The following is a 144,179-nucleotide window of genomic DNA, read 5'->3' as shown; positions in this document are numbered from 1 at the left end:
ATGTGGGTCTTTAGACCTGAAAATTAGCTTTGTAAAACTCAGATTAAAGGGATTTATTTGCTTTTGCATTAAAAGCTTGAATTCTTAACAGGGCCACATTCCCCTGATTATCTTGTCATGTCTTATCTAATAGGATTATTTTAGGCTTTACTAACGGGCACAGTGTAGTCATAGCAACATAGCTTTCTTCTTTGTCTCAGGTTGATGGAAACTACTCTGAAGTCAATACTGCTAATTTCATTTCTAAATTGTTGCACCTACTATTCCAGTTAGATTTACCTTCTATGCCAGAGATTTAGAATCCGTTGAGTACCATTGACATGTTGGGGGAGATTAGAGAAGGGTACTTTGATATGGACAAGCATTTCTTGAACCAAGGGTACCAGCATCGGTCTAATGTGCCTTGAGTGGCTCACGGGCTCAGGGCCAAGGACAGTGGTGACATGGGTGGACAGCTATGAAGGAGTCTAGTCTCTGTCCCAAGTACCCACGCACTCTGCAGATGCAGCAGAATGCTGCTGATAGAACTGTGGCTATTATTAAAGCAAAGGTGTGGGAAAACTTGGAAGGATAAGACCAAATAACACCAATCATGTCAAAAGGAGTCTTAAGATATTCTTTCAATGGTTAAACAGTGAATCTGAGCTGGGGAGGATATTTTCTTCTTTGTGCTGCTGCTGCTGCTGCTAAGACACAAGTACTTTTACAAAACGATGGAAATCCAAGAACACTGTCATATGAACCTTAGCTTCTTCAACAAAACTGCAGACCCAGCTGCACCGTCTCTATCCCCAGTAAAGAACCTCAGTCCCATCACTTAGGGTGAAAGCCCGAGAGGGCTCATCACCTTCTCTAGCAGGAAGCTGAGGCTGGGCCTCATCTCAACCACATATCAGGCTGCAGGACCAGAGTCACAAGCAAACTGTTTAAGGCAGGGCTTGTAAACTGAAATGCCTGGAGGGACTAAGCCTGTAAGCTAATCAAGGAAACAATGTCTACTATGCAGATTAGCTGAAAATGGGAGCAAAAGTGATAAATGACCTGATGCCTTAGTTTTGAAGGAGCAATATAGAGTGATGGTCAAGAACTGTCACAAGTGTAAAAACTCACTACGTGAGTGAGCAGACCCAAATCTTGACATCTAAAAATGTGGGCTTAGTGTACTAGAGGTTTTGTTTTTTCAACAAAAGTCATTTATTTGATTCTTTAAGTGAATTTGCCTGGAGTTGCAATTTTCTAAACAAGTATGAGAATCAAAGAGCTGTCTGACAAGTTGGTAACTCCTGGAATAGAAGCTGTTGTCTTCAGAAGACATCACCTTCTCAGGGTTATGTCCACTTAGCGTTTGTTCTGTGGTTCAATCTGGGGTCTTTTAACTTTTGAGCCTCTCTCTCTGAAGGTCTGATATGACTTGTTTGACTCCAGTTTCGAATGGATCACAGGCCTTAGGAAAACTGGGAAGGTGGCAAGAAAAAGAGGTACTGTCTGAATCCACCACAGTTGTTCAGAAAACTGAATTGGGATTTTGGCCAAAGCCTTACAGACCCCATAATTTTCTCCAGAATACCTCCTTAACTGAGACAGAAGTAGTCATCTGTTAATAAGTCAGTGATTCCTTCCTGTTAGTCTTTTTTAGTTGTTTTCTTTCATTTTGCATCTGTAAAATATGTTAATAATATCTGTATCCTATAAAACCAATATAAAATTATAGACAATTGTTTCCCATACCCTGTGTTGATATTAATGTCTACATGTATCAGATGATAGATTGTGATTATGACACACACATGTCTAAACACTGGTAGTCTCACACGACTGTACTTCATCATGGACCATGTCAACTGTCTGTTGAGATGCAATCCTCCTCAGATCTCTTGTGTTTCCACATAGCTTATTAGTGAAGCACTAACTGTCCTTTATTGGCATAAACCATCCTGGATGCTTGTCTAGTGAACAGCCTTGGAAGACAGAGACAGTATCTCCTTCTGGAACAAAGGGTGAGCATGCACCTGCCCATTATAAGACAAGGGTGTTCTCAAGGTCAACACACCTTTGTGTGAGTTGACATCCACGTGGCCCATTCATATCATCTCCGTGAGTGTAGAGGCCATAGAAAACTGACACACATGTATTAATGCTGATGCTGTTGGTCATGTCCTGAATGATAGAGTTGAGTCCTCTGTGCCTGACCTGAAGTCTTGTGTCTACTATCAGCATCCATGAAAATGGCTGGCCACCGTCTCAACTCCCAAGGAAGGTAGAACCTCAGACTCTCCCCGTGCTGGACAGTGCTGTGCTTGTAACAGAATGCTGGCCTGTTACATGCAGCTGGCCTTTTGCTGTTGCTCTAGTTTGCCCTTTCCACTTGTCTAACCTGAGACTGTGTTACTGTTATGCAAGCTAGAGGTTAGTGTCTTCCACCCACCTGCAATATTAGAGGATTTTAATTAATGTCATTTCATTTTATTGCTAACTCTTCATGACAATGACAGAGGGCAAGGACTGTGGGTCCCTGCAGAGGCTGAAACATCACTTATTTCTTCATCTTTTCATAAAACTATAGAATAATTTAATACCCTCAAATATATATTTAACAACAGCTTTCATTTGTTTCCAATCCGGATAGCAACTATGTTCTACAACTAACATGTGGCGGTCCCAAGAAACTTGCCTTTCACTGTTTGCAGAAAATCCAAACCATGTTCTTCCAAAACTTGTTCTGAATCTTTACATGTCTTGTGTCCTTCTCCAATTCTTCTGTCCTATTTTCTTACAGTTATTTTTTTTATCACTGTTCTTGCATTAAATCAAATATGATAATCAGCCCCTTATCTTGATTTTCACTGAGGGTAAAATATACTGTATGAGATTAATGTACATATATGAGATTTATTAAAGATTTGAAGAAAGTTCATTCTGTATCAAAGACATAGGGGTGAGGAGATGTCTTGTCCTTCCTATTAGGGAGTGAATGTCTAATACCCACTCTACAGTTCAGTGAGAGTGGTGTGTATTGTCGATCGGTATCACCCTTACGTCCACTCAGCCTTTCTCTGCTGTGTGCTGAGCCCCAGGACACTGGGAAGTTCCTCACTCAGGTTCATGTGTCCATTAGGAGGAAAGCTGAAGATCAGAGCTCAGTAGAGAGAGGGAAGATTCTCGCTCCTTTGCTCTCTCTTTCGCTCACTGTCGTCGGACAGAAGCAGCATTCCCCTATCAAGGCCCACAGGTCCTGTCTAGCCGTTCAGGCAGTGGCTTAGTGCCTCTGCTACCCTCCAGGCATCTCAACATCCCTGTTCATTCCCCTGCCCAAAGTTCAGAAAATACATCTTTCACTGAGCCATATGTAGCTAACTTTTTGAATGTATCATCTATTTCCTTCTGGTATCCCACCTGATACATCCACGCCGGAGTCCGGCTCCAGCAGCCAGGGAATCGCCCTGAAGGGAGGAGCGGTGTCGACAGAGAATGATGCAACCTCTCACTCAAAGTACTGGATGGCATGTTTATTTCAAGCATCACATTTTCTTTTATACTTTTACAAAAGCATTAGGTCAGAGGTTTGACATCTTCAGTTTCTCCTCACCCAGATTTACTGTCTCCATAAATCATTGTTGTCCTTCAGAGTTCCCTCTTAAGTGTCCTTGTGATTACATTGTAACTCATGTTTGTCTCTGGGCTTCATACCACATTCCTCAGTTTATTTCTTATCTTTCTAAATCCTGCTATCCCCTAGTAACTTAAGCTCATTATCTCCTAAAAAGGCTTTTAGCTATTAGTATCTCTAAAATTCCTAGTTTCTATAAGCTATAGTAAAATAAGTCAACACTACAACATACCTTAAACTTTTAGCTTCTAACTATTCTTAATTATTCCTAAACCCTAAAGTCAGCAAACTACTTTTGCCATAAACATTTCCCTTACAAGCAGATTTCAGACAACAGTGTTTCCCATGGCCTCAAGCTGCAGCCTACGTGCTCATCCAGGAACATTCTTTGTAAAGATCCTTGAACAAATGTCCATAGTTAACTTTATGGATTATAACATTCTTTCCAGCCAACTCAACTGGAGGAAGGAAAGGACAAGTCAGAATCACAAGACCTAACTCCTTCATCCCGGGACTGTGCCTGCGGGATGAGGAGAGGGGGTTGGGGCCGTGCCTCCATTTTGTCAGTAATGCCTAACGCGGCTCCCAACACATCCAAGCACTGAAAATTTATTATTTCTAATCTCAGTTTTCCAGAGAGGAAGCTAAAGCTCAAGAGACTAAGTGATCTAGCCCTAGATCACTCAATCCTCAAGGGAAACATCCAAGATGTAATGATGAATGGGTTGTTTTCAAATCCTGCACAGTTGTCATCATGTCAGGCTGCCTCTCCTACAGTGCTCTATAATTCCAGTGATTGGTTTCAATAATGGATATGCTGTAATAGCAAGAATGCTGTAAGATACTTTTCTAAACATAGTTCTATTGCTTCTACAAACTGCATAACAATGAAAGCTCCATATGAAGCTTCTTTAGTCTTGAATGATCTACATGGTTTATACTAAATAAATAAATGTAGCTAGATAGATAAGCTTTTTAAAGAATATAGTCCAGGTGTCATTCAATTATTGCTTTGTGTTTCCTCATAGAGCATTTATTTCTCAACCAGAATGAAGCAGAATCTAAAAAGTTTTCTCAGTTAATTAACCAGTATTAAGATCAAAAACACTTTATTCATATTTATCTCAATCCATCACTTTATCAAGAAAAAAATTGATACAAGTGTGAATATTTAAAGTCAGAAAAGCAAGTAGTAGAGTGTCAGTAAAAGATACTCCTGAGGATGATTTTAGATTTGCTTTCATTGAAACCTACCAAGGAAGTCTGGGAGAATCCAGAGAAAAAACCACCAAGGTTGACTTCTGGGAGAATGTAATTAAAGATTGGTTTCATTAGTTGCTCAGGAACACAGACTACATCACTGTTCTCTGCATAACTAGTGAACAAATGGATGTCCTTGATGGCAGGCTAACAGATACCACAGATATCTTATGGAAATTTAAAATCACTTGCTTCTGATTTCCTCAGCCATGCTCAGTGTATCCCTCTGTATATTGATGTTCACATTTTTCTCTAATTCCTAAGCCTAATTTTACCTAAAGTAATTTTCTTTTAGAAATTCAGTTGATAATTTGGCCATATTTTTAAGACACTTTATTAGGTACTTTTTTGTTCGTTGCATACATAGCATGAAAATATTGTTTCCTAACATATTTGAAAGAAAAAGCAACTCCCTCTCTTTTGGTGGCAGTTCCAGTTAGATATACAATATGCATTCCAGTAAATACAAATATCTATCAAAATTCACCTGACTAGAATGATTCAAAAGCATTCCCAGGTTACATAGTCAGTTCCCTATAGATAAGAGTGACTTTTAGATATTTGTTTTCAATAAATATATTTTTTCAGGCATTTTGGGGAAAATAGAATTTTAAGGCTAAATAATTGGATTTTATTGAATTTTCTGCTACATCTGATAGGAGTTCTCTAAACAAAAATGTTCAACAATAACAGTAATGGAAGCATGTTCAATAATAAATGGTCAAAAGGCATGGTAAATACAGGGGACATAAAAAAGATCACTTCAAGTACCATTAAAGAACCATAAAGTGTCTGTGTCAGAAGGACCCAAAACAAAGGAATTATTGGACTTTTTAAGCACAATCTCTGGAACGCAAGTGAGTCATACCCAGGTCCATCCTGAAGTCCATCTTTCCCTGCCCAGCACATGTTATTCTGATTCCAAGCAGCTAAGCTTTACAATTGGGCTCAGCAAGGTGGAAATGCATCAGGTCAACGTGACAGGAAGAAAAAGAACATCTTTCAGAGGAGGACAGCCAGCTCGCTCTTTTCCAGCTTTTGATGCTCTTAACAGGACTGAAGATTGTGCTGTTCCTTTCAGATAAACACCCACAGACTGATCTTCTGAATCTCCTCTCTGAGCTACAGTCACCATCATTGCTTTCTTGTTAGAGCCCAAAACGATCCTCTCCTTTTCTTTCATACTGTTAGTGGATCGCCACCTGTGTGTCTTTGTATAGGAGAAGGTGAGCAAGAGTACCTATCGATGTGCATGTGTGTAGAGATGTCTTTTTGTGCTGGGTGGATAATAGATAATGGATAGATGATAGATAGATAGATAATGGATGGAGAGAGATACAGAGATAGGTAACTAATAGATTATAGATAGATAATGGATAGAGAGAGTGCTAATGGATAAATAGTGGATGAATAGATAGATAGATAGTGGATAGATGAAGAGGTAGATAGATAAATAGAGAGATATAATGGATAGATAGATTCATACACAGAAAGATAGATAACTAATAGATAGATAATGGAGAGATAGACAAATAGATAATGGATAACTAGACTATGGATAGATGGATAGATTTATAGAAATGGAGAGGTAGATATAATGGACAGATAGATGATGGATGGATGATAGATGAATAGATAGAAAGATGTTAGATAGAAAAGCCTTTCAAAAATTTGAAAAATATGACTAGATTTTAACATATTTTCAGAAGTTCTAGTTTATACAAAAGGTTTTTTTTGCCAGTTAATATGTATCTCTGTCTCTCAAAGTCACTTAGTCATGTCTAACTCTTAGTGACCCCATGGAATGTAGCCCACCAGTTTCCTCTGTCCATGGAATTCTCCAGGCAAGAATACTGTAGTGGGTAGGCATTCCCTCTCCAGGAGATTCCCCTGACCCAGGGATTGAACCAAGGTTTCCTGCATTGGAGGCAGATTCTTTACTGTCTAAGCTACCAGGGGTAGACTATAAAATTTTTTAATTTACATTTACTTAATGTATATTAGAAAAAATGACTAGCACCTTAAATCCATAATTTCATTGCTTATGTATTCATGCTTTCAACTATAAATACCAAGTCTATTTAAATAAAAATATTAACCAGTATTATAGTTCAAATGCAGTTAAGCAAAAATCACAAAAGCAGTTAATGGCTAACTTTGGAATGTTTCAGATGTTCAAGCTGGATTTAGAACAGGGAGAGGAACCAGAGATCAAATTGCCAACACCTGTTGGATCATTGAAAAAGCAAGAGAGTTCCAGAAAAACATCTACTTCTGCTTTATTGACCACGTCAAAGCTTTTGATTGTGTGGATCACAACAAACGCTGGAAAATTCTTAAAGAGATGGGAATACCAGACCACCTGACCTGCCTTCTGAGAAATCTGGATTCAGGTAAAGAAGAAACAGTTAGAACTGGGCATGGAACAACAGACTGGTTTCAAACAGGCAAAGGAGTACATCAAGGCTGTATATTGTCACCTGCCTATCTAACTTATATGCAGAGTACATCATGAGAAATGCCAGGCTGGATGAAGCACAAGCTGGAATCAAGATTGCTGGGAAAAATATCAATAACCTCAGATATGCAGATGACACCACCCTTATGGCAGAAAGCGAAGAAGAACTAAAGAGCCTCTTGATGAAAGTGAAAGAGGAGAGTGAAAAAGTTGGTTTAAAACTCAACACTCGGAAAACTAAGATCATGGCATCCAGTTCCATCACTTCATGGGAAATAGATGGGGAAACAGTGGAAACAGTGGCAGACTTTATATTTTGGGGCTCCAAAATCACTGCAGATGGTGAATGCAGCCATGAAATTAAAAGACACTTGCTCATTGGAAGAAAAGTTATGACCAACATAGACAGCATATTAAAAAGCAGAGACATTACTTTGCCAACAAAGGTCTGTGTAGTAAAAGCTATGGTTTTTCCAGTAGTCATGTATGGATGTGAGAATTGAACTATAAAGAAAGCTGAGCACTGAAGAATTGATGCTCTTACAGAAAGGAGATCCAACCAGTCTGTCCTAAAGGAAATCAGTCCTGGGTGTTCATTGGAAGGACTTATGCTGAAGCTGAAACTCCAATACTTTGGCCACCCAATGCGAACAACTGGCTCATTTGAAAAGACCCTGATGTTGGGAAAGATTGAAGGCAGGGGAGAAGGGGATGACAGAGGATGAGATGGTTGGATGGCATCACAGACTCAATGGACATGAGTTTGGGTAGGCTCCGGGAGTTGGTGATGGACAGGGAGGCCTGACGTAATGCAGTCCATAGGTTGGGAAGAGTCGGAAATGACTGAGTTACTGAACTGAAGTGAATTACATAATATTGATTCCTAAAAAGGCATGCTTTTCTGACCTAGATCTGAGCCAAAATTAAAGTCTTTCTATTATATAGAAAGGAAAAATATATTTAGCTCCTGAAGAACTGACCTCTGTAAATCTATTTTGGACCAAAACAGAAATTCTTGAACTTTTATTTTAAATCAGTATTATTTACATTTATCATTTTATAAGGGAGGGATCAGAACCTGCAATTACATTATTTCTAGTTTTGAGAAGCCCTCCAACTCCAAATATATTAATTCTCCTCTCCTTAGATCCTCTATCCTGAACAAAGTAAGATTACTTCCCAGAAGATAATGTCTTTTTCATGGACTGTTCTCTGTCATTCTCCATTTGTTTTGTATCTATCTATCTGTTTGTCTACTTACAACTTGTACCAAAGTTGTAGAATTCACAATGAGAAAAAAAATTCAAGGCAAAGAATCACATTATAATTACATATTAATAATTTTCCTCCTTTGAAAATAGTTTTTACCATACCATACTGAAAAAAATCTTCTAACACCAAAATATGTATTGTCGTTGTTGTTGCTGTTTAGTTGCTCAGCTATGTCCAACTATTTGTGACTGCATGGACTACAGCATGCCTGGTTTCCCTGTCCTTCACCACATCCCAGAGTTTGCCCAAGTTCATGTCCATTGAATCAGTGATACCATCCAACCATCTCATCTTCTGTAGCCCTCTTCTCCTTCTGTCTTCAATTATTCCCAGCATCAGGGTCTTTTCTAATGAGTTAGACCTTCGCACCAGGTGAACAAAATATTGGAGCTTCAACTTCAGCATCAACCCAGCCGAGTATTCAGGGTTGATTTCCTTTGATATTGAAAAATTTGATCTCCTTGCTTCCCAAAGAATGCTGAAGACTCTCAAGAGTCTTCTACAGCACCACAGTTCCAAAGCATCAATTCTTCAGTGTGCTGCCTTCTTTATAGTCCAGCTCTCACATTCTTACATGACTACTGGAAAAAACATAGCCTTTACTTTTTTTTTAGTCAAAATGGCAGAGTAGAAGGATGCGTGCTCACCTTCTCCTGCAAGAACTCCAAAATTACAACTTGCTGCTGAACAATGATTGACAGGAGAATGTTGGATCCCACCAAAAAAAAATACCCCACATCCAAGGGAAAAGGAGAAGCCCCAGCAAGATGGTAGGAGGGGCAAACTCACGTTTAGAATCAAACCCCATACCCACCAGAGATGCTCGGAGGGCTCAAACAAAACTTTGTTGCACACCAGGAGACCCCACAGAGACTGCCTTTGAGTGTTTGAGTGTCTCCTGCAGAGGTAGGGGTCAGCAGTGGCTTGCCTCAGGGGCAGGGGCTTGGTGCAGCAGTCCTGGGTGTGGCACAAGCCCTCTTGGAGGAGGTTGCCATTAACCCCACCATAGAGCCACCAAGCAGAAGAACCACAAACCACACAACAATTATACCAAATAAATTCTCATACTGTTAAGAAAGTTCTAGGACCCAACAGATTTCCCAACCTGGGAATCTGGCAAAGGCACTGAGAACCACGAGGGAATTTGACTTTGGAGGTGAGTGGGATTTGATTACTGAACTTACACAGGACTGGGGAAACAGACTCTTGGAGGGCACAAACAAAACCTTCTGTGCACCAGGACCCAGGAGAAAGGAGCAGTGACCCCACAAGAGACTGACCCAGACTTGCCTGTGAGTGTCCAGGAGTCTCCAGTGGAGGCGTGGGTGGGCAGGGGCCTGCTACAAGGTAGGGGGCACTGAGTGTGGCAGTGCATGCATAGAACGTTTTGAAGGAGGTTGACATTATTTTCATTACCTCAGCCATAGTTTGGTCTCAGGCCAAACAACAGGGAGGGAACACAGCCCTACCAATCAAGAAAAAAATAGATTGAAGATTTACTGTGCATGGCCATCAGAACAACACCCAGTTTCCCCCACAGTCAGTTTCTCTATTCAGGAAGGTTCCATAAGCCTCTTATCCTTCTCTATCAGAGGGCAGACAGAATGAAAACCACAATCACAGAAAGCTAACCAAACATTACATGAACCACAGCCTTGTCTAACTCAATGAAACTATGAGCCATGCTGTGTAGGGCCACCCAAGATGGATGGGTCACAGTGGAGAGTTCTGACAAAATGTGGTCCACTGGAGAAGGGGATGGCAAACCACTACAATATTCTTGCCTTAAGAACCCAATGAACAGTACAAAAAGGCAAAAAGATAGGACACTGAAAGATGAACTCCCCAGGTCTGTAGGTGCCCAATATGCTACTGGAGATCAGTGGAGAAATAACGCCAGAAAGAATGAAGAGACAGAGCCAAAGCAAAAACAACACCCAGTCGTGGATCTGTCTAGTGATGGACGTAAAGTATGATGCTGTAAAGAACGATATTACATAGGAACTTGGAATGTTAGGTCCATGAATCAAGGCAAATTGGAAGTGGTCAAACAGGAGACGGCAAGAGTAAACATTGACATTTTAGGAATTAGTGAAAAATAGACTGGAATGGAAAATCAACTCATATGACCATTATTTCTACTACCGTGGGCAAGAATCCTTTGGAAGAAATGGAGTACCCATCATAGACAACAAAGAAATTAAAAATGCAGTACTTGGGTGAAATCACAAAAATGACAGAATGATCTCTGTTCATTTCCAAGGCAAACCAATCCATATCACAGTAATCCAAGTTTATGCTCCAACCATTATTCTGAAAAAGGTGAAGTTGAATGGTTATATGAAGACCTACAAGACCATCTAGGACTAACACCCAAAAAAGATGTCCTTTTCATTATAGGGGACTGGAATGCAAAAGTAGGCAGTCAAGAGATACCTGGAGTAACAGGCAAACTTGGCCTTGGAGTACAAACTGAAGCAGGGTAAAGATTAACAGATTTTGCCAAGATAACACACTGTTTACAGCAAATACTCTCTTTCACAAACACAAGAGAAGACTCTACACATGGACATCACCAGATGGTCATTATCAAAGTCAGATTGATTATATTCTTTATAGCTGAAGATGGAGAAGCTCCATACAGTGAGCAAAAATAAGACTGGGAGCTGACGATGGCTCAGATCATTAGCTTCTTGTTGCCAAATTCAGACTTAAATTGAAGAAAATTGGAAAAATCACTAGACTATTCAGGTATGACCTAAATCAAATCCCTATGATTATACACTGGAAGTGACAAATAGATTCAAAGGATTAGATCTGATAGACAGAGTGCTTGATGAACTATGGGCAGAGGTTCATGACATTGTACAGGAGACAGGGATCAAGACCATCCCCAAGAAAAGGAAATGCAAAAAGGAAAAATGGTTGTCTGAGGAGGCCTTACAAATAGCTGAGAAAAGAAGAGAAGTGAAAGGCAAAGGAGGAAAGGAGAGTTCCAAACAATAGCACAGCGAGATAAGAAAGCATTCCTCAGTTATCAATGCAAAGAAATAGAGGAAAACAATAGAATGGGAAAGATTAGCGATGTCTTCAAGAAAATTAAAGATACTAAGGGAATATTTCATGCAAAGATGGGCATAATAAAGGAGAGAAATGGTATGGACCTAACAGAAGCAGAAGATATTAAGAAGAGGTGGCAAGAATACACAGAAGAACTATACAAAAAGATCTTTGTGATCCAGATAAGCACAGTGGTATGATCACTTACCTTGCGGCAGACATCCTGGAATACAAAGTCAAGTTGGCGAACAAAGCTAGTGAAAGTGATGGAATTCCAGCTGACCTATTTCAAATCCTAAAAGATGATGCTGTGAAAGTGCTGCACTCAATATGCCAGCAAATTTGGAAAACTCAGCAGTGGCCACAGGACTGGAAAAAGGTCAGTTTTCATTCCAATCCCAAAGAAGGGCAATGCCAAAGAATGCTCAAACTACTGCACAATTGCACTCATCTCACACGCTAACAAAGTAACGCTCAAAATTCTCCAAGCCAGGTTTCAACAGTATGTGAACCGTGAACTTCCAGATGTTCAAGCTGGATTTGGAAAAGGGAGAGTAACCAGAGATCAAATTGCTAACATCCGTTGGATCATTGAAAAAACAAGAGAGTTCTAGAAAAACATCTACTTCTTCTTCATTGATTATGCCAAACCCTTTGACTGTGTGTATCACAACAAATGCTGGAAAATTCTTAAACAGATTGGAATACCAGACCACTGACCTTCCTCCTGACAAATTTCTTGACCTCAAGAAGCAACAGTTAGAACTAGACATGGAACAACAGACTGGTTCCAAATTGGGAAAGGAGTACATCAAGGCTGTATATTGCCCCCCTGTTTAACTTATATGCAGAGTACATCATGTGAAATGCCAGGCTGGATGAAGCACAAGCTGGAATCAAGATTGCCGGGAGAAATATCAAAAACCTCAGGTATGCAGATGGCACCCCCCTTAAGGCAGAAAGTGAAAAAGAACTAAAGAGCCTCTTGCTAAAATTGAAAGAGGAGAGTGAAAAAGTTGGCTTAAAGCTCAACATTCAGAAAACTAAGATCATGGCATCAGGTCCCACACTTCATGGCAAATAGATGGAGAAACAATGGAAACAGTGAGAGACTTGAGACTTTTTATTTTGAGGGGCTCCAAAATCACTGCAGATGGTGATTGCAGCCAAGAAATTGAAAGACACTTGCAGAGGGCCAACACAGAATCCTGCTGACAGACCATTGTAAGGACCATGGCCTTCACTTTGATGGAAGTGGGAAACTACTGGATAGTCTTAAGCACAACAGTGGTGGGATCTGATTCATAGTTTTAAAGGTGGGATGTAGGTAAGGTTACAAGAATGGAGACCAGTGAGGAGTCTAATGCAGTAACTCAGGCATGAGATGAGGATGATTGTACCAGAATAACAGCAGGGAAGGTGGTTCACACAAAATAAGATTAAAATCTGAGAACATTTTAATAATAATGCAACATAAATTTCCCAACAGATTTTATGTGAATTATGATATAAAGAGGAAGTAATGAAGAATTCTACATTTTCAGAGACTAGCTAAAATTATTGACCTACAATTCCTGCTTATAAGGGGTTGTATTCCAATACTTAAAAGTGGAGAAAACTAAAATCTAAGTAGATTAATGAGACTTGGCATTGAGGTACAATTATTTTGTGATGCAACAAGGCATCCAGACTCAAAATCTACATTTTTTCACTATACCTACTTTGCTTCTCAGTTCATTGTTTATGCCATTTAACCTTAAATCATAAGCATTTACCCAATTCAAGCTGAGTAACATTTGCCTTCTGGAGTTTACTGTTTTTGCATGAGCTAGTGTAAGATTATCAAATGGTTCACAGATTCAATAGGAGGCAATTTCTCAACTTAAAATGCATTTACCCAGTTGCTGAGGCTGAAGAATGACTGTTATGATAAAGTATGAATGAACTGATCCTTTCTTGAATGAAAAGAACAATTCTGGGTGAAAATGCTTTCATTTTTCCTCCTCACTCTTTATAAGCTCCATTGCCACTGACAACAAATGAAAAATATTGTGGAAAAGCTGAGACAAACAACTCTTTTAAAAAACAGCTGTGTGAACTTTTGTACTAATGACTCCCTACCCAGCTCCTTCTCCTTGAGAGGGTAGAGCTTCTCATTTTATACAAGAAAGCAATTTGTCATAAGAGTCCTTGAATTAAATCTTCAGAATAAAAGGAAGTTCAGAAACTATTTGAAGAGTCTTAGAAGCAATGCAAGCCACACTCTCAGGTCTATGTCAATTGATGCAGTAATAAATTCCCAGGAGCTCTTTCCCAAGACCTCTGATTGCAGGCAGCATTCAGAACTGAAGGATGATGACACACCAGTGTTACAAGCATCCTAGAAGGATATGGGGGCAAGTTGTTGGCAGCAAACTACACCCACCTGGATCAGTCCATGAACTGGCTGAACCCATTTGAGGCTTTCTATACTTGAGTTTAGCAGAAAAAATGGTATATTGAAGGGAGTTCAAGGAAAACAGCCATTTCCAAAATTAAAGTGATCATTTGGACTTAACTAATATGCCTTACAAGTTAACCGATAGTGTTTTCTGACCTGGATTTTTCATATATAAGCTTTAGATCATAAGGTCCAAATATATCTATAATTATAAGACAACCTTATACAGCTTCTATAATCACTTAGATGACCATGAACACATGACAAAAAGAACAAGGAACAAGTTTTAAAATGAGAAGGAGACAGTGACAGAAAAGTAATAAGATTGGTTTCTATATATTTATGAAGACGTATCACATCAACTTAAGGCTATGCCTTATACACATCTGTTTTGTAGACAATGTATATGACTGAAAAGTGAACTAGTGCCACAAAGAGAAAAAATGAACATAAAACTTAAAGCTGTTTCTAAAACACTACTGGGATAAATTAGATTGCCAGATAAAACACAGGGTGCTCGGTTCAACTTGAATTTCAGATAGACAATAAATATTTTTAGTATAAATATGTTGTAAGTATTGCAATTTTTAGTTTGTTATATTTTGTATATTTTAGTGTTTAGTATCACATAATATGTATTATGCATATTGCATATTTCATATTGAAGTGTGTCCTAAATATTGCATGGAACATAGTTAAACTAAAAAGTTAGTTGATATCTATATGAGATTGAAATTTAAACACATTGTATTTTTGTTTGCTAAATCTGCAAACCTAGATGGACAGAAATCATTCTGGATAAGTCAGCAAGGTTTTTGGGAGAATATATTTTCTACGAATTTGGGAAGCTTTTATGTCTCCAATCAGCTGTGTGATCTTGAGCTTGTCTGACTCTTAGTTTTCAGTTGTCAGTTAAATCATTTAAAGTATTATTGGTTTCAATTTTGTGATTTATAAATATTTAAAATTAAAATGTCTTATTATAAGAAAACTGTCAGTCTGGAATATCAAGCTAAATACCACCAGCGAGCACTAATTTAGATCTTAATCAGGATCCATGCAAAGCACTGTATTTATAGGGTATTCACCACTTGACCCCTAAATAATCTAATAACACAATAGCATCAGTGGAATTATCTCCCATTTTGCAGATGAGAAACTCTGCTTCAAAGTTTAAATAGCTTTCTTTGAGAACACAAATATGCTAAGTGTCAGATACAGGATTTAAACAGATCTTGACCTCAGGAAACTTCATACTCAGTAACACTGTACTATGTCCTTTCCAGTGATGCTTACATTGAACCAGACAACTATTCAGTCTTCTTTGTTGCCTTAAATACATGTTATAGAGAGCCAACTTTGGATGTATTTTTTAGATGAAAAATGAAAACAAAACAGTGATTTTTACCATGTGTATTAAACAGAAAATATAGTTCAACTGGAGCTTCCTAGGTGGTGCTAGTGGTAAGGAATCTGACTTCTAATGCAGGAGACATGAGATATAGGTTCGATCCTTGGGCTGGGAAAATCCCCTGGAGGAGGGCATGGCAACCCACTCCAGTATTCTTGCCTAGAGAATCCTGTGGACAGAGGAACCCGACAGACTATAATCCATAGGGTTGCACAGAGTCAGACATGACTGAAGTGACTTAGCATGCACACGTACATGCATAGATCAGTTGCCATCTTACCAACTTGCCCTGAACCCTAGAAGCCATCTTCCCTTGGTAGTTTCACTTCCTTTGGGCCCTTACTTCAAAAGAAAATTACCAGCCACTTGGTGGAACCTAAACTAGCTTCAGTTGTCTGGCAAAGCATCTGTTGAAAACCCATGAATTGACAGTTTGAGTCAATAAAGATACAGCACTTGCTGTGGTGCCCACCAATTTTCAGTGTGGCTGGAGAATGGGAAATGTCAAGTGTGTATTAGAACATGCAACTAATATTGTCCAGTGATAAAACAATTAATGGTAAAATAAGTCGTATGATTCCAAGTTATTGGAAACTGAAAGCAATATTTACTCAGTCTTCTAAGCATCGAACACAAATATTGTTTGATTAATTGCTATGTCTAAAAGATGACAGGCAAAATAAGAAAATATTCCAAAACTAGCATGCTATCCAGAATATAGCATAAAATACTTTATAAAGTTATTAAAAAGTCAACACGACTTTATTAAAATCTAATGGTTTTAAAATATAAAACCTCTCATAGCATGTTATGGCCCTTTCTGGAGTGAGAAGAATGTTAGAAGAATGTAGCAAATGTCGTAAGAAACAAAATCACATTTGAGGCAGAGCTGACATAATATATATTATATATATATAATATTCTACATATATAATATATTATAATAATATAAAATATTATATAATATAAATAAAATGTATTTATATTATATATATTAATATATAATAAATTCTTATAATATATAATGGATATAATATGTTATATATATTATAAATTATAAGAATATATATAAATATATATAAAAATGTATATTATATTATGTAATATATTATATAATTGTATTATTTATATTATATACAATTATATATTATAATTAATAATTATAATATTGAGCATATTAATATAATTAATATTATATTGATATAATTATTATATAATATATAATAATATATAATATAGTAATATAATTATATAATATAATATAATATATATTCTGATATATAATTATATAATATATTATATTATATAATTATGGTGGAGGAATAATTTTGAGATTTCAGATTAGTAGATCATTCTTGTATAAATGAGGTTGCTGACACATGACACAGCTTGTCACCTAAAGTATTGGCCCACCAAGTCTCAAGATTAATGGTGCCAGTTATTCAGCTTTGTTTACTTGCCCAGAGCAACTATAAAAATTTGCCACAAACTTAGTGGCTTTAAACAGCAGAAATTTATTCCCCCATAGTTCTGGAGGCTGGAGTCTGAAATCAAGGTGTCAGCAGAGCCATTTTCCTTCCAAAGTTTCCAGGGAACAGTCTGTTCCTTGCCTTTCTCGGCTTCTGGAAGCTCTGGGAATTCTTCAACTTGTGGTTCTGTCATCCCCATTTCTGCCTCTGTGCTCACGTTTTTTCTTTTCTTTTTTCCTTATGTCTCTTATAAAGACAGATCATCCATGATATTTTTCTTGTATAAGACCCTTTACCTTGATTACACCTGCAAGGACTACCTCATCACTGCTTCTAGGGTGTAACTTTCAGGGTGTAATGTTCCAGCTCAAACTTAAACGATTCTGTATGTCTATACAAATGTCTTGCTTCTACAGGAAGGAAAGTTGGCCTCTGTACCTGGTCCAGCATTTCTCAACACCAAACATTCACAAGCTAATTTATACATTATCATAGAGATTACTAAGACAGAAAAATAAAATAGTGTATTTGTAGGTAAATTTGGGGCTTCCTGGTGGCTCAGCAGTAAAGAATCTCCTTGCCAATGCAGGAGATGCAGTTTTGATCCCTGGGTCAGTAAGATCTCCCAGAGAAGGAAATGGCAACCCACTCCAGTATTCTTGCCTAGGAAAACCCATGGAGAGAGGAGCCTGGTGGGGTACACTCTGTGGGGTCACAGAGTTGGATATGACTTAGCAAACAACAACAGATATACTTTATGTACATAAGCTGTAAGACACAAGTGTGTGGAATGATGAAATATCAGTTTTAAGTTCTAATCTTTGCAAGAGTATATGCAAATGATTAACTGTACCAATAAGCAAATTATTATATAAATAATTATAACCATTTTATATAGAGAAAAAGATGAGGATACTTACATTTGAGAAGACATAAATTATGAAGAAACATTTGGGTTGCAAATTGGAAACTGTCAAATGTGGCATGCTTTTAATTTGATCTGCCCAGATTTCTCTTAATTTTTATTATTCACTAAAATTCTAAATTATGGTTACGTAGTCTGCAGAGTAGGCAGTCTCCTTCTCAGTCAGCATTGCTTTTACTAGTTAGTCAGGTTATTTAAACCAATTTTAAATGGAGGGGAAAACACACATCAAGTTGAAAGGGAACAAATAAAGGAGAATTTCTTTCATGCAGATGATTGAGACGTTACAAAACCTTCTCTAAGCATTTTAATCATTCATTTAAAAGTTTGGACAAATGTGGAAATGAGCAAGCTCCTCTCTGTATTGTATTATTCATTTGAACATAGAAATGATCAAGCTGACGTTTTTACTTTTTCCTCCAAAAAACATCTCTAGAGAGATTATCCCTCTTGACTTGTCAGTGAAAGAGAAAGAGCTCATTTTGATCACAGATGACCAAGGACTGCTTCAGAGATCATCCTGGTTTTTTCTGAAGCATCTGTGGTACTCAGTTCTCGCATCAAAAAAGTCAATAAGATTATATATCATCATAAATACCTTAAAATACAACATTCTGTGGTATAATTTTTAAAAATCACATGCAAGTCTTAAAGGAAAGACGATTACTAATACAACAAATATATCTACTATTTTTATATTATTATTTTCAATGAATTATTCAGAAAAGTCATTTCAGTACGATATGATTGGCGTTTTGAAATGATAATGACTGGAAATCACTGAGCTATTAATATGTCTAAGACAAAGAGCTTAGCATTTTACATGAATCATTATAATTAATCTTCATAACATTATTAGTAGGTAGAAATTTGTATAAAAACTTTATATATGTCAGCTTATGTATGTATGTGTGTGGATGTAGAAAGAGAGGGAAGAGAAGAGGGATAGAGGAAGTGAGGAAGCGAGCTTGGGAAAAATAAACAGAGGATGGAAGAAAGAGAACGAAAATAATAATTTGAACCGTGTAATTCCAGGGAAAATGCACATACGAAAGTGATCAATTACAAATATCATTGATTTGTACCATGTGCTAAGCTCAGAAAGTGAGAAAACTTTCCCAAAGTTCCCCAATCATGAGGCTGCAAAGCTGACAATGAAATGTCTATTTGCCAGGCCTGGAAATCAAGTCACTTCATTGCTATGCTACACTACCTTTTACTGTTTCAAGACATAGATACTTAACATATAAATACATTTCTGACTGTATTTCCTTTCCTAAAAATAAGAACACAAGAAGTCTAGTTAAAAAATAAGGTCAGTAACAGACTGTAGTATATCCATAAGGTTCATTTTTTTTTTTACTGATATTTTATGTATTCCTTCCCCCACACGATTAAACATTCTTTTTTTAATTGAATGATAATGACAATTTTGTGTTAGTTTCTGCTGTACAAAGATGTGAATCAGCAATAAGTATACTTAGCCCCTCTCTCTTGAGCCTCCCTCCAACCCACTGATCCCACCCCTCTAGATCATCACAGCAGATTGAACTGAGATCCCTGTGTTATGGAGAGAGTTACCACATGGTAGTGTATATACGTCAGTGCTATTCTCCCTATTTGCCCTCCCCTCCCCTTCCCCACTGTGTTCACAAGTCCAATCTCCATATCTGTATCTCTATTTCTGTCCTGTAAACCAAAACTGCAAATAGAGGATAAAGCAACAACAACAACAAAAACCTAATACTTACTCTAAGTAAGAAATGAGTCCAAGAGCTACTGTTCAAGCTGGCGAAATAATCTGACCTGATTCCAGGAATATGATACGTCCTCTAACTGAGCTCTTCTAATTCTTAGGCTTTGTGAGTGCACAAGCTACACACACACACACACACACACACACACACACACGCACACACACACACACACATATGTAAATTAACTCTAAAAAAAAACCAACTATATTCCTGTTAAGAGTTCTGTATCCTGGTTGGGAAATACACAGATTTCAATAACTCATTCCTCTGTTCTTGAGTCAAGAACGTTCTTATCTGATCTGATTCTGATAAGTCATCTTAGCACTAATTACTTGCTGGTGCTTTAATTCATGTTTTATAGCTCCTTTTTAAGCAGGATGGAGTGGCCCCTATTTGTTTTGGAGCATGAGAACCAGAAATCTTAGGATCAAAAGTGCTTTTCAGAGAGGTCAGAGCAAAATCATCATTTAACAAATGGTCTATCCTGAACCAAGTTATAAAGAGAAAAACTAAACCTCAAGACACAAATTGTCCTAAAGGTGATGTTGTTAAGTGCTGCACCCAATATGCCAGCAAATTGGAAAACTCAGAAGTGACCACAGAACTGGAAAAGGTCAGTTTTCATTCCAATCCCAAAGAAAGACAACGCCAAAGAATGCTCAAACTACCACACAATTGCACTCATCTCACATACTAGTGAAGTCATGCTTGAAATTTTCCAAGCAAGGCTTCAACAGTGTGTGAAACATGAAAATTCAGATGTTCAAGCTGGATTTAGAAAAGGTAGAGGAACCAGAGATCAAATTGCCAACATCCATTGGGTCATCGAAAAAGCAAGAGAGTTCGAGATAAACATCTACTTCTGCTTTACTGACTACTCCGAAGCGTTTGGCTATGTAGATTACAACAATTCTTAAAGAAATTCTTAAAGAGATGGGAATACCAGACCACCTGACCTGTCTCCTGAGAAATCTATATGCAGGTGAAGAAGCAACAGTTAGAATGAGACATGGAACAACAGACGGGTTCCAAATTGGGAAAGGAGTACATCAAGGCAGTATATTGTCATCCGGCTTGTTTAACTTATATGCAAAGTACATCATGGGAAATGCCAGACTGGATGAAGCACAAGCTAGAATCAAGATTGTCAGGAGAAATATCAAAAACCTCAGGTATGCAGATGACACCACCCTTATGGCAGAAAACAAAGAAGAACTAAAGAGCCTCTTGATGGAAGTGAAAGAGGAGAGTGAAAAAGTTGGCTTAAAACTCAACACTCAGAAAACTAAGATCATGGCATCTGGTCCCATCACTTCATTGCAAATAGATGGGGAAAGAATGGAAACAGTGGCAGACTATATTTTGGGGGCTCCAAAATCACTGCAGATGGTGACTGCAGCCATGAAATTAAAAGACGCTTGCTACTTGGAAGAAAAGCTATGACCAACCTAGACAGCATATTAAAAAGCAGAGACATCACTTTGTCAACAAAGGTCCAACTAGTCAAGGCTATGGTTTTTCCAGTAGTCATGTATGGATGTGAGAGCTGGACTATAAAGAAAGCTGAGCTCCGAAGAATTGATGCTTTTGAACTGTGATGTTGAAGAAGACTCTTGAGAGTCCCTTGGAATGCTAGGAGATCAAACTAGTCCATCCTAAAGGAAATCAGTCCTGAATATTCACTGGAAGGACTGATGCTGAAGCTGAAACTCCAATACTTTGGCCACCTGTTGCGAAGAACTGACTCATTGGAAAAGACCCTGATGCTGGGAAAGATTGAAGGTGGGAGGAGAAGGGCACAAGATTGTTGGATGGCATCACTGACTCAATGGACATGAGTTTGAGCAAGCTCTGGGAGTTGGTGATGGACAGGAAAGCCTGGTGTGCTGCAGTCCATGGGGTCGCAAAGAGTCGGACACGACTGAGAGACTGAACTGAACTGAAGACAGAAATTAAATTGAAATGTATCACAATATAGAGAAAATATATTATTAGTCAGGTACAAAATGTACTACATTTAGAATGTTGTAATTATTGCATGTGAGGAATATATTTTTCCAGTGAAGATATCAAAAATTATGTTCAATAATATCCAAAAGGAGTCTGTTGCAGTTATAGTTTTTTTCTTCTCAAACTCCATCATCATATTTCTCAGGACTAGTTTTTTAGAGATGAAATCAAGCTAAAATGAACATCCAGGGTGGACTCCATGGTATTGAGGGAGGATTTTTGAAAAAGTCAGCATGAAGCGTATAAATTAAGAGAAAAGTTGTTTCCATTTGCCTTAGAGCACTGGTTCTCCACCTCTGCACTAATGACATCTTGGTATGAACAGTCCTTTGTTTTGGTGGCCTGCGGTGGTCACTGATGGATGTTTATCACACTTCTTGCTTCTGCCCCTGGATGCTACTTTCAATTTCCCATCCCTCACTGTGATAAACAAAAGTGTCTCCAGACATTGCCTTTGTCTGACTGAGAATCTTGCCTTAGAGAAAAGGTTAATGGTGACTTTTATGGAAAAGAGCCATATCTCTGGTCTGTTATTGACGACAGGCTATTGAAACTCGGATATGTGTGGTCAGTCACTGAGTGGAGGTCCACCCTCTTACAAAGGTCCTTGCCTCTTTTCCCTGAAGCACTTTTATCCCCAATTCACTTCCCTCAGATCTGACGAAGCCATTAAATATGTCTCCTGATTTTATGAAAACTAACATTTTCCTATCACATGGATTTGAAATACCAATCTTTGTGCATACATGTATCTTAAACACTGTTTCCAAACTTTGGCCACCGTATGTCTTTTCTTATTATACCTGAATTTTTTCACCATGGATATGTCAAGTAAATACTTTGAGGAACTTTCTATGTAAGAGTTCTTTTTTTAGTTATACAAGGGAATATAATTGTTAAAAAACTTCATGTTGGGCATGGAGATTAAAACAAGTAGCCCAAAGAGTGCTATAGAGTCATAAAGACAGCAGATGAAATTACAAAATACTAGTACTGATAATTTTAATATTTAAAAAAGCAACTACTTTAATTCATACTACAACTCCAAATTATTTTGGATAAATTTGACTTTATGTATGTGGTCAATATACTAGAAAAGAAAAATTTAATAGGTAGATTTTTTTTCCAGTACTAATATAAACATATTTTAAGTACCTTGGAAAATATCCTTACTTTGAAGTCAATAATCTTCCACTAAAGGGATAACTTATGAAAGTATCATTTATGATAACATTAAAAATGACAATTTAAGGGTAACCAGCATGCAACTCATAATTAAATGTTAGTAAATTTAAAAAATTATGCTGACTATAAACAGCATTATAATTGAATTGTAAAACATTGTAAAAATGTATGCTATAACATTTTTATCAATTGTAGAACTTTTAGGTTGACTCTCACATGTATTTGAGAAAAATACAATGTAGAATGTTCATGTCTTCCCTAGAAACTCAGACCAATGTGTCATAAACTAGTTTTCCAATATGCTGCAGAACAAACTAACAAAATTGGACCCTGCAGACAACTCTAAAGAGTCAAACCATTTTTCAAGAAGACATATCTCTCTCTTACTAACTGAAAATGAAATTTGGAGCTTACCTAAGCTTTGAAGGTGCCCTTAGCACCTGAGAATTAGATCCAGGCTTACTCACAGTGAGAGCTGTTCTCAAAGGGTCAGCACACCAGCGGTTCACATCAATATGAATTTTCTGCCTCAGTTGTGTCTACAGGTTCAGTTTCTACAAATGCAATTTTTAAAATGAACAATGAAAACCCCCATTTATTCAAGAAGTCTTTAGATCATGGAAATAAATATTTCTGTGTTATTTTACTTCAAAATAGCTTTTTTTTTTTCTCTCTTGATATACTTTGGTTGTGCTTCTCAACAGATTACTTTATATATCACTTACAGTGAAATTGAAGCTGTTAAGTTTAATCTTTTAGGTGCCTCCCATTCATCTTTCACCATACAAATAATTCATCATCACTACGTTTTTCTTCTCTCAGAAGATGTAATTTATCTGTTACATCATTTCATCCTTTCAAACATGAGTTCCACAATTGCTGGCCTCATTCACAAAGAATGAACACTGATGTGAACTGTGGATTTGGTTAATGATAATGACAAGACTTCTCTGGTGATCCAGTGGTTAAGAATCCACCTTGCAATGTAAGGGATACCAGTTTGATCCCTGGTCCCAGAGGATCCCACATACTGCGGAATAACTAAGTCCATGCACCACAACTACTGAAGTCTGTGTGACTAGATCCTGTGCTCTGCACAACAGAAGCCGATGCAATGAGAAAACCATGCACTGGAATGAAGAGTAGCCCCTGATTACCTCAAGTAGAAAAAGCCCTGTGCAGCACAAAGATCCATCATGATGAAAAAATGTTAAATAAATAAACCTTAAAAAAAAAATAAAATGACAATACTGGTTCATCAGTGGTAACACATCATCCAAATAACTAATGAACACTCATCAACCTCCTTGACCTAATTTACATTTTAAGGAAAATCCACACAACACACTATTTTCAAGTGCACATATATTAATAGCAGTCACTAAGTTTTGCTATACTCTAAGTATAAAATGAATCATGGTGAACTTAAGAGGCATGAAATTAATACAAAATGTGTTTGTTAACCACAAGATATTAAACTGAAATCCATAACAGGTATCTAGAAGTTCCAAAATGTTTGGAAATTAAAGAACAAACTTGTAAATAATCCATGTAGGAAAAAAAATATTCCCCCCAAACTTCAAAAACACTTTGAACTTCATGACAATAAAAATGGACTAGATCACAACTTAGAGGAAGCAGCTGAAGTGGAGCTTAGAGGGAAACTTATAATTTTAAATGCTTATATTAGAGGAAAGACAGCCTAAAATTAATTATTTTACCCTACTCACCCTAGGAATCTGTTTGTTTGTTTGTTTTTTAATTTAAGACCTCAAAATAAGCAGAGGAAACATGCAACAAAAACTAAAACCAGTAGAGAAGTATCAAAGAAACGAGCAGTTAGTTTTCTGAAAAGATTAGTAAATGTTCCTGACCTGATATCAACTTAAGAAAGAGTTTTAGATAATCAGGAAATGTAATGAACATAGTTCTTTGCCTGCACTGGAGATGTGTAACATTTAGGAGTCAGGAAACCCTTTGTTCCAATTATCAATATACTGCCTCTTGGCTTTAAATTCAGTCTTCATTACCTGCTTTGCAAGAATGGAGCTGGTCACTGTGCTTATTTCTCCTTTGCCAGGTGGAACAGAAGTCAGTTTAACCAGTATGGGTACTAGAAGGACCACTGGCCCTGGGTCAAGGATGATTGTTTAGGCAAATTCTTGCAGCCCATGCAACTTTCCCAGGAGTTCAGCCTGATAGCACACCTTGTTTCTGCAGTGTCCAGCATGGGTTTCCTGGCATGCACCTGAGTGTCTTCTCAAAGGACAGCCACAGTCTAAGAAACTTCTATGAACTTCTGCTCATTACCTTCTTTGAGAATTCTGCGGCAGAGTGCTATGACTCATGAATGGCTTCCCTAGAACCTCAAGTGGCTTCACATTGGTGTGTCAACAGCATACACAACATCGTCCAACAGACACCCCTCTCTCTAGAATCCCCTTGTACAACCTCATAGTTTCTGCGAGTTTCATGATCCAGAGTCCATTCCAACAATGTCCAGATTTCAACCCTGGGCTAGAGTTGAGATCAGGAAGGACTCATTTCTTCCTTGAAGCTCTATATCAGCCTTAAGATTGGTGGATACTTTCAACTTTACTTCTTTGGATTTTATTTACTCTTTACTGGCAAATTCTTTACTGTTCCAATCTTTATTTTTAATAAGTTTTTGTATTAACTTTCCCTGTATGATTCATTGATTGGTCTTGCCTCCTGATCAACCCTTGAATGACACACATTATGCAGCCTATTGTAGCCTAAATATCCCATTTCATAGTGATGTTTTAAAATGCATTAAATAAAGTACATGGAAAAGAAAAAAAAATATTTTCATTTGAAAATCAAATGAAAATATTTTCAAATAATTTGTGGTATAGCGTATATGAGCTTCTTGATACTACATTAAAGACATACTGAAATTTCAAAATAGGTATATAAATAAGGTTTTAAGAAATCTTCATCAACTCTAATGTGATAAGAACATAGCTTTAATTTTTGTTGTGATGACTTTGAAAAAACACTCCTCCTGTGTTTCTCCTTTTCTCTCAGACTACTACCATACCCAGAACACATCTGACATCAGATGTGTGGGGTTGTCTGTACATCTCAAAACCAACTAAAGGCCCTATAATTCAGTGCAGTTCTGACACTAACTGAAATTAGTGAAGACACCACAAGTTAAGAGCTCACTTCTATGAGATTGTCCCCGACTTCAGATGCCAATTGCAAAGAGTAGGCCCACATGTTGTCCAGAATTTCTGCCCCACTTGGTGATAAACTGTAGGTTTCTATGACCTTTTGCCTTGGATTCACGTACAAAACAGCTCACATAACTCAAGGAAACACTTATGTTTGCCAGTTGATTTTATAATAGAGAATATTGATAAAGAATACAGATAAGCAGACAGATAAAGAGATGCATAGAAACGTTTATCCCCATGGAGTTGGCCTGCACCACTTTCCAAGTGTGATTATGTTCATCAACTTGAAAACTATCTGAACCCACACAGTATTTGGATTTTTATGGAGGCCTATGTTAGGACCTTGACATAGAGACCAATATACTGGGTTAGCTACGAAGTTCCTTTGGATTTTAAGTAAAAATTAAAGATTTTTTTTTTCATTTTTCACAAAGAACTTTATTGAACAATGGATTAACCCATTTTATTACACTTTATTGTTCAGTCACTCCATCATGTCTGCCTCATTGTGACCCCATGGACTGCAGCATGCCAGGCTTCCCTGTCCTTCATAATCACCTGGAGCTTGCTCAAACTCATGTCCATTGAGTCAGTGATGCCATCCAACCATCTTCTCCTCTGTCATTCCCTTCTACTCCTGCCTTCCATCTTTCCCAATATCAGGGTTCTTTCTAATGCATCGGCTCTTCACATCAGGTGGCCAAAGTTTTGTAGCTTCAGCTTTAGCATCAGTCCTTTCAATGAATACTCAGGACTGATTTCCTTTAGGATTGACTGGCTTGATTTCCTTGCTGTCCAAGGGAGTCTCAAGAGTCTTCCCGATAACACAGTTCAAAAGCATCAATTCTCCATGCTCAGCCTTCTTTATGGTTCATTTCTCACATCCATACATGACTGCTGGAAAAACCATAGCCTTGACTACATGGACATTTTCAGCAGAGTAATGTCTCTGTTTTTTAATATACTGTCTAGGTTTGTCATAGCTTTTCTTCCAAGGAGCAAGCCTCTTTTAATCTCATGGCTGCAGTCACCATCTGAAGTGATTTTTAACCCAAGAAAATAAAGTCTCTCAATGTTTCCATTGAATCCCCATCTATTTGCCATGAAGAGATGGGACCAGATGCCATGATCTTTGTTTTTTTAATGTTGACTTCTAAGCCAGGTTTTTCACTACCCTCTTTCACCATCATCAAGAGGCTCTTTAGTTTCTCTTTGCTTTCTGCCATAAGAGTTGTGTCCTCTGTATACCTGAGATTATTGATATTTCTCCCAGCAATCTTGATTCCAGCTCGTGCTTCATCCAGCCGGCATTTCTCATGATGTACTCTGCATATTAGCTGGGTGATAATATTCACCCTTGACGTATCCCTTTCCAATTTTGAATCAATCCGTTGTTCCATGTTTAAATGTTGTTTCTTGACTCATATACAGGTTTTGCAGGAGGCAGGTAAGGTTGTCTGGTATTCCCATCTATTTCAGAATTTTCCAGTTTATTGTGATCCACACATTCAAAGGCTTTAGTCTAGTCAATGAAGCAGAAGTAGATGTTTTTATGGAATTTTCTTGCTTTTAATATGATCCAAATGATGTTGGCAATTTGATCTCTGATTCTTCCACCTTTTCTAAATCCAGTTTGAACATCTGGAAGTTCTTGGTTCAAGTACTGTTGAAACCTAGCTTGGAGAATTTTGAACATTACTTTGCTAGCATGTGGAATGAGTGCAATTGTGCAGTAGTTTGAACATTCTTTAACATTGCCCTTCTTTGGGATTGGAATAAAAACTGATCTTTTCCAATCCTTTGGACAGTATGAAAAAGCAAAAAAAAAAAAAAAAAAAGTGATACTGAAAGATGAACTGCCCAGGTAGGTAGGTGCCCACTAGACTACTGGAGAATAGCAGAGAAATAGCTACAGAATGAATGAAGAGGCTGAGCCAAAGAGGAAACAGCTCCCAGTTCTAGATGCAGTCAAAAGAAATTCTGATGTTGTAAAGAACAATATTGCATGGGAACCTGGAATGTTAAGTCCATGAATCAAGGTAAATTGGAAGTGGTCAAACAGGTGACGGCAAGAGTGAAAGAGTGAACATCACCATTTTAGTAATGAGTGAACTAAAATGGACAAGAATGGGTGAATTCAGATGACCAACCATTATATCTACTATTGTGGACAAAAATCCCTTAGAAGAAATGGAGTAGTCCTCATAGTCAACAAAATCCAATATGCAGTACTTCAGTGCAATTTCAAAAATGATAGAATAATCTCAGTTCACTTCCAAGGCAAACCATTCAATATCACAGTAACCCAAGTCTATGCTCCAAGCAAAAATGCCAAAGAAGCTGAAATTGAATGGTTCTATGAAGACCTACAAGGTCTTCTAGAGCTAATATGAAAAAGAGATGTCTTTTTCATGATAGGGGACTGGAATGCAAAAGTAGGAAGTCAAGAGATACCTGGAGTAACAAGCAAGTTTGGCCTTGGAGTACAAAATGAAGCAGGGCAAAGACTAACAGAGTTTTACCAAAAGAATATAACGTTCATGGCAAACACTCTTTTCCAACAACACAAGAGATGAATCTACACATGGACATCAACAGATGGTCAATACCAAACAGACTGATTATATTATTCACAACCAAAGATGGGGAAGCTGTATACAGTCAGCAAAAACAAGACTGGGAGCTGACTATGGCTCAGATCATGAACTGCTTATATTAAAATTCAGACTTAAATTGAAGAAAGTAGGGAAGACCACTAGGTCATTCATGTATGACCTAAATCAAATCCCTCATGACTATACAGTGGAAGTGACAAATAGATTAAAGGGATTCGATCGGATAGAGTGCCCAGAGAACTGTGAATAGATATTCATAATATTGTACAGGAGGTGGTGATAAAAACCATACCCAAGGGAAAAAATGCAAAAAGGCAAAATGGTTGTCTGAGGAGGCTTTACAAATAGCTGAGAAAAGAAGACAATTGAAAGGCAAAGGAGAAAAGGAAAGATATACCCATTTGAATGCAGAATTCCAAAGAATAGCAAGAAGAGATAAGAAAGCATTCCTCAGCTATCAATGCAAATAAATAGAGGAAAACAATAGAATGGAAAAGATTAAAGATCTCTTCAAGAAATTTAGATATACCAAGGGAACATTTCATGCAATAATGGGCACAATAAAGGACAGAAATGGTATGGACCTAAGAGAAACAGAAGATATTAAGAAGAGATCACAAGAATGCACAGAAGAACTATACAAAAAAGATCTTCAAGACCCAGATAATCACGATGGTGTGATCACTCACCTAGAGCCAGATCTTTTGGAGTGTGAAGTCAAGTGGGCCTTAGGAAGCATCACTATGAACAAAGCTAGTGGAGGTGATGGAATTCCAGTTGAGCTATTTCAAATCCTCAGAGATGATGCTGTGAAAGTGCTGCTGTCAATATGCCAGTAAATTTGGAAAACTCAACAGTGGCCACAGGACTGGAAACGTCAGATTTCATTCCAATCTCAAAGAAAGGCAATGTCAAAAAATGCTCAAACTACCACACAATGGCACTCATCTCACACACTAGCAAAGTAATGCTCAAAATTCTCCAAGCCGGGCTTCAATTCAGCAGTATGTGAACCATGAACTTCCAGATGTTCAAGCTGGATTTAGAAAAGGCAGAGGAACCAGAGATCAAATTGTCAACACCCACTGGATTGTCAAAAAAGCAAGAGAGTTCCTGAAAAACATCTATTTCTGCTTTATTGAATATGCCAAAGCCTTTGACTGTGTGTACCACAACAAATGCTGGAAAATTCTTTAAGAGATGGAAATACTTGACCACCTGACCTGCCTCCTGAGAAATCTGTATGCAGGTCAGAAAGCACCAGTTAGAACTGGACATGGAACAACAGACTGGTTCCAAATAGGAAAAGGAGTACGTCAAGGCTGTATATTGTCACCCTGCTTATTTAACTTATATGCAGAGTACATCATGAGAAACGCTGGGCTGGAGGAAGCACAAGCTGGAATCAAGATTGCTGGGAGAAATATCAATAACATCAGATATGCAGATGACACCACTCTTATGGCAGAAAGTGAAGAAGAACTAAAGAGCCTCTTGATGAAAGTGAAAGAGGAGAGGGAAAAAGTTGGCTTAAAACTCAACATTCAGAGAACTAAGATCATGGCATCCGGTCCCATCACTTCACGGCAAATAGACGGGGAAACAGTGGAAACAGTGACAGACTTAATTTTGGGGGGCTCCAAAGTCACTGCAGATGGTGACTGCAGCCATGAAATTAAAAGATGCTTGTTCCTTGAAGAAAAGTTATGACCAACCTAAGACAGCATATTAAAAAGTAGAGACCTTTCTTTGCCAATAAAGGTCCATGTAGTCAAAACTATGGTTTTTCCACTAGTCATCTATGGATGTGAGAGTTGGACTATAAAGAAAGCTGAGCACCAAAGAATGGATGCTTTTGAACTTTGGTGTTGCATAAGATGCTTGAGAGTCCCTTGGACTGCAAGGAGATCCAACCAGTCCTGAATATTCATCGCAAGGACTGACGCTGAAGCTGAAACTCCAATACTTTGGCTACCTGATGTAAAACTCTGACTTTTTAGAAAACACCCTGATGCTGGGAAAGATTGAAGGTGGAAGGAGACAGGGATGACAGAGGATGAGATGGTTGGATGGCATCACCGACTTGATGGACATGAGTTTGAGTAAACTCTGGGAGTTGGCAATGGACAGGGAGGCCTGGAGTGCTGCAGTACATGGGGTTGCAACGAGTCCAACATGACAGAGCAACTGAAGTGATAAAGGGAGTCAAACAGGTGTTTGGCTGGCATTTATGGCTGATTATTTGTAACATTAATAGATGATAATGAATGTAGTTGTGGATTGTTCATTCTCATTACTCTATATCTTTCTGTAGGAATGTTCTACAATTCATTCTTTTATAGATTATTTTTTTGTTAGTTTATTTTTATTTACAATGTTGTGTTACTTTCTCTTGAACAGCAAAGTGATTCAATTATACATATATATATATATTATTTTGTATATTCTTTTCCATTATGATTTATCACAACATATTGAAATAGTTCCCTCTGCTTTACAGTAGGACCTTGTTGTTTCTCCTTTTTTATGTAACAATTTGCATATTCTATTAAAGATTCTATTTTTAGTGAGACTTTTTATTTCTCCTTCACTCATAGACTCTCTTTTGATGTGCCTTTTTGTGTCTACATGAGTATATTACTACGCAGTAATATGTAACTAGAAATGAAATCACTGGGTTTCATAAAATGAGTTAAAAAATTATGCTTTTTCTCCCCTAATCTATTTTCTGAACATATGTGAGTAATGTTGGTATGATTTCTCCCTTAATGTTTTATAGAAGTCATTCATGAATGAAGCCATCTAGTCCTGGAATTTTCTCCATGGAAAGATTTTTAGTGATGGATTTGGTTTATGTAATACTTTTATAATACAATATGTTTCCCAATGTATAACATACATGGATAAAAGCACACATTATCTAAGCAAGTGAGGGTAAAATCAATAAGAACATGTAAGAAGTTTGAGTTTTACTCTAAATTGAATAGTATATTTCTGTTAAGGCATTTGCTTGGATAAGTCCAAAATTTCTTGGGTATTCTCATTTTACCTTGAAGGTGGTTACTTGACTTTCAGAGCTGTGCTGTGTTACAGATTATGTATGTAGTGATTATGTCACCTGCTACATTGTAGTTATTATTATTATTAATGTTCTCTGTCATAGGCATAAATGACATCTGGTGGTTATCATCTTTAGCTAAAATGAAAATAATTCCTTATGAAGTCACAGAATAACTAATATTTTAAATAATTTTAGAGTCAACATTTTTAGCAATGGTAATTCATGTTGATCTTCTGCAATACTTACTCCTTTTAGCTCCCCCATAAGCAAGATGAACTGAGACTTTTATGATAGCAGGCTCTTGAAGGAGCAGTTCCTTGAATGGAGAAAGGTAGAGCTTGAACAGAAACTTTGGAATTTCTAAGAACAAGTATTTTCATATTAAAAACCTTTGCAATTTCTAAAAATTCCATGACATATTTAAAACAGAGAAATGTTTGTTTTATCATTTTATGAAGAAAATTGATTCCAGAAGAACCAGAACCATATGAAAGAGAAGATAGTATGTACAGAATTAGGTAGTTATAGTTGTGAGAACATAAGTACATTTACAAAACATACACACACATTTGGAGAAAGAGAGCAGAATAAATGATGTGAACACAGAAACCAGAAGCAAGTTGTCTCTTGCTGAGAGAGTTAATTCTTAGGTAGGTTGATAAGGAGTCTGGGGCCCTCAAGGAGAAAAGGGTCCAGGGCCCTGCAGAAAAAGAAACGGGTCTGGGGTTCTTGAGGAAGAGGAAAGGACAAATGTTTATTTTTTACATTCCTTTGTCTTAGTCACCTAAGAGGTATTTTCTTTAAGCCCAGAGTTAATGATTACACAACAAAACAACTCATCTTGCTCAAGGATATGTTTTTCCTTAAGCTCTGTACTAATGATTATATGACAACAGTGTACCTTGCTTGAGGTTCTTCTCAAAAAGAACCTTGCACCCTAGAGCTGGTGCTCCACAACAAGAGACAATGAGAATGCAATGAGAAGCCCACACACCACAACTAGAGAGTAGCCCTCGCTCATTGCAACTAGAGAAGGGCCTGTGCACAGTGAAGATCCAGCACAGCTAAAATTAATTAAGTTATTTAAATAGACAAAAATTAAACTATTTCCTTTTAAAAAAAGAGAAATAATACTTGACAAAATAAAGAGCTTTTTTTTCCTCAGAAAATTGAATATATATATGTGTGTGTGTGTGTGTATATATATATATATATATATATATATATATTACAACAAGTGGGAGAAATACAACACAGTATATAAAATTATACATCTAGTTTCTTTCTGAGATTGAGAGAGAGCTTTCTTCTCTTCTGCTGAAAAAGAAGCAAACTAAATTGAAGAGAATTCAACTGCCACTAGTTTAGATTTCAGTCTCATCCATTTCAGTGGGCCAGTTACAACTTATGATTTCCGAATTCTTCATTAAAAAGAAAATGAAACATCCCTACTCATCTAATGAAAATCCAAGAAGACATATGTAGCATCGCAAGTTTTAATGAGAAGTCATGGTAATCATGAATAGTAACCATCTTGGCTTATTCTTAAAATAGATGTATACATTTGAATGCCCTTTAAAAATGTATTGTGCTTTTACTACAACAGTTTCCCCTCTGTGCTGAGTCCTGCCAGTGACAACCAGATCCACACAAGCTCCTATTCACTTCAAGCCAAGGCAACCTGGCATGTCTGAGCTTGGTCCCTGTTTCAGTAGCAGCTGTTTCATGCCCTCAGGACCACTCTGGTCATGCAGGGACCCTCTCTTCACTCAGAAGACACAAATAGTCAGAGGAGTTCTACTTATGGTACATCTTTGGCTGATGGAGGACAGGGGACATGGGTAAAGGTTTCCTCCTTTTCTCCTTCAGGAAGAAAATTCAGATATGTTTCATAAAGGTCCTTAGAAGGAAGATAGTACAGTCATCTTGAAGGTGAACAACTTGTGCATTTTGTTTTGTTTGTTTTTTTTTTTGTCTTGTTCTGTTTTTATGTAATGGTAAAGTTTATTTCATTTTTAATAAAAGAGGACAAAATGTTTAAAATTTGCAGTTTAAAACATGCACATTCACAAAAGGCCAATGACACATAATGCTGCATAGAACTGAATATTACTCGACTTTAATAACTCTAAAACACAGTGTATTGGACATCAAGATATGCACATCTGAGAAAACTACTATAATCGCAGACTCAGTATTCTTTATTCAGGCAACTTTTGCATGTATATGTGACTTTTTCTCCTTCACAGGTTACTTTCAGTCCCTCAAAGCTACTTCCTGGGAGCACATTCCTAAATGAACTCCTATCACAGCTTTGATTAAGCTCTACTTTTAGAGAAGCTAGAAATCAACAGCTTGCCTTTGGTGGGGATCTTACATGACTACTTGCAGGCTGCCTGGTCAAACTTTCTTCACCTGTGCCTTGAATCACTTCAGTAAGTGTTCTAGAGTTTGTCCACTTTTCATGTCTGGTTCATAGCCCATCAAGGCTTCTGCTTGGGTTTGTTACTGTATTCTTTATCTTGGACCCTTAATAATAATAATAACAATAACTAAAGTCCCGTTCTCTGCTATTGAAGATTCTCCATTAAAGACCCCGACTCCCTTTCCTGATAGTGGATCTTCACCTAACTATGTGGATGAGCCATCAGACCAGCTGGCTTCCCACACACCACTCAAGAGCAGCACCATCTCCCCCCACCCCATACACTGACTCAGACCCCTTCATGAGTACCAGGCCAGCTCTGCTTGCTTAATGACATCCCCGCTGGAGGAAAAGCATAGCCTGTTTTGTTCAAAAGAAAAGCAAGAACAACACTGAAATATATTCTTCACTTTCCTTTCTTTGAAGTCTATTTTATTTTCTCTTCCCCCAACTTGTATCCACAATTTTGAAAATGTGTTATCAAGTTCACTGTGATTGGGGCATGATGGGTGAATTAACTGAGAGATGAGGTGTTGAGGAAAGGAACACAACTTTATTTGAAAACCCTGCTGGCCAAAAAGATGGCAGACTAATGTCTCAAAATAACCTTTTTATGGGGTCTGGATGCCAGGTTCTTTTATAGAACAGTTATGGGAGGAGTTGAGGAGGCAAAGTAGAAAGCTCACTAAACTTGCAAATATCTCCTAGAATGGCAAGCCTTGGGGAGGGGATGTGCTAATTTCTTCCTCCTGTAGACATCCACAGGTGGAGAGGGTCCTAAACAAAGGCACTTTAGCTTAACAGTTAGAAAGAGAGGCAGGATTCTCCAAGGCAGGCCATCATGCATGAATATAATAACAAAACAATAACAAGCAAGTCAAAGAAACAGTTCCAATATGGAATAAAAACTGGCTGTTCCCTGAAACAATATCACATTTAAAATGTGGTTAAAATAGCTGTGTTTAGTTTGAATATCTAACCTTCTGCGTCTCTCCTTAAGCCCCAGTCAAATCTGTTCTCTAAAACCCAAAGCCTTGAGATTTTGCCAGGCAAAATTAAATATATAACACATATGTAATAATTGCAAATTGTAAAACTCTTTTGCATATGTAATCTTATTTGACTCCCTCAACATCAAAAGTGGAAGAAGATAGTACAGGCAATAACATCTCTATTTTACAAATAAAGACACTGAAATTCAGAGAATAGAATTGCATATGGCTACAGTCATCAGGGTGGTAGTAAATATTGAAGCCAGGCTGTGAACTCACATCTTCTGACTTCCTGGTCAAATACTATTTCCACATTCAAAACAGATGACCCTTCAGCTGTTGCCATCCGATGCTATAATGGAAAACACAATCCAAACTCACTTCTTCCTCCAAGAAAACATAACAAGAATAAAATTCATCAGTCACCTTCTTCCTGAAGGAAGGGAACATGAAGCAGAAATATGCTGTTTTGTGAACAATGCTGTCATCTTTGTTGATGGTTAAAGACAGCATTTTAAAATAATCAGAAGCCAGGATCCTCTTTCCAAAAGGTTTGTTTATTGGTGAGTTTCCATGCTATCCTGGAGGTACAACAGATGCCTGGAGTGTGTGTAATGAACTTTATATACATTAGTGTGCTTTGTAATTAGAATGTTCTGCAAGTTCTCATAGATTTTTGTTCCCTCTTTTTTCTTGATATATTTCACTTTCATTATGAAACTTTTAATAGTGGCACCCCTACCTGGAGCAGGGTTATCAGCACTCAGTGTTTGACAAGAAAGGACAATCAGTTATAATGTGTGATAAAAAAGGAAAATTAATGCCATTTTCAGAAACATGGGAAGACTTGGAGATTATCGTACTAAGTGATGTAAACCAGACAGAGAAAGACAAATACCATATGATATCACTTATATGTGGAATCTAAAAAAGTGATGCAAATAAACTTATTTACAAAATAGAAACAGACTTACAGATATAGAAAACAAATTTATGGTTACCAAAGAGGAGGGATAAATTAGGAGAGGAGGGATAAATTAGGGACTTGGGATTGATATATACACACTAGTATATGTAAAAGAGATAATCAACAAAGACCTACTGAATATCATAGGGAACTATACTCAATATCTTGTAAAAACCTTTAATGGAAGAGAACATATATATATATATATATATATATATATATATGAAGTTATATGTAATCATATTCATATATATATATGAATATATATAAGTAGATCATTTTGCTGTATACCTGAAAATAACACACCATTGTAAATCCACTATATTTAAATAAAAAACAAAAATATTATCTGTATAACAGCTACACAGAGCCCCACTCCCTCTGCCTGGGAGATTGGGAATGGACTTCAGAGACTACCAAACACTCTCATTGGCCTAGATTGCACACACGCACAGATGAATTAGTTTCCATGACATCACTGAATAATGTGCCTTCAAAGATGAGTGAAATCAAAGTTTTTTTTTTAATCAAGAATTTAGCTTCAGATACCCCTAGAGAAATATTGCAAATGGAATTTCTAAAGTAACCATGAAGAAATCCAAGACACATTCTTTTAGTTTCTAAAAATCTGTATGCAATTTTAACAATTTTTGGTTTCTGGTCAGTTTGATTTCATAGGTTGCAAACTTAAAGTCATCTTTAATTTATACACTTCAGTTCTCCATATCTCAACAGTTTCAGGTCTACTGAGTTATTCTTCAAAGTGCCTCAAACCTTTGCTATTCTTGCCACTTTCATACATAGCATTCTAATTTATCCCTGACAGCTGGCTAGAATAATGTCATAAAGAAGATAAACATTTGAGAAAGAAAGCCTGAACTAATCTCGGAGGCTGTATTTAAAAAAAAAAAAAAAAAAAACATAGTAAGAAAAACTGCCAATGTAAAAAATAAAATCTTACAGAAAATATAGTTTTAGAAGATTCATTTTTATGGCATTAACTATATTTGAGAAACACAAGAAAGTGAAATTTTAGAAGTCATTGGTTTTCAAAACAAGCCATACTCACCAATTTTATTACTCTGCTCTGGTAGATAGCTTTCACCAGTACTGATCTTCTGTAGTTCTTTGAGTCAACTATTTCCAAGTGATGGAGGAAAGGGTTGAACCATTGGATGCTGCGGTCATCACACATTGCTGCACCATTTTTGCTGCTTAATTTCTGAGATCTTACATCAATATATCAGGTATTCTTAAGTTCTAGGATGTTGCTCTGTACATCTGGCAGATGACAAAGAGAAGATGAGCCTATTACTGGACTATGTATCAACAGAACTGGCTACATAATTTGTGGGACCCAGTGCAAATTGAAAGTGCAGGCTCCTTTGCTCAGAAAGTGTAAGGATTTCACAACAACGACACCAGAGCAGTAAGCCAAGCACACAGTCCTGTGCACAGATCATAAGCCCTTGAGGAGGCCGGCCTTTGTATCAGATCTGATAAGAATGAACTGATGGCCTCTCCAGATGCAGAAGGTGTAAACTCAAAAAAAAGACGCACAATTTAAAATTTGAAAGTTGAGAATTATGTTTTATTTGAAGGACTAAACTGAGGACTTAGTCTGGAATGTGGCTTCTCAGACAGCTCTGAGACTGCTTTGAAGAGGAAAAGGAGGACCCAGGATATACAGGAGTTTTTGCAGCAAAGGCCAAGTGGTCAGGACTTCAAAAGATTACTGTTAATTAAAGAAAACCAGATATTCCAAGTTAAGGAATTTAACACTTTTCTATGTATGTGAAGATGCAAAGTCTGGGCTCACTGATATCATCCCTTTGATAGGCACCTAGGCTGTCTAGGTCCTGTTCTTTTCCATCTGGAAGCCTCTCAGGGGGCACAGCTGGGAACGGCTGCAGTGGCTGAGGGCTTGGTGGTAAGCAACCCATTAGTCTCCACCCTGAGTTCCCTCAAGGTTCACCACGAGGGCAGCTGTAGTGGCTTGAAGGCTGCAACATCCTTTGTTTACTGATATGGCAGGCAGTGATTTTTTTCATTGACAAAGTGTCTAATATAATAAACTCACTGTCAAAGGTTAACTGGAGTCCTTGAGAGATGGCACCACTTTGACGGTTCTGAGTTGGTCTCTGCTATTGGCAGCTCAGGGCTTCAGCCGAGGCAAGAGCTACATCAGCCTTGGAGAGGAAAACCATGCTATTGGGCCCATAGTCTCCATTATAGCTTCATGGAAACTAAGTTCAGGATCTCATCAAGCACCAAGGGGTCAATGAGGCAGGCTGATGACAAGCTGGTTGGTGACTTCTTCTTCAGCAACAGATACTCTCTGATGGGCATTAATATGAGACTCAAAGTTCTTCCGACTTTATAGATCTAGCCACAGGCCTGCTCCCCTAGATGTTCTTATCTCTGTCTTCCATTAGTGCTCATTTTTGACATTATAAATGTTTGTTTTTTAATCCAACAAGTTTGAAGGTAATTTGTTATGTAGCAATAGATAATTGATACAAGGAGAAAAGAGATTTCCTTATTAATATTGTAATACAGAAGAACAAATCTGACTCTATACTGGACATGTTTCTTTAACTTTAATCCTTGTATTCTATTGCTTCTGATACAAGTTAAACACTAAAGAGATGTTGCCTACAGCTCAAAGTACACATAATGGCCCATCTCTGGGAAACCTGCCTCCCAAGCCTGAGTGTTAAGCCAAAATACATTTACACAGCTCACAGGAAACATCCTGACCAGGCCCACCTGTGAATGACTTCAGAAAAGAAGAAATTAACATGTCCTCTCCAGAGTTTGGCTGGAACCAGGAAATAGTTCCAATTTATCAAAATTTTTTTGCTTTATCTTACCACCTTAACTCCCCTCTGTCCTGTTTGTTCTATAAAATATACTAGCACCCAAACTCAAGCAAGATGTTTTCTTGGAACACTAGTCCGCCAACTTCTTTGTCTGCTGGCTTTCCAAATAAAATCACTATTCCTTGCCTCAGCAACTGACGTGTCACATGGTGAACAGTACGAGCTTGGACTCAGTAACAAAATCATCTCCCCTTACCTCTTCTATGACCCAACATAGATCAGCTTGTCTATTGGAACAGTGACTGGCAGCAGAGAAAACAAACAAACAAAAAAAACCCTGCCCTCATGGAGGAAGATATAAATTATATAATTAGGCAAAGTGTTCCTTTTCTACATTTTATTGAGATATAATTGACAATTGTATTAGTTTCAGGTTTATAACATAATGATAATACAATATAATGAAAATGATCACCACAACAAACCTAACAAACATCCATGACCATTTCCCCTCTTTCTTTGCATTGATCACTGAGGAAGGCTCTCTTATCTCTCCTTGCTATTCTTTGGAACTCTGCATTCAAATGGGTATATCTTTCCTTTTCACCTTTGCTTTTCGCTTCCCTTGTTTTCACAGCTTTTTGTAAGGCCTCCTCAGACAGCCATTTTGTTTTTTTGCATTTCTTTTTCTTGAGGATGGTCCTGATTCCTGTCTCCTGTACAATGTCACGAACCTCCATCCATAGTTCATCAGGAACTCTGTCTATCAGATCTAGTCCTTTAAATCTATTTCTCACTTCCACTGTACAGTCACAAGGGATTTGATTTAGGTCATACTTGAATGGTCTAGTGTTTTTTTCCACTTTCTTCAATTTCAGTCTGAATTTAGCAATAAGGAGTTCATGATCTGAGCCATAGTCAGCTCCCAGTCTTGTTTTTGCTGACTGTATAGAGCTTGTCCATCTTTGGCTGCAAAGAATATAATCAATCTGATTTCGGTGTCGACCATCTGGTGATGTCCATGTGTAGAGTCTTCTCTTGTGTTTTTGGAAGAGCCTATTAAACCTTTGAAAGACCATCACCATAGAAAATAACAAAGACTCTTCAATGTTGCTCTTGAAAAACAAGGGGGATTGTGTATGCTTGTAATATACTAAAGGAGACTCTCTCAAAAGATAAGAGGCTCAGCCAGGCAGCCTAGAGAACTAACTGCTCTCTAGTGGGAAAGGATGATTCTTGTAGTAAGTTAGAGCTTTCCCTGAAGGATTATTCAGGGAAAAACGTGGCATACAGAAACATTTTATATAATATATATATATATGCTGCTGCTAAGTCGTGTCAGTCGTGTCCGACTCTGTGCGACCCCATAGACGGCAGCCCACCAGGCTCCTCCGTCCCTGGGATTCTCCAGGCAAGAATACTGAAGTGGGTTGCCATTTCCTCCTCCAGTGCATGAAAGTGAAAAGTGAAAGTGAAGTCGCTCAGTCATGGTCCGACTCTTCGCGACCCCATGGGCTGCAGCCTACCCGGCTCCTCCATCCATGGGGTTTCCCGGGCAAGAGTACTGGAGTGAGGTGCCATTGCCTTCTCCGATATATATATATATATATATATATATATATATATACACACACACAATATAGAAAGCACTAAACAAAAAAAATTTATTCTAAGAATTAATATTAAACTTTAGAGAAATCACTTAGAAAAGAAAAAAAACAAAGTTGAATGGAACATTCAGAAAACACCTGTGCTAGTGACCAGAGAATGGACAACCATGAAATGGAGCAAGAGATTCTGCAAACACAGATGTGTAATGCTTACCAAGTTGCTTTTGAAGTGTGCTCTGTAACTAAAGGATTTCCCCATTTTTCTCTAATTGTATTCTTATAAAAAGACTGTGAGGAAGGAAAAGCTGGTAGAATTTTATTACAGATGAGAAAAAAATGAGATCCTCTGAGGCTAAGCAATTTGCCTAAGGATAAATAAGATTCCTGGAGTTAGTCTTTTATTATTTTTTTCAGCATTATTTATTATGACACTAAATTTTATTAAACTTCTGTTTTAGGGCATCATGAAATTATTTCATTTATGATTTTCATTTCACAAGTGAAATTTAGAAAGAGAATAATTTTGAAGAAGTGCTTGTCATAAAGCTTTCTTTAGGAAACTTTAGGCTATTGTGCAAAACTTTGCATTACTCCAGGAAGTCAGAAATGAATTTTCAGAGACATTTTAGAACAAAATCACTGCTTCCAAATGGTTTATCTTCTGTGTCCTGGGTATCTTCTCCACTCTAGGAGTTTAAAAAAGAGGGCCACAATATGATAGAAAGAGATATTTTAAAAATAAAAACAGAAAACAAAATCCTGATATTCAACACTAATACCTTTCAAAACTTCAAATAAGCGTATGGCCAAATTATATATCCACATTTCCAAATAACATTTTACAAAATGTTAGTCCCTTTTCTTCTTACTAGAATTTTCTTCTTCTTAGTAATCGACTCATTGTCTGCTGTAGTTACAAATATGCTTTATAATAGAATATATCTTTAGATATGAATTAAATACAAATGGCTTAATTCATAGTATAATTTAGTTACCTTTAAGGCTATGCATGCTTCAGGAGAAAAAATAGATTTTGTTGCCAAAGTCTTGGCTCTCTGTGTACCAATGACAAATAAAAATACAGAGACAGAGTTTTGAAGAAAAGAGAAAGAGTAGCTTTATTTCCTTGCCTAGCAAAGAGGGAACAAAGCAGACTATCACCTCGAGAACTGTGCCCCCCTTGAGGGAGAGTAGAGAGATTTACAGTCAGGGCCCATAGTCTGATGTCGGCAATAAGTCTCAAAGTAGTGAAGGGCTTGTAGTCTTCTCTTTTTTTTGGCAAAATTTCAAAATGGCCACAGCTGCTGCTGCTGCTGCTAGGTCGCTTCAGTCGTGTCCGACTCTGTGCGACCCTATAGACACAGCTGGCATCAGGCAACTTGGTAACCGGGATTGGTCTTTTCCAAACTTATTATGTTGTGACCTTCTTTATTAAATGAAAAATACTGCAAGAGAGTAATACAATGGAGTGTGGGGAATGGAGATGATGTCAGATGTAGGATAGAGTTCATACATAGGCAGAGAGTAAATAGCCTTGTGAAGGACCAGTCTAGCTACATGTTTGTTAGTAGTAACAGCTAAAGAATAACCAGGATTGCTTAAGTCTTACTGTCCTGTTTGGTTTGCACCTAAGGCCGTTGACTCATTTCTGTTTTTGCTGCAAAAGTTTCAGAGTCAGAAAAAAATTCAAATCTTGACATTGCTTCTGTAAAGATAGCAGTGAACCTCTTTCAATTTTTCTTTAGAAAAGCTTTCTTCAGATCATTATCTAAAATCTACTCCAAGATAATAATTTGCAGTTCTTAAATTTTTCTTAAAGTGTACTTTCCTTATGTTTATATGCTTTAATTTGACCTTCCTAGATATTACCCTAGTATTTACTCAGTATCTTTTCCTATTACAATTTAATTTTTAAAGCAACATTCAATTTCTTAATCATCCTACTTCAAATGGATACATATCCCACTCAACCAAGAAATTGGTTTACAAGACTTAATCCTATAATTACCAACTCTTGTATGCAAGAAATGTCTCAGGAATATATTTTTGTTAATAAAATAAGTCTATGAACCAATCTGTCCCACATTAGCAGACAACTCAGTCCCAATTCTGAATGCCATCTTTGCCCACTTAACTCCACAAAATGGAGCAAATGGCCTGGCCTAATTTTTGAAAGTTGAAGCAAAAACTAGGGATGTGCAAAATTCAAACATTGCATTAGTAACATTCCTCAACCCTAATTTTTCATTTAATAACTGACTCTGTTTATTTGTTTTACTATGCCACAGTCAGAGGCACACTCTGTTTACCTCAAGTTATGTTAAAAAAAAAAAATACATTCTTGTATTGTAAAAAATACACTAAAATATATGGTCAATAAAATCATTGAAAAATGGTAAAAAGTGCTAATACTAAGTTTAATGTTTTTAGTAGATAAGGACATCTTATCTACTATCATTACTAGTAGTACTTATCTACTTATCATTTTGACATCCTGGAATGTAAGGACATCCATTGATCCTTATCTATAGGCAGAGATAAAGCTATACTAATTTTCCTAATTCTTTGTTTCTTCCATTGTCTCCTGGCAAACAATCAATCTCTCTCCCTCATACAAACACTCTAGGAAATGGATTTAATTGAGTCACTTAGTCACTAATATGGAGTACTACTTTGTGCAGAAATATGACAGGTCACCTGATAGACTATTGATACCTTTTGTGCTCACTGTGTAAATGACCAACTTTGAATCAGGTCCTGATGTTAAGGCCACTCAACCTTGCTCCACAAAGAACATTCAACTTAATATGTCAGGAAGCCCCTGTGACTGCTTTGGTCAAAATGGGTCAAAAAATCTACAAATTACTTTTAGGCTTTAAAGTCTGTCAATATAAAAATACAACATCACAGAAGTTGAAGAAGCATATTTGAAGATGTTCTGTATTCTCAGAATGAGTGGCCAAATAGAATCTGCTTAAATGGAAAAGAAAATAAAATGGGCTCATCTTCCAGCTTTCCAGGGCCTTGTTGTTGTTCATTGTTCAGTCCCCCAGTCATGTCCAACTCTTTGTGACCCCATAGACTGCAGCCTACTCTTGTGAAATCTTATGAAGACCTGCTTTCCATAAGAAGCTGTGACCTTTAATATTTGCAGTTTTATTTTCTCACTTTTTAAAAAAGTTATGCCTCTTAGATCCTATTGCTAAGGCATTCAAACCTTTACTAACTAAATCAAAAGTCAAAATATAGTATAGTATTAATGGATAATCGTGGGTTAACGGGTTAATATTCCCATGTTTTCATTTTTGAAGAATTCAATGCTGCTGCTGCTGCTAAGTCACATCAGTCATGTCCAACTCAGAGTAACCCCATAGACAGCGGCCCACCAAGCTCCTCCATCCCTGGGATTCTCCAGGCAAAAACACTGGAGTGGGTTGCCATTTCCTTCTCCAGTGCATGAAAGTGAAAAGTGAAAGTGAAGTCGCTCAGTCGTGTCCTACTCTTAGCAACCCTCTATGGACTACAGCCCACCAGACTCCTCTGTCCATGGGATTTTCCAGGCAACAGGACTGGAGTTGGTCTCCAGTGCCTTTTCCGGAAGAATTCAATGACTTAACCCCAATAATAGGAACATTAAACACTGTAATAGAGTTAGGAAACATATTGTATGGTTGGGAGACCATTCTAATCAAATAATATCACTTGAGTAGATAGCATTATTACTTTGTGAGTTGTATGGTGATGTTAATAATAATGGTCTCACTTCTAGGGTCAATGGAATAAACATCTCCAAAAGCACCACAATTACTGTATAAATCCAATACTGACACTATGAGATTTTATATCTTTCAAAATCCTCATATATTATGTTTCCCAACTTTATTTTACAGTGCTGATAGGAAATAAAATATGATAAAGCACTAAACACAGTCTCTGGCACATACAATAAATCAATACATGTTAGAAGACTTGGAACCTGAAAAATATGAAACTGAAAGTAATGAAGTTAATTGACAAAGCTCACAAAACTAGATAATGAAAAATCTGAAAGAAGCTGGATCTCTAAAACATTTGCTGCACGATTCCTTCTGCTTCATCATGTTGCATTTCTTTAGCCCAAAGCTATTACTTCCTCCCTGACTGCCCCATATATTATAGGATAGTCCTGATTTGTTTACTAATACTCTTAATTTTTTGAGTACTAAATGACTTCCACATTGAGGAAAATGATTGCTTTCAAAAATTATAGTTCATTATAAAGCTTTTATATTTTATCTTTAACTTAGTAAAATGAAGCTTTCAAAAAGTTTCAAGAAAAAATAAACAAACCAGAAATACAGCACTTAAACTTCTTAATAAAGAAAACATCAAGTGACCCTATGAATTTGCTCTTGCTGCAAATAAATTTTTGCATAAACATAAGCTCAAAGGTTTTAGATTAACTTGATATTTGAGATCAGTCCAATCAGTAGATCAAATATCTTTTTATCTATATGTCATGGTGTATAAACAAAAGTTAAAGAAAATAGGAAGAGGAAAAATAAGAGATAATGGAAAAAAAGAAAAGAAGTAATTTCTCTTAAGATAATTTTAAAATATTGAACTAAATGAAAATGAAAGCACTACTTATCAAAATTTGCTGGGTGCAGCAAAAATTTTACTTGGAATTTCATAACAATGAATGCATATTGTCAGAAAATAAGGAAGTTATTAAAAAAAAATTGAGTTTTCACTTTAGGAAGCTAGAGTAATAAGGAGAATTTACCCCTGAATAAGCAGAAGAGAATTTGAAAATAGAACGGAAATCAATGAAATTAAAAACAGGAACGTGTTAATCACTGAGTCACGTCCTACTCTTTGTGACCTCATAGACTGTAGCCTGCTAGTCTCCTCTGTCTATGGAATTCTCCAGGCAAGAATACTGGAGTAGATAGCCATGCCTTTCTCCAGAGGATTTTCCTGACCCAGGGATCCAAGCCAAGTCTCCTGTATTGCAAGTGGATTCTTTAGCTTCTGAGCCATCAGGGAAGCATCACCCCCACCCCCAAAAGGCAATCGTAAAGATTTTTAAAAATCAAAAGCTAATTATCTGAAAAGATCAATAAATTTGACAAAACTCTTGCCAGATTAAGATTAAAAGAAAAAAAAAGATAAAAATTACCAGTATCAGAAATGAAAAAGTATCACCACTGACTCTATGAACATTAAAGGGAAAGTAAAACACTATGAACACCCCTATTGTCACAAATTTGCTAACTTAGATGACTTGAATCTCTTCTTTAGAGGGCACAAAGTATCAAAGCTCACACAAGGAGAATGAGCTCTATAGCTATTAAAAATATTGAAGAAATAGTTTTTAAGTCTTCCAAAAAAGAAAGCAACAGCCCCAGATATTTTTCACTGGTGAATTCTACCAGACACTTAAGACATGATACACATTCTTACAATTTCTTCCAGAAGACAGAATGAAGGAACACCTCACAACTGCTTGTAAGAGGCCAGCATTGCCTAATGTTAAAATCATATAAAGGTATTCCACAAAAAGAAAACTACAGACAAATATCACTCATGAGCATAGACATAAAAGTCTTTAATAAAATTCCTTTGTTAAGCTTCTAGTTAGTGTGAACCCGGAGCAGATCCTCCTGATATTTTGTAGGATGGTTGGCTTCCTTTTTGTCGAATATATTAGCTCTGTTGATCTGCTAACTTACCTCAATGGCAGGAAGCAGCAGCTAAACCAGATGTGTGGATTTGCTTTGTAACAAATGGCCTCAGCTTCTAGAGGATACCCTTGTCGTCAAAGACAGGGCAATGGGAAGGTAGGCAAGTTTCAGCCTATCCTTGTGGGTTTAAATGCATGCTGGTGGGATTCTAGCCTGTTCTTGATCTCTCCCTCCTGACTTCCTATGCAGTGAACTTCAAATTTCAGCTCAGTCATGCTCAGACAGTCCTGCAGGAACTATTTAACTAGTGTCCTCAATGATGCAAGTCAGTTATGTTGTAGCTATACATTATACATATAAAATATCCTATTGGTTCTATTTTTCTGACAGACTTCCTTTGAACCATGAAAATGGGAAACCAAGTGATCCAGCATGGTGAGATAAAAGGGTGACTCAGAAGAAATGGCATTTGTTAGGAATAAGAGATCGGTGAGATTCAGATGATGACTGGGCTGGTGTGCTATGCTACAGATTAGACTTATTCTTATAGAAAAAAGGAAGTCACTGAACATGAAAGTGATGTTTATATAAGGAAGGCCCATTGTCTATTTGGTTATTATTACACTATAGGAAATTGTCAACATATCTTCATCAAGTTTGGTGTGGGGGAACAGTGAGGATGGCCTATGAAAGTGTAGATTTTAACCCATCCTTAAAATTATGAGATGAAAAGCACTTTGGAGGGCTTCCCAATTAGAATGGTTTAAAACTTAGTTATGACATGAGCCTCGCTGTATTCTAATAGGAGGAGATATGGCATATCTATCAGGATGATTTGAAAATTTGTTTCCAATATAAGTCCTAAATTGAAAATCATAAAGACATAGTACTTTAGCAGTAGTCCAGGCCTTGATCTTCCAAAACCTGCTCCTTGAAGCCAGGTTCAAGGTAGGACGTTAAAAATAAGATCATCAAATACCATGACTCAGATGAAGAAGGGAAGTATGGAGATGCTCCTATCAGGAAATGTTCAGAAATAAAGGGCATATACAAAAGATGAAAGATGACATAAAGAAGAATTTGTTGTTGCTGTTAAGCTGCTAAGTCAGATCTGACTCTTTTGTGACCTTGTGGGCTGTGGTCTGCAAGTCTCCTGTTTCCATGGGATTTCCCAGGCAAGAATACTGGAGTGGATTGTCATTTCCTTCTCTAGGGAATCTTCCTGACCCAGGGATCTACCTAAGTCTCCTACATTGTAGGTAGATGCTTTCTCACTGAGCCACCAGGGAAGCCCAAAGAAGCATTAGCTGAGACCAGAATATGGCCTGGAAAGAAAACATTAAAATCATTTTTTTATTTATATTAAAAAAAAAAACAACAACCAGCACCAATGGATAGAGTGATTCTATCCCACCCATTGTATATTGACTTGAACCAAAGCATAATCACCTAAATTTCATTATGCTAACATTCTTTGTCAATAATACCCTTGGCAGGCTTGCAAATGGCACACTAACAGTAGAAGCAGGAAATCAAAAGTCTCAGGTTGATATTACAAATGATCACTTAACTACTCTAAATGAACTTTGTGTGTGTGTGTGTGAAACAGAGGGTGGAGTACCCACATAAAACAGATACCAAATTAATGAAAACCAATGAGGGAAACTAAAATAGATTTCAGCAAAATAAAGCAAATTCTCTAATAATGATATGTTAGCTTATAGAGGAACTTCCTGCTTTCACTCAGGATTTCCTCCAAAGTGAAAATGGTCACGTGAAAACTGAATGATGGGACTTCCCTGATGCTCTGGTGATTAAGAATCTGTCTTGCAATGTAGGGGATGTGGGTTCAATCCCTGGTAGGGGAGCTAAGATCTCATACATTATGGAGGAACTAAGCATGTGTGCTGCAACTACCAAAGCCTGCATGGTCTGGACCCTGCACACTACAACTTGAGTGTCTGCTTGCCATAAGGAAAGATCCCACAGGCTGCAATGAAGACCTAATGCACCCAAATAAATAAATGAATAAGCTGAATGACTTCTTGGTGATTATATTCCAAAAGAGAGTCATGTGTCCACTCTGAGACTGTGATTCTGTTAGCCCCTGATTCTTGATGTGCAGGGTTTAAATCAAGAATGCCAAAATTTTAGGTAAATCAAGTATGTTCCTCATTCAGTAATTAAGATTTTGGGCCAAATATATATAGATCAATAAAGACAATTATCTTGGTATATTTATTTTTTAATTTATTTATTCATTTAACAAAATATAAAGTTATCCAGATAATTAACAAATTTAAAATCATTTCTATGTGAAGTATATAATACCACACATGAAAAGATCAAAATTAACTTCATAGTAAAAATAGAACATATAAACAAATATCCAAATACAAGTAAAATGCAAGTCTTACAAGGTACAAAGAAGAGTATGCATTTAGTTGGAAAAGAAAATATTTTTGGAGCAGCTAGAATTTGAGCTGTATCTTGAGGATATGTAGTGTATTTTCCAATTGATCTGATGGTAAAGCATGTGAGAGGAGAGACCAGTGAAAGCAAAGGAAGGAGAGAAATATTTAATTTTACAAAATATCAGGTAAAATTTGGAAATAAGGCAGGAATGTCACTGATACACAGACAAGAAAGCTAGTCTAATTCTGGGCATGTAGTTTTGACTATGCTTCATAGGTAGTGGAGTTTTCGTTCAGGACAGGGCCTTGGTCTGACAATATGTTTTGGTCTGCATTTTTTTTTTTTTTTTGGCCATGCCACATGGCTTGCAGAATCTCAGTTCCCTAAACAGGGATTGAACCCAGGCCCTTGGCAGTAAAAGTTCAGAGTCCTAACCACTGGTTCACTAGGGCATTTTCAGGACAGCCCTTTTTGAAGATTAAGATATTTACAAATTGATAGATGAATACAGCAGAGTTTTGTTATCTCTTTAGATTCAGAGGGAGAACAGAAAAGCCTAAAGGTCTGATCCTGATTGTTGTTTTGTCCACATTATCCCTTTTTTTTTTGGCCTAACCTGTCAGCCTTCTACTACCCACATTTTACAAAAGAGGAAACAGGTTCAGAAATACCAGATCACTTTCAAGGGACACACAGTTGGCTTTTGGCTGAGTTAGGATTTGAATTCATATCCAATAAGATTCAGTTTCTTAAACACTACTTCATATTTCAAAAAACAGTGATAGTGAGAGTGAAAAGAAGAGAAAAGACAAGCAAAACATTTCTGAGGGGAATATCCAGAAAACAACTCTTAATAGTAAGAGGAGGGATTAAGAGAAAAGTAAAAGATAAATTGGAGAGTCACTATTCCACCTGACTAAAAACCTTTAAAGACAAAACTGACATTTTAAATAAGCAGTTAGAAATTACGCTTAAATGGAATGTACATAACTCTGACTTTTATTTTTCTATAAACAAAAATTTTTCTAGAGATGCTGGGTTTAGCTTAATTAGCATGCACTTCTTATTTATATTCATATGAACCCATTTGTGATAAATCATTTCCCAATGAACTGTCCTTATCCAATATTTTAATTAGTCCTCTGAATAGTGGATGTATGGTAGAAGCTGACCATTTCATCTCTGAACTTCAGAGAATAAAACTAAGTAGGAAGACTATAACCATGGTGCATTTATCAAAAATCTACCCCTAGGACAGAGCTTATTAGCCGAGGTTTCATAGCCAGTGCTCTAGCAGCCCCCATATTTTCCAGTCATATAATAGAAGAGTTCATGGAAAAAAAAGATTAAGTGTCTCAAGTGTCTCAAGCTATTTTTTCCCTGGGGCACAAGAGAGTAAAAGGACACAGAAGTAATGTCATTGCATGAAAAAGATCTGCAATAAATATTCTTTCATTAAGTCTTTTCCTTCAACATGTCTCCCTCTCAAAACCAGATAGCACAACATCTTACTTAAGAAAGAGATCATAAAAGTAAGATGATGCTATGCCAGAACTCAGAACTCTTGCATCATTCTACCATATGTTCAAGTTTTTGTATATAAGCCATCATACACACACAAACTTACACACATATACAGATTAATTCACTCACTCATGCACAGATTGTTGGCACTGTGGTCTCTTCCCACAATTTCATCAATAGATCAGACACCAGTAGGACCTTATAATAAAACCAAAACTGCTCCTTCAGTACCCACTGAGGACTTCACTAGAGAATAATAAAATGATACCGAATAAGTTAACAGCTGTGTCAATATAACTGAAAAAAAGAAAGTAATGCACGGTTATTTTTATAAAATGCATAGAGTGCAAAAATTCACCACAAGTCCTAGTAGCTGAGAACCTTGCTCTTAATAGTTTGGGTCTTTGTTTTTCCTTGTCCTTTAAAAGGAAAACCACAAATCACTGGAAGGCTGTGAGAGTTTTCCTGATGAACCATGCAAGTCTTGCCTTTAAATATTAAGAATGAATTATCAGCAGTTTCACAAATTTTGTTTTGGCTTATAAAAGAGAGCTCCTTGTTATTAACATAAAGTGAAATTACTAAGAGTTACTAGAAGTGAAGAGTGGTTAAGATTTACTGAGGGCTTTCTACATGCCAAATATTGTACATTTGAACTGTTAACTAATTTTTCTCACAACAGCTGTGAAACAGGCACCTCCTAGTTTACAGGTGGACAGGAGGCTGTGTTTCCACACCTGCCACACATCTGTAAATTGTGGTGCCTGTATTCAGACCCACAGAGTCTCACTCTAGAACCCTCAAGACTGCTTCTGCATGGCACTGCATCCTTAACACATAAACATATGAAATGCACTTTAGAAAATGTCAGTGAAGTGTAAAGACTAGAAAGTTTAACAAGAATCTCCTGACAGTAAAAATCACTGTTACCTTTTCATACCAGACAAAGAAACTTGGGGTCACTCACAGATTAGCATGGACACTGGATTCACAGACACAGACATGGATTAAAACTGTCCTGTCATTTTCTAATCATAAGTAGAAAATCAGATGTGTGCATACTGGGGCACAAATGGAGATGGAGTTTGTTTAGAAGTTCAACAAGCATATATCTCCTTTCTGGCACAGAGCAAGGCTGTATTTTCCACTATCCTTCAAGGTTAAGTTTGGCCATTTGAAAAAAGTCTCAACAATAGGACATGCACAGAAAAGAGGGTGCCATTGCAGTGGAAAATATATTTAAGGAGCAGGGCACCTTCTCCATCATCTAACCCAGTCTCCCAACTTGATGGAATAAGCATAGAAATCCTGAGAGAAACATTTTGAGGAGAGCAGAGGAATAAAATGATACAAACCTGAGCTATAAATCATAATTTGGAAGAGAGATCTAAAATTCTTCTACAGGATGGGGAACACATGTACACCCATGGCTGATTCATGTGAATGTATGGCAAAAACCACCACAATATTGTAAAGTAATTAGCCTTAAATTAAAATAAAAAAAAAATCTTCTACTGAACAAAACTTGGGTCTGCTCACCCATGCACAATAAAGCCAACCTACTGACACCAGGTTGTGGTGAAGGAAAGTGCAGCATTTACTGCAGGCACCAAGCAAGAAGTCCAGGGCAGCTAGTGCTGCAAAACCCTAAACTTCCCAAAGGATTTCAGCAAAATATTTTTAAAGTCAAAGTAAGGAAGGAGTGTCCCAGTATGTGTGATCAGCTGGTGCACAGTTCTCTGATTGGTTTAATGGTGAGGTAACAGGGTCACAGTGGTTAACACTGTCAATCCTTAGGCACCTATGAGCTCAAGATAATCATGTAGTTAATTCTTACATTTGGTGGTGGTTTTAGCATCTGTAAAAGAACTCAGGAAATATGCATCAGATAATGTTATCTAGGTCCTTCAGAGAGGAGCTAAAGCAAAAGATACGGAGGAGGGGGTCTGTCCTGCAAAGGCCCCACATAGTCCTGCTCAGTTACAATTCAGCATCAATTTATATGAGCAAGAAACAAATGTTTATTGTGTTTAAGCCAGTATACCTATTGTTTGTTTTGATAGCAGCTAGCACTTCACTTATAAGTTTCTCAACTATAGTCCTATTAAACATAAACAATAGACTTAAGGGACTAAATCTGATACACAGAGTGCCTGATGAACTATGGAAGGAGGTTCGTGACATTGTACATGAGACAGGAATCAAGACCATCCCCAAGAAAAAGAAATGCAAAAAAGCAAAATGACTGTCTGAGCAGGCCTTACAGATAGCTGTGAAAAGAAGAGAAGCGAAAAGCAAAGGAGAAAAGGAAAGATATACGCATTTGAATGCAGAGTTCCAAAGAATAGCAAGGAGAGATAAGAAAACCTTCCTTAGGCTTTCTTACATCAATGCAAAGAAATAGAGGAAAACAATAGAATGGGAAAGACTAGGGATCTCTTCAGGAAAATTAGAGATACCAAGGGAACATTTCATGTAAAGATGGGCTCAATAAAGGACAAAAATGGTAGGGACCTAACAGAAGCAGAAGATATTAAGAAGAAGTGGCGAGAATACAAAGAAGAACTGTACAAAAAAGATCTTCACGACCCATATAAACATGATGGTATGATAATTCACACTCATCTAGAGCCAGACATCCTGGAATGTGAAGTCAAGGGGGCCTTAGGAAGCATCACTATGAACAAAGCTAGTGGAAGTGATGGAATTCCAGTAGAGCTATTTCAAATCCTGAAAGATGATGCTGTGAAAGTGCTGCGCTCAGTATGTCAGCAAATTTGGAAAACTCGGCAGTGGCCACAGGACTGGAAAGAGTCAGTTTTCATTCTAATCCCAAAGAAACACAATGCCAAATATTGCTCAAACTACCGCACAATTGCACTCATCTCACATGCTAGAAAAGTAATGCTCAAAATTTTCCAAGCCAGGCTTCAGTAATACGTGAACTGTGAACATCCAGATGTTCAAGCTGATTTTAGAAAAGGCAGAGGAACCAGAGATCAAATTGCCCACATCCAATGGATCATCGAAAAAGCGAGAGAGTTTCAGAAAAACTTCTATTTCTGCTTTATTGACTATGCCAAAGCCCTTGACTGTGTGGATCACAATAAACTGTGGAAAATTCTGAAGGAGATGGGAATACCAGGCCACCTGACCTTTCTCTTGAGAAACCTGTATGCAGGTCAGGAAGCAACAGTTAGAACTGGACATGGAACAACAGACTGGTTCCAAATAGGAAAAGGAGTACGTCAAAGCTGTATATTGTCACCCCGCTTATGTAACTTATATACAGAGTGCATCATGAGAAACGCTGGGCTGGAGGAAGCACAAGCTGGAATCAAGACTGTCGGGAGAAATATCAATAACCTCAGATATGCAGATGACACCACCCTTATGGCAGAAAGTGAAGAAGAACTAAAGAGCCTCTTGATGAAAGTGAAAGAGGAGAGTAAAAAAAAAGTTGGCTTAGAGCTCAGCGTTCAGAAAACTAAGATCATGGCATCCAGTCCCATCACTTCATGGCAAATAGATGGGGAAACAGTGGAAACAGTGGCTGACTTTATTTTTCTGGGCTCCAAAATCACTGCAGATGGTGATTGCCGCCATGACATTAAAAGACACTTACTCCTTGGAAGGAAAGTTATGACCAACCTAGACAGCATATTAAAAAGCAGAGACATCACTTTGTCAACAAAGGTCTGTCTAGTCGAAACTATGGCTTTTCCAGTTGTCATGTATGGATGTGAGAGTTGGACTCTAAAGAAAGCTGAGCACAGAAGAATTGATGCTTTTTAACTGTGGTGTTGGAGAAGACTCTTGAGAGTCCCTTGGACTGCAAGGCGATCCAACCAGTCCATCCTAAAGGAGATCAATCCTGGGTGTTCATTGGAAGGACTGATTTTGAAGCTGAAACTCCAGTACTTTGGCCACCTGATGCAAAGAGCTGACTCATTGGAGAAGACCCTGATGCTGGGAAAGACTGAGGGCAGGAGGAGAAGGGGACGACAGAGAATAAGATGGTTGGATGGCATCACTGACTCAATGGACATGGGTTTGGGTGGACTCCGGGAGTTGGTGATGGACAAGGAGGCCTGCGTGCTGTGGTTCGTGGGGTTGCAAAGAGTCGTACACGATGGAGAGACTGAACTGAACTGAAACATGAACAATAAAAACATTGCTGAGCTTTCAATCCTAGTTCCAGCATGCTTGCTGTGTTATCTTGGGCAACTCATATAAATTCTTTGAGCTTATATTTCTGTATTTGTACAAAAAAAGGAGAGAGAGAGAGAGAAAAAGAGAAATTATTATAGCATATACCCTGAAAATTTTCGTGAAAATTAAGTTAATATTATAAATTCCTTGGCATAATGCCTGCCGTATAATTAGCTATATATATATATATATATATATATATATATATATACACACATATGGAGAAGGCAATGCAGCCCACTCCGGTACTCTTGCCTGGAGAATCCCATGGACTGAGGAGCCTGGTGGGCTTCAGTTCACAGGGTCTCTACGAGTCGGACACGACTGAGCGATTTCACTTTCATTTTCCACTTTCATGCAATGGAGAAGGAAATGGCAACCCACTCCATTGTTCTTGCCTGGAGAATCCCAGGGACGGGGGAGCCTCGTGGGCTGAAGTCTATGGGGTCGCACAGAGTCGGACACGACTGAAGCAACTTAGCAGCAGAATATATACATATACATATATAGTAATAATACCAGACCATCTGATCTCTCTCTTGAGAAACCTGTATGCAAGTCAGGAAGCAACAGTTAGAACTGGACATGGAACAACAGACTGGTTCCAAATAGGGAAAGGAGTATGTCAAGGCTGTATATTGTCACCCTGCTTATATAACTTTTATGCAGAGTACATCATGAGAAACGCTAGGCTGGAAGAATCACAAGCTGGAATCAAGATTGCTGGGAGAAATATCAATAACCACAGATATGCAGATGACACCACCCTTATGGCAGAAAGTGAAGAAGAACTAAAGAGCTTCTTGATGAAAGTGAAAGAGGAGAGGGGAAAAGTTGGCTTAAAGCTCAACGTTCAGAAAACTAAGATCATGGCATCTGGTCCCACCACTTCATGGCAAATAGATGGGGAAACAGTGGAAACAGCGTCAGACTTTATTTTGGGGAGCTCCAGAATCACTCCAGATGGTGATTGCAGCCATGAAATTAAAAGACGCTTACTCCTTGAAGGAAGGTTATGACCAACCTAGGTAGTATTTAAAAGCAGAGATATTACTTTACCAGCAAAGGTCCATCTAGTCAAGGCTATGGTTTTTCCAGTGGTCATGTATGGATGTGAGAGTTGGACGGTGAAGAAAGCTGAGTGCCGAAGAATTGATGCTTTTGAACTGTGGTGTTGGAGAAGACTCTTGAGAGTCCCTTGGACTGCAAGGCGATCCAACCAGTCCATCCTAAAGGAGATCAGTCCTGGGTGTTCATTTGAAGGACTGATGTTGAAGCTGAAACTCCAATACTTTGGCCACCTCATGTGAAGAGTTGACTCATTGGAAAAGACCCTAATGCTGGGAAGGATTGGGGACAGAAAGAGAAGGGGATGACAGAGGATGAGATGGTTGGATGGCATCATTAACTCGATGGACATGGGTTTGGGTAAACTCTGAGATTTGGTGATGGACAGGGAGACCTGAAGTGCTGCGATTCATGGGGTTGCAAAGAGTCGGACATGACTGAGTGACTGAACTGAACTGAACTGATACTTCACATGATTTTGAAGCTACTTATAATTAGTAAGTTTCTTTGAAATCTCATCTCAAACAAGCTATTTATTCACTTCACAGTGCCCTCTAATTAAATTATATAAATTTTAGCTTATCCACATTAACCACATTTCTAAAGAAAACTAAATTGTTTACCTCTCTGAGCTTTTGATTAAAAACTGTCACTTACTGTTCACAGTAAGTTTCACTCTCACTTTCTTTCACCATCTGCGAAAATTGCTAAAAGGGGTTTTAAAAAAAAACAACCATAATGCTGAAACTCTTAAGTGGCTTTTGGGGGGCTCCAAGGAGCACCGAGGATCTCCGGTTCTTTATGTTTCAGCACCGAAGAATTCAGAGCTAGGCAAAGTGATAGATAAAAGGTGATTTATTAGAATAGAACTCTTGTGAGGCTTACAAGCAGGCTGGAGAGATAGTGTCACACCTCAAGATCCTAGTGGGCTGCAGTTTTATAATCAAAGGAAGAGGGGACAGGTGAAAGAAAATCTTCATCTTCCTGCTTGAGTAGAAGTCAAGTTTCATTCACTAGCTACCCCTCCAGGTTGAGCAGAGGAGTTTTCTTGTCCCTACATGGTCAAGTTGGGACTGTCACAACACTATGGAAAAATTATTTCAGGTCTCAATACAATGAGGGTCTTTCACTTTGAAATGTCACCTTTCCATAAATAATTGTTTTTTATGTGTGCAGAGAGCATGCCCTAGGGGTCAGTAACTTACTGAGCTTACTGAGAAGAGTTTAGGTCTCACACCACCATTGTTTTTGTTGTTTAAAGGCATGTCTCATGCTTATGTTGTATGTTTTGTTGATAAGCAAGTCTGCTTGGCTCCTGAGTTAAGTTAACCTGCTTTCCTGAGTGATGATTAACTTACAAGAGGTTTCCCATATTTTTTTCTTTACTAATAATCCCCTGTGGGATTAAGTATCTAATCATCTACTTTGTCTCTTTAACCTGTCCCTATTGAAGCCGCAAAAATATAAATTGAATAGAAAAGGAGACAACAAAACAAATTTGATGTCTGGAAAGCAAATGGATGAATGGTAAATGACTTATAAGCCAGCAGTGTGGAAAGCTGATACTGAGCCCATTAATACTGTGGAGCTAGTACCAGCTACCTCTGGAATGGAACAGAAAACAGCAGAACTGATTAAAGACTCTAGGAATAATCAGATTCCTAAGTATTCTTTCTACTCTGTGTGTTTGAATAAGCTCTCCACCTCACATGGAAGCAGAAGACTGAAGAGTTATTTTCTAGCCGTAGTTATAGAAAAACACAAAAAGATTATCAAGTAAGCATAGAGACCTCCATGAACTAGAGGTCCAGAACTGATATCCAGAACTCTGGTCACCAGGCTTGTACTAGCTCCAATGGAAGGTCACAGAAAATAATATGACCAGACTATTATTGCCAAAATCTGGCTTCTTTCATCCAGTACACCACTGTTGGATTAAATCTCAGAGATAAGAGTTTTGGGTGAAGTAGAATGAAATAGCTTTATTGTTTTGCCAAGCAAAGGGGGCCACAACTGGCTAATGACCAAAAGACTCTATGTTCTCCCTACCAAGTTCAAGGAGCTGGGTGTGGTCAGCTCATGGACATTCTTCTGATTGGTTGGTGATGAGGTAATTGGGAGACAATATCATCAACCTTCTGGTTCCAACTGGTCTGAGGTCTACATGTTTGTGGGCAGCATACAGCTAACTTCTTCCACCTAATGGGTGTTTCAGTATCTGCAAAACAGCTCAAAGGACATGGGTCAGAATATTATCTATAGTCTTTGAAGAAGTCTTTGACTTTGTTTAGTGGCTGAAGTATTATTATTTTGTCTTGCTTGATTTTCTTTCCTTTATGCATTTGTCACCTCTCTGATTAAATTAATACTTTGCTTAGTTTTTCTACAGGCAAAAGGCAGGTGGAGAACAAGGGTTGAGGTGGGGCTGGGACATCTATCGTGGGAAGGGTTCATAGGGTCCTGCTCAGTTACACCATGAGAACAGCATCTAAAGATAATGAAATGGGAAGATAGCCAATAAACCATCCAGTCTGATTATCTTTTGATAAAAATCCAGTCAATATTCACACAGGACCTCAATCAGCTTTTTATTCTTGCACACATAAATGAAAGCAGAAAATTAAATAGTATCAGATATTTGCCAAAAAAAAAAAAACCCTATTATATAACATATGGAGACCAAAATAAAAACAACTGGAGAAGCGGAAACTAAAGAGGAAGAGGGAAACTTCAAATATATATATTTACTTTATGCTGTCATTTCAGTTGTGTCCAACTCTTTGTGACCCCATGGACTGTAACTCACCAGGCTCCTGTCCGTGAGATTTTTCTAGGTAAGAATACTGGGGTGGGTTGCCATTCCCTTCTCCAGGGATCTTCCTGACCCAAGGATTTAATCCACATCTCTTATGTATCCTGCATTGGCAGATGGGTCCTTTTACCCCTAGTGTCACCTGGGAATTACATATATATTAACCTCAGGAATCTATCTGCAATGCAGGAGACCCTGGTTCAATTCCTGAGTTGAGAAGACCCACTGCAGAAGGGATAGGCTACCCACTCCAGTATTCTTGGGCTTTCATTGTGGCTCAGCTGGAGTTCACCTGGAGAAAGGAAAGGCTACCCACTTCTGTATTCTGGCCTGGAGAATTCCATGGACTCTATAGTCCATAGGGTTGCAAAGAATCAGACATGACTGAGTGACTTTCACACTAACCTCAAAAAGACGACAGGTTATTTAACAACTGAACAAGAAAAAAGATGTTATTTAAAGCAAAAAGTAATAATAAGACCAAGAATTTAGTGTATAAGAAAATAGTGATATATATTAAATTTCGATAGCTAAAAAGAAAGAAAAAATAAAATTCAACAAAAGATTTATAAAAAAATATAAAGATTTTTGGGAAACTTTCTCAGAAAATAATAAGAAGATAAAGAAATACAAGGAAATTACAGAGAGTGATTTTTAAAAATAGAATAATATTTCAGAAGGTGCCAAAAATGCATTTCAAGAGTTTCAAAATAAGATAACAGAAAAATGAAGAAACTGATAATAAAATAATGCAAGAAGCATTTTCAGAACTACTTCAATTTTCAGATAGAAAGGGGCTACTAATGGCCCTGAAAATGGATTAAACTAGACCCAAACCAATAAACATCATTATAAATCTTCAGAACACTAGAGCAAAGAGAAAATCTTGAAACTATTCAGAAAGGAAAATTTGGCTTTTAGAACAAGATTGAACTTGATAATAGAATTAGATTTAAGAACAACAATAAAACCTAGGAGATAATGGGACACCATGTTCAAAATCCAGGGGAAATTTATTTAGAAATTGGAATTCTTTATTAAGTCAATTTATTAACTGAAAGTAAGAGAAGAAAGAAGATATTTTCAGACATGGAGAATCTCAGCAGCAACAGCAAAAATACCTATTATGAATCCTTTCTCAGGATGCTCCTGGCAGAAATTTTCCATTAAAAACGAGAATTTAAGAAAGAGGAAAGCTTGAATACTAGTAAACGAACCAAGAAATGTATTTCTACAGAGACTCCCTAGTATGAGGTTGAAGGGAGGCCTAAAACAATGTCTGTGAAGATGCCTTAAATCAATTATTTCAGACTAGCATAATCAGAGGTGATAAAACATTCAGTTCAATTTAATTCTGTTTAATGAAGTTAAAATCTGTGTAAAAAGACAAGATGACTAGAAATTTATATTCCAAACACTAAAAAAGTTAAATAAACATGGACCTAATGTACATGTGTTTTTTCTATTTTATTTTAAATGTCAAATCTGTCTTAACGAGATTCTACTAACATGTGTTCTCTTTAATCTTAATTAAATCTTAAGAACTAAAAAAAATGGCCTTTGGTCTTTCCTTTTCTAATCTAAAGAATACTAAATTATTTAGCCTCTCTTCAAGCTAAGTCAATACAGATATTTTATTAGCAAACAATTTTATTAATTAAAACTACTTTTTGAAATGGAGTTAAAACGCTTTTCTGTAACTTGAAAAATATAGCCCTTTTCTCTGATCCAGATTGCAATTTCTCTTTTATGTGATGACGTCACATACACAACTTCCTATCTTATTTTTTCAGATAAGAAAAAATTGTTATGCCTAGGGATTATAATTCATTCATTCATTTCAGTTGCTCAGTCATGTCTGGCTCTTTGTGAACCCATGTACTGCAGCACACCAGGCTTCCCTGGCCCCAAACTCCCCAACTCCCAGAGCTTGCTCAAACTCGTTTCCATTGAGTTGGTAATGCTATCCAACCATGTCATCCTCTGTTGTCCCCTTCTCTTCATACATTCAATCTTTCCCAGCATCAGGGTCATTTCCAATGAATTAGTTCTTTGCATCAGGTGGCCAAAGTATTAGAACTGCATCTTCAGCATCAGTCCTTCCAATGAATATTCAGCACTGATTTCCTTTGAATTCACTGGTTTGATCTCCTTGATGTCCAAGGGACTCTCAAGAGTCTTCTCCAACACCACAGTTCAAAAGCATCAGTTCTTTGGTGCTCAGCTTCCTTTATAGTCCAACTCTCAGATCCATAAATGACTAATAGAAAGGCCATAGATTTGACTAGACATACCTTTGTCTGAAAGTGATGTTTCTGCTTTTAAAAATGCTGTCTAGGTTTGTCATAGATTTTCTCCCAAGGAGAAATTATCTTTTAATTTCATAGCTGCATTTACCATATGCAGGGATTTTGGAGCCCAAGTCTGTCACTGTTTCCACTGTATCCCCATCTATTTGCCATGAAGTGATGGGACCAGATAGGACACTGAAAGATGAACTCCCCAGGTTGGTAAGTGCCCAATATGCTACTGGAGATCAGTAGAGAAATAACTCCAGAAAGAATGAAGGGATGCAGCCAAAGAAAAAATAACACCCAGTTGTGGCTGAGATGGATGATAGAAGCAAGGTTCGATGGTGTAAAGAGCAGTATTGCATAGAACCTGGAATGTTAGGTCCATGAATCAAGGCAAATTGGAAGTGGTCAAACAGGAGAGGGCAAGAGTGAACATCGACATTCTAGGAATCAGCGAACTAAGATGGACTGGAATGGGTGAATTTAACTCAGGTGACCATTGTATATACTACTGTGGGCAGGAATCCCTTAGAAGAAATGGAGTAGCCATGATTGTCAACAACAGGGTCCGAAAAGCAGTACTTGGATGCAATCTCAAAAACGACAGAATGACCTCTGTTCGTTTCCAAGCCAAACCATTCAATATCATGGTAATCCAAGTCTATGCCCCAACCAGTAATGCTGAAGAAGCTGAAGTTGAACAGTTCTATGAAGATCTACAAGACCTTCTAGAAATAGCACCCAAAAAATATGTCCTTTTCATTATAGGGGACTGGAATGCAAAAGTAGGAAGTCAAGAAACACCTGGAGTAACAGGAAATTTGGCCTTGGAGTACAGAATGAAGCAGGGCAAAGGCTAACAGAGTTCTGCCAAGAGAATGCACTGGTCATAGCAAGCACCCTCTTCCAACAACACAAGAGAAGACTCTACACATAGACATCACCATGTGATGGTCAACACTGAAATCAGATTGATTATATTCTTTGCAGCCAAAGATGGAGAAGCTCTATACAGTCAGCAAAAACAAGACTGGGAGCTGACTGTGGCTCAGATCATGAACTCCTTATTGACATATTCAGACTGAAATTGAAGAAAGTGAAGAAAACCACTAGACCATTCAGGTATGACCTAAAATAAATCCCTTATGACTATACAGTGGAAGTGAGAACTAGACTTAAGAGACCAGATATGATAGACAGAGTGCCTGATGAACTATGGACAGAGGTTCATGACATTGTACACAAGAAAGAATCAAGACCATCCCCAAGAAAAAGAAATGCAAAAAAGCAAAATGGCTGTCTGAGGAGGCCTTACAGATAGCTGTGAAAAGAAGGGAAGCAAAAAGTAAAGTGAAAAAGGAAAGATATACCCATTTGAATGCAGAGCTCCAAAGAATAGCAAGGAGAGATAAGAAAGCCTTCCTCAGTGATCAATGTAAAGAAATAGAGGAAGACAATAGAATGGGAAAGACTACAGATCTCTTCAAGAAAATTAGAGATACCAATGGAACATTTCATGCAAAGATGGGATCAATAAAGGACAGAAATGGTAGGGACCTAACAAAAGTAGAAGATATCAAGAAGAGGTGGCAAGAATACACAGAAGAACTGTACAAAAAAGATCTTCACGACCCATATAATCACGATGGTGTTATCATTCACACTCATCTAGAGCCAGACATCCTGGAATTGAAGGAAGGGCCTTAGGAAGCATCAATATAAACAAAGCTAGTGGAGGTGACGGAATTCCAGTAGAGCCATTTTAAATTCTGAAAGATGATGCTGTGGAAGTGCTGCACTCAGTATGTCAGCAAATTTGGAAAACTCAGCAGTGGTCACAGAACTGGAAAAAGTCAGTTTTCATTCCAATCCCAAAGAAAAGAAATGCCAAAGAATGCTCAAACTACCACACAATTGCACTCAACTCACATGCTAGTAAAGTAATGCCCAAAATTCTCCAAGCCAGGTTTCAGTAATACGTGAACTGTGAACTTCCAGATGTTCAAGCTGGTTTTAGAAAAGGCAGAGGAACCAGAGATCAAAATGCCAACATCCGATGGATTATCGAAAAAGCAAGAGAGTTTCAAAAAAACATCTATTTCTGCTTTATTGACTATGCCAAAGCCCTTGACTGCATGGATCACAATAAACTATGGAAAATTCTGAAAGAGATGGGAATACCAGCCCACTGACCTGCCTCTTGAGAAACCTGTATGCAGGTCAGGAAGCAACAGTTAGAACTGGACATGGAACAATAGACTGGTTCCAAATAGGAAAAGGAGTACATCAAAGCTGTATGTTGTCACCCTGCTTATTTAACTTAAATGCAGAGTTCATCATGAGAAACGCTGAGCTAGAGGAAGCACTAGCTGGAATCAAGGTTGTCGGGAGAAATATCAATAACCTCAGATATGCAGATGGCACCACCCTCATGGCAGAAAGTGAAGAAGAACTAAAGAGCTTCTTGATGAAAGTGAAAGAGGAGAGTGAAAAAGTTGGCTTAATGCTCAACCTTCAGAAGACTAAGATCATGGCATCTGGTCCCATCACTTCATGACAAATAGATGGGGAAGCAGTGGAAACAGTGGCTGACTTTATTTTTCTGGGCTCCAAAATCACTGCAGATAGTGACTGCAACCATAAAATTAAAAGATGCTTACTCCTTGGAATGAAAGTTATGGCCAACCTTGACAGCTTATTAAAAAGCAGAGACATTACTTTATCAACAAAAGTCCATCTAGTCAAGGCTATGGTTTTTCCAGTGGTCATGTATGGATGTGAGAGTTGGACTATAAAGAAAGCTGAGTGCCAACAAATTGATGCTTTTGAACTGTGGTGTTGGAGAAGACTCTTGAGAGTCCCTTGGACTGCAAGGAGATCCAACCAGTCCATCCTAAAGGAGATCAGTCCTGGGTGTTCATTGGAAGGACTGATGTTGAAGCTGAAACCCCAATACTTTGGCCACCTGATGCAAAGAGCTGACTCATTTGAAAAGACCCTGATACTGGGAAAGTTTGAGGACAGGAGGAGAAGGAAGCGACAGAGGATGCGATGGTTGGATGGCATCACCAACTCAATACACATGCATTTCAGTAAACTCCGAGAGTTGGTGATGGACAGGGAGGCCTGGCGTGCTGCGGTTCATAGGGTCACAAAAAGTTGGACACGAGTGAGCAACTGAACCGAACTGATGGGACCAGATATTTTGATCCTTGTTTTTTGAAACTTGAGTTTTAAGCCAGCTTTATCACTCTCCTCTTTCACTTTCATCAAGAGGCTTTTTAGTTCCTTTTCACTTCCTGCCATAAGGATGTTGCCATCTGCATATCTGAGGTTATTGATATTTCTCCCAGCAATCTTGATTCCAGCTTGCGCTTCATCCAGTCAGACATTTCACATGATGTACTCTGCATATAAGTTAAATAAGCAGGGTGACGATATACAGGCTTAACATATTCTTTTCCCAATTTGGAATAAGTGTGTTTTTCCATGTCTGGTTCTACCTCTTGCTTCTTGACCTGAACACAAATTTCTCAAGAGGCAGGTCAGGTGGTCTGGTATCCCCATCACTTTCAGAATTTTCCACAGTTTGTTTTGAGCCACACAGTCAAAGGCTTTGGTGTAGTCAATGAAGCAGAAGTAGATGTTTTTCTGGAACGCTCTTTCTTTTCCTATGATCCAATGTATGTTGGCAATATGATCTCTGTTTCCTCTCCCTTTTTTAAATCCAGCTTAAATATCTGGAAGTTCTTGGTTCATTTACTGTTGAAACCTAACTTGGAGAATTTTGAGAATTACTTTTCTAGCATGTGAAATGAGTGCTATTGTGTGGTACTTTGAACATTCTTTCATTTTGCCTTTCTTTGGGATTAGAATGTAAACTGACTTTTCCAGGCCTATGGCCACTGCTGAGTTTTGTAAATTTGCTGTCATATTGAATGCAGCATTTTCACAGCATCATCTTTCATTATTTGAAATAGCTCAGCTGAAAATCCATCACCTCCCCTAGCTTTGTTCATAGTGGAGCTTCCTAAGGCCCATTTGACTTTACACTAGGATGTCTGGTTCTAGGTGAGTTATCACACCATCATGGAAGTAAAGTCTGACGCTGTAAAGAACACTATTGCATAGGAACCTGGAATGTTAGGTACATTGCCGGAGTCCAGCTCCAGCGGCCAGGGAATCGGCCTGAAGGGATGAGCGGTGTCGGCAGAGAATGATGCAGCCTCTGACTCAAAGTGCGGGACAGCATGTTTATTTTAAGCATCAGGTTTTCTTTTATACTTTTACATAAGCATTAGGTCAGAGATTTGACATCTTCAGTTTCCCCTCATCCAGATTTACTGTTTCCATAAAGCACTGTTGTCCTTCAGAGTTCCCTTTTAAGTGTCCTTGTGATTACATTGTAACTCATGTTTGTCTCTGGGCTGCATACCACATTCCTCAGTTTATTTCTTATCTTTCTAAATCCTGCTAGCCCCTAGTATCTTAAGCTCATTATCTCCTAAAAAGGCTTCTAGCTATTAGTATCTCTAAAATTCCTAGTCTCTATAAGATGTAGTAAAATATGCCAACACTACAACGTTCCTTAATCTTTTAGCTTCTAACTATTCTTAATTATTCCTAAACCCTAAATTCAGCAAACTTCTTTTGCCATAAACATTTGCCTCACAAGCAGGTCTCAGATAACAATCTTTCCCACGGCCTTAGGCTGAGGCCTATGTGCTCATCCTGGAACATTCTTTGTGAAGACCCTTGAACAAATGTAATTTTATGGATTATTTCCTGGGCATAACTGCAGAAGGCTTTGTACTTTCTCATGCTCCACGCAAGAACAATAATCACCTTAACGTTCTTTCCAGCCAACTCAACCAAAGGACGGAAAGGGCAAGTCAGAATCACAAGACCTAATTCCTTCATTCCGGGACCATGCCTGTGGGATGAGGAGAGGGGGGTTGGGGCCGTGCCTCCATTTTGTCAGTAATGCCTAACACGGCTCCCAACAGTACATGAATCAGGGTAAATTGAAAGTGGTCAAAGAGGAGATGGTGAGAGTGAAAACTGACCTTTTAGTAATCAATGAACTAAACTGGACTGGAATGGGTGAATTTAATTCAGGGATTGTAATCATCATTTTAATATAAAATAATCTCTTCCAGGTTAACACTAACTAAAGTTAAATATTATATAAAAATTTTAGTCTACTCTACCTCTATTCCTTTCCCCATCTTTTGTGCTATTATATCTTTATAAATTATAAGTCCACTAAGATAGTTTTATAATTATTGCTTTATGAATTATGTTTTCAATCATATAGGAGATGGAAAGAGTTACAAAAATACAGTTATGCTGCCTTTTATATTGACCTATATGCTTATCTTTTCTATTGCCTTTTATTTCTTCCCAGACATTCAAGTTACCATGCACTGTCCCTTCATTTCAGTCTGAAGAACTCCCTTTGCTATTTCTTGTATAACAGATCTTCTAGTAATGTGTTCTGTTGGATTGTTTATCTAGGAATATCTTAATTTCTCCTTCATTATTGGAAGAGAGTTTTGCTGAATACAGAATCCTTGGTTGACTTTTTGTTTTTTTTAATTCACTTTGAATTTGCCATCCATCTGCCTTCTGGCTTCTGTGAAAAGTCACCTGCTGATATTATTGAACACTCCTGTACATGATGCTTGTTTTCCTTGCTTTCAAGATTGTCTTGTCTTGTACTTTTGTCAGTTTGACTATGATGTGATGGATGTGGATCTCTTTGAGCTTACTTGAAATTTGTTGAGATTCTTGGACCTGTAGATTAATGTTTTTCATCACATTTGGGAAATTTTGGATTGTTATTTTTTTTTTTTTCAAATCATGTTTGTGCCTCTTTCTCTTCTCCTCTTCTTGTACAATCCTCATTGTGTATATATATATATATACACTCAATGGTGTCCCATTGTTCTCCAAGGTTCTCTTTATTTTTCTTCATATTTGTATTTCTGTTCTTCATTCTAGAAATTCTATATTGATGTATCTTAAAATCAAATAGTCATTTTCTGCCAAAACAAATCTAATGTTACACTCCTCTAGTGAGTTTTTTCATTTTAATTATTGTTCTTTCAACTCCTGAGTTTATATTTGATTCTGCTACATTATTTCTTTGTATTTATTGATTATGTATGTTTGTATGTATATTTGTTATACTTTCCTGCAATTTTTTAGTCATAGTGTCCTTTAGTTCCTTGAACATGTGTGCAATAACTACTTCAAAGTCCTTGTCTACTAAGTACACTATTTGGGCCTCCTGAGGGATACTATCTATAATGCTGACTTTTTTCCTGTGTATGTAATGTATTTTTCTATCTCATAAATTTTGGTTGAAAACTGGACATTGCAATTATTATATTGTAATAACTCTTGTGTCAATTCCTTTCCTCAGCCCCCAGGCTTATTTTCATTGCTGTTACTGCTATTTTCTTGTTACTGCTTATTTTTTAAATGACTTTCCAAGGCTAATTATGCATATTCTCTATTCCCTGTAGTATGTGGCCACTGAGTTCTTAGCTACCATTTTTTAAGTTCTTGCTTTTATTTTTAAGCCTCACTTAGTAAGATTGAGAGCAAAGTCAGTGTAATTTGTTAGTCAGCCCAATGATAAGATAGAAGAATTCCTTAAATGCTTGCCAGCCATGTCCATTTGCCAAGGGAATCTGTGTGAGAAGGCATGCCTTCAAATTTTTAGGCAGCTTATCATCTACTTTCTATTTGCACAGGGTCTCAAGTTCAGAGAGCAGTGAGTGACTGGAATGCTCATTTCTCATATTTTTCCTGGGCAAAGCCATGCATATGAATGCAACTTTCTCAATTGCAGGAACATGTTGGAAATTTTCAAAGCTCCCTATGGTCATCTAATTCTCCTGGATTTTCCTTCATATTTTTGACCAAGCTCTTGTTTCTCCAGCTGAAGTCACAGCCTTTGGCAACACTGATGCTGCCAGCAGACTGCTATTATTTTCAGACTGTTATGCTCAAGGCAGAGGGATTTTTGTACTGCACTGAGCTCTGAGTGAAATTAAATAGCCACAACACATTAAGAATGGATATTTTCCAAAAGGCTACTAACAAAATATTGACTGTGCTCTGAGGACGGGATTTTTACCATAAATCCAGAAAAGAAAAAAAAAAGGTAACGTTCTTACCTTTGGATGAAAGACTGCTGGCTTTCATAAGTAAAATATCACTAGAACTAGAGGTGGAGATGCGATGGGAATAGGTCAAGGGTTAAACAATACTGCCCTGGGTGTCTTACAAAGATTCAGTATTTTCTCATGAATAGATGCTTTTCAGGTTGTTTGGTGGTTTGAGATAATTTTCAAAGTTATGAATGGTTGATTTTAGTCATTTTGTCATTTTTCCATTTCTGTGGGAGAGCAGCTCACCAAGGCTCCCAGAGTTCCATTCCATTAATCTACTTTCTTATTGTTCTTATCTTACCTCCAATTACCTATAAAATTTAGTATTCTAAGAATAAAGGTCCAATCCTTTTCACTCACAAGTTTATCATCAGAACTAGCATAGCACTTTTACACAGAAAATTCTCAAAGAGAGAGATTTATATAGAAACATAGATAATGTATAGATTAGTAGAGAAAGAGAAAAAGAGAAAGATATGTGTATATGTATGAGCACTTCTGAGCATAAATAATTTCTATAATATACAAGACATTAAGCAGTGATAATGCCTGGAAAATGAAAGTTAGTGGAGGAAAATACACTTGATTTAACTTTTTATGCTTTTTTTACTGCTTGAATTTTTAGAGAAATATGAATTATACCTATAGTTAATATAGATAGATTGATAAATGGATGAGTAGAACTAAATTATCATCAAAAAAACTTTTAGGACTTTTACTTTCATGATTATTCTCTGTAACATTTTTCATTGATGCTCATTTGAAAATATGGATTTCGGCTTTTACAGCTCAATAAAAATATACAAGAAAAGCAAATTGAATAGCCTAGTCTCCCTTGTCATAGATTAACTGATCACCCTTGTGTGGGTTTATTCTGTGGGCTTTTTATCCTGTTCCATTGATCTATATTTCTATGCTTGTGCCAGTTAGTGAGTGAGTGAAAGTTCCTCAGTCATGTCCAACTCTTTGTGACCCCATGGACTGTAGCCTGCCAGGATCCTCTGTCTATGGAGTTTTCCAGGCAAGAATACTGGAGTGGGTAGCCATTCCCTTTTCCAGGGGATCTTCCCAACCCAGAGATCGAACCCAGGTCTCCTGCATTGCAGGCGGATTCTTTACTGACTGAGCCACCAGGGAAGCCCATGTTTGTGCCAGTACCATATTGTTTTGATAACTATAATTTTGTAGTATTGTCTGAAGTCAGGAGGCCTGACTCCACCAGCTCTACTGGAAGTTCCTGAAGAAACTAAAACTAGAGATACACTATGATCTACAATCCCACAGGTAGAGGTATACCCAGAGAAAAACATGGTCTGAAAGAGCATATGCACCCCAATGTTCATTGAAGTGCTGTTTACAAAAGCCAAGACATGAAAGCAGCCTAAATGTCTACCAAGAGGAGAATAGATAGGGAAGATGTGGTACATATTTCAGCCATTGAAAAGAATAAAATGATGTCATTTGCAGCAACTTAAATAGACCTAGATATTGTCCTACTGAGTGAAGTAAGTCAGACAGAAAAAGACAAATATCATATGATATAACTTATATATGCAATCAAAAAAAATGATGCAAATGAATTTAATTATAAAATAGAAACAAACTCACAGACTTAGAGAATGAACTAATGGTTACTAAGGGGGAAGAGTGTGGGGGAGGTATGGTTAAGGAGTTTGGGACTGACATGTAAATATTGCTATATTTAAAATGAATAACCAAAAGGGACCTACTGCATAGTACAGGGAACTCTGCTCAATATTCTGTAACAGCCTAACTGAGAAAATAACTTTTAAAAGAACAGATACATGTATATAAGTATAACTGAATCACTTTGTTGTACACTTGAAACTAATACAACATTGTACTCATATAGAATAAAAAGATTTTTTAAAAAATGGGGAAAAAGTGAATTGAGCTATCACACTTGAGTATGATGTGACTTTTTTTCTCATTTGTAAAGAGTTTGTCTTAAGGATGAGGTCCTTTGGGAACTTTAATAGTGAAATATCTAAAAAGACCCAAGAGATATGCTCTGTAGAAACAGTTATACTTTGCAGTGCTAGTGACATGTACAGAAAATACAAAAAAGATGGGGAGGATTTTACCTGGATGTTGCAATTCCAGATAGAAAAAAGTTGCTAAAGCTCAAGGTGTGCTTCTCCAGAACAGCAGGACTCAAAGTACATCCCACAGCTCTCAAGATCTTCTGGGGGATACACAAACTCAAAACATTTTTGTAATAATATTAAAATGTTATTTTCCATTTTCACTTTCACACTGTCTGGAAAAACACAGTGGATTTTTCCAGAGGCTATCCATTATGTGATATCACAACAGTTTGAATGCAGGAGCATATGTGGGGATTCAGCTGTCCTCTACTAAGCCAGACTTTAAAGAAAATTGCAAAAATGTGAAATGGACTCTGAGGGAGAAGGTGAGGGTGGGACGTTCTGGCACAATAGCATTGAAACATGTATATTATCATATGTGAAACAGAACACCATTCCATGTTCCATGCATGAGACAAATGCTCAGGGCTGGGACAATGGGATGACCCAGGGGGATGGGATGGGGAGGGAAGTGGGAGGGGGGTTCACGATGGGGAACACATGTAAACCTATGGCTGATTCATGTCAGTGTATGGCAAAATCTACTACAATATTGTAAAGTAATTAGCCCCCAACTAAAATAAATAAATTTATTTAAAAAATAAAAATAAAAATAAATAAATAAAAATAAAAACTTAAAAAAATGCAAAATAATATCACTTTTCTCAATAATCTTGGTCTGGAAATGATAGCTATTTTTATAAAAACTTTATCTATATTAACTTGTTATGCGCTTGCTGATATTTTTGTGGGTTTGTTTTTTTTTTTAGTTTGAATTTATCCTCATGTGAAGAGTTGACTCATTGGAAAAGACCCTAATGCTTGGTAGGATTGGGGGCAGGAGGAGAAGGGGACAACAGAGGATGAGATGGTTGGATGGCATCACCGACTCGATGGAGATGGGTTTGGGTAGACTGTGGGAGTTGGTGATGGACAGAGAGGCCTGGCATGCTGCAATTCATGGGGTCACAAAGAGTTGGACACTACTGAGCGACTGAACTGAACTGAACTGAATATGGATAGATATAACTATCATTCATAAAAAGCTCCTTAAAGTCCTCAAGAATTTTTGTTAGTGTAATGAGGGCCTGAGGCCAAAATTTTGAGAATTGCAGTGCTAGGTTAGTCAGTCAAAGACTTCATAATGAAAAAAAAAAAAAAAAAAACAAGAAGAATTGATTAACTTGAATATTTTACCAAATGCAAAATTTAATACAGAGAAAAATTACACTGATTGAGAAACAATCTCAATATGGGGAAATGGTAAAAAAAAAAATCAAGTATCCACAGAAAAAGAAACAAAAACTAAAGATATTCTAAAATGCTGACACATGAAATTCTTTAATTTTTAAACTTGTAAGTATCTAAAAAATACTATAATAATTTGGGTGAACAGTAAGAATTGACAATGTTTAAAAAGATAAACTTCAAAATTAATTTTGACAAAACAGACAGACATTCTCCTTCAGGAATGTTAAAATATTTATTTGAGGATTATCTAGCATAAAAAAATTCTGAGAGCATAGAGAATAATAATTATATCAGCCCATAAATTGGCAAATGTAATAATACATGCAAAGTATCTTATTGGCTAAGGAAATTAAAATCTGTATAATGATTTATTCAGAAATGACATAAACTAGTTGATTAAATAAAAAAATACATATATGTTAATGTGTGCCTGTAACTTTGTGTGAGTCCATATGTGTTGCATATTTTTGACTCAGAGCTAGTATGGGGTCTTCAATCCATTTTAAAATGTCCTTCAGATACATTCCCTCCAACTGGCTTAAAACAAAGGGTCAGATGAATGAAAGTACTGAGTTTGGCTGGAGACTTAAAATCAGCCACACTCAAAGGATTCTGATCATCTGATCAGGTCAAGAGGCTTGGTTTTTTGTTAGTTTGGGAGAATTTTTTTTCCTTAGCACAGAAGAATATTAACCTGAATAGTTACTATTAATTAAAGTAGTGTTCCCTGCAAAATAATAATACATGAATACAGGGTTACATTGAGACTATTTTTAAGGGCTTTGAATTTATTAACAATGTTAACGATCAGTTCAAGATGTGTTTCATGTCATAATCAGTGATTCTTAAACTCTATTGTGTACAGGAAATTCGAGCGAATCTTGCTAAAACAAAATTTCATAGAAATTTCACTTTAATAGAGTCTATATATACAGTGAAGCGGAAGCCTAGGAATTTACATGTTTACAGGCATCTGAGAAGGCAATGGCACCCCACTCCGGTACTCTTGCCTGGAAAATCCCATGGACAGAAGAGCCTGGTAGGCTGCAGTCCATGGGGTCGCGAAGAGTCAGACACGACTGAGCGACTTCACTTTCACTTTCATGCATTGGAGAAGGAAATGGCAACCCACTCCAGTGTTCTTGCCTGGAGAATCCCAGGGACAGCGGAGCCTGGTGGGCTTCTGTCTATGGGGTCGCACAGAGTCGGACACGACTGAAGCGATGCAGCAGCAGCAGCAGCAGAGTTGATTATAATACCTGTGAATTAGGTAACACTTTGAGAAAATGTTCTGGTAAAAATCTCAGTATTTTAAAACTTTGAAGTTTTAAAATTTTTTTCATTTAAATTTTGATAAATTGGTTCATAAATTTAATTTATTAAAGCTACACAGCATTAATGCAATCATATTAAGAGACTTGGGACATGGTACATAATATGTAGTTAAAAATCATCTCAATACATCAACTATGATAAAATTACCCTATTTTTTAAATGTCCTTCCATACGTGTGTGGGCTTCCCTGGTAGTTCAGGTGGTAAAGAATCCGCCTGCAATGCAGGAGACTCTGGTTTGAATCCTGGGTCAGGAAGTTCCCCTGGAGAAGAGATAGGCCACCCACTCTGGTATTCTTGGGCTTCCCTGGTGGCTCAGAGGGTAAAGAATCCATCTGAACAGCTGTGCTTAGCTGTTCAGTCGTATCCCACTCTTTGCCACCCCATGGACTGTAGCCCACCAGGCTTTCTGTCTATGGGGATTCTTCAGACAAGAGAGGAGCGGGTAGCCAGTTCCTTTCTCCAGGAAAACTTCCTGACCCAGGATTCAAACCGGGGTCTCCTGCATTACAGGTGGATTCTTTACCAGCTGTGCTACCAGGGAAGCCCCATATGTACATGTGAAAGTGAAAGTGAAGTCGCTCAGTTGTGTCCGACTCTGTGTGACTCCATGGACTGTAGCCCACCAGGCTCCTCTGTCCGTGGAATTCTCAAGGCAAGAGTACTGGAGTGGGTTGCCATTTCCTTCTCCACATATGTACATGAATGTGTGTTAAAAAATAGTTTCATCACATTGATCACTATTAAATTATTCAACTTTGACAAATATTACATTAATGTTTCTAGTTTAATGATTTGCCAAAGTACAGTTAAATCAACACCCCCCTTGCTTCAAAACTTATTTGGGATTTACAAGTATGTTCTTTACTTTAATAACATTATCAGTCCTATCTTTAGGGACTTGGTTTTGTATAGTGCATGTAAATATAAATGTTTAATGTATTTTTGATGTCCTTAATATTTATGAAGACATGAAAACATGTGTTACATAAGTTATAGAAAAACTACTCAAAGATTTTATAAATTCTATCAGAATATTACATGATCTGATGGCCTAATAAAGTAATAATATTTATCATACTTTGAAGTCGTTCTTTTTAGGACAGTGATTACTGTATTCCTCCAAACTTAACACTAATTTCGTTTTCTAAAATAAATGTCATAGTTTGGTTTAGACTTTGGCTGGAAGCTTATCATTTTGATTGTGAGTTTGAATCAAGACATTTAACCAACATTCCATTGAATATCTCCTACATGCAAGATAGGAGACAGGCACAGAGATACTAACTTGTATGTATGTCTAAACTGAACCTAAATGCATATATCTAACCTGTAGTAACCTAAGCTTATGTGCTTTAATAAGGGCATAAAAGACTTGACAATAGAGGAAGAAAATCACTAAATCCAGGAGAAGGCAAGGAGAGAGGCATGGAAAGCTTTGTAGAAGCTTGAAAGTGAAGTCGCTCAGTCGTGTCCGACTCTTCGCAATCCCATGGACTGTAGCCTACCAGGCTCCTCCGTCCATGGGATTCTCCAGGCAAGAATACTGGAGCGGGTTACCATTTCCTTCTCCAGGGGATCTTCCCAACACAGGGATCGAACCCGGGTCTCACTCATTGGAGCCAGATGCTTTAACCTCTGAGCCACAAGAGAAGCCGTGTAGATGCTTGCTTAAAGGAAAATATGGGAATTCTCTGGTGATCTAATGGTTAGAACTCAGTGCTCTCACTGCCGAGGTCCTGAGTTCACAAGAGAAAAAAAGAAGATTGCACAAAAGACAATGAATCTGGCTTTAAGGATTAATGGGGATTTTTTAACCAACTAAAACACACAAGGACAGAAAGGACAACAGGATCAAATACATGCAGTCTAAAAATTGTGTCCTATTGTGTCAAAGGAAGTGAAATGTATAAGATCCATGACCTGGAAAGATGAGGTTGGAAGGCTGGTCTTGTTGGTTAAGTTTAATGCTAAATAAGCATTAAAAAATATCTTGAGTAATGATTTGAGTCTATAGAATGTTTAAAGCCATGAAAATGTTCTAAAAACAAATTGGCATAGTGGTATGTGTACCCTGGAAATATTCCTGTGAGGGCAGTGTTGAGAATTAACCTTAAAGGGAAAGCTTTGTGCACGGAGTTTATTAGGAAAATAATGCTTTAGGTACCTGAATTAGGATAGTAGTGGTGAGAAAGAAAGAGAGATAGAAGGGAGGCAGGGAGGGTGAGAGGATATATTTCACAAATATTGGCAAAGTAAAATTAGGATAAATTAAGATAAATTAGTGACTCCTTATATATAAGATGAATCAAATATGACTCAAAAGTTTGATTGAAAAACATCTAGCTTAAACTGTAAGGTTAAATTTTAGTGCCTTAAACATCTTTTGAATTTATTTTGTTTTCTCTTAAAAGCACTTAGGACATTAAGTTGACATATTTTCAATATTTCTCTACCTGTTGATGTGAAGTTACAGATTTCTTACCAAAACAAACAAAATAGCTAGTTAATTTCTTTACTCCCTATACATTAGAACCTATTTTGTTTCATTTCCAAATTTTCTTGAGATCCATTGCCATTTCACCTCACTGTCTATTTCAAATATCTTTTCAGCATTACTTTAAGATAATTAAGATTTATCATAGTCAAAGTACTTTTTGTACTGCTAACCATTAGGGAACTATAAATTGTAAATGACAGCATCCCATATGGCTCAATAACTGAAAAATTATTAGTGCTTTGTATTGCATTTGTTTCTACATAGCTGACCATTATTCTCTCTCACAGAAACTTAGCAAAATCTCTACTGCAGAGGCAGACAACAACAATATGCATTTTCTCATGACTCACCCATGTCCCCTCCCCTCAGCGGTGGCTAATTGTGATGTCCTGCCTGGCTGGAAAATAAGAACAGAGCCAGATCTTCTCCCTTGAAATGTGAGCTAATTGACACCAAGACAATAAATTTTATTAACAGACATCTGGAGCTTGAAGTTTCAGTTCCAAATCAAAGAGATAAAAGTAAAACCAGTAAGTAACCTGAGGAAACCACTCAGGGGAGAAAAATGGACTGAAAAACAGAGGAAATTGGAATAGCTTTAAAGAAAAAGACAATGTGAGTTCAACAGGGCTGATGATTTCCCAATTCTATCTGAAATACACCTTTTTAAAAAGTAAACTGCAGGTATATTCTGCTTCTTACACCCAAACTGACCTACTCAAAATTTTACACAAATCTCTTCCTACTCTCTACGTCTAAGGAATCAAAATACACCTAAATTCTATTCTCAGAAGCATAGTGGAGGATGAGGGAATGCACAACTGTCCTTTCAGTTCAGTTCAGTTCCTCAGTCGTGTCCGACTCTTTGCAACCCCCATAGACTGCAGCACTCCAGGCTTCCATGTCCATCACCAACTCCCAAAACTTTCTCAAACTCATGTCCATTGGTCGGTGATGCCATCCAGCCATCTCATTCTCTGTCGTCCCCTTCTCCTCCCGCCTTCAATCTTTCCCAGTATCATAATCTTTTAAAATGAGTCAGTTCTTCACACCAGTGGCCAAAATATTTGAGTTTCAGCTTCAGCATCAGTCTTATCAATAGCCAGGACTGATTTTCTTTAGGATTCACTGGTTTGATGTCCTTGCAGCCCAAGGGACTCTCAAGAGTCTTCTCCAATACCAGAGTTTAAAAGCATCAATTCTTCAGTGCTCAGCTTTCTTTATGGTCCAGAACTCACACCCATATATGACTACTGGAAAAACAATAGCTTTGACTAGATGGACCTTTGTCGGGAGAGTGATGGCTCTGCTTTTTAATATGCTGTCTACGTTGCTCATAGCTTTTCTTCCAAGGAACATTTCAGTTCAGTTCAGTTCAGGCGCTCGATCGTGTCCGACTCTTTGCAACCCCATGAATCGCAGCACGCAAGGCCTCCCTGTCCAACTCCCAGAGTCTACCCAAACCCATGTCCATCGAGTCGATGATACCATCCAACCATCTCATCGTCTGTCGTCCCCTTCTTTTCCTGCCCCCAATCCTTCCTAGCATTGGGGTCTTTTCCAATGAATCAGCTCTTCACATCAGGTGGTCAAAGTATTGGAGTTTCAGCTTCAACATCAGTCCTTTCAATGAACAACCAGGATTGATCTCCTTTAGGATGGACTGGTTGGATCTTCTTGCAGTCCAAAGGACTCTCAAGAGTCTTCTCCAACATTACAGTTCAAATGCATCAATTCTTCGGCGCTCAGCTTTCTTCACCGTCCAACTCTCACATCTATACATGACCACTGGAAAAACCACAGCCTTGACTAGACGGATCTTTGTTGGCAAAGTAATGTCTCTGATTTTAAATATGCTATCTAGGTTGGTCATAACCTTGCTTCCAAGGAGTAAGCGTCTTTTAATTTCATGGCTGCAGTCACCATCTGCAGTGATTTTGGAGCCCAGAAAAATAAAGTCTGACGCTGTTTCCACTGTTTCCCCATCTATTTGCCATGAAGTGATGGGACCAGATGCCGTGATCTTAGTTTTCTGAATGTTGAGCTTTAAGCCAACTTTTTCACTCTCCCCTTTCACTTTCATCAAGAGGCTCTTTAGTTCTTTTTCACTTTCTGCCATAAAGGTGGTGTCATCTGCATATCTGAGCTTATTGATATTTCTCCCGGCAATCTTGATTCCAGCTTGTGTTTCTTCCAGCCCAGTGTTTCTCATGATGTACTCTGAATATAATTTAAATAAGCAGGGTGACAATATACAGCCTTGACGTACTCCTTTTCCTATTTGGAACCAGTCTGTTGTTCCATGTCCAGTTCTAACTGTTGCTTCCTGACCTGCATGGAGGTTTCTCAAGAGACAGGTCATATGGTCTGGTATTGCCATCTCTTTCAGAATTTTCCACAGTTTATTGTGATCCACACAGTCAAAGGCTTTGGCATAGTCAATAAAGCAGAAATAGATGTTTTTCCAGAACTCTTGCTTTTTTGTTGATCCAACAGATGTTGGCAATTTGATCTCTGGTTCCTCTGTTTTTTTCTAAAACCAGCTTGAACATCTGGAAGTTCATGCTTCATGTATTGCTGAAGCCTGGCTTGGAGAATTTTGAGCATTACTTTACTAGCATGTGAGATGAGTGCAATTGCCAAGAGAACGCACTGGTCATAGCAAACACCCTCTTCCAACAACACAAGAGAAGACTCTACACATGGACATCACCAAATGGTCAACACCGAAATCAGATTGATTATATTCTTTGCAGCCAAAGATGGAGAAGCTCTATACAGTCAGCAAAAACTGGGAGCAGACTGTGGCTCAGATCATGAACTCCTTATTGCCAAATTCAGACTGAAATTGAAGAAAGTAGGGAAAACCACTAGACCACTCACATATGACCTAAATCAAATCCCTTATGATTATACAGTGGAAGTGACAAATAGATTTAAGGGACTAGATCTGATAGACAGAGTGCCTGATGAACTATGGACAGAGGTCCGTGACATTGTACAGGAGATAGGGATCAAGATCATCCCCATGGAAAAGAAATGCAAAAAAGCAAAATGGCTGTCTGAGGAGGCCTGTGAAAAGAAGAGAAGGGAAAAGCAAATGAGAAAATGGAAGATATTCCCATCTGAACGCAGAGTTCCAAAGAATAGCAAGGAGAGATAAGAAAGCCTTCCTCAGCGATCAATGCAAAGAAATAGAGGAAAACAACAGAATGGGAAAGACTAGAGATCTCTTCAAGAAAATTAGAGATACCAAGAGAATATTTCATGCAAAGATGGGCTCAATAAAGGACAGAAATGATATCGACCTAACAGAAGCAGAAGATATTAAGAAAAAGTGGCAAGAATAATAAGAAGAACTGTACAGAAAAGATCTTCACAATCCAGGTAATCACGATGGTGTGATCACTCACCTAGAGCCAGACTTCCTGGAATGTGAAGTCACGTGGGCGTTAGAAAGCATCACTACGAACAAAGCTAGTGGAAGTGATGGAATTCCAGTTGCGCTACTTCAAATCCTGAAAGATGATGCTGTGAAAGTGCTGCACTCAATATGCCAGCAAATCTGGAAAAGTCAGCAGTGGCCACAGGACTGGAAAAGGTCAGTTTTCATTCCTATCCCAAAGAAAAGCAATGCCAAAGAATGCTCGAACTACCGCACAATTGCACTCATTTCACATGCTAGTAAAGTAATGCTCAAAATTCTCCAATGAGCAAGCGTCTTTTAATTTCATGGCTGCAATCACCACATGCAGTGATTTTGGAGGCCAAGAAAAAGTATGTCACTGTTTCCATTATTGCCCCATTTATTTGTCATGAAGTGATGGAACCGGATGCCATGATCTTCATTTTTTGAATGTTGAGTTTTAAGCCAGCTTTGTCACTCTCCTTTTTCACTTTCATCAAGAGGCTCTTTGGTTCCTCTTTGCTTTCTGCCATAAGGGTGTTGTCATCTGCATATCTGAGGTTATTGATATTTCCTCCAGCAATCTTGCTTCCAATTGTGCTTCATCCAGCCTGGCATTTCACATGATGTACTCTGCATAGATGTTAAATAAGCAGGGTGACAATATACAGCCTTGACATACTCCTTTCCCAATTTGGAACCAGTCTGTTGTTCCATGTCTGGTTCTAACTGTAACTTCTGGATCTGCATACATATTTCTCAGTAGGCAGGTAAGGTAGTCTGGTATTCCCATCTGTTTAAGAATTTTCCAGTTTGTAGCAATCCACACAAAGGCTTTGTTGTAGTCAGTGAAGCAGAAGTAGATGTTTTTCTGGAATTTTCTTGCTTTTTGATGATTTAATGCAATTTGAGCTCTGGTTCCTCTGCCTTTTCTGAATCCAGCTTGAACATCTGGAAGTTCTTCATTCACTTACTTTTGAAGCCTAGCTTGGAGAATTTTGACCATTATTTTGCTAGCATGTCAGATGAGTGTAATTGTGTGATAGGTTGAACATTCTTTGGCATTGCCTGTCTTTGGGATTGGAATGAAAACTGACCTTTTCCATTCCTGTGGCCACTGCTGAGTGTCCCTGGTCATAACTCATGAAAGGATATAAGGTGATAACCAAATTTTGTGGGTTTTTTTTTCTTTTTTAATTTAATTTTTATTTTATATTACAGTACTGTTGATATACAAGATTGAGTTCATTTATGGTGTTCAGCAAGTTGATTCAGTTATACGTATACATATATCTATTTTTTTTTTCAGATTCTTTTCCCATGTAGGTTACTACAGAATATTGAGTAGAGTTCTCTGTGCTATACAGTAAGTCTTTGTTGATTATTTTATATATAATAGTGTGTACATGTCAATCCCTAACTCCTAATTTATTCCTCCCCTCACCTTTCCTCTTTGGTAACCATAATATATTTTCAACATCTATGAGTCTGTTTTTGTTTTGTAAATTTTCCATATTTTTTTAGACTCCATGTATAAGTGATATCTATGATTTATTTCTCTGTCTGACTTAATTCACTTAGTATAATCATTTCTAGGTCCATCCATGTTGTTGCAAGTGGCATTATTTCATTCATTTTATGACTGATGTAATTTAATATTCCATTGTATATATGCATCCCCTCTTCTTTTTCAATTCATTTTTTGATGGACAGTTAAGTTTTATCCATATCTTGTCTGTGTAAATAGTGCTGCAATGAACATTGAAGCACATGTATCTTTTACAATCATGATTTTCTCTGAATATATGCTCAGGTGTGGAATTGCTGAATCATATAATAGCTCTCTTTTTAGTTTTTGTGTTTAAGAGCATTTGCATTATAAATGTTATCTATAACCCTTTATTTGCAACACAATGTAAGTTCAAACCTCTATTTCATTTTCCAAAAGAAATGCAAAGTCCTTCCATGTCCTGTACATACTTGTCCACTCTTGAAATTGGTTAGTTCTTTATTATTTGAACAAAAAGACAAGAAAAAAAAAAAAAGGCAGATATTTTCCAAACATGGCAGAAGTACTTTTTAGCTTTAGAATAAAATCAGGAAATATGACTAATTCCACTGTTGCCTGAGAAAACAAGCCAATATTTGCTTTCAAGTCCCCTTATATCATAGACTGCCATAGAAAAGTATAAGCCTTCCTTTGGGAGTTCTGAAAACATTTCTGAAGACACTGGCAAGGTATTAAAAAGCAAAGCAATTTTGACTTAACTGGATAAGCAAAATTGGACCTCCTCAATGAGGGAAAAAACTGTCATCAGAGGAGACATTTTAGAGCACTAATTTTAATTCTACTAATTGTAGAATATATTTTTATGACAGAAGATCATTTTGTTAAAACATGGGATAAGAAAATTAAAGTAAAATGTCAGTATCACATTATAATTATTTTGCTCTTATATTTTCAAACTACAAAATGTTTGGAAGTTACTATACTGTAACTTCAGTATTTCAAATCCTACTTGAATATAGGGGAAGTAAATATCTAAGCAAATAAATCACATGTATGTCATATCTAATAAATATCCAAGAACACAAATTGTAAGCACTTATTCCAGTAACTACTATTTATCGAAGCTTCCATTTATACTTCCTTTGAGCAACTGTCAAGCCACATAATGAAATCGTACTTATGCCACATCCTACATTTTACCCCAAGTGATATAGCCTAGCTTGAAAGTTTTATCAGGCTTTAGATAATAAATTTTTATTTTCAAAAATTGTAAACTTGCAAAAGATAAAGATTCATTTTTTAAAGTGCTACAAATTCTGAAGTCATTAAACAGTTCCAAAATATTTTGGCTACCAACTGTTTCCTTGGAGATCAATCAAGATGATGGAATAACCTATTTTTATGGGCTAGTCTCCCCACAAAATATCAAAATATGCATGTACATATGGAAAAATTCTCACTAAAAACTAACTGGAAGAAAGCCTCCTGTACAACTAAGGCTGTAAAAAAGATATATTTGTGACAGGGTAAGAAGAGAAGGTAAGTGGTTAGTTTGGGACCTGTGCCCCTGGTGGGGAACTCAGAGGAAAACAAAGGCTATGTGGGTGAAGAACTGCCCTGGAAAGTGAGCTGTTCCAACCTCAGTCCTGGGGTCTGAAACTGAGGAGACAAGCTACCTTGTTGGATGTAGGACTGCTGAGATGAAAAAGAGGACAATGGGAATCCTGAACTCTTCTCATGAGGAGTGCGTGTTATCTTGCCCCTGAGGAAGGGCACAGAGAGGTCTGCTCTAGTGGCTGCCAGGTTTCATGCAACCACCTCAGCACATGCCCCAGCCCAAGCCGAGCAAACGCCCCAGCCCCACTCAGTCCACGTCACAGTGTGACACTGAATGTGGGCAGGTCATGACTGGGAAATGACTCTACTATAGGATACAGTTGTGACCCGATTCCAAGGCAGAGCCTGCATGGGGCAGTGGTGTTCAATGTTGGCTCTTACTCAAACAGTGTATCGGAAGCTGCCCTGGTCCCTTACAGCTGATGCTATACTGCAGCTCATCCACCAATACATGCGGAGTCCACACAGGCCTTGAAGATCCACAACAAGGCAGAGGAGGCAGAAACTGGGGTCAGTGACAGGCTGTGAGGGACAAAGGGAATGTATGCCTGAGGTTGCATGTGAACAGAGCAAGGGGAAAAAATACAGACAACTGTACAGGCAGTGCATTTGGAAACAGCTTCAACTTCTGTATGCAGCCAGCCCAAGCTGAGAGATTGCATGGGGCCCAATTGCTCCAGCATTCTATCCCTCTGGAATAGGAATCCCAGTTCAAGGAGGGGGAAAACACATTTAAAGGGGACAAAACCAGCTTGTGCCTGATTCCAGCAACTTAGGATCAGTCACCACACCTAGTAGGGCAGCGATGGTCACTGAGCATAGAGGATTCCCTGCCTCATGCCCAGTTCCAGCTCTAGCTTCTCTATCTCCAGCCCCACCTCCTACTAAGGTGATAGTTGCCAACACACCCTGGGAAAACCTGTGCCTGGCATCCACATCAAATCCAAACCTCCCACAAAAGGCATTGGGCGCACAGTCTGCAAAGGCATGCCTCCACGTAAGAATACACATTCAAGACTGCAGTTGGTAAATGTTTGACCTAAATTCATAGAAACAGAGAAAGTTAAGCAAAATGAAACTGCTCTCAATTTTAAGAGTAAGATAAAAAACCTGAGAAAAATAATGAAACACAGTTTACAAGATGAATTTTTAAAAAAATGGTAATAAAACTATTAACTAAATCATGAGAAAGAATAAAATTTTATCAAGAAATTAGAAAATACAAGAAGACCCAATTGGAAATAAAGAATTCAAAAGCTGAAATAAACACACACACACACACACACACACACACACACACACACACAGAGGACACACACACACACACACACACAGAGGAATGAATTTGCAAATGATTCTTTATATAAAAAATGCTAGTCTCCACCCAACAACTACTAGAACTAATAAATGAATTCAGCAAAGTTGCAAGATGCAAGATGAATATACAGAAATCTGCTGATAAATATATAAAAATTCTTCTCTCCTCCTGTACCCATCCTCTGGTTCTATTTCTCTGGAGAGCCCGACCACACATTTACCTTGATAGAAATCAGCATTTAACCTATGTCCAGGTTTACCAAAACCTTCTCTCTTTAGTTCCATATGTATATTAGCAAAACAAACAGTATCAGATATCCAGTACTGAATGATAGTATCTCACAAATATACGACCTAAAAAATTGTTCTTTTCTAGTAGTTTCATTTTTGTTTTTCTCTTTTTGTTAACTGATATCTAATTTATGGTTAAAATGTTCTCTGAAATTTTGAATATTTAGATAGATCACTAGTCCATCTCTATTTTCCTAAATGTACTAATGAAAATGAGTGAGTTTTCTTTTTTTATTATTATTATTTTAATTTATTTATTTTAATCGGAGGCTAATTACTTTACAATATTGTAGTGGTTTTTGCCATGCATTGACATGAATCTGCCATGGGTGTACATGTGTCCCCCATCCTGAACCCCCTCCGACCTCCCTGCCCACCCCATCCCTCAGGGTTTTGTGCCTGAATTATCTAAAGAATCTGTATCTTTCAACATTAAAAATTTCTATGCTTAATTTGGCACATGTCATCCTAGATAAAGAGATTATTATTCAAAGTCTAATTAAAATAGGAAAAACATGTACCAAGTTTCAAGAAAAATAATATATAGAAAGTGTGTTGGGGGCAACTATGAGGAACATAAAATTATGTCACTCAGTTGCTTACATCAAGCATTTCCAGTAAATGAAATTTAATCTAAAATATTAGCCCACAATTATGTCATTCCTTTCTTTTTTTATATAGCTAGAGAATTGAATGAGTGCTACTATTGTGCGTTACTGTGTAGCACATGGGGTAGTGGAAAATGAGGAAGAATTCAAATATAAAAATAATTATCTTGCCATATTTATCAGAACTATTATAATTACAATTATAGAAATCTATCTAAACTAATTTCAGCTTTATACAAAAGATTTATTGGCTCATGTAACCAATCTTTTTCAAGCAGAGTAGTATACCTGGGCCATAGGGTAACAGGATCAGAGGACTTGAAAATTGCCAGAATTCACTCCCATATCTCTTGCCCTTTTTTATCTGTATGCATTCTCTTTATTCAGTCAATCTAGTATTTTCCCACTGGCTTAGAAATGAGAGTATCAAAAATCTTATTGATATTGTTCATCTTTCTTCTGAAAAAGAACTGAAACTCTTTTAATGTTAATGCCTAAGGTTAATTATAAAAAATCTCCACGAAGTGTTATTCTTGACACAGATTAGATAAAATCCTATCTTTGGACAAATAATAGTCAGGGAGGTGGAGTATCATAATGGAGCCAACTTCAGTCAGCTACTTCTTCCTAGACCAATCCTTGTAGACACAGAAGTCTGTACCAGAAATGTACAATGGAAGGGACAACAGTAGTACATGTATAACTAAGGGGAAGACGTATGAGCAGAGAATCATTAGGTGTCTACTACACCGTCCTCAGAAGTTAAAATAATTGAGTTGGCATAGGCAACATTCTATTAACTTTTAGAGTGAAATCTTAGGACATCTATTCGTTTTTTGACATAGAATTTGCTTTGAACACACCTAAACACAAATATTTCAGAAATGGGAATAAAGTGAATCATACCCAGAGTACAGAGACCAATTAGAAATGTGACATTACAGTGCTGAAATGCCTGTATTCAAGGAAATAACTGCTATTTTCTCAAGACACCTAATTTGACAGCTCACAAAGCTCTACCACACTTGATGTTTATAATCCTAATTATGAGGGCATAGAAGAAATTACCAACATTGTATTATCAACAAGTAATACATCAGAATATCTCAAAGAACAGACTCAAAATGAAAGGTTCTCATACAATAAAAAGACTAAAGTTGTGGTATCTAAAATGGCACAATCATTTCCCCTGAATTATGCTCCAGAAAATAAATAACACTTTAAAAGAAACATAGCATTGCCTGCAGAGTTTGAAATTGCAGCCTCCAACAACATTACTTCCTGTTGATATCAATTTGGCTCAGGGGCAAGATGTTTAACTAGCAGTTCATCCCCACTGAGTACCAACACTGTCTGCTGATAACCACGTCTGTACACATGGTCTGATGTTGGGTCAAGGCTTTTTTCCATAGCTCAGTGACTGCGTTCTGCTTGCATCAAATGGCCAGTCTGTAAGTGAGCAAATATCCACCATCATGCTCTTGTATCTAAGCTGACAATGTTTGCACTGCTTCCAACTGTTTCAATAATCTTCACATGAGGAATATTCCTCCCTTATTGAATACTTAAAGGAGTTGGAAATCTTTAGAGGTCATAATCCATGATCATGAGTGCAATATTTCTTATACAGCAGTTTTGTTTTGTTGGTTTGTTTTCTTTTGTCTTAGCCACATTCACTGACTCTCAGGAAGATCACAAAGATTTTTGTCTCATGTTTTGCGGAAGCTTTAACCATTCCATACCATCTGTTACTGTTTAGTAACTAAATCTTATCCAACTCTTTGTGACAGCATGGACTGTAGCCCTCCAGGCTCCTCTGTCCATGGAACTTCCCAAGCAAGAATATTGGAGTGGGTTGCCATGCCCTCCTCCAGGGGATCTTCCCAACCCAGGGATCAAACTCTCATCTCTTGCATTTCCTGCATTGGCAGGTGGATTCTTTATCACTGAGTTATCAGGGAAACCCTCTTAAACCATCTACTACAGGAAAATCTTCCAGAGGATTGTGAATGTAAATTATTTATCTTTTCTTTCCCTCAACAGATTCTCTTCAAGTAAGCACTTGAGAAAGGTTTGTTGATCAAATAAATACAATCAGCTCTTCATATCCACAGATTTTGCATCCATGGATTCAACTAGCCATGGATTGAAATTATTCCAAAAACTTCCAGAAAATTCCCAAAAGCAAAATTTGAATTTGTTCCATGTTGACGCTATTTACATTATATTTATATTGCATTTACCATTATTTACATAGCATTTCCATTGTATTAGGTAGTTTCTAATACTATCTAATCTAGAGATGACAAAGTATATAGAAATACATTTATAGGTTATATACAAATACACAAAGGGCTTGAGTGTCCACAGATCCTGGTATCTGCAGAGGTCTTGAAAGCAATTCCCTGCAGACACCAAGGGGCAACTATAAACAAACGGCACTTCCAACTAGGAAAAAATAACCCCACTGGAAGTGCAGGGGATGATTTTCCATAATCCAGTGGCAACTGTATCCAACTTTAGGATTAAATGAATGTTCATTGTATAAAAACACAATAATGATAAATGTTAATTATAACTCATTCTTCATTGCATTTATAATTAATGGAAAACTGACAACAACAATTAAAGAAACAAGCAAAAAAAAATGAACAAAACAAACAACAGAAAAACAAACAGAGGGTTGTTTTAGGAGTCCTTCAAGAGATAGCAATGACTTGGACATAGTGGCAACATTTGATCTGAAGGGGTGAGAAGTGAACTAGCTCTGAATACACACTGGAAGTACAAACAGCAAGATTTTCTTATTAACTAGACAAGCTGTGTAAGAGAAATTCTTACATATTCTGTGTAACAGAAAAGTACACCCACACAGGGATAGACAGAAAGACAGACAGATAAACAGGGATAGAAATAGAGACAGAAAGAGACATCAGGAAATGAAATAACATATGGAAGCAATTGGCACATTGTTTTTACTAAAATCAGGAGACCTATGGGGTAGATAGAGAAAGAAGCACGTGAGGGTCAGATATAACATTCGAGAGGTGACTGAAAAGGATCTGCCAGGGAGGTAGGGAAAATCCAGGTAAAGAAAACAGTTTCAGAGGAGAAAATAATACATTTTGTTAAATACTACTTGTAAATCAAGTCAAATGAAGGAATAAAAATTGGTCATTGTTCTTATAAAGTAGAAGTCACTGGTTAACCTTGCCATGAGTGTTTCAGAAGAGAAACGAGGAGAAAAGTCTGCTCAAAATGTCTGTTAAAGAGAATGCGAGGTAAGAAGAAAGAGTTTTTAAGCAATGCTTATGATGAGCTTTGCTCTAAGAGATGGCAGAATACAGGAAGAAAAGGATTCATGGGGGCCAGAGGCAAAGGCAGGAAAGTTACAGGATATTTGTGTGATGTGATAATAAAAACAAGTGAGGAGAGATGGATGAAAGATAAAGATCATAGCTGTGATTGAAGAAGTAAATTTGCAGTGAGTGCTCACAATGTTTTAGGGAGATTTATTTACTTTCTCAAATTTAATTATTAAAACAACCCCTGAGGTAAATATTCTTATGTTGTTTACAGATAAGTACATGGATTAGAGAGGTTTGGTAACTTTCTAAAGTCACATAGCTAGTAAGAGGCAGAATCAAGAGTTAAACTGAAGACTGTGTTGATATTCCATGAGCTTGATCTATTATTATTTACTTTGTCAAGTCACTAAAGTACAGTCACTAATTTTATATGAACTCAGGGCCATGAAATTCTTTATGCAGCTTTCTGAGTACTTAAGAATTATCTTTGGTTCTAAGAAAATAACCAAAAATAATATTTTAAATAAATCTCAGCTATATAATTTTTCATTCTTAAGATACAGAAAATAAATATAAATATTTAGTTATATCAACTTAGATATAATGTTTATACATCTCTGTCCAATTTTTTCAACCTTGACCACACATTAGAGTTAGAGAGAACTTAGCCATTTATCTCCCAGAGTCAAATAACATGATTGTGGATATCAAGGCAAGGAGAGGCTGAATCATTTACCCATGATAAAGATGAAATTAGAGGGATTTCCCTGGTGATTCAGTGGCTGAGACTCCACGTTCCCAATATAATCTGCACAGGTTTGATCCCCAGTCAATCAGCAAAGATCCTGCATGCTGCAGAGTAGTCAAAAAGCAGGGTGGGAAGATGAAATTAGAACCAGAGAAAAGAGGAAAAAATTAATTGAGAAATTAAAATAAATACATTTTTCTTTTTCTTCTTAATATGTTACATACACTTACCTTAAAATGACCAATTAATGAGGCTGAAATCATATCTTAACCAAATAAGAAATGTAAATAGTTGAAAAATTGAAACCTAAGAAAGTAATAAATTAGAAAAATTTGCTTTGACTGCTACAGATGAAAGTGAAGAGACTAAACTCAACTATTTCTTTTATTTCTCAGGTAGAACTTGTTAAAAAAAAAATTAACTGAGTACATTTTAAAGATCTTACTGGCTTTTTCAATGATTCATGAACTGGACAGCATCCCATTTGCAAAATAATGATGCTCTAAGAAACTGTAAAAATGAAAGACTTTTATAGGCAGAAGGAATCAGGAGCAAGGAAATCATACTAGCAAAATGCGGATTGGTTGTGGCAAGGTCACTTTCTTCAGTGACTGGTGGATGACCTCACCAGTGCGGGTCAGGTGATTCCTGATTGACTGAATTAACATTCCGTCTCAGTTTGGTGATGTGGAGCTTAGCATAAGAGACTCCATTCGGGAGTCACAGTTGTCTTGTTTTTGACAATCACCTTTTATTGATCAGACTCAGCTTCACTTAGAGATGTGATCAAAATTTAAAGCATTAGTGCCTCTCGAAGCTACTGCTCTGAAGTTCTCACAGGTTTTTGCTGATCCCTGTGTAGTATTCACAACTTATGAGACTTTTTACTGAATCTCTGAGGTGTTCACAGGTCACTACCTAGGGTTACCTACTTTAGTTAGGCTTTCTCTTCCTTGTTTGTCTGATGTTCCAAGGAAACATCAGGAAACCATTGCTTGGTGGTTAGTGACTTTGAAACTGCATTTAAAGCTCTTGAGAGAATTCAGTTCACTGGGGAGACTATTATGATTGTTATAAGCAGGATAATTCCCAAAGTTTGGAGTGTGCTTCAGAGACACCGTTCCCAAGAGCCAAACCAATCAGAATCAAGTAAGTAAAAAAAAAAAAAGATCCCATTGAAAGAATCACTTTCTTGTTCAGTGACTTTATATAGGTAAGTCTCAGCCTCCCCAGATGTGTCAATTCAAGGGTAGAGGTGGTGGTGGCAACACATAAACATCTCTTTGCTCAGCTAAAAGATAATCAAGGGCTTTTTTATCATCAAGAGCAATTTCAGTAAGAGAGGCTAGGAACTTTTTTTGAACAACTATTGCTTTAGCAATAGATTCTTAAGTATCTTCAGAGTTAAAATAGAGATTCCTAATCAGAGCCACATTTATACTTATTAATCAGGGAAGTAGAGGTCTACCAAAGAAAGTGAATCTTGAATCATGAATGCCCCCTGGTAGATCCCTTCTTGCTCAACAATGCAAATTCTAGGGAGCTGATCAATGTGCTGTCTCAGTTTGGTTGTGGAGAGTTAGAGCCACAGTTGGATAATCTAAGAGGCACTGCCTGGTCATGCACCAGTTATCCAGATATCCATAGACCCAAGGAGCATAATAACAACCACAGACAAAGATAAACCCTGTCAGGGTACAAGCCAGTCTAGTTAAAATTGCATTGTTAATGGATTTATTGGACTTCCTGGTGGCTCATTGGTAATGAATTTGCCTGCAATGCAGGAGACACAGGTTCAGCCCCTGGGTCAGGAAGATTCCCTGGAGAAGGAAACGGCAACCTACTGTATTACAACCAACTCCTGTATTTCTGGGAAATCTCATGGATAGAGGATTCTGGTGGGCTACCATTTGTGAGGTCACAAGAGAGTCAGATATGACTTAGTGACTAAACAACAACAACAAAGGGATTTATTTATAGGGATATTTGCATTTGTTCATTCAAACCAGGGGTCAGTTAAGTTTTTAGAACATACAAGAAGTAAATCTCAGAGAACAAGATGGCGGAAGAGTAGGTGGATGTGGAGTACATCTCTCTCCACGGATACATCAAGTATACACCTTCAGACACAGAAGTGCTTGCAGAACACCAGCTGAGAACAGACAGGAGCACCTGACCACTGGAAAAGAATATATAGAACCATGCAAAACTTGGTAGGATGAAGGAAGTAGAAAGAAAAACAGGAATGTTAGTAGGACTGGACCTGCCCTTGGCAGGTGGGGGAACTGAGGCAGGGGTCCAATCCCCATATCGGGGCAATTGTCTGCTTCAGAAGAGAAATATTTAAGGCTGAGAGTGAAACAGCTGCCCTGTGGCAGCCTAAATGGAATGAGAATCAGACAGTCCTTGCTGCAACCATACATACTCCAGACAGGGACGCAGGTCCCCTAGAAGGCACAGTGATTGGGAGCTGGAGTTTAGGGACTGTGGAGCAATCCCAGGGTGAAGGCTGCTGTTGACTGTGGAGAGACAGAGAGGATGTGAGAGAGGAGATTGTGGTGGGAAATGCCTGAGGAGGAAAGCCAGGACGTCAAGGAAGCAAGGTGAAACTGCTGAGTCATGCATAGGGGGTGGAGCCATCACCATAGCCCCTCTCTCCCCACACACCAGCACTGACAGCTGAACAATAAAGAGGCTGGCCCATCAACTGCCTGGTGCACCGAACTGCAGAGTAGAACACCACCCCCCAGGGTGTCCTTTAAGTGACTGATGTGCCATCTACAGAATAGGACCTCAGCCAGGGGCGGAAGTTGGGGGCACTCTGTATGCCTAACTCACTGAACAACAGAGAAGAACCCCAGGCAAGAGAGCCCTCTAAGTGCCTGAAAGGGTGGAGCTATGGAGAAAGACTAGCCAAAGAGGCCTTCTGATCGCTAGTTACCAGACGCTTGAAAAAAAGACTCTGATAGGGCCATAACTCCTGTGAATGAGGCAGCCCATCTCCCTGTATACTTGGCGCCACCAGGGTCGCTGTGACACAAGCCTCTGCGCCACCTTCAGGCTCAACCCTCACTGAGGCAGAGCTGGCACAGGCAAAAAAAGTCTTGGGTCTATGCATGCAGGGTTGCTTTGGTCATTTCCAACTCTTTGCAACCTTGTGGACTGTGGCCTGCCAGGCTTCTCTGACAGTGGAGTCCTCCAGACAAGAATACTGGAGTGTATTGGCCAATGCTGGTTGCCATACCCTTCTAGAGCACTATATTTCCTGCTGCCTTAGTCGCCAACTCACCTGAATACCTGGTGCTGCCAGAACCCCTGTGACCCAAGGAGCTGCACCACTTCTACCTCCTGGCCCTCATAGGGGCAAACCCAAGTCCTCCAGGGCAGCCTCAGGAGCAAATTCCAGTGGACAACCCACATGCAGAGTGGATATAAAACCACAAGTGAAACCCAGGAACAGTGTGACTAACGGAGAAGACACAAAACCTTCACACCAGCTGTACAAGCTGAAGATTAAATCCACATGAACAACTAGGCAGACTCTGTACTTATGGAATATATAAGAGGACATTGAGAGCTCCCCCCAAAAGAAAACATGCTAGTTTTGAGAGTTGTGGACATTGGAAACAAGAACACACAGGAGTTGGACCACATTAGAATCTGAGCTGCCCCCACAACATGTCCAGAGAACAGAACAGTGTTGGAAGGCACCCTAGGGGGGCAAGTGGACTGTGATTCCCAGTGATGGAAAGGACATTGACAGCAGTAACTCAAGAAAAATATTTACTGTTCTTATATTTTGACTTGTTCTGCACTTTCTTTGGATTTTTCTTTTTTCTTTTTTACCTCTGTTGTAGTTATCTATCTTATTAGCACAAAGAAATCAAATTAAGCTTTTCAGTTTTGTTTTGTCAATTACACTTTTTATTGTTCTTACAAACCTCTACATTGGCCTTTTGTAGTTCTGTGGAGTTTTCCTTTCTTTTTTTTTTCCTCTTTTTTTTAAATTTTGATTAAAAAAATTTTTAAACCTATTATTATTTTTTCTACACTAATTATTTATTTGCTTTTCCCACTGTTCTTTTCCCCTTGCAGTTAATATTTAATGTATATAAATCATCTTTATCTCTATTTAACTTTGCATATCTATTCTTTCTTCCTTTTCTTTCTTTCCTTTCTTCTCACCATGTTTGTTAGTTTTATTTTCATTGCTTTATTCCCCACTTGGCACCTTGCTTTAGTTTTGTTTTCCAGTTTGTGCTTTAGTTAGTTTTATTCTTAACTGGTACATACCATTCTTGGTTTTCTTTGTTCACAGGGTCAATCTGTTGTACTTTATTTTGGGGGGACTGTTTTGATTTTGCTTATGGGAGTATACGTATATGTGCATATTCCATTATTTTGATTATTATTTGCCTGATTTTGTAACTGCCCTTTGTCTGGGGTTCATCTTTGGCTTCTAGTTTTGGGGTATCTGTTTAATCTCACTTAATCCCATAACAAACCACCTGCGGAATCTTCGTTCCTGGCCAGAGGTCAAGATCTGAGGCTTTGGAGTGGGAGCACTGACTCCAAGACTCTAGACTAGCAGAGAACTCCTAACCCTAGGGAGTACCAAACTCCCACAAAGGAAATCACTTGAACACAAAACCCGGCATCATGCAACCATCAGTAGCACCCTGTGCAGGATGCCTCATCCAAACAACAAACAAGGCAAAAATACAAACACAATCATCAGCAGACAGGATTACCACTTCACTCAGCCCTGCCCATCAGAGGAAAAACAAAAATAACTCAGCACAAATTTCACCCTATATGAAACTTACACAAACCACTGGACCAACCTTAGGAGGGCAGAAACCAAAAGGAAGAAAGAATTCAACCTTGAAGCATGGGAAAAGGAGACCTCAAACACAATAAGCTTAAAAAAAAAAAAAAGAAAGAAAAGGCAGAGAAATACTGCATAAATGAAGGAACAAAATAGAAGCACAGATGACCAAATAAATGAAGAGGAAATAGGCTAACTATCTGAGAAAGAATTTAGAATAATGATAGTAAAGAGGATCAAAAACCATGAAAACAGAATAGAGAAAATGCAAGAATCAATTAACAAAGACCTAGAAGAATTAAAAATAAATATTCAGAGGCAAACAACACAATTACTGAAATTAAAAAATACTCTAAGGAATCAATAGCAGAATATCTGAAGCAGAAGAATGGCACAGTGAGATGGAAGATAAAAAGGTGGAAATAACTGCTGAAGGGCAGAATGAAGTAAAAAGATTGAAAAGAAATGAGGGTAGTCTCAGAGACCTCCGGGACAATATTAAATGCATCAATGTTTGAACTGTAGGGACCTGAGATGAAGAAGAGAAAAAGAAAGGGTATGAGAAAAATTTTGAAGAGATTATAGTTGAAAATTTCCCCAACGTGGAAAAGGAAATAGTCAATCAAGTGTAAGAGGTGCAAAGAGCCCCATACAGAATGAACCCAAGAAGAAACATGCCAAGACACATACTAATCAAATTAACAAAGATTAAACACAAAGAATATGAAAAGCAGCAAAGGAAAAGCAACAAGTGACATGCAAGTAACTCCCGTACAATTAATAGCTGATCTTTCAGCAGAAACTCTGCAGGCCAGAAGGGAATGGCAGGATGTATTTAAAGAACTGAAAAGGAGACTTCTACAATTAAGATTATTTTACCTGGCAGGGATCTCATTCAAAATTGATGGAGAAATAAAAAGTGCTTCAGACAAGCAAAAGTTAAGAGAACAGTATCACCAAACCAGCTTTACAATAAATGTTAAAGGGACTCATATAGTCAGGAAATACAAGAGAAGAAAAAGATCTACAAAAACAAACCCCAAACAATTAAGAAAATGGCAATAGGAACATATAGATCAATAATTACTTTAAATGAAAACTGATTAAATTCTCCAACCAAAAGACACAAACTGATTGAATAGATACAAAAATAAGACCTATATATATTGTGCCTACAAGAAACCCACTTCAGACCTAAAGACACATATAGACTGGAAGTGAGAGGATGAAAAAATATATGCCATACAAATGAAAGGCAAAAGAAAGCTGGAATAACAATCCTCATATCAGACAAAGTAGACCTTAAAATAAAAAATATTACAAGAGATAAGGAAGGACACTATGTAATGATCAAGGGATCAATCCAAGAGGAAGACATAACAACTGTAAATATCTATGCACCCAACACAGAAGCACCTCAATACATAAGACAAACACTAACAGACATGAAAAGAGAAACTGACAGTAACAAAATAATACTAGGAGACTTAGCACCCCACTCACACAAATGGATAGATAATCAAGACAGCAAATTAATAAGGAAACACGTGTCTTGAATGATACATTAGACAAGATGGATCTCATTGATATCTTCAGGACATTTCATCCAAATGCAGAAGAATACACCTTCTCCTCAAGTGCACATGGAACATTCTCCGTGATAGACTACATCTTGGGTCATAAATCAAGCCTCAGTAAATTTAAGAAAATTGAAATTGTATCAATCATCTTTTCCAACCACAACACTATGAGACCAGATATCAATTACAAGAAAAACACTGTAAAAAACACAAATACATGGAGATTAAAAATACATTTATAAATAACCAATAGGTTACTGAAGAAATCAAAAGGGAAATCAGAAAATTTCTAGAAACAAATGACAATGAAAACACGACAACTCAAAACCTATGGGATGCAGCAAAAGCAGTTATAAGAGGGAAGTTTATAGAAATACAATCCTACCTCAAGACTCAAGAAAACAAGATAGCCTAGTTTTACACCTAAAACAACTGGAAAAAGAACAAAGAAGCCTCAAAGGTAGCAGAAGGAAAGAAATCATAAAGATCCTAGAAGAAATAAATGAAAAAGAAATGAAAGAAATAATAGTAAAGATTAACAAAAATAAAAGCTGTTTATCTGAAGATAAACAAAGCTGACAAACCTTTAGCCAGACTCACCAAGAAAAAAAGGAGAGAAAAATCAAATCAACAAAATTAGAAATGAAAAATGAGAGGTTACATCAGACAATGCAGAAATACAAAGGATTATAAGAGATTATTATGAACAGTTAGGTGGCAATAAAATAGAGAAACTGGAAGAAATGGACAGATTCTTAGAAAGGTTCAATCTTCCAAGATTAAACCAGGAAGAAATATAATTATGAACAACACAATTATGTGCAGTGAAATTGAAACTGTGATCAAAAATTTCCCAAAAAACAAAAGCCCAGGAACAGATGGCTTCACAGCTGAATTCTATCAAACATTTAGAAAAGAGCTAATGCCTATCCTTCTAAAACTCTTTCAAAAAAATTACAGAAGAAGGAACACTTCCAAACTCATTCTACAAGTCCACCATCACCCTGATACCAAAACCAGACAGAGAGAACACAAAAGGACAGAGAACAAGATGGCAGGGTGTATGTGGAGTATGTCTCTCTTCACAGATACCTCAGGAATACACCTTCAGACACAGAAATGCATGCAGAACACCAGCTGAGAGTGTACAGGAGTACCTGACCAGCAGAACAGAATATATTGAACCACTCAAAACTCAGTAGGATGAAGGAACTAGGGGAAAAAACAGGAGTGTTAGTAGAACTGGACCTGCCATTGATGGGTAGGGGAAATGAAGCAGGGGTCCGATCCCCACACTGGGGTAATTGTCTGGTTCAGAAGAGAAATATTTAAGGCTGAGAATAAAACAGCTGATCTGTGGCAGCCTAAATGGAATGAGAATAAGACAGTCCTTGCAGCAGCCAAACATACCCTGGACAGGAACAATAGTCCCCTGGAAGCACAGAGGCTGGGAGCTTGAGTTTAGGGATTTTGGAGCAATCCCAGGAAGAGGGCTGCTGTTGACTGTGGAGAGACGGGTTGAGGGATTCCAGGAGAGGAAACTGTGGTGGGAAATGCCAGTGGAGAAAAGCCAGGAAGCCATGGAAGCAAGGTGAAACTGCTGAGTCATGCATAGAGGGTGGAGCCATCACCATAGCCTCTCTCTCCCCACATGCCAGCATCAGCAGCTGAACCATAGAGAGGCTGACCCATCAAATGCTTGACGAACTCAACTACAGAGTAGGACCCCACCCAGTGTGCCCCTTTAAGTGACTGAAGCACTGAACTACAGAGTGGGACTCCACCCAGGATGCCCCTTTAAGTGCCTGACACGCCAATCTACAGAGTAGGACCCCAGCCAGGGAGGTGGGGACCCCTTTATGTGCCTGATGTGCCCAACAACATAGAAGAACCCCAGGCAAGGGAGCCCTCTAAGTGCCTGAACATGCGGAGCTATGGAGAAAGACTGGCCAAAGAGGCCTTCTGATCACCAGCTACAAGAGGCCCCCCAAAAGACTCTGATAGGGCCATAACTCCTGTGGCAGGGGCAGTCTGTGGCCCTGAACACTTGGCACCACAAGGGTCCCCACAAGCCAAGCAGCTGTGCCACTTTCATGCTCAACCCTCAGTGGGACAGTGTTGCCACAGGAAAAAAAAGGCTTGCATCTATGTGGGCAGGTCACTTCAGTCATATCCAACTCTTTGCAGCCCTGTAGACTGTGGTCTGCCAGGCTTCTGTTAGGGAGTAGGTTATCCAGGTAAGAATACTGGAGTGTATTGGCCAATACTGATTGCCATACCCTTCTAGAGCACTGTATTTCCTGCTGCTCTAGCTGCCAACTCCCTGAGTACCTGGTGCTGCCAGAACCCCTGTGACCCAAGCAGCTGCACTGCCTCAACACCTGGCCCTCACAGGGGCAAACCCAAGTCCTCCAGGGCAGCCTCAGAAGCAAACCCCAGTGGATGACCCACATGCAGAGGTGGAAATAAAACCACAATTAAAACCCCGGGGCAGTGTGGCTAAGGAAGAAGACCCAAAACCTTCCCACCAGCTGTACAAGCTGAAGAGTAAATCCACATGATCAACTAGGCAGACACTGTGTCTATGGAATATATAAAAGGTCACTGAGAGCTCCCACAAAAGAAAACACACTAGTTCTGATAGCTGTGGACATTGGAAGCAAGAACACACAGGAGTTGGACCACATTAGAGTCTGAGCTGCCCCCACAACATGTCCAGAGAACAGCACAGTGTTGAAGGGCATCCTAGGGAGGTAGTGTGGACTGTGACTCCCAGCGAGGGAAAGGACTCTGTGACTCAAGAAAAACATTTATTATTCTTATTTTTTGACTTGTTCTGTAGACGCTTTTGGATTTTTTTTTTTATCCTTTTCCTTCCCTCTCTGTTTTATTTGTCAATTTCATTGGCACTATGAAATCTAATTAAGCTTTTGAGCTTTTTTTTTTTCTTTTTTCTCAATCAAATATTTTATTGTTGTTATAAACCTCTGCTTCAACACTGGCCTTTTGCAGTTCTGTGGAGCTTTTCTTTTTTGTTGTTTATTTCTCCTTTTTAATTCTTAATTTTTTTAACCTATTATTATTTTTTCTACATTTATTCCTTTGTTTGCTTTTCCTACTGTTCTTTCCCTCTTGCAGCTAAACTTAAACGTATATAAATCATCTTTATCAACCTCTATCTAACTTGGCTTATCTATTCTTTCTTTCTTTTCTTTCTCTCCTTTCCTCACAACATATTTGCTAGTTTTATTTTCATTGCTTTATTCTCCAATTGGCAACTTGATTTAGTTTTGTATTCCAGTTTTTGCTTTAATTAGTTTTGTTCTGATAAATATAATTTTTGGTTTCCTTTATTCACTGGGTCAATTGGTACTTTATTTTTGTTGGGTTTGTTTTGATTTTGCTTATGAGTGTATATGCATATGTGTATATTCATTCACACTTTTTATTGTTGCTATAAACCTCTGCCTCTATGTTGGGCTTTTGCAGTTCTATGGAGTTTTTCTTTTTTTGTTGTTGTTTTTTTCTTTCTTCTGTGTTTTTTTCTCTTTCTTACAATTTTAATTTTTTTAACATATTATATTTTTTATACAATTATTCCTTTGTTTGCCTTTCTTACTGTTCTTTTTCCCTTGCAGTTAATCTTTAATGTATATAAATCTTCTAAATCTACCTCTGTTTAAATTTGCATATCTATTCTTTCTTTCTTTTCTTTCCTTCCCTTCTTGTTAATATATTTGTTAGATTTGTTTTCATTGCTTTATTCCCTATTTGGCACCTTGCTTTAGTTTTGTTTTCCAGTTTGTGCCTTAGTTAGTTTTGTTCTTAACTGGCAAATATAATTTATGATTTCCTTTGTTCACCAGGTCAATCTACTGTACTTTATTTTTGTTTGACTGTTTTGACTTTGCTTATGGGTGTATACGTATATATGTATATTCTATTATTTTAATTATTTTTTGCCTAATTTTGTAACTGCCATTTTTCTGAGGTTCATCTTTGGTTTCTCATTTTTGGATATTTGTTTTAATCTCACTTAATGCCATAACAAGCCACTTGTGGAATTGTTCCTGACCAGATATCAAGCCCTGAGGCACTGGAGTGGGTGCACTGATGCCAAGACCTTAGACTACCAGAGAACTAACCCTAGGGAGTATCAGATAGTGAGAACTCACACAAACTAAACCACCTGAATAAAACACTGAACATTACACAACCACCAGTAGTACTCTGTGCAGGATGCCTCATCTAAACAACAAGCAAAACAAAAATACAAACACAATCATAAGCAGACAGGATCACCACCTTACTCAGCCTTGCCCATCAGAGGGAAAGCAAACAAAAAAACAAAACTAAGCACAAATCTCACCCTATACCAAGCTGACACAAACCACTAGACCAACCTTAGGAGGGCAGATATCAAAAGGAGGAAATAATTCAACCTTCAAGAAAAGAATTAACTTTTCTTGAAGCTTGGGAAAAGGAGACCTGAAACACAATATGTTAAAAAAAAAAATTGGACAGCTACATATAAAAGAATGAAATTAGAACATTTCCTAACACCATACAAAAAGATAAACTCAAAATGGATTAAAGACCTAAAAATAAGACTAGAAACCATAAAACTCTTAGAGGAAGACATAGGCAGAACACTCAATGACATAAATCAAAGCAAGATTCTCTATGACCCACCTCCTAGAATAATGGAAATAAAAGCAAAAGTAAACAAGTGGGACTTGATTAAACTTAAAAGCTTTTGCACAGCAAAGGAAACCATAAGCTAGGTGAAAAGACAACCCTTGGAACAGGAGAAAATAATAGCAAATGAAACAACTGAAAAAGGACTAATTTACAAAATATACAAGCAGCTCATACAACTCAATACTAGACAAACAAATACCCAGTCAAAAAGTGGGAAGACCTAAACTGACATTTCTCCAAAGAAGACATACAGATGGCTTACAAACACATGAAAAGACGCTCGGTATTGCTTATTATTAGAGAAATGTAAATCAAAACTGCAATGAGATATCACCTCACACCAGTCAGAACGACCATGATCAAAAAGTCTACAAAAGATAAATGCTGGAGAGGGTGTGGAGAAAAGGGAATGTTCTTGTACTTGTAAGAATGTTCTTACATTCTTGTGGGAATATAAATTGATACAGCCACTATGGAAGACGGTATGGAGATTCCTTAAAAATCTAGGAATAAAACCACCATATGACCCAGCAATCCCACTCCTAGTTATATACCTTGAGGAAATCAAAATTGAAAAAGACACACATATCCAATTGCTCATTGCAGCACTATTTACAATAGCTAGAACACGGAAGCAACCTAGATGTCCATTGACACTTGAATAGATAAAGAAGGTGTGGTGCATATACACACTGGAATATCAGTTCAGTTCAGTGGGGTCCGGCAATTTGCGACCCCATATCCTGCAGCATGGCAGGCTTCCTTGTCCATCACCAACTTTCGGAGTTGACTCAAACTCACGTCCATTGAGTCGGTGATGCCATCCAACCATTTCATCCTCTTTCATCCCCTTCTCCTCCTGCCTTCAATCTTTCCCAGCATCAGGGTCTTCTCAAACGAGTCAGTTCTTCGCATCAGCTGGCCAAAGTATTGGAATTTCAGCTTCAGCATCAGTCCTTCAGTGAATATTCAGGACTGAGTTCCTTTAGGATGGACTGGTTGGATCTCCTTGCAGTCCAAGGGACTCTCAAGAGTCTTCTCCAACATCACAGTTCAAAAGCACCAATTCTTTGGCACTCACCTTTCTTTACAGTCCAACTCTCACATCCATACATGACTATAGGAAAACACCATAGCTTTGACTAGATGGACTTTTGTTGACAAAGTAACGTCTCTGCTTTTTAATATGCTGTCTGGGTTAGTCATAACTTTTCTTCCTAGGAGTAAGCATCTTTTAATTTCATGCCTGCAATCACCATCTGCAGTGATTTTGGAGCCCAAGCAAATAAAGTCTATCGCTGTTTCCATTGTTTCCCCATCTATTTTCCACGAAGTGACGGGAACAAATGCCATGGTCTTAGTTTTCTGAATGCTGAGTTTTAAGCCAATTTTTTCACTCTCCTCTTTCACTTCATCAAGAGGCTCTTTAATTCTTTGCTTTCTGCCATAAGGATGGTGGAACTCAGCCATAAAAAAGAACGCATTTGAGGCAGTTCTAATGAGGAGGATGAACCTAGAGCCTATTATATAAAGTGAAGTAAGTCAGAAAGAGAAAGAGAAATATTGTATACTAACACATACATACGAAATTTAGAAAGATGCTACTGAAGAATTTATTTGCAGGGCAGCAATGGAGAAACAAACATAGAGAACAGACTTCTAGTCAATGGGGAGAGGGGAGGAAAAGTTGAGATGTATGGAGAGAGTTCCATGGAAACTTACATTACCACAAACCATTCCTGTGAAATAGATAGCCAATGGAATTTGCTGTATGGCTCAGGAAACTCAAATAGGGGTTCTGTACAAAACCTAGAGGGGTGGGATCGGGATAGAGATGTGAGGAAGTTTTAAGAGGGAAGGGATATAGGTATACCTATGGCTGATTCATTTTGAGGTTTGACAGAAAATAACAAAATTGTGTAAAGCAATTATCCTTCAATTAAAAATAAATTAATTAGAAAAAGAAGTAAATCTCCTAGCCTCAAATAAAAATTTGTTGTAAATTTTTACAAAGACAGGTGCTAATCACGAGATTTTTTAGTATTGGGAGCAGGTCTGATTTAAATAATCAGAAGAGCATGGGGGTACAAATATATTTGCAAAGATATTCATGTATAACTGTGCAAGAACAGTTTTAATAATTAAAGAAAGGTAAAAGCAAGGCACTGGGCATTCTTGCCATAAAAGTCAGATTCAGTGGGTGACTTATAAGATGAGTTGATTGTAGTTTATATTGTCATTGGGAATGGAAGAAAAACTGGTCACAGGGAGAATAGATTGAAATTTTGATGACAGATCCAAGTTTGTGCCCTCTCCCTTTTAAATGGCCTGAGAAATGCAGATGATAGTGTTGTGTTTCCCAGACTATGTCAGAGTAATGTAAAGAAAGAAAGAAAAACAAATTTTATTATAGTTAAATTATGAAGTCTTGATCTGGTGTCTTGGGCCAAAACTGTCAACCACATGAAGTCATCATCTTTCTCCCAATTCAGCTTAATTTTTGGTGGCCAGTGTGAGAGAAGAATCAAATATCAGAAGGAGCCCTGTTCATCTTGGGACATGAGTGCCCAAGGCTCAATGACTTCTGGTTTTGCCCCAGAATTCATGGTCAGGAGCACTTTTTAAGGCCCCTTCCAACAAAGTCCAGGGGCTGTTTTCCTCTGATAATGTTTCAAAAGTACTGACTCACTAAGCTCCAAAGTGTGACCAACAGGATCCTTCTAATTGGGATCTTGAAGGCGTCTTTAGCCTACTGATGATAAATTTAGCAAAGGATATTAAAGACTTTCAGTATTTCATCATATTAACATGAGATGAAAGAGGTCAACAGAGAGTGATACTCCAATAGACATTGGTCTACCTCTGATTTTCTCATATAGAATGAGTTTATGTTTCACTAATGGAACACTATGCACAGTTGACAGGACCAGAGGCAATATTCTGGGCCAAGGGAGTCCAATTGTTTTAGTAAGATTATAGATTTTGAGTTTGAAGATCCTATCTTCCAGTCTTGCCTGATGATTGACAGTGATAGGTGATAGGGACAGTGATAATTCCAAGAAATTTGCAAGATTTTTGTTAAAGCTTGTATGATTTACCCAGAGAAGTGAATGGCTAAACACTAGAGATCATAGAGGGTACACTCCAAGAGAAAACATATTTTCTAAGAGTTTTATTTGCCACTGTGAGGGCATTAGTCTTGTGGCAGGGGAAGGCTCCAACCCATCCTGAAAACATATCTACAATAACTAGGACATATTGATAACCATTTTCATACTGCTCATGGGATTCTCAAGGCAAGAACACTGGAGTGGTTTGCCATTCCCTCCTCCGGTGGACCACATTTTGTCAGAACTCTTCACTATAACCATTCCTTCTTGAGTGGCTCTGCACAGCATGGCTCATAGCTTCACTGAGTTATGCAAGCACCTTTACCATAATAAAGCTGTGATCCATGAAGTTTGAGCACCAAAGAATTGACACTTTCAAATTGTGGGGCTGGGGAAGACTATTCATAGTCCCTTGGACTACAAGGAGATCAAATCAATCAATCCTAAAGGAAACATTCCCTGAACATTCAGTGGAAGGATTTATGCTGAAGCTGAAGCTCCAATACTTTGGCCACCTGATTTGAAGAGCTGACTTACTGGGAAAGACCCTGATGCTAGGAAACACTGAAGGGGAAAGGAGAAGGGGGCGGTGGAGGATAAGATGGTTAGACTGCATCACTGATTCAATAGACATGAATTTTAGCAAATTTGGAGAAATAGTGAAGAACAGAGGAGCCTGGCGTGCTGTAGTCTATCAGGTGGCAAAGAGTCAGACACAACTGAACAATAATGTTATAAACCATCCTAAGAGACAGTTGAACAAATCCAGTAAAGATGTTCAAATGGTGCAGAGGGAAGAGGTTTGAGGCCTCTGGAAACAAAAATAGTTTTTCTGGGAGTATGGAATTGACTGGTCAAACGTTGGTAGTAAATTACTTTTACAATTTTAAAGAAGTCTCCCCACCAAGTTCAATTCAGTTCAGTCTCTCAGTTGTGTCTGACTCTTTGCAACCCCATGGGCTGCAGCATGCCAGGCCTCCTTGTCCATCACCAACTCCCGGAGTTTACTCAAACTCATGCCCATAGAGTCAGTGATGTCATCCGACCATCTCATCCTCTATCGTCCCCTTCTCCTCCTGCCTTCAATCTTTCCAAGGGTCTTTTCCAATGAGTCAGTTCTTAGCAACAGGTGGCCAAAGTACTGGAGTTTCAGCTTCAGCATCAGTCCTTCCAATGAATGTTCAGGACTGATTTCTTTTAGGATGGACTAGTTGGATCTCCTTGCAGTCCAAGGGACTCTCAAGAGTCTTCTGAAACACCACAGTTCAAAAGAATCAGTTCTTCGGTGCTCAGCTTCCTTTATAGTCCAACTCTCACATCCATACATAACTACTAGAAAAACCATAGCTTTGACTACACGGACCTTTGTTAGCAAAGAAATGTCTCTGCTTTTTAATATGCTGTCTAGGTTGGCCATAGCATTTCGTCCTTCCAAGGAGCAAGTGTCTTTTTAATTTCATGGCAGCAGTCACCATCTGCAGTGATTTTGGAATCCAAAATTATAAAGTCTGTCACTGTTTCCTTTGTTTCTCCATCTATTTTCCATGATGTGATGGCACCAGATGCCATGATCGTTGCTTTCTGAGTATTGAGTTTTAAGCCAGCTTTTCCACTCTCCTCTTTAACTTTCATCAAGAGGCTCTTTAGTTCTTTGCTTTCTGACAAAAGAGTGGTATCATCTGCATATCTGAGGTTATTGATATTTCTCCTGGCAATCTTGATTCCAACTTGTGCTTCATACAGTCCTGCATTTCTCGTGATATACTCCTCATATAAGTTAAATAAGCAGAGTGACAATATACAGCCTTGACGTACCCATTTCCCGATTTGGAACCAGTCTGTTGTTCCATGTCCAGTTCTAACTGTTGCTTCCTGACCTGCATACAGATTTCTCAGGAGGCAGGTCAGGTTGTCTGGTACTCCCATCTCTTTAAGAATTTCCCAGTTTTTTGGTGATCCACACAGCCAAAGGCTTTGGCATAGTCAATAAAGAAGAAGCACATGGTTTTTTTGAACTCTCTTGCTTTTTTGATGATCCAACAGACATTGGCAATTTGATCTCTGGGTCCTTTGTTTTCCTAAAACCAGCTTGAACATCTGGAAGTTCACGGTTCACATACTGTTGAAGCCTGACTTGGAGAATTTTGAGCATTACTTTGCTAGCATGTGAGATGAGTGCAATTGTGCAGTAGTTTAGCATTCTTTGGCATTTCCTTTCTTTGGGATTGGAATGAAAACTGACCTTTTCCAGTCCTGTGGCCACTGCTGAGTTTTCCAAATTTGCTGGCATATTCAGTGCAGCATCTTCACAGCATCACCTTTAGGATTTGAAATAGCTCAACTGGAATTCCATCACCTCCACTAGCTTTTTTCATAGTGATGCTTCCTAAGGCCCGCTTGACTTCCCATTCCAGGATGTCCGGCTCTAGGTGAGTGATCACACCATTGTGATTATCTGGGTCATGAAGATCTTTTTTGTACAGTTCTTCTGTGTATTCTTGCCACCTCTTCTTGATATATTCTGCTTCTTTTCGGTCCACACCATTTCTGTCCTTTATTTGCCCATCTTTGCATGAAATGTTTCCTTGATATCTCTGATTTTCTTGAAGAGATGTCGTCTTTCCCATTCTATTGTTTTCCTTTATTTCTTTGCATTGATCGTTGAGGAAGGCTTTCTTATCTCTCCTTGCTCTTCTTTGGAACTCTGCATTCAAATGGGTGTATCTTTCCTTTTCTCTTTTGCCTTTCACTTCTTTTCTCAGCCGTTTGTAAGGCCTCCTCAGACAACCATTTTGCCTTTTTGCATTTCTTTTTCTTGGGGATGATCTTGACCCCTGCCTCCTGTACAATGTCACAAACCTCCATCCATAGTTCTTCAGGCACTCTATCTATCAGATCTAATCCCTTGAATCTATTTGTCACTTACACTGTATAATAATAGTAAGGGATTTGATTTAGGTCATACCTTAATGGTTTCGTAGTTTTCCCTACTTTCTCAATTTAAGTCCGAATTTGGCAATAAGGAGTTCATGACCTGAGCCACAGTCACCTCCCAGTCTTGTTTTTGCTGTCTGCATAGAGCTTTTCCATGTTTAGCTGCAAAGAGTATAATCCATTCAATTTCGGTACTGACCATCTGGTGATGTCCATGTGTAGAATCTTCTCTTGTGTTGTTGGAAGATGGTGTTTGCCATGACCAGTGTGTTCTCTTGACAAAACTCTGTTAGTCTTTGACCTGCTTTATTTTGTACTCCAAGGCCAAATGTACCTGTTACTCCAGGTATCTCTTGACTTCCTCCTTTTGCATTCCATTCCCCTATAATGAAATGGACATCTTTTGGGGGTGTTAGTTCTAGATGGTTTTATGTGTCCTCATAGAACCATTCAACTTCAGCTTCTTCAGCATTACTAGTAGGAGCATAGACTTGGATTACTGTAATATTGAATGGTTTTCCTTGAAAACGAACAGAGATCATTCTGTCTCTTTTGAAATTGCATCCAAATACTGCATTTGGGACTCTTCTCTCGACTATGATTGCTACTCCATTTCTTCTAAGGGATTCTTGCCCACAGTAGTAGATATAATGGTCATCTGAGTTAAATTCACCTATTTCAGTCCATTTTAGTTCGCTATTCCTCAAATGTCGATGTTCACTCTTGCCATCTCCTCTTTGACCACTTCCAATTTTCCTTGATTCATGGACTTAACATTCTAGGTTCCTATGTCATATTGTTATTTACAGCTTTGGACTTTCCTTCCATCACCAGTCACATCCACAACTGGGTGCTGTTTTTGCTTTGGCTTTGTCTCTTCATTCTTTCTGGAGTGTTTCTCCACTGATCTCCAGTAGCATATTGGGCACCTACTGGCCTGGGGAGTTCATCTTTCAGTGTCATATCTTTTAGCTTTTTCATACTGTTCATGGGATTCTCAAGGCAAGAATACTGAAGTGGTTTATTCCCTTCCCCAGTTGCAACACGTTTTGTCAGAACTCTCCACCGTGACCCGTCTATCTTGGGTGGCCTTACAGGACATGGCTCATAGTTTCATTGAGTTTGATAAGACTGTGGTCCATGTGATCAGATTGGTTAGTTTTCTGAGACCATGATTTTCATCCTGTCTGCCTCTGATGGGGAAGGATAAAAGGTTTTTGAAAGCTTCCTGATGGGAAAGACTGATGAGGGGGAAGGTGGGTCTTGTTCTGATGGGCAGGGCCATGCTCAATAAATCTTTAATCCACTTTTCTGTTGATGGGTAGAGCTGTGTTCCCTTCCTGTTGTTTGACCTGAGACCAAAATGTGGTGGAGGTAATGAAGGTAATGGTGACCTCCTTCAAAAGGTCCCATGCACACACTGCTACCCTCAGTGCCCCCAACCCTGCAGCAGGCCATCACCAACCTAGTCCTCCACCAGAGACTCCTGGACATTCATGGGCAAGTCTAGGTCAGTCTCTTCTGGGATCACTGCTCCTTTCTCCTGGATCCTGGTGCACACAAGCTTTTGTTTGTGTCCTCCAAGAGTCTGTTTCCCCAGTCCTGTGTAAGTTCTGGTGGCTCTATGGTGGGGTTAGTGGTGACCTTCTCCAAGAGGGCTTATGCCACACCCAGGTCTTCTGAGCTCAGATCCTCTGCCTCTGTAGAAGTCCACTGCTCACCCGTTTCTCTGCAGGAGACACTCAGACACAGCTCTGGCTCAGTCTCTGTGGGGTCTCTGGGTCCTAGTGTGCACAAGGTTTGTTTGAACCCTCTGAGCATCTCTGTTGGGTATGGGGTTTGATTCTAAACATAATTTTGCCCCTCCTACCAGCTTGCTGGGTCTTCTTCTTTTCCCTCCCCACTGAAATCTGTTCATAATTTGAGTCATTTTGGCTGTACTGTGGGAAGTGAGAGTGCTACCAAAATCTTGGCTCTCTGTGCAACAATGCTGAATAGAAATATAGTCAGAGTTTTGGAAGAAAATGTAACTTTATTTTTTTGCCAGAAAAAAAGGGAACACAGCAGGCTACCACCTCAAGAACTGTGTTACCCTCTGGAGCAAGTAGTGAGGAGTTTTATAGTTAGGGCATATAGTCTGGGGTAGGAGATGAATCTCAAGGTAGTGACAGGCTTGAATTCTTTTTTATTTTGCATATTTTATGGCCAAAGCTGGCATAAATAGCTCAGAAACTGGATCTTGTGTCCTTGTGATCTTCTGTTTGAAATGTATTATGCTGCAAAGGAGAGTAAAGGTAGAAGAATGCCAAATACAGAGTGTAATTCATATGGAGTCAGAGAGTATTTAGTTTTATGAAGGACAATTCTAGCTACAAGTGTTTGCTAGTAGTAACAGCTAAAAAATAACCAAGATGCTTTATCTCTTGCAGGTCTATTTGGCTGTTTTCCATCTAAAGCCATTTACTCATTTCTGTTTTTGCCGCAACAAAAACATGCAAATTGAAAAATCAGGTTTGCCAGGGATCTGGGAAGAACCAAGCAATGGTCTAAGGTTTCCCATAGCCCTGAATATACCACCACTGTTTACCCACTGTGATTTCTCTGATGCAAAACCAGACTGTTGTCATGTCACAGGACATCAAGATGGTTAAAGTCTGGTGACAAAGGGTCATTTTTGCAGAAGCAGCACAGATGTCCTATTCACATGTGGCACACTGTTTGGATTCTGTTGCTCCTGCTTTTGTTTGAAAGTCAAGCAAGCAGGGTGTTTCCCTGACACTCAGGTTCAGTCTTTTCAGTGTTGACCTCAACTTTGATGAGAACAACCTTAGAAGGTAAGAGAATAGCAATAAGAAGTTTGTTCATTTTCTGTCCATTTTTTATTGTAGACCCAGAGGTGTGTTCTTTGTTTCCATAACCTCCACCATATGACGGATGATCCCAAAGGCATACTGACTATCAGCATAAATATTACTAAAAGTTTGTCTTCTCATAGCTGGCAGGTTTAGGGCATGGAACACTGCTTTCTGGGCTGATTTAGCCTGTGGAAATTTGACCCTCTCGGGTAGTTTATACTGGGAAGGAACAGCATAACCAGCTTAGAAATCCCCTCTTTCATTTTTACACTATGACATGACCCATCAATAAACAAAATTAGATCAGTATTAGTCACACACACAAACAGAGTTTTGCAAATCAGGTCACAATTCACAAAATGGGACCTTACCTCACAGTATTTGAGTTTGACCTGGTCAAGCAAGGGTCATTACATAAGATTAAGAAAATCGTAACATTTAAAATGCAGGTAAGTTGGTAAAAGCAGAAATATCTCATAGGAGATGAGGCTGCTTGAGAGAAATGCTGAGTCAATTCAGAATTAAGAAGACTTTGGTCAGCCTTTGGAGATTGTCAACAAATGTCACTATTAAGAGTTAAGTTCATTGAGGTTTCTACTAACCTTGCAGCTACAGCTATAGCCTAAGGCAGTTGGTGTAGACATGAGCCACTGAATCAAGCTGAATGTGTCAAGTTAGTCTATCAGCACCCTTTTTTCCAACAGCATTTACTCACTTCATGTTTCTGTGTCACTGTTTTTTTGTTTTTTTTTGGTAATTATTGCACTATTTTTAAATTTTTAATTGTTATTATATTTTTATGATGATCTGTAATCAGTGATGTTTGATGTTACTATTGCAATTGTTCTGGAGTGCCACAAACTTCACTCATATAAGATAACAAGCTTTATTGGTTGTTGAAATGACAACAAAGGACTTATAATATAACATAAACATAGTTGATAAAGCAGCTGCAGGTTTTGAGAGGCTTTACACCAGTTTTGAGAAAAGCTACTATGGGTAAATGTTATCAAACATCATTGCATGCTACAGAGAAATCATTCATGAGAGAGTTGATCAATGCAACAGATTTCGCCATCTTATTTCAAGAAATTGCCACAGCCATCTCAACCATCAGAAACCATTTCCCTTATCAGTCATCAGCCACTAACATCAAGACAAGACACTTTACCAGAAAACAGTTCAGTTCAGTTCAGTCACTCAGTCATGTCCGACTCTTTGCGACCCCATGAATTGCAGCACACCAGGCCTCCCTGTCCATCACCAACTCCCAAGGTCCACCCAAACCCATGTTCATCGAGTCAGTGATGCCATCCAACCATCTCATCCTCTGTCATCCCCTTTTCCTCCTGCCCCTAATCCTACCCAGCATTAGGGTCTTTTCCAATGAGTCAACTCTTCTCATGAGGTGGCCAAAGTATTGGAGTTTCAGCTTCAACATCAGTCCTTCCAATGAATACCCAGGATTGATCTCCTTTAGGATGGATTGATTGGATCTCCTTGCAGTCCAAGGGACTCTCAAGAGTCTTCTCCAACACCACAGTTCAAAAGCATCATTTCTGCGGCACTCAGCTTTCTTCATCGTCCAAATCTCACATCCATACTTGACCACTGGAAAAACCATGGCCTTGACTAGATGGACTTTTGTTGGCAAAGTAATGTCTCTGCTTTTAAATATGCTATCTAGGTTGGCCATAACCTTCCTTCCAAGGAGTAAGCGTCTTTTAATTTCATGGCTGCAATCACCATCTGCAACGATTTTGGAGCCCAAAAAAATAAAGTCTGACACTGTTTCCACTGTTTCCTCATCTATTTCCCATGAATTGATGGAACCAGATGCCATGATCTTAGTTTTCTGAACGTTGAGCTTTAAGCCAACTTTTTCCCTCTCTTCTTTCACTTTCATCAAGAGGCTCTTTAGTTCTTCTTCACTTTCTGCCATAAGGATGGTGTAATCTGCATATCTGAGGTTATTGATATTTCTCCCAGCAATCTTGATTCCAGCTTGTGTTTCTTCTAGCCCAGCGTTTCTCATGATGTACTCTGCATATAAGTTAAATAAGCAGGGTGACAATATACAGCCTTGACGGACTCTTTTTCCTATTTGGAACCAGTCTGTTGTTCCATGTCCAGTTCTAACTGTTGCTTCCTGACCTGCATACAGGTTTCTCAAGAGACAGGTCAGGTGGTCTGGTATTCCCATCTCTTTCAGAATTTTCCACAGTTTATTGTGATCCACACAGTCAAAGGCTTTGTCATAGTCAATAAAGCAGAAATAGATGTTTTTCTGGAACTCTCTTGCTTTTTCAATGATCCAGCAGATATTGGCAATTTGATCTCTGGTTCCTCTGCCTTTTCTAAAACCAGCTTGAACATCTGGAAGTTCACAGTTCACATGTTGCTGAAGCCTGGCTTGGAGAATTTTGAGCATTACTTTACTAGCATGTAAGATGAGTGCAATTGTGTGGTAGTTTGAGCATTCTTTGGCATTGCCTTTCTTTGGGATTGGAATGAAAACTGACCTTTTCCAGTCCTGTGGCCACTGCTGAGTTTTCCAAATTTGCTGGCATACCGAATGCAGCACTTTCACAGCATCACCTTTGAGGATTTGAAATAGCTCAACTGGAATTCCATCACCTCCACTAGCGTTGTTCCTAGTGAGGCTTCCTAAGGCCCACTTGACTTCACATTCCAGGATGTCTGGCTCTAGGTGAGCGATCACACCATCGTGATTATCTGGGTCGTGAAGATCTTTTTTGTACAGTTCTTCTGTGTATTCTTGCCACCTCTTCTTAATATCTTCTGCTTCTGTTAGGTCCATACCATTTCTGTCCTTTATTGAGCCTCTCTTTGCATGAAATGTTCCTTTGGTATCTCTAATTTTCTTGAAGAGATCTCTAGTCTTTCCCAATCTGTTGTTTTCCTCTATTTCTTTTCACTGATCGCTGAGGAAGGCTTTCTTATCTCTCCTTACTATTCTTTGGAACTCTGCATTCAGTTGGGAATGTCTTTCCCATCTGAGAGGAGCTAGGCCAGGCTGGGGCCCGGGGGTGGCGGCAGGAGGAGCTAGGCTGGGCCCAAGGAGTAGTGGCTGCGTGGGCACAGGAGGGCCAAGATAAGTTACTCCACATTCAAGGTCAGGAGGGGCCGTCGTGAGTAGATACCCCTTGCCCAAGGTAAGGAGCAACGGCTGCACTTTGCTGGAGCAGCCGTGAGGAAATACCCCACGTCTGAGGTAAGAGAAACCCAAATAAGACGGTAGGTGTTGCGAGAGGGCATCAGAGGGCAGACACACTGAAACTAAAATTACAGAAAACTAGCTAATCTGATCACATGGACCACAGCCTGTCTATCTCAATGAAACTAAGCCATGCCGTGTGGGTCCACCCAAGACGGATGGGTCTGACAGAATGTGGTCCACTGGAGAAGGGCATGGCAAACCACTTCAGTATTCTTGCCTTGAGAACCCCATAAACAGTATGAAAAGGCAAAAAGATAGGACACTGAAAGATGAACTCCCCAGGTCAGTAAGTGCCCAATATGCTTACTGGAGATCAGTGGAGAAATAACTCCAGAAAGAATGATGGGATGGAGCCAAAGCAAAAACGATACCCAGCTGTAGATGTGACTGGTGATAGAAGCAAAGTCTGATGATGTAAAGAGCAATATTGTATAGGAACCTGGAATGTTAGGTCCATGAATCAAGGCAAATTGGAAGTGGTCAAACAGGAGATGGCAAGGGTGAACATCGACATTCTAGGAGAGAAAATGTTAGGACACACTGAAGGCTCAGATGATGGTTAACATCTTTTAGCAATAACATATTACTTAATTAAGGTATGTACATGACTTTTAGACATAATGCTATCACACACTTAGTAGACTACTGTATAATGTAAATATAAATTTTATTTGCAATAGGAAACCAAAAGAATTCATATGACTTGCTTTATCGCCATATTCATTTTATTGCAGTAAATAGGAGCCAAATCCATAATATCTCCTAAGTCTGCCTATATTGGCTTTTGGGATCTACAGGAATACTGAAAAAGACTGAACATGGGACCACAATAGTGAACCTATTTTGAGTGTGGTGGAACTTGTGACAAAAGAATGTTCAAGTTTGGAATAACTGGGAAGTGGGAAATAATTATATCATAGTAATGACACTATTAATAGCTTTCAAGCATTAAACAAAATGCCATCATCTCCTACTAGGATTCTAGACTGGCAGACTAGAGGTATTATAGTGTCTAGTACAAAGGATGATTATCCCCTAGGCCATTGGGATTTCTACTATTGGTATGAGACCGTATAGGGCCTCAGCCTTTAATGGATATTGGAGTCATTTTGGATTTAGTTATGTCTATCTGGAGTTTCCCTGGTTGCTCAGATGTTAAAGAATTCACCTGCCAAGCAGGAGACCTAAGTTCGATCCCTGGGTCAGGAAGATTCCCCTGGAGGAAGGCAAGGCACTCCACTCCAGTATTCTTTCCTGGAGAATTCCATGGACAGAGAAGCCTGGCGGGTTACAGTTTATAGGATCACAAAAGAGTCAGACACGACTGAGAAAGTAACACTACTACTCTGTCTATCTGAATTTTTATAGGTTCAAAACCTTTTATTTTCCCAATGTCAGTATTAGAGAGCTAATATGTTTTGTCTCCATACTAGGCCCCACTTCAGAAGTTTTTGATCAAAGAAACAATCAGCTTTAGATTGGTCAAAACTTCTGAAGTGGGGCCTAGTATGGAGACAAAATATATTAACTCTTTTAATTTGGAGAGGCTATCTCTACCTAATAGATTAATTAGGGATGTCTCACACAGAAAAAGGGAATGCTTCTCAGTGAAAGGTCTAAGAGTCATTTGCACTGGTTGAGAGAAAAACTCTCTGAATTTTATTATATACCCCCAGACTACGGAAATATCTTTTTCACTCTGAAGGATTTGTTGTCCTATGACAGTGGAGATTAAAGTAGATAGCTTAGCCCCAATATCTACTAGCATTTGGGCAAGTTTTCCAGTAACTTTAATTTTAGTTGGTTGTTTGAAGAAAATACTGGTAGCAATTCGCAGAGAACTCAGGGCCTCATCAGCTCTGGGAAGGGTACAAAGAGGGGCAGATATGGAAGCCTTCAAGCTGGTGTTGAAGAATCTGTATAAGGCCTTTGAGGACTGTGTGGAGAGAGCAAATTGGCCAAGATGACATGTTCAGGCCCTCTCGCCCCTTGGTTTGTAAATAATGACTATGTAACAGCTGGGATCATTTACAGCACTGCATATACACATCACGAGGTTCTCGCCTGGTCACAGGTTGTGTGCAGTAGGCTTATATGTGAGCTCCACTCAGAAAGTGAGGGGAATTACTGATGCATAATGGCTGTGTCCTTTGGGCCAGCCATTAGAGGAGAGAATTGTGGTATGGCTGCTGTGCCATCCAGGAGGGAATAAATGTGTCTGCAGTTCCTGTGGCTCCTCGCATTTTTTTCAGCCTCTTAGCTCATGCTTTGCCTACCCTGAGTTCAGGGAACAGTGTGCACAGTGAGATACAGCAAGAAAATTAGCACAGTGAACAGAATCAACAATACAGGGACAATCTCATTTCCAATGCCCCAGTTGACAACAAATGGGAGACACATTACTGGACCAGTGTTTGATGATTTGCTCCGGGCAGTGTAATTTGAGAAAATCAGGTGTTGTTTTAATTTTCTGGCCATGAAACCCTTGCCACTGTAGGGCTAATAACTTGGCAGACTTTTCTCTGTGGCCTTGTTCCAAGGTTCTTTCAAAGTGCTCAGCTATGGTCCAAATTTAGCCAGTCCTTTGTCTTCTCATCCTATTTTCTGCCTTCTAATCAACCCACTAATCTCAGGAGATAATCAGTTTACAAATAAGGGAGCAAGAAAAGGTTGAGGAAGTTCCTTTGTTATGTGGAATCCAAAATGCTGTAGGAAGAGAGTTTTCAGACTTTGAAGTTAGCCACAGATGTATTTTTCTTTTGTTTGCAGGTTTGAACAGTGCACCAATTACTGTGGGCAGGAAAGACTCTAGGAATGGCTCTTAACAGATTGCTTTCTATTTTTTAAGTTTTGTTTTGTTTTGTTTTCCTGCCTTTCAAAGGAACAGTATTGAAGATTGAGGATCTCAAATATCTTCATTGGAGTTATGCCAATCTGCCTCCGGTATCTATTTAGGGGCTTCCCCAGATTTACTGGGCTTTCCTGGTGGCTCAGAGTAAAGAATCCACCTGCAATGCAGGAGCCACAGGAGACTTGAGTTTGATTCCTGGGTTAGGAAGATCCCCTGGGGAAGGGCATGGCAACCCACTCCAGTATTCTTGCCTGGGGAAGACTGGCAGGCTACAGTCCATTGGGTTGCAAAGAGTCAGACATGACTGAAGTGACTGAGAATGCTCACATACACAGAGCTTACCAGCATGTACACAGCTGACAAAGAGCTGGCAACCTGGAGTCATAAGTCCCAATAAGGATTCTAAATACTTCAGAAAATGTTGGGGGATCCTCCATGGGTTTAGGAAATTATTTAACTATGGCCCTTAATTTTGTATTATTTTAAAAGGAGCTGTTAAATAATCTCTTCAGAATGAAAAGACAATGGATAGAGGACTAGTAGAACATGAAAACTCAAGGAGGGTAGAAGGGAACAGTAGAAGTCTCGGAAATCTTATTTTCTATAGTTTTGGGTACCTCTTGTGACTTTAATGTTTTATTAGCCTGTTGCAACAAAATTTTCAACGAAGTTATTCTGGAAACTTAAAGTTTTTTTGAAAGTGTCTGCATATGAATTAAAATAGGTATCCCATTCTCTTTCTTTGGTTTGGGATCCCTTGCTTTCCAATGCACTTTTTAAATGAAGCATTCCTCAAATGTTCCCCATAATGGTCGCTGTAATTCTCACTTATATTTAGTAAGTTTTGCTAGTTCTCTGGATATCTATAGCTTTGGAGAGACACAAAATAAGCAGGTGTGTCAGAAAGCACTGTGCTCAGTTCGTTGAAGCTCAAGGATTCCAATTTTTGAGCTAAACTTTGGGTCTCTTGGAGCCAAAATTAATACCTATGAGGAATGTGCTGCTGAGTTGGAAAATTCATGGTGTCTTACAGTGTATGTCACTGCACAAGAATTTTCTTGAGATTGACCAGTGACCTGGTGTCAACCTGACTTATCCTGTGACCAACTAATCGTAGCCCAGGGGCCTTTGAGTTAAATGGTGAGTGTACAACAAGCAGGTTTTACGTGCTCCATCTCTCCCACCAATTTCAGAGTTTTTGGCTTTTAACATTCCCATTAGCAATAACACTTAACCTCTCGTGCACATTAACAGAAGCCAACAGTAACCAAGAAGACAGTTGTGGACACCAGTAGTAACCAGGGAGTTAGCACTGCAATCTCTGAACTAACTGGCCAAGAGAAGGCCTTAGGTGCACATAAGCAGCATTTCCCAGTGTGGAACAAGGGTGTGAACCGGCAGACCTTAGCGAATGGACTACAGGCCGAACCAAGGGCTATGGGGAGGGCTTCTGAGTGGAACCCTCAGCCTTTCAAGCTGACCCACCTTAAACTGGAAATCCAATTAGATGAGGAGATCAACACAAAGAGAGCTGATCTCAGAACTCAGCCCTTGGAAAGAGAGAGAGAGAACCCAAAGTGTTCATGGGTTCCAATGACTCTGTTTCTTAGCATCCCCAAAGCGATCAGAAGTCACCCTGAGATCCCACTGCAACTACCAAAACTGTTAAAAAGCAAAATTCACCTAAGTAACTTCTAAAGATACTATTGGCTTTATTCAGCAATTCATGAATCAAGCAGTCTCTCACCTAGCAGATCAAAGGAGCTCTAAAAACTCTACAGAACAAAGGACTTTTATAAGCAGAAGGCAGAAGTAAGGAAGTCATAATAACAGAGAATGGACTGGTCAGGGCAAAGTCACTCTTCTTTATGGGAGGCAGGATTCTATCAGGCAGATTACCTCATGAGTGTTGATCAGGTAGTCTTGACTAAATATTTTAAAATGCTCTTTTAAGAGTTAAAACTGTAATTAAGTCTCAGTTTAATAATGCTGAGCTCAGCATAAATGATTCCACTGGGGCCTGTTGTCCTGTTTCAAACACATGTGAGTGACTGAGAATATTTTTCCTCCCTAAACTCATTTCCTAATTTGAAATAACAAGAGAGGAGCATTTTCCAAAAAGCTGCAGAGATGATGCAAGATCATTTTGATGGGACATACAGCCTAACCCATACTAAACACTGCAGTATGTCTACTAATTTGATTGCCTCCTACACTTGTATGTGTTTCTTTTTCTTGAACACCACTGCAATTTAAAATGAATTGTTCTATACTCCAATAAAAATTTAAAAAAATAAAATGAGTTATGGTCTTCCTTAATTAATCTTAAAATTTAAAGAGGTATAAATTAATATCTGAATAATAGTTTAGAAAGATAAAAACGTTCAGAGAATTAGACACAACAAAGCCTACTTTTAAATCCATATGTCCTTATTCCTATATATCAAGTAACAGTTTCTTTGTCTTTAATATTTTTGTGATTTTTAGAACTAAAATACATTTAAGTATAACTAAACTTATTAAAAAACATTACTAATACACGACTAATTTTTCCCCTTCCTTTCCTTTCTAAAAAGGTAAAATTCAAAATGCAGAGTGGAGAGAAACTGGGCTTTGAGGGTAGACAGACATGGCTTCACTCTCCTCTCCAAGGGCATATAATGTATTTACTATGTGGATCTGGAGTTGGTTAGTTTTGGGTTAGTGTGCAACCAACTTCACTCTATACACTTCATCTCCATCATCTTTTAAATTGATAAAAATATAATTTACCTCTCAAAAGGTTTGGTAAAAATTAATCATAAAGCTAATAGTAGTACTGTACTGCCTAACTGAAAGTTGCTTGAAGAGTATATCTTAAAAGTTCTCATCACACTTCAAAGTTTGTAACTATGTATGATGACAGATGTTAACTAGAATTTTTGTGTTGATCATTTTGCAGTATATAAAAACATCAAATCATTGTGTTGTATACCTGAAACTAATATAATGTTATGTAACAATTAAATCTCAACAACAAAAAATTTGTTTTAAATCCACATGTTCTTAGAAATGAAGATTCTTAACAAGTTGATAGTAGACTTATCTTTATGATGTTCACAATTATCTTAAGAATTCCACAGTGGTAAAACATGCACATTGAAATATTGGTAAAGAACCTGCCTGCCAATGCAGGAGACTTAAGAGATGCAGGTTCAGTCCCTGCATTGGGAAGATCCTCTGGAGGAGGGCATGGCAACTCACTTCAGTATTCTTGCCTGGAGAATCCCATGGACAGAGGAGCTTGGTGGGCTATGGTCCATAGGGTCACAAAAAGTTGGACATGACTGAAGTGACTTAGCAGCAGCTGCATATATGCTATATATTTAATACTATATACATGTCAAGTACTTTCTTTATCCAAGGACTTTGATTCAAATAATCACTTGGCAGACTCATTAAACTTTAATATGTCACAGTTCAAGAAACGTTCAACTGAAGAGCGTTTTTAATACTACTGTCCCCATATTTCAGGGTTTCCCAGGTGGTGCTAGTGGTAAAGAATCTGCCCAACAATGCAGGAGACTTCAGGGACACAGATTCGATCCTTGAGTCAGGAAGATCCCCTAGAAGAGGAAATAGAAATCCACTCCAGTATTCTTGCCTAGAAAATTCCACGGACAGAGGAGCCTTGTGGGCTACAGTCCATGGAGTCACAAAGAGTTAGATACAAAGAGTCAGAACACCAGCACCCCATATTTTGAGAGCAGAGAGAGTATCTCCCACTGTCAGATACAGAAATGAGAGTTTTAAATCTCTGAGAGAAAAGTGTTCTACATTTCCATCATTAGAAATGGATTATAGTGTGTTTAATTTTATGTTTCATTTAATGAAAATATTTAAACTTTCCTTCTTGTGTCTTACCGAAATTCATCAGAAATTCATTCACTATGACTGTTGGTCATAGTGGTATGTTACTAATTATTAGTGCATGCGTGCTGTGCTAAGTTGCTTCAGTCATGTCCAACTCTGTAAATATCTTGTATTTCAGAAATGTTACATCACTATATGATTGTAACTAAGTACACCTTATACCCAAATCTCCATTAATATGTAACATTGAATTTAGTCTGTGTCTGACTCTTTGCGACCCCAAGGACTGTAGCTCACCAGGCTCCACTGTCCATGGAATTCTCCAGGCAAGAATACTGGAGTGGGTTGCCGTTTCCTATTCCAGGGAATCTGCTTAACCCAGGGATGGAACTTGCATTTCCTACATGTCTTGAATTGGCAGGTGGATTCTTTACCACTCAGCCACCAGAGAAGCCCCATTATCCTGTGATTGAAAAATAAAAAGAAAGCTTAACTGATGGACTACTGTAAAAAGAATATGAAAAAAAGACCGTAAAGTAGTAAAATTTTACCCAAATAACTTCCTCATTTTTTCTCTTGATTTAGAAAGCTTTTTTGTTCTGCTACCTATTGCCTGGCTCTATTGATCTAAATTGTTGTCTTTAAAATAATTTAGTTTAACATTAATTATCTGTTGAAGTTAATTTCTCACATCTTTCTACAAAATTCTTGTGTTCTAATCAGAGTTTATTTGTCATACAACTTAAGTGATCCTTAAGGTCCTTAAGTAAAGGACATAAGTTTTCACACTACTTCTCATTTTGACAATATAATATTTGACATAAGGATATCTCACTACTCTAATAGGTCTTAGGTTAGAACGTGGTGAACAGCTCTTCTTGTCCATGTTTTCTGGATCTGGATATGAACACACACTCAGAAGAATATGGGGGAAAATGCCATTTCCACCTTGCAGTACTAATTCCATCAGAGAAATAAAATTTATTTTTTTATGAAACATCAGATGACCATTATATCACTACTGTTGGCAAGAATCCCTTAGAAGAAATGGAATAGCCTTCATAGTCAACAAAAGAGTCTAAAATGCAGTGGGGAGCAATCTCAAAAACAACAGGATTATCTCTGTTCGTTTTCATGGCAAGTTATTCAATATCACAGTAATCCAAGTCTGTGCTCCAACCAATAATGCCGAAGAGGCTGAAGTTGAATGGTTCTATGAATACCTAAAAGACCTTCTAGAACAAACATCCAAAAAAGAAGTCCATTTCATTATAGGGGACTGGAATGCAAAAGGAGAAAGTCAAGAGATACCTGGAGTAACAGGCAAGTTTGGCTTTGGAGTACTTAATGAAGCAAGGCAAAGGCTAACCGAGTTTTGTCAAGAGAATGCACTAGTGATAGAAAATTCTGTTTTCCAGCAACACAAGAGATTACTTTGCACAAGGACATCACCAGATGGTCAATACTGAAAACAGACTGATTATGTTCTTTACAGTTGAAGATGGAGAAGCTCTATACAGTCATGAAAAACAAGACTGGAGCTGACTGTGGCTCAGATCGTGAACTCCTCATTGCCAAATTCAGACTTAAATTGAAGAAAGTAAGGGAAACCACTAGCCCATTCAGGAATGATCTAATTGCAGTAACCAAAGAGGAACTAAAGAGACTCTTGATGTAAGTGAAAGAGGAGAGCGAAAAAGCTGGTTTAAACTCAATATTCAAAAAACTAAGATCATGGCATCCGGTTCCACCACTTCATTGCAAATAGATGGGAAAACAATGGAAACAGTGATAGATTTTACTATCTTGGGCTCCAAAATCACTGCAGATGGTGACTGCACCCACAAAATTAAAAGACACTTGCTCCTTGGAAGAAAAGCTATGACAAACCTGGATAGCATATTAAAAAGCAGAGACATTACTTTGCTGACAAAGGTCCATCTAGTCAAAGCTATGTTTTTCCAAGTAGTCATGTATGGAGGTGAGAGTTTGATCATAAAAAGGCTAAGTGGGGGAGAATTGTTGCTTTTGAACTGTGGTGTTGGAGAAGATTCTTAAGAGTCCCTTAGACTGCAAGGAGATCCAGCCGGTCAATCCTAAAGGAAATCAATCTTGAATTTTCATTAGAAGGACTAATGCTGAAGCTGAATCTCCAATACTTTGACCACCTGAAGTAAAGAGCCAACTCATTGAAAAGACCCTAATGCTGGGAAAAATTGAAGACAGGAGGAGAAGGGGATGACAGAGGATGAGATGGTTGGATGTTATCACTGACTCAATGGACATGCGCTTGAACAAGCTCTGGGTGAAGGACAGGGAAGCCTGGTGTGCTGCAGTCCATCAGGTTGCAAAGAGTCAGACATGACTGAGAAACTGAAAAACAACAATGAAACATCTACTCAGATTACCTCTTCTTTCATCATCTGGTCATTAAAATTCATATAGTCATTTTATGAGCTAGATATCAAGAGAAAAATTTATCCAATTGCTATGCAAAATAAAAGCTCCAGGAGATGGTGAAAGACAGGGAAACCTGATGTGTTGCCCTCCATGGGGTCGCAAAGAGTAAGACACAACTGAATGACTAAACAACAACAATGAAAAATCAAGGTTAAGAAACTAGAATTAATAATGTTAAACTTCTCAGTGCTCTTTTCAATATTCTTTGGAGACTGAGCAAATAGATTTCTATGTTTTAGGTTATTTAAGGAGGCTTATTATTAATGAATATATGTTATTGAAAACTTGATCTCACCTCTGTGTTTTTCATGTCTTATTTTCAATCTGAACCCCTAACTTCTCTTTCAATGGGATAATAAGTATGTTTAACACTTGCTGAGTTAGTAAATATAGAAGAGTTACCCTGGAACACAAAGGATTTAAGCAATTCCCTTTTCTTAGGCCCAATTTAAAGCCATAAAGGAAAACCAAACAACTAATCAAAATCTTAACCTCTCAGGACTCCTTTCCTTGGACGCATCCTAAAACTATTCCACAAGTCATTTGGTGGTGACGATGCAAATAGAAAGATACTATCTAGTAACAAACACTAGGTACTTGGATATGTCTAGTGTTTTATTAACCAATTCTATTCATTTCAGCAAGTGCTAATTGGAAACCTATGAGGTCTATTTTTCTTGACAAAGAAAAATGGAAATAATTGAAACATGAGCAAGAATTTTTTGAATATTGACAGAAGAAGAACAATATTTTCAATGAAGGAAATACCTAAAAAGAGATGAGTATGGAAGAAAGGTGTGCAGAAGATAGAAATAAAATGGGAGATGAAAGCCCTATCTGGAAGTTAGTGCAAGTTATGACAGATTCGGTAAAGTGAGTCAGACTACAGGTGATCTTCAAAGATGTGTCAGGATGATTTGTTAAGGTATAAAAGCATATTTTGTTTGCATTATTTTTTGTGGTTTTCTTTTGCCAGTGCATATCAAAAAAAGGAAGCCAAACTACTTGGGGAAAAAAATTGTCAACCACCTTACTTTCTCTCACTCTACTCTCTAGCACCAAAGGAAACCTGGGATTGTTTCTTAATCTAATGGGTGGGCAGAGGAAAGCTTGGTAATGGTGGTTATTTAATTTTCCCCCAGCTGCATACATGAGCTCGTGAGATGAACACAAAGTTAATGAAATACAGTGTCTCTGATATTTGCTAGAGATTCGCTCTAAAACAAATTTCATATCCACCAGGCAAGTTAAAGAGTTTTCTTCTTCAGTAAATTTCAGATATTTCCCAAGTTATTGAAACACACAAGATGGTTCAATAATGTAGCCAAATATAATATTGGCTCAAAATCCAATAACAGTTCAACCACTAGCACCACCTGGGAAAACTTTTCAATCACTAGCAATAATCAAATTGTAAATATAAGAGGAAAAAATAATACTATCACAATTACTAAAAAATGTTAAAAAAGGAGGAATTCCAAAAACTCTACAGAATGACAACTGCACTAAAAATATTGAAATGTATAAAAAATAAAATAAAGACACAGAAAATTAAAGATTCAAAATTCTCATAGATTTTTTAAAAATATAAATCTACCTATATGCATTAATCATCCAAAAGGATTGTAATTTTATTGCAGCTGTATTTATTATAGTGAAAAACTGGAAATATAAATGTGCATCAATAAGAAAACATTTACATAAATAACAGCAAATGTATTTATTGTATATTATATAAAATGTATATATTATATTACATTTTAATATATGATTATATATTATATTATAAATTAAATATATAATGTATTTGATAATACTAATTATTTTTAAATAATATTATTTTTAAATGTTCTTTTAATAAATTATTATTTTAGTTATTTATTTTTAAAATATAATATGTATTATATATAATATATAAAAGGTATGTAATATGTATAATATATTATATTATATATTATATATTATTAAGTAATGTAATATAATTACATTATAATATATGTATAATCAATAATGCAAGTAATATAATATGTAAAATTAATTAATATAATTAATAATAAAAATTATGTTATTATATACTACTATATAATCTGTACTGACATGTATTATATATTATTATATAAATTTTTTATATATACTTATATTAATTAAAATTATATTATTACTATATTTATATATAATATAATATTAATAAAATATGATAATGTTATAATATCATATAATAATTATTAATATTATATGTATTATCATATTATTAATAATTATTATTCATATTATTAGTTTTATTAAAAATTAGTAATTCTTATATTATTATCTGTTAATAATTAGTTATTGATTTCTTAATAATACTATACTATAATGTTAATGTTTATTATTAACATTATATTATTAAATATATTTTGTTATATTATGTGTAGTATAAAAATGTTATTTATTATATATGATATTAATATATATTAATATATTTTATTATGTTTTTGTAATGTTAATATAATGTAGATATATAAATATAATTTTAGTGATTATTTTTATACATTTTATATAATGTATATTATATAATATATAATATATAATAATTATTAAAATAGTATTAGAATAATATATAATAGTATATAATAATATAAAATATATAGTGTAATCATGTAAAAATCATATATAATAGAATATTTATGATAATATGCTAATATAATATAATTTATGATATATATATTAAATATATCAAATATATTATATTTATTATTAGTAATATATCATATATAATAATTATTACTTATATAATGTCAATATAATTATCAATAATAAATAATATTGTTATAATTAATTATGATATGATATAATAATTAATATAACATCACTGATTATATGTAATTAGTTATTGATTATATATTAGTACATATTAATATCTTAATATATTATAATCATAAAATATATTTTTATTATAATATAATATAATAAATATATTAGTATTATATATTTTATGTATATTTAGCATATGAATAACTAATATAGCATTATACATTATCTAATTTTTATAAATTCTATATTAATTAATATAATATTAAATAGTAATATATTATTATATTGGCATATATTAATATACATTATATTATATATATTTATGAATTTGTAGATATATAATTTATATATTATAAATACTTTATATATTATTATGTTATTATTTATCATATATTTTAAATATAGTATATAAAATATATTTATATATAATTCATATATGTTAGATAGTTCTTCATTTATGTATTCATTTAATATTTATTAATTGATACTATGTAATTTATATAATATATAGAATATATTTATATATAAATTTATTTATAAAAATATATATAGCATATACATACATAACATTTATATATTTATTATACATTTATATATTATATAATTATATAGTAACAATTAATTAATATATAATTAATATTTAAATAAATGTATGTATGATATATAAATAAATATAATTATATATAATATTTATATATAAAGTATATATCTATAGAAAATAATTATATATTATAAATATATATATATATATATTATAGTATATAATATAATCAGAAATATATAAATGAAATTTTAAATTAAAATATTAAATTTATTAAATTAAAATATTAAAGTACTTGATTCTCCAATTAAATAGTCCAATATAATATAATAATCCATTTTAATTCTATTTTATTCTCCAATTTACCTCCAATTAATTGGCTAATAATGGCTAATAATTGGCTAATAATTGGCTAATAATGTATAATATGATACTAATTGTATAAAATAGTAAAAAAAAACCCACTCTTCAAAAATTCGGTGTATATGTATATGTAAACTATGGTAAGCAAAATTAAAGTAAAGCTAAATGAATGGGGAGATAGTCCTTGTTCATGAATTGGATGGCTTGATATTTTAAAAGATGTTAATTTTTATCAAATTTGTCATTAGATTTGGATAATTCCAACAATATTTCGAAATGTTTTGTAAAAATTTACATACTGAATACTAAAATGTACGTCAAAATATACAGGACCTTGAGTAGCCTATTTAGGCTTCAGATAGGCAAGCAAAAACCAAGTTTCTTTTCTGTTTCATCAAGGTTATTCATGGTTGTCTGTCACTTTCAAACAAAGATGACCTATAGAGATGCTGTATCAAAAAGACCTCAATATCAAATAGACCTTTCTCTTCACAATGCTTCTCATAGCCCCAAGTTGCCATCCTTTTTCCTAGCAGATAAGTGTTTTGTTGTGTTTGTTTTGGTTTTTTTTTCCACCAAGCCTCTCCAATTTCTTGGGTTGGAAAGTTGCCTTGGTTCCAGTATCTGTGACTCAATTTAAAAATGCTTTCAAGGCGGGGCTAAGATGGCTGAGGAATAGGACAGGGAGACCACTCTCTTCCCCACAAATTTTTTATTTTATTTTATTTTATTTTATCTTTTTTATAAATTTATTTATTTTAGTTGGGGGCTAATTACTTTACAATATTGTAATAGTTTTTGCCATACATTGACATGAATCAGCCATGGGTTTACATGTGTTCCCCTTCCTGGACCCCCCACCCTCCTCCCTCCCCATCCCATCCCTCTGGGTCATCCCATTGCCCCGGCCCTGAGCCCTTGTCTCATGCATCGAACATGGAATGGTGTTCTGTTTCACATATGATAATATACATGTTTCAATGCTATTCTCCCAGAACGTCCCACCCTCACCTTCTCCCTCAGAGTCCATAAAATTGTTCTATGCATCTGTGTCTCTTATTCTGTCTCGCATATAGGGTTATCGTTGCCATCTTTCAAATTCCATATATATGCATCAAAAGAACATCTGAACGCTGAGCAAACTTCACAAAACAACTTCTGAATGCTGGCAGAGGACATCAGACATCGAGAAAAACAGACCATTATCTTCGAAAGGAGGTAGGACAAAATATAAAAGATAAAAAGAGAGAAAAAAGAGTTAGGGACGGAGACTCATCCTGGGGAGGGAGTCGTAAAAGAGGAGAAGTTTCCAAACACCAGGAAACCCTCTCACCGGCGGGTTTGGGGGAAGATTTCGAATCTCGGAGGGCAACATAACCGGGAGAAAAAATAAATAAAACCTACAGATTACGTGCCTAAAGGCAACTCCCAGCAAAGAACCCCAGACGCTCGCATCCGCCACCAGCAATTGGGGGCTGAACGGAGAGGAGCAGGCGGCCTTGCTTAGGGTAGGGACCGGGCCGAATGCCCTGAGGGCAATCTGAGGGAGCTAACGTGAGATAGTAACCTAAACTGTGGGACAGCCGGAGAGAGAGAACTATCCCGCGAAAAGCCCAAATCTAAGGCACTGCCAGCCTGCTCACAGAACCAAGGACTGAGCAATACCAGAGGAGAGCTAGCCAGCTGTGGACCGCCCCGTCCCTCGCCAGACACAGCAAGCAGGCAGGGCCAGCCAGAGCTGGAAAGGGGCAAACTCGGCCCCAGAGAGGGCACCCCCTACCAAACTGCAAACAGGCTTCCAGTTTCTAAGCAAAGACTGCCTGAGATTCCGGAGGGTCGACAGCCGCCTGGAGGGTCGTAGCCAGAAACCAGCTCCCCAGAACTAACACAAAGCACACCGGTGCCACGCGCGCATGTAAACCGAGGCGGGGACCGGGGAGGTGATAAGCCACACCGCCCCAACAGGGGAGAGTGCACTCGCCAAACTCCTGGCTGCCTGAGCTGCTCTGACTGGGGATCAGCAAAAACCATGGGCCCAACAGAGTCTGCGCCTATGTGGAGTACCCGGGAACCTGAACCTGAGCGGCTTAGGCCTGGGAAGTGCACGCATCTCAGGGCCCACTCCCCGGCAGAGTAACCTGAAGCCTGAGCAGGGTAGACTGGGAAAGCACACACGCCGTGAGTGGGGGCAAACCTAGTGTGGCCGAGACACTGCGAGCTCTCCACACACACGCCAGTGATATTGGTCTGCAGTGTTCCTCCCTCACCACAGCAGGACTGAACAAGCGAACCTAAAGAGACCACCTCCGCCCCTTTGTGGCAGGGGGGAAATTAGACACTGAAGAGACCTGCAAACAGAAGCCAAATAAACAGAGGGAAGTGCTTTGAAAGTGACAGGCCAACAGATTAAAATCCCTGTAGTTCTGACCGGTGTGAAATGATACCTCATTGTGGTTTTGATTTGCATTTCTCTAATAATGAGTGATGTTGAGCATCTTTTCATGTGTTTGTTAGCCATCTGTATGTCTTCTTTGGAGAAATGTCTGTTTAGTTCTTTGGCCCATTTTTTGATTGGGTCGTTTATTTTTCGGGAATTCAGCTGCAGAAGTTGCTTGTATATTTTTGAGATTAATTGTTTGTCTGTTGCTTCATTTGCTATTATTTTCTCCCATTCTGAAGGCTGTCTTTTCACCTTGTTTATAGTTTCCTTTGTTGTGCAAAAGCTTTTAATTTTAATTACACACCGGTCAGAATGGCTGCTATCCAAAAGTCTACAAGCAATAAATGCTGGAGAGGGTGTGGAGAAAAGGGAACCCTCATACACTGTTGGTGGGAATGCAAACTAGTACAGCCACTATGGAGAACAGTGTGGAGATTCCTTAAAAAACTGGGAATAGAACTGCCATATGACCCAGCAATCCCACTGCTGGGCATATACACCGAGGAAACCAGAATTGAAAGAGATGCGTGTACCCCAATGTTCATCGCAGCACTGTTTACAATAGCCAGGACATGGAAGCAACCTAGATGTCCATCAGCAGACGAATGGATAAGGAAGCTGTGGTACATATACACAATGGAATATTACTCAGCCATTAAAAAAAATACATTTGAATCGGTTCTACTGAGATGGATGAAACTGGAGCCCATTATGCAGAGTGAAGTAAGCCAGAAAGAAAAACAACAATACAGTATACTAATGCATATATATGGAATTTGAAAGATGGTAACGATAACCCTATATGCGAGACAGAATAAGAGACACAGATGCATGGAACAATTTTATGGACTCTGAGGGAGAAGGTGAGGGTGGGACGTTCTGGGAGAATAGCATTGAAACATGTATATTATCATATGTGAAACAGAACACCATTCCATGTTCGATGCATGTGACAAGGGCTCAGGGCCGGGGCAATGGGATGATCCAGAAGGATGGGATGGGGAGGGAGGTGGGTGGGGGGTCCAGGAAGGGGAACACATGTAAACCCATGGCTGATTCATGTCAATGTATGGCAAAAACTATTACAATATTGTAAAGTAATTAGCCCCCAACTAAAATAAATAAATTTATAAAAAAAAAAAAAAAAATCCCCGTAGTTAACACTGACTACATTGAAAGGGGCCTATAGATCTTGAAAAGTATAAGCAGGAACAAGAATCTATCTGAAACTGAACAGACCCCACACTGCTCACAACAGCTCCATAGAAAGTCCTGGATACATTTTTACTATTATCATTTTTTTTAATTTTTTTTCTTTTTTCTTTAAGTCCTCTATTACACCTTTAATTTTCATTTTTATAACCCACTACTACCTTACAAAAAAAAAAACCCTATTTTTAAAGTAAACTGCATACATATATCTTATACTTCTTGTGATTTTGTTTTCTTTTCTTTATATTGTATTTTTCTAAGAGTCTAACGTCTACTCTAGATTTTTAATCTTTGTTTTACATATTTGATATCAATTTTGTACATTTAAGAACCCAATCTTTAGGACCCATTTTTACTCAGGAGTGTGATTACTGGCTTGCTTACTCTCTCCCCCTATTGACGCTCTTTCTTCTCCCCCAGGGAACCTCTATCTCCCACCCTCCTCCTTCTCTTCTCAACCCAATTCTGTGAATCTCTGAGGGTGTTCTGGGCAATGGAGAACACTTCGGGAACAGAATACTGCCCAGATCTCTCTCTCCCCTCTTGATTCCTCCCTTTCTACTCATGCTCACCTCTATTACCTTCCTCCCCCCTCTCAATGTATCTCCATGAACCTCTCTGAGGGTTCCAGACTGTGGAGAGCACAGAGGGAAGTGCTTACTGGCTAGACTGCTCTCTCCACGTTTGAGTCCCCCTCTTCTCCTCCTGGTCACCTCAACCACCCCCCACCGCTTCACCTCTCCATGTAACTCAGTGAACCTCTCCGGGTATCCCTCACTGTGGAAAATCTTTTCACCATTAACCCAAAAGTTTTATTATCGATGCTGTATGGATGGAGAAGTCTTGAGGCTACTGCAAGAATAAGACTGAAAGCCAGAGGAAACATTAATTAATAAGAGATCGTCCAAAAGCCTCCACATATACACTGAAACCAAGCTCCACCCAAGAGCCAATAGGTTCCAGAGTAAGACATACCACGCAAATTCTCCAGCAATGTAGGAACATAGCCCTGAGCATCAATATACAGACTGCCCAGAGGCACACCAAATCCATAGACATCTCAAAACTCAATACTGGACATTCCATTGCACTCTAGAGAGAAGAAATCCAGCTCCACCTACCAGAACACCGACACAAGCTCCCCCAACCAGGAAACCTTGACAAGCCACCTGTCCAACCCCACCCACAGTGAGGAACCTCCACAATAAAGAGGAACTTCAAACTACCAGAATACAGAAGGCCACGCCAAACACAGCCATCTAAACAAGATGAAAAGGCAGAGAAATACTCAGCAAGTAAAGGAAAATGATAAATGCCCACCAAACTAAACAAAAGAGGAGGAGATAGGGAATCTAACTGAAAAAGAATTTAGAATAATGATAATAAAAATGATCCAAAATCTTGAAAACAAAATGGAGTTACAGATGAATAGCCTGAAGACAAGGATTGAGAAGATGCAAGAAATGTTTATCAAGGACCTAGAAGAAATAAAAAGGAGTCAATATATAATGAATAATGAAATAAAGGAGATAAAAGACACTCTGGAGGGAACCAACAGTAGAATAACAGAGGCAGAAGATAGGATAAGTGAGGTAGAAGATAGAATGGTGGAAATAAACAAAGCAGAGAGGAAAAAAGAAAAAAGAATCAAAAGAAATGAAGAAAACCTCAGGGACTTCTGGGACAATATGAAAGGCCCCAACATTCGAATCATAAGAGTCCCAGAAGAAGAAGATGAAAGGAAAGGCCATGAAAAAATACTTGAGGAGATAATTGTTGAAAATTTCCCTAAAATGAGGAAGGAAATAGTCACAGAAGTCCAAGAAACCCAGAGAGTCCCAAACAGGATAAACCCAAGGTGAAACACCCCAAGACACATATTAATGAAATTAACAAAGATCAAACACAAAGGACAAATATTAAAAGCAGCAAGGGAAAAACAACAAATAACACACAAGAGGATCCCCATAAGGATGACAGCTGATCTTTCAATAGAAACTCTTCAGGCTAGAAGGGAATGGCAGGACATACTTAAAGTAATGAAAGAGAATAATCTACAACCCAGATTACTGTACCCAGCAAGGATCTCATTCAGATATGAAGGAGAATTCAAAAGCTTTACAGACAAGCAAAAGCTGAGGGAATTCAGCACCACCAAACCAGCTCTCCAACAAATGCTAAAGGATCTTCTCTAAGCAGGAAACACAGAAAGGATGTTTAAACACGAACTCAAAACAACAAAGTAAATGGCAAAGGGACCATACTTATCAATAATTCCCTTAAATGTAAATGGGTTGAATGCCCCAACCAAAAGACAAAGACTGGCTGAATGGATACAAAAACAAGACCCCTATATATGCTGTCTACAAGTGACCCACCTCAAAACTAGGGACGCATACAGACTGAAAGTGAAGGGATGGAAAAACGTATTTCATGCAAACTGAGACCAAAAGAAAGCAGGAGTCACAATACTCATTTCAGATAAAATAGACTTTAAAATAAAGGTTGTGAAAAGAGATAAAGAAGTACACTACTCAATGATCAAAGGATCAATCCAAGAAGAAGATATAACAATTATAAATATATATGCACCCAACATAGGAACACCACAATATGTAAGGCAAATACTAACAAGTATGAAAGGGGAAATTACAATAACACAATAATAGTGGGAGACTTTAATACTCCACTCACACATATGGATAGATCAACTAAACAGAAAATTAACAAGGAAACGCAAACTTTAAATGATACAATAACAAGTTAGATTTAATTGATATTTACAGGACTTTCCACCCAAAACAATCAATTTCACCGTTTTCTCAAGTGTGCATGGAACTTTCTTCAGGATAGATCATATCCTGGGCCATAAATCTAGCCTTGGTAAATTCAAAAAAATAGAAATCATCCCAGTCATCTTCTCTGACCAAAATGCAGTAAGATTAGACCTCAATTACAGGGAAAAAAACTATTAAAAATGCCAACATATGGAGGCTAAACAACACGCTTCTGAATAACCAACAAATCACAGAAGAAATCAAAAAAGAAATCAAAATATTCATAGAAATGAATGAAAATGAAAACACAACAACCCAAAACCTATGGGACACTGTAAAAGCAATGCTAAGGGGAAGGTTCATAGCAATACAGGCGTACCTCAAGAAACAAGAAAAAAATCGAATAAATAACCTAACTCTACACCTAAAGCAACTAGAGAAGGAAGAAATGAAGAACCCCAGGGTTAGTAGAAGGAAAGAAATCTTAAAAATTAGGGCAGAAATAAATGCAAAAGAAACAAAAGAGATGATAGCAAAAATCAACAAAACTAAAAGCTGTTTTTTTGAGAAGATAAACAAAATTGACAAATCATTAGCCAGACTCATCAAGAAACAAAAGGAGAAGAATCAGATCAACAAAATTAGAGATGAAAATGGAGAGATCACTACAGACTACACAGAAATACAAAGGATCATAAGAGACTACTACCAACAGCTATATGCCAATAAAATGGACAACTTGGAAGAAATGGACAAATTCTTAGAAAAGTATAACTTTCCAAAATGGAACCAGGAAGAAACAGAAGATCTTAACAGACCCATCACAAGCATGGAAATCGAAACTGTAATCAGAAATCTTCCAGCAAGCAAAAGCCCAGGACCAGACTGCTTCACAGCAGAATTCTACCAAAAATTTAGAGAAGAGCTAACACCTATCCTACTCAAAGTCTTCCAGAAAATTGCAGAAGATGGTAAAGTTCCAAACTCATTCTATGAGGCCACCATCACCCTAATTACAAAACCAGACAAAGATGCCACAAAAAAAGAAAACTACAGGCTAATATCACTGATGAACATAGATGCAAAAATCCTTAATAAAATTCTAGCAAACATTATCCAACATCATATTAAAAAGATCATACATCATGACCAAGTGGGCTTTATCCCAGGAACGCAAGGTTTCTTTAACATCCACAAATCAATCAATGTAATACACCACATTAACAAATTGAAAGATAAAAACCATATGATTATCTCAATAGATGCAGAGAAAGCCTTTGACAAAATTCAACATCCATTTATGATAAAAACCCTCCAGAAAGCAGGAATCGAAGGAACATACCTCAACATAATAAAAGCTATATATGACAAACCCACAGCAAACATTATCCTCAATGGTGAAAAATTGAAAGCATTTCCCCGAAAGTCAGGAACAAGGCAAGGGTGCCCACTTTCACCACTACTATTCAACATAATTTTGGAAGTTTTGGCCACAGCAGTCAGAGCAGAAAAAGAAATAAAAGGAATCCAGATAGGAAAAGAAGAAGTAAAACTCTCACTGTTTGCAGATGACATGATCCTCTACATAGAAAACCCTAACGATTCTACCAGAAAATTACTAGAGCTAATCAATGAATATAGTAAAGTTGCAGGATATAAAATTAACACACGGAAATCCCTTGCATTCCTATACACCAATAATGAGGAAACAGAAAGAGAAATTAAGGAAACAATACCATTCACCATTGCAACAAAAAGAATAAAATACTTAGGAATATATCTACCTAAAGAAACAAAAGACTTATATATGGAAAACTATAAAACGCTGATGAAAGAAATCAAAGAGGACACAAACAGATGGAGAAATATACCGTGTTCATGGATTGGAAGAATTAATATAGTGAAAATGAGTATACTATCCAAAGCAATCTATAGATTCAATGCAATCCCTATCAAGCTACCAATGGTATTTTTCAGAGAACTAGAACAAATCATTTCACAATTTGTATGGAAACATAAGAAACCTCGAATAGCCAAAGCAATCTTGTGAAAGAAGAATGAAACTGGAGGAATCAACCTGCCTGACTTCAGGCTCTACTACAAAGCCACAGTCATCAAGACAGCATGCTACTGGCACAAAGATAGAAATATAGATCAGTGGAACAAAATAGAAAGCCCAATGATAAATCCACGCACCTATGGACACCTTATCTTCAACAAAGGAGGCAAGAATATACAATGGAGAAAAGACAATCTCTTTAACAAGTGGTGCTGGGAAAACTGGTCAACCACTTGTAAAAGAATGAATCTAGAACACTTTCTAACACCATTCACAAAAATAAACTCAAAATGGATTAAAGATAAAAACGTAAGACCAGAAACTATAAAACTCCTAGAGGAAAACATAGGCAAAACACTCTCCGACATAAATTACAGCAGGATCCTCCATGACCCACCTCCCAGAATATTGGAAATAAAAGCAAAAATAAACAAATGGGACCTAATTAAAATTAAAAGCTTTTGAACAACAAAGGAAACTATAAGCAAGGTGAAAAGACAGCCTTCAGAATGGGAGAAAATAATAGCAAATGAAGCAACAGACAAACGATTAATTTCAAAAATACACAAGCAACTCCTGCAGCTCAATTCCAGAAAAATAAATGACCCAATCAAAAAATGGGCCAAAGAACTAAACAGACATTTCTCCAAAGAAGACATACAGATGGCTAACAAACACATGAAAAGATGCTCAACATCACTCACTCATTATTAGAGAAGAGCAAATCAAAACCACGATGAGGTACCATTTCACACCAGTCAGAATGGCTGCTATCCAAAAGTCTACAAGCAATAAATGCTGGAGAGAGTGTGGAGAAAAGGGAACCCTCTTACACTGTCAGTGGGAATGCAAACTAGTATGGCCACTATGGAGAACAGTGTGGAGATTCCTTAAAAAACTGGGAATAGAACTGCCATATGACCCAGCAATCCCACTGCTGGGCATACACACCGAGGAAACCAGAATTGAGAGACACGTGTACCCCAATGTTCATTGCAGCACTGTTTACAATAGCCAGGACATGGAAGCAACCTAGATGTCCATCAGCAGACGAATGAATAAGGAAGCTGTGGTACATATACACAATGGAATATTACTCAGCCATTAAAAAGAATACATTTGAATCAGTTCTATTGAGTTGGATGAAACTGGAGCCCATTATACAGAGTGAAGTAAGCCAGAAGGAAAAACACCAATACAGTATACTAATGCATATATATTTAATTTGAAAGACGGTAACGATAACAGAGCCTGGTGGACTGCCGTCTATGGGGTCGCACAGAGTCGGACACGACTGAAGCGACTTAGCAGCAGCAACGATAACCCTATATGCGAGGCAGAATAAGAGACACAGATGCATAGAACAGTCGTATGGACTCTGAGGGAGAAGGTGAGGGTGGGACGTTCTGAGAGAATAGCATTGAAACATGTATATTATCACATGTGAAACAGAACACCATTGCCGGTTCGATGCATCAGACAAATGCTCAGGGCTGGGGCAATGGGATGACCCAGAGGGATGAGATGGGGAGGGAAGTGGGAGGGGGGTTCAGGATGGGGAACACATGTAAACCCATGGCTGATTCATGTCAATGTATGGCAAAAACCACTACAATATTGTAAAGTAATTAGCCCCCAACTAAAATAAATAAATTTATTTAAAAAAAAATTCTTTCACAGATATAGATGATATCCTTCCATTAATCTTCTAAGTACCAGATGGTTGCTAAGACTAGCTTCTCCATTGTTACCCTTTATATTGTATCACAGCATGATTTCTGATGAGAGCTTTTTGCATCCATATGCACTAATGTTCTCAGCATGACATTCTGAGTATAATTTTTCCCTGTTTGTGTCAGATTCAATTCTTCCAAGCTAGCATACACAAGATACAGACTTTATCCAAGATCTTTTTAAGGTATTATTTCATGGCAGAATACAGATAAGAGGATCAAAATATTTAGGACACCTGTCAATCAAGTATATAACAGCACAGCCAACTTCTTTGGTTTATCAATTCAGGGTCCATTCCAAGCAGGAATGGCATAATTTTACCAAGGTTGCACAGTAAATTTTTAAATATAAACTTTATCTTTCTTCGAAGATGGTAAGTATATGTTTTAATTACATCACTATTTAGGACCCAAGATTCTTGGTTCAACTGTTAGTTCAAGTTGCACAAGCCTGTACAATGTAGGCCAGGCAAAAAACTGGGGTAAGCCAGAGAATTCAAGGAAAAATTGAGCAGACATGTCTGTTAGGTAGAAACTGACAGTTGATATAATGTCTTTTTTCTTTTTGTTTTAATAATAGAGCAATTTCTTTTAAACTGCACCAGTAGGAGTTTCCAGTATATTTTCCAGCTATCACCCTACCCTTGGATCTTTAGATAGATTCTGCTATGGTGAAATATGGTGTGCACTAAATTTTACAACATACACAGTGACAATTTTCTTAGAGATACAGGAGCATAGGATGGAACGAATCATTCTGTGTATGACTTCAGAGCAGAATCTTTCTTCAACTATTCACTGCTTGCTTACAGCTAGACTATTAAAGGAGTTTCAGAATGGTCAGTTCCTTATTATAACATAAGATTCAACCACCAATGACTTTGTTCAATCCAAACCACTAGATTTCCCCAAATTCAAACATCGTCATTTTTCAGAGTGCCTGAAATAAGTATAAACTGTTACGTTATCCCTCTACGATTATCATCTTGGTGTCACAAAAGAAATACCATCAATATATTTTCAGGCAGAAATGTTAAAATATTCCCTTGATCACTCAGAGATCACTAAAGCTGTGTTTCTCAATTAACTATTTTTATCATATGTTAAATTATTAAATTAATTAATATGTTAACTTAATTAATATGTTAATTTAACAATTAATATGTTGAATATATTAAAATTTTACAAACAATTTTATGGTCTATTTATTATTTGCATATTCTTAATTGTTAGATGTAACAAACTATCACTATTTAGAAAAGCTTCACTGTGACCCACTTCAACTTTTGACAAAAATTCTACTCCTGGAATAAATCAATATCAGCTAACTTTTACCATCTGAGGCTCTGATAAAAATATAGTATTTAGTTAACACTAAGCAGTTTAAAATCTAGATTTGGGAGGTTTAAAATCAAGTTCAACAGTGACTGAGAACTTTGCCTGAGAATTTGCTGATTTAATCACTGAAATTTAATCCTATGTTCCAGAAGACCCTCAATTACAAGAAAACCCTGATAGTAACCCTACAGTAAAACTTCATATCTGAATTATAATGGGCTCTCAGCTCCCATTTTCAGCCCAGTTTCATTGACTGACCTGCATTCTAATGACATGACATTCAGGTACCCTAGGACTAGAATCCCAAGCATATTTACACTCTCATGATAATAATGTTAATGTAAAGTCTTAGACCCATGATTGTAACTATACTCTCATTCCTATTGACTGAAAATTTGTCACCCCATTTGAAATACAAGCAAGAAAACCATTTTATAGACTGTACTTCCAGAACCTCCCACATGTGTGCAAGTGTGCTCAGTCACTCAATTGTTCCCAACTCATTGTGATTCCATGGATTGTGGCCCATCAGATGCTGAAAGGATTATTTTTGTGAGCTTTAGTTTATCTTCAATCAAGATAACCAGATATTTTCCATAATATAGCAGAAAAATTATATTTTACTTAGTGTTTTAATATTCCAATTCTATGAAGTTTGGTAAATCATTTGTGGGTTGCTTTATGCAGAAAATTAAAGAAAGCTCCCTTGGAATTTTTATAAATAAGGAGGTTTAGTATCTCTATCACAGGAAGCACAGAGACAGGTATTCCCTGAGCACTTGAATGAGAGCATGTCTCTTCTCAGCTTTCTATTCAGCCAGCTTCTTGGCATCAGCTTGTTTGGGAGATCAGTTCTTCTCATCTTCCCAAGATAGTTGCTACAGTTTTAGATGTTACATGCATGTGGCCAACTTCAGGGCAAAAAAATGTAGGATTCCCACCCATGCATCACTGTTTAGCATCAAGATTGACCTAGAATCTGTCCTACAAAGTGAAATGAGTCAGAAAGAGAAAAGCAAATATCATATATTAATACATGTAGGCAGAACCTAGAAAAACAGTGCTGATGAACCTATTTGCAGGGCAGGAATAGAGATGCAGGTATAGAGAGTGGATGTGTGGACATGGAGAGGGAAAGTAGGTGGAAAGAATTGGGAGGTTAGGGTTGACATATATACACTACTACGTGTAAATTAGATAGCTGGTTGGAACCTGCTGTCTAGCACAGAGAACTCAGCTCGGTGCTCTGTGACTATTTAGAGAGGTGGGATAGGAGTAGGGGGTGGGAGGGAGGTCCAAGAGAAAGGAGATATATGTATACATGTAGCTGATTCACTTCATTGTACAGCAGAAATTAATACAACATTGCAAAGCAACTATACCCCAATTTTTTTTAAAAAAGAGAAGAAATAGACTTGGATAGAAACCTTCAAACAGATTTCCCAGTTTACCTTGTTGGTCAGGATTCTGACACATGGGGTTATCATGGTTGTTTTGACCAATTGTGATTTACCCAGTGGAGCATAATCCAACCTGTTCCATTGCTTTTTTCAAATAAGTTCCTCTCTGATCTCTAGCTTTTATTTGTGGCATTTGGATTACTATAACCTCAGTCTGAGACATTTATGCTCAGAACTTCATTCTCACCCAAACATATTTCCTTTTGAGGTTTACTTCTCCCACATCTTTAAATGTGTGGTGGCCGTGTCAAGATCATGTGCTGCTATACTGCTGGAGAGAGATGATTAGACTAAGAGTGGACACACAAAACAGTGGAAATCCACATATATTACTTGTTCAGTTGACCAGATTTTTTCCCATATCAAAAATATGAACTATGAGACATAGAGCTTGAATGAGTCTGGTGATTTGGGACATGAGTTTATTTGGACTTGGGGCCAAAATTAGCACTGGGGCAAGCCACATCATGAGGAGGTCAAATTTATAGGAAATCAGAAGTGGAATCTTGCAGCAATAACAAAATGCTAGCCAATAGATTTTGAAATAGAACAGATGGACAGAGAGAAGCACATTATGACCAAGAGAGCAAAAGAAGCAGAGAAAGGGAGAAATTTCCACTAACATTTGTATTTCCAATGACACTGGGTTGCAGTTCCTGGGGTGAATTACATGAAGCCCCCTGTATCCTGAAAGCCAGCACCCCTCTTGCTAGAATCTCTTTGAATGCTCTGTTCACTGAAACCAAATGATCTCCATCCTAGAAATTGGTCTTCCTGTCTTTTCTCTTTCAAATAGCCAGACATCAGTACCAAGCTAAAGTTCTGAATAACTAAACTTAGTGTTTGCCATGTGCATAATACTGTCACCTTTATCTTTAGAGATTAAGATCCGAGTATGCTGGCACTGCATAGAACCTTCCACTCACTTATTTCACTCCTCTTATTTTGCAAAAGGGGAAACAGACCCTTAGAACTGGAGTGATACACTATCTGTGAAAGACGACAGGGACATAGTTAGAGGTTTTCAGTCAACTTTCCCAGCCTAGAATTCTTTACTCTACCAACCATATGATTGTCTCACATACATCTGAGTTTTTCTGACAAGCTAAGTACAGTCCCTTTTCTCTGGCCACCAGCAGCAGCCACTGAGCATGTGGGTCACACGCTTGCTGTTTGTGTTGCTATGCCTTGGTCTGAGTCAGCTCAGGGAGTCAGATCTCCCCAAGAGCTGCCATCCTATTTGTGATGTGTCTAACTATGGCTCCAAGCCTCAGGCAGCTGGCACTTTGGTTTATATTGTGCTCCTCTTGAAACACACTTTCTGTTGCCCTGCTCATAGGTTCACACACGGCTCACTGTTTCTCTTTTGGTACCTGCTACTGCCATCATCATCCCTTGCATATCTCCATGAGGAAAGACGAAGCACCCACTTCATGTTCTGTGTACCCACTTTGTGGCTATTTCCTATGCCCCTGAGTACATGATGGTGCAACCTTACAGCAGGCATTTGACATATGAGATTAAGGAACATCTTAGTGAGAAAGGCTAAGTGCAAACCACAAAGCAGCCCCTAACTCTGTCCCCTTGGGAAATGTGTGAACACCCTAAGGAGCTAAAGGATGCAAAAGTGGTGAACCCATCATGTTTTATCATATTTTCAACTGGATCTTGAATGAAGACTGCAGATCACCACACACTCTGCAGAATAGCAGTCCAAGTACATCTGCCACCTTGGGGGTGATGGTGTTGTAGGTGGATTAATCCAGCTAGAACAGGTGAATCCAAGGTAGTGTTTCACCGATTTGGCAAATGTGCTATTTTCTACTCAGATCAGTTAAAGCGGAGCAAAAACAGCTTGCATTCACACAGAAAGGGCAAAATTAGTTATTTTAAGTTTTTCTTTAGAGTTCTGTTAACTTAATTTTCCTCTGTCAGAATACAGATCTGAGAGACCTGTACTCACAGAGCATCACTTGTATTTGCTACATGGGTAACTTTCTGAGATCTGGGGCAATGAACAAGAAGGGGCTGGCAGACTAGAAGCCTTGATAAAGCACATACGTTCCAGAGAGGGAGAGAGAAATCAACCCCATGAAGTTTCAAAGAGCTGCCTGACATCAGTATAACTATTACCAGTGCAGTGTCCAGGACTGCAAGAACAGCCCCTCTAAATTACAAGTTAAAGGATTGAAGTTTGCATGTTCTACCACGAAGAAGGAAGCAGAAGGCCCAGGAGAACTTTTTGGGTTTAAGAGGGTGACATGGAAAACTGCCACCTTTGAGCATGTCCCAAGGAAGGGAAAAAACCTGCAGAGGATCCAGGCTTCAGTTAAGGCAACCGTGACACATGATCCAGAAGACTTGGTGATAGTAGAAGTATCCATCATAACAAAATGTGCCATGTGACACTATCCTGTGGGAGAATCACACATGCCACATGGGTTCTGGACCAAGGCTCTGCCAGATGCGAAGGAGAATTACACCTTTTTAGAAAACAGCTCTTGGCATGATCCTGGACCTTGGATATCATAGATCTGAAACATATCTGGTTTTGTCATACCTAAGTCATAAGGATGGATGAAGTCAGAAGTAATCTCTTATAAGGTGGAAGTGGTGTGTCCAAACTCAAGCATGACTCAGAGAGAAGGACCTGAGGAACTTGCCCAACTCATGCCCATTGCCACATCTATAATAGGGGATCCATTATGACCCTGGTTTATCGATGGGTCATATTGAGGATGAAAGCTGAGAACGGCAGCAGGATGACTCAGGGATGATCTTGAAAGACAATGGGGAGTGAAAAACAATATCCTCAGAATTCACAGAGCTTCACATGGTAAACCTGGCCATCCACTTTGTAGACACAGAGGTCAGGATGTACACAGAGCTCTAGGTGATACATACAATACTTTTTCAGGGGTTCTAAAGGAGAGGTTCTAAAAGACTTTCTTTACAGCAAAGGAGCTATGGGAGTGGGTCCATGACCATGTGACCCAACAGTTTAGCACACTTACGCCAATAGAAGCTGATAAAAGAGAATTGGAAAGTAGAGTTAACCAGCTAAGAAGCAGTATTATGTGAAAGTCAGGCTTCAGCCTCCAGGATGCAGTATACACACTGAAGCAAAAACTTAAGAAAGCATCATGTAGGTGGCATACGTCTGAGAACCAAGGAGTGAATACAGGAGAGACTGCCTTAATTGTTTTCTTCATGACCCACCGGCGGATTTGTGCCTCACATCCCTGCAACTCTAGGCTCTGCAACTTGTACTGTGTGGTTGGGACTTTTAGTCCCCAAAGGGTGCAAAGTGTTGCCACGGAAAAGCAGTAGGAACGCTATTGAGCTGTAAGGTATGGTTTACGCTTGGACACTCAGGCTCTTTGTGCCCATAGACCAGTAGGAAAGAAGCTATAATCTTGGCAGGAATAATCAACAGTAACCACCATGAAGTGGTAGGGCTTCTGCCACACAGAAGGAGTGGGGAGAAATATGTGTGGCACTGGGTGACCCTTGTGGGAAAATATATTGCTACTTCCTTGCCCAATAATAATGATAAGTGAAAAAGGCCAGCAAGCGCACCATGGGAAGTTTATGGTTACCGAGGATGGTACAGGACGTCACACGCCAAGCAAACCATCAAGACAAGCAACTGGCCTGTCTGAGGTTAGAGGAATCCACAATGCATAGCTGAAGAAGAGACTGATGAGTATCAGATGGAGCCCCCAGACCAACTTGATAGTAGGGGCTGTACTTTATACTGCTAACCTCCCCTTCTGTGCTTCCTTTAAAAAAGAGAGGTCCTCTGGAAACCCAGTCTCTCTCCTCCCCAAATTTCTTGGAGGAAATCAAGACAATCAGCTCAAGGGGCAGAGTGTTGTGGACATGAATGAGAAACACTGCTCAGATCCCACTGCAAGCAGACTCCCTCCAGCATATGATGTGTCAATATCTTCAGAGTCTTCCTCAGCAGCAGAGAGCTATAAAGTTCAAGAACATAATCTTCCCTGGGTGGGCCACCCCCAGGGATGAGCATGAGGTGGCTATGAAGGCCTAGCCACCTCCCTCACAGTGAGGTGTCAGCTTATCACAGCAATACACACTCAAAAGCCTGTGGAATCAGCTGAGGCTGCATTGTACCTGCACCCATGGAGGCCTTTAAAATAAGGTTTCTATTTTTAATGTCTATTTTTCACATCTCTAATAATATTCCTTATAATTTCCTCTTTTATATTCATTCTACATGCAAAAGCCTGAGACTGTCACTTAGTGAAAACCATGTATCAGACTTTGAGTCCCTCTGTTTTAGCCCAGAACTCGTGATATTATATAATCTGAAAATAAAATAAAATAAATTAAACAACTTATACAGAAAAGAATCTGACCATGCTAATAGATGGAAATTCTGTTTTGAAGTATGGTTGATTTGCTGTATTATATTAGTTTCTGGTGTACAGCACAGTGATTCAACGTTTTAACAGATTCTGCTCTACTTAATGTTTTATAACATACCAGTGATATTCCCTCTGTTGTACAATATACCCTTGTGCCTTATTTATTTTATACATAGTAATTTGTAATTCTTAGTCCCTTTTCCCTATGTGGCTCCTCCCCTCCCCATTCTCCCCACTGGTAACCATAAGGTTGTTCTTTCTATCTGTGAATCTGATAAAATATTATTTTTCTCTGAAACTCAAATTCTTATTTTAAAAACCAAGAATGAATACAGTATCCCTGTGGTATGGATTTTGATTCCACAGGGGAATGTATTTCACCTGTAGTAAATTCAAGACATAATTCAAAGGCATCTAGAGTATAATTACTCTCTTGGGAAATCCCAATTCCTATTTATTTATGATCTATCATATTTCTGTGTGACAATAGTGCATGGACTATTGCATGCCTCCTAGAGTTTTTCTGAAAAGCAAATTTAAGGTAATCAGATTGCCATTCCAGCTCTGCTTTTCATTCTGAGTTATTTTCTTTTTAATTTATCTTGTAACAACACTGTGCATGCATGTGTGCTAAGTTTCTTCAGTCATGTCCGACTCTTTGTGACCCCATGGACAGTAGCCCACCAGGCTCCTCTGTCTATGGAATTCTCTAAGCAAGAATACTGGAGTGGGTTGCTATTTCCTCCTCCAAGGGATCTTCCCAACCCAGGGACTGAAACTGTTTCTCGTGTGGCTGCTGCATTGCAGGTGGGTTCTTTGCCCCGGAGCCACTGGGGAAGCCACAGTAACAACACTAGCATTTCACAAATGGCTGCAGTTAAATCTTTATATATATTTATTATTTTCTTCTTCTTGAAAGCATGATAAAGCACATATATGCTTTATTTATAAATTAGTATCTACAGTTTTAAATTGAATGATGATTCATTTATTCTGTTACAACCAAGTTTACTGAATGCCTACCAGGTGTCAGACCCTTGGTTAGGAGTTAGGGACAAAAAATTGAATAAGATATGGTTATTCCTTTTAGAAATTATTCCCTAAGAATACACAGTGGATGGTTTTTTAAATGAGCTTTATTGCTCTGCCACCAAAGTCTTAAATTGTTTGTTATTGTGATGGACTGAGCTGTGTGTCTCCAAAAATTCATATACCAAAACCCTAATCTTCAGTATGACTCTAGTTGAACATAGGGCATTAAAGAGGGAGTTAAGATTAAATGAGCTCATAAGTCTGGGGCCCTAATCCAGTAGGACTGGTGTCCTTGTAAGAAAAGGAAGAGGTACCAGGGGTACATGCACAAAAAGAAAAAGGCCAAATGAGTACTCACAGAAGAGGGCTGTCTGAAAGTCAAGGAAAGAGGTCACAGGAGACACCAAACCTGCCCACATCTTGATGATGAACCTCCAACCTCCATTTGAGTTCAGTTCAATTCAGTCACTCAGCTGTGTCCAACTCTTTGAGACCCCCTGGACTGCAGTACATCCAGGCCTCCCTGTCCATCACCAACTCCCGGAGTTTACTCAAACTCACATCCATTGAGTCAGTGATGCCATCCAGCCATCTCATCCTCTGTCATCCCCTTTTCCTCCCACCTTCAATCTTTCCCAGCATCAGACTCTTTTCAAATGGGTCAGTTCTTCGCATCAGGTGGTCAGATATTGCATTTTCAGCTTCCAGAACCGTGGAAAAAAATAAATGTTTGTTGTTTAAGCCACCCAGTCTGTGGTATTTTGTTATGGCAGTCTCGAAACTAATGCAGTCAGATATTCCTTTTTGAGCAATTGATCAGAAATTCACTCTTGTAAACTGCAATGATATGAGGTCACTTTACCGCTAAGAACATCCTCCTTTTAGCATTAAAAATAAAATCAGGTGCAGATTATTTTAATTGTATATTCCTTTTCTCTGGCATGTCCCTCTCAGCAGAAGGAAGGAAAAGGATGGGTCCTTTCTGTGGCTCCTCCTCTCCCCATTGCCCCCCTTCAGCTTCCACTATTATTCCTCCTCCACTTGCTCTGATTCTTCTGACTCATCTTGGGTTGAGGACAGAAGAAAGGCAATGGTACAGGGACTAAATGTGACATTTTGCTTCTATGATATCCCAATTACCATGCCCTCTTTCCTGGTGTTAAAAGTGGTAGACTTGCCCAACTCTTCAGAGACACTCGGAAACTGCCCTGAGAACCTTTCACTTCTCGGTCACTGACCCTGACATATGCTTATTTATAAAGAAGCCAATATGAATTTTCATAGCAACCACACATTTGTGTTTGTGTGCTCTATTAATTACAGGCAATTAGAGTGGATTTTTCTCCAGTAAAACAGAAATTAGAACTTATGCTTTCACATGATGTACAAGAGGCAGACATATAATCACTATCCAGCCTAAGAACTATATCTATATATTCACATATGCAAAACAATGCCCAGTTGTGGACATGACTGATGGCGGAAGCAAAGTCGGATGCTGTAAATAACAATACTGTATAGGAACCTGGAATGTCAGGTCCATGAATCAAGCTAAATTGGAATTGGTCAAACAGGAGATGGCAAGAGTGAACATTGACATTTTAGGAATCAGTGAACTAAAATGGACAGGAATAGGTGAATTTGATTCAGATGACCATTATATCTACTATTGTGGGCAAGAATCCCTTAGAAGAAATGAAGTAGTCCTCATAGTCAACAAAAGAGTCCAAAATGCAGTGCTTGGGTGCAATCTCAAAAGCAACAGAATGATCTCTGTTCATTTCCAAGTCAACCATTCAATATCAGAGTGATCCAAGTCTATGTTCCAATCACCAATGCTAAAGAAGCCGAAGTTGGATGGTTCTATGATGACCTACAAGTCCTTCTAGAACTAACACCTAAAAAGATGTCC

This window comes from Giraffa tippelskirchi, chromosome 1, assembly GCF_054371585.1.
Source record: "Giraffa tippelskirchi isolate mGirTip1 chromosome 1, T2T-mGirTip1v1.2.pri, whole genome shotgun sequence".
NCBI classification, from domain to species: domain Eukaryota; kingdom Metazoa; phylum Chordata; class Mammalia; order Artiodactyla; family Giraffidae; genus Giraffa; species Giraffa tippelskirchi.
This window is presented reverse-complemented; position numbering follows the sequence as displayed.